Here is a 144,179-nt window from a genome sequence, read left to right as displayed (position 1 = left end):
GCAACGATAGGTATGAGAAAGAGATTTGTGAAAAGACAAGGTACACATCTGTGAAATAAGACAGGTGGGATAAAAAGCTGAAGTGGGACAGAATCAAGACTGAAAGATTTGATCATACTAAGAAATGAATAGCAAGCAAACCAACCAACTCTTAGAATAATGTGCAAATAAGTAATATTTCTTGCTAGCAGTGATGTGATTATGAATAGCAGTGAAAACCAGATGAGAAGCCAAATGAAAGATCTAGTTAGGAGAAATAGCAGAGAAGCATGATAAAACAAAACAATTTTGTAATTGTAGTCTAACTAAGGCTACTTGAAAAAACCACTAAGTTCAACAGGAATTGTTGCAAGGTCAGTTAGGTATATCAGAAACAGTCATTTTGACACCACAGATTGCCCTTTTTTAATAGCTGTTTTTTTTTTTAACTGAAGAGCCAAGTGGGGTAGAATTTGCTATAGTGTTAAGAATAGAAAGGACTGCAATCTTCAATCTGCTTCCTTTTTTATATTTTATGGGCATGTTAAACTATTGAATACCTAACCCAGTAATTTTGTTTCAAGGAAATCATGTGGTATAATATTTGGGAGTTCTGAGCTTTGCATAGAGTGCATGATTCGACAGGGAGTGATAAATTTGGAACAACAGAGTTCTAGTACTGAATTTAGAATAAAAATGGATGTCAAAGAAAATTGTAGAATAAGATAAGGTTCAATTCTGAGTTTAGCAAAAAGGATGTTTCATATTAAGAATAGAAAGAGAGTTGAATGAATTAAGGATGTATATGCTTTATTTTACCAAGGAGGACATTTGGTTATAGAAAAGCATGCTAAGTGGGTGAGTCAAGACAAAAATTAAATTTGATTTTAATTTTAGTTAAAGTAAAATTCAATACCTGGACAGGAATCATGTAGAGGTATTTAATACTTTTTTTTACATTAAATACTACACTATGTCAGTCACTCACACTTAGATAACTTATATAGTGAGAGACTGACAATTATAACACTTCTAAGAGAGTTTAGCTTTTAGTTTCTTAGGTGGGTATGGGTGCAAGCCAGAGATGGGTTGTTCCCGGTTCGGATAGGGCAAACTGGTAATAACGGCGATAGGAGGCTCCACCCACCTGCATGGGAGTGCACGCGAGAGCGTGCCCGAACTGGCAGTAAAAAATTGGCCAGCACTTGTGCAAGCTTTCTATGTGGCATAAGTCCCATGCTGTGCAAGGTTTTATAGTGCCAGTAGAATTCATTAATCCCAATTCAGTATGTTACTAAATCAGTGCATGTCCTCCAAACGTAATGTTCACTATAAGTTGCCCCTTCAGCACCTTAGAACAGTGTTTTGTGCTAGCACAGACTGAACCAATTTCAAAAGGATCTTCCTGTAAAATAGATTGTGGTAATTCATTCTTGAAGTTACCAATATAATGGCCAGGCTTATCCTGCCCAGAAATGATTTGGCAGGTAAACCTGCAGAACTGAGAAAATATAAAACATTTAAAACTGAATCTGAGATCTGCACCAACCCTTTTCCAGGCAAATTACAATTTTGTATGCAATGTTCTTGTATGGTGGGTACAATATTGTAGCACAACACAGGTCTCTTTATTATGCTGGTTATTCAGCCATTTTTACTCTCAAGTAATGATCTAGCTATGCAATCATTCATTGTGCAGCATAAGATCTAATTACAGCAAGTAGTAAGTTGGGAAAAATAATTGACAACATCTTTGCAGCTTTCAAAATGCCTGTCTATCTAATTTTCCTTTAATCACATTTTCAGAAAATGATTCCACCTCATCTTCTAATCTTCACATCTGCGTAACAAGTGTAATCAAGAAGACCAAAATTAAAACATCCCCACTGCTATCCTTTCAATCACTCACAAATTAAAATTGAAAAGAAGTTCATTTAAAAGAAATGGGTAGGGGTGGAGGAATCTGGAAATAAGAAGAAGAAACTGCATTAAAAACTTAAGCATATCTGTCCCAATTATTAATCTATTTGTATTAAGCTAAATGAACCTGCCAATTAGAACAGAAACAAATGTAATTAAATGGATTCTGTAATTAAATTGATTTTAGTCTTCATGTTTATTAGAATAAAATTTCCTAAAGTTTTTAACTGTCCACATCCCCAGTCTCCTGGAGTAGTTATGTTCAGGTTCAGAAATCTTGTCATGTAATTGTGTGGAACTGGCATCCCATACTTGAATCAATTAGTATTGTTGGCTTGCACAAGCCAAGACTTGGATGAATCTAGTATCTTGTAAGAGAACTTTCATTGATTCTTACCTATGAATTTTCATAAGAGCCTAGGAATAGCTGCATCCTTGTGCTGGGTTGGAGATTCTCAATCATCCAGCTCATGGTTGTCCCAAAGGTGCTTTTTCCAAAAGGTAATTGTATTTTAATGTTTTTTTCTTTGAAAATGTTTTACTTCTCATTCAAGAAGCAAAGAATAAATGAAGAAGTTTCTTGGATGAAAAGCAAAAAGTTTTCAAAGGAAAAAAAACATTAAAATCCAATTGTCTTTTGGAAAAAGCACCTTTGGGACAACCATGATCTGAATGATTGAGAATCTCCATAGATGTGATAATAGATGTTATTCTTAATTCTAGCATTAGGAGAGAAAAGTTGTAGTATCTTCCAAACCTAGCACAAGGATGCAACTGTTCCTAGACTCTTATGAATTTCATAGGTAAGAATCAATGAAAATTTTCTCCTACAAGATACTAGATTCATCCAAGTCTTGGCTTGTACAAGATGACAACACCAATTGATTCAAATACCACAAAGTTTGCAAAACATATTCAAGCATATGGATTTCAGACTTCTTGTTCTAGAGCAGGGTTGCCAAGCTTGCAGCCTGCAGCCCGAATGCATCATGCACTAAACACACACACACACACACATACACACACACACACACACACACACACACACACACACACGGTTTAGCGAAGGGGGAAAAGTTGTGATATGTCACGTGATGAAATGATGTGAATTTGACACCCATGTTCTAGAGAGACAATCATGGACAGGAATATGTAAAGATTTGTATAGGTAACTTTCAGAATATTATTTATCGTATGTTATGCTTCATCCTGTATTTTCAATAACACCCATGCTTATCCAAGTATAATAATTTTGATTCCCTACAATACGTGAAATTATTTACAATAATGTAAGAAAAGACTAGAAGCAATAGTCTTCTCAGTTTAGTTTTCCTTTTTTGTGTAAAACATTCCCTTGACCATTAAAACAAGTCTTACTTTTACTGAATGAATAGTACTGGTTCAAGTGGACTTTTCAACTCACTATGGAGTTTCCAATTTACCACCTGCAGCTAGCCTAAAGTCCTCAGAACTCATTAAATCTGGTTCCAAGCAATATGAATATGTAACTAGGTAAACATGAATTCTTGCTTACATGACTAGGATAAGTGATGGCAACCAATATAAAAGTGTTACTATTTGCTAATGGTTTTTTAAAAAAACTTTCAGTCCTCAGTAAGCAATGGATTAAACTACTTGATCAAGTAAATCTGCAGTTTCTCTCAGGTTGTGTATTATTTAGCTCAGGGAAAGACCATTTTGCAATATGCTGCTCAGAGTTGGCTGTTAAAAGCATCCGATAAGGCCTGTACCATCTTCCAAGTTTTGTTTTGCTGCCTCGTAATGGAAATGGAAGCATTCTTGGAAGGGATGAGAAATGAATGCCAGGAGAGTATGCCAAGAGAATATATTCCAGCAGGGCCACTTAAGGTGTGAAGATCATTTTATCTGCCTGACTAAAATAAGCAAATGCCTACAAAAGAAAGTGATAATACAGTGCCAGATGATGGCCCCCTCAGGTAAGAAGGCACTCACCATGCTACTGAGAGAGCTGAATATATTTCATAAAACTAAGGATATTTTTGACGCAGATAAATTATGGGTTTCCAGACATCTAGTTGTTGGATTCATAAAGGAAAAAAAAATCCAAAACTGAAACAGAAAAACTGAAGACAGAATGTGAGAAGACTCAATATGGGAAAGCCAGAAAAAGATAAATTGTCTACATCTTTGTCTAATTGACTATGTCTAATTGACTATGAATTAACATATTAGACATAAGAAAATTGAAATGGCCTGGAATTGATACTTTCGTTCAGAAGACCATACTATTTTTACAGCTCAAGACATGAAAAGCAATGGTGTTGCTTCGTAGTTAGAATAGTTAGGTCAGTACAGTATACCACCAAATACCAATTTTATCAGCTGTGATGGTGCAGAGGTTAGAATGAAGTATTGCAGGCTAATTCTACTGACTCTCAGCAGTTTGATCCTGACTGGATCAAGGTTGACTCAGTCTTCCATTCTTCCATGGTCAATAAAATGAGGACCCAGATTGTTGGGGGAAATATGTTGACTCTGTAAACCACTCAGATATGTAAAGCACTGTGGAGCGATATGTAAGTATAAGTGTTACTACTATCATGAAGTGTGCAAACAACCTTTTAATATGATTATTGAAGTTTATGATCCAAACATTGGTGAAGAAAAACAGGATAGCAGAAACCCTATACCATTTCAGACAAATGGTTGTTCCATCTTTTCTTAAAAACCTGATCCAACTTCTGAAGGCAAGTCCTTCCACTGATTATTTGTTCTAGCTGTCAAGAAATTTCTCCTTAGTTCTAGGTTGGTTCTCTCCTTGATTAGTGTCCATCCATTGCTTCTTGTCCTACCTTCAAGCTCTTTGGAGAATAACTTGACCCCCTCTTCTTTGCAGCAACCCCTTAGATATTGGAACACTGCTATTATGTCACCCCTAGTCTCGTAATGGTGAACCTATGGCATGTATGCCAGAAGTGGCACGAAGACCCATCTCTCTGGGCATACCAGCTCTTCCGGGTTCCGGCATGCACATGCACACCAGCCAGCTGATCTTCACGTGCACGGGAGCACCAGAAACTGGAAGAGCAGTTACCCAATGTGCATGTGTGCGCTGGGAAGCTGAACTTCCGGTTTCCAGTGTGCATACTCATGTGCATGCGCACCAGAAACCAGAAGACCATTTGACCAGCATGCATGTGTACCCGGAAACCAGAAGCAGGAAACTGTTCTTCTGGTTTTCGATGCTCCCAGATGTGCACGTCTGGGAGCTGCTCTTCCGGTTTCTGGCATCTCCCTCCCATTTCGGCACTTGGTGCTGAAAAGGTTTGCCAACACTGTCCTAGTCCTTCTTTTCAGTAAACTAGACATAGCCAAATCCTGCAACCGTTCTTATGTTTTAGCCCTCAATCCCTTAGTCATCTTAGTTGTTCTTCTGTGCACATTTCTAGAGTCTCAACATCTTTTTTACATCATGGCGACCAAAACTGGATGGCTAACACAAGGAAGTATAGAATGAAATTAAATAAATTATTAAATATGAGTGTGAAAAGAAACTACCGGAGATCAAAAATCAGAAGAAAGTAAATTGTATAGCAGAAAAGAGTGGAAATTGTCAAGAAAAGCCAACCGTCCCCCGTCCCCCCAAGGCTTTAGGAAGGCACTTAAAGAATTTCAAGAGAAAATAAACATTATAATGTAATCAGTAAAGACACTGAGAATGGAAACAGATATGATAAACAGGAAAAAGTTTTCCTTTATTCTGTGAGTTATTTGGAATCAGGTCCATTGAAATTGATTGTTGTTAAAAAATATATAGATGAACTTAGAAGGAGGTTCCAATTTTGACTAGATGTGCTGAAGCTGACAATGAACAGATAGCAGAAGATTGGGTAAAGATGGAAGGAATGTATTGAAATTCTGTACAACAGAGAAGTCAACATTCAAAATAACATAGGTTCTCTCTGTTTATAATAATGTCTAATATAGAAGATGAAGTTGGATCAGCACTCTGGGCATTGCTGTATCAGAAGGTTACACGAATTGACACAATATCTACAGAAATATGACGTACAACAGAAAGATTAAGGTCCATTGATACAGAATTACCAAGAAAAAAAGACTTAACAGAATGTGCATACATAGTATGTGATGTAGGCGGTTTAAGAAAATCCAAAAATTAGTCTTCTAAGTAAAAAATGTTCACCTTTGCAGAAATATGCAGCATGTTCTGCTGTATGTCACATGCAGTTCCTAGACAAATTTTAGTTTCATTTTGTTATGAAGGCAAGCACACATTGGCTGAGTTAGCACATTATTTTAAACCATAATGGGGTTGTGTTAGTTTTGCTTTGAATAATGTAAACCCAATTATTCTAATTTATAAATCAATGTTTATGATTCAGCATATTCTATGAATCCAGACTGTTTAAATTAATCAATGAATCATAACAAATAATCATTTAGTGCAATGAATTAGCAATTTTTATCTCTCTAATTAATATAACCATATGTTCTACATTTGAAGATTAACTATCCAGATTTATAAATTGCATATTTATACATAAACATATGTACAAATTTAAAATATATGAAATGACTTTTAGTTATATTCTCAACTGATATTTCAAAGTAATTGAAGCTTGCTTAATTTAAGGGTAAGCTTTGTGGTATGTCAAGAACCTTGAACGGCATGAGTTAACCCTTTCTGAGAAAATCATTTAAATTAGTGATCCCATTTTTGATGTTCCTTATCTTTCTAGAGAATCATTTTGTGACAAGGAAAGTATTTTAGTGGCCCAGATTTAGTGGCACAGAGAGGCTAGGTTACTCATGTTACACTAAAGCAGAATTTGTAAATATAGTTTGTTTTTAAAATAGAATAGGATAGAATAGCTCTCTTGCCTTCCCCCTGTTCTTCTGCCTCTCCTGCTGGTGGTGCCACTGCGCAAGCCTCCTGTGAGTTTCCGGTGAGCTAGGCAGCTGCACAGCATGTCCAGATCACATGCCTTCCCCCTGTGCCTCTGACTCTACCTGCTCCAAGGTTCCTCTCACAGTTACTGTTTTTGACCTAAGTCTCGCCTGATCTGTACTTATACCTTTGATTTTTCCTGCCTAAATGTAAAACTTTGCTTTTATCCATATTAACATTCATTTTGTTGGATAGATCCCATTCTTCAAGTTCGTCAAGATCTTTTTGGATCCTGAACTTGTCTTCTGGGATGTTGGCTATTTCTGCCAGGTTACTGTCGTCAGCAAATTTGAGGAGTCCCCCTATTCTATTCCGTCATCTAAGTCATTTATGGAGATATTGAAGAGTACTGGGCCTAAGAAAGAGCCCTGCTTACTTCTCTCGATGTGGATATAGTACCATTAACTAGAATATCTTACTAAACTGATACCAGGCAATTCACTTACACTCAGTACCAGTGGTGGGTTCCTACCGGTTCAGCCAAACCAGTAGTGGTTTGGCGGCCTGGGTCGCTGGAACCGGCAGCAACCCAGGTCTGCCATGTCCCCGAATGGATTCTCCAGGTGGAGCCTATGGTGCTGCCATCTTGCTTTTTGCTTTTGCACATGCATGGAACAATTTTTATTGCACTGTGCATGCGCAGGTAGCTCGCATCAAGAGTGCTTGCAGTGGCCTACGAGCAAACCGGCAGTAGTGACTGCCAGAACCCAACCCTGCTCAGTACGTTATGTGAACCCAATCAGTGATATCTATTTTTTTTTTATTCAACTCAAATGTATTTATACCACCCAAATGTATTAAGAAGGCAAAAAAATATACAGAGATACTAGTGTCAGCATTGCACCAGGATATATCTGTTACTAGAAAACAGACCTGCTAAGATTGGGGAAATAGAACAAAACTTTTGCTTAATTCCTATTTGGAAGGCAAAGATATTTTCTAAAGTGTGCAGGTGTGTGGCATTATTTTTAGACATTATTTGCTAATCAAACAGAACAATGGATCACTAATGAAAATCAAACTTTTATTTCTATAGTTATCTTAAAAGAGAAAAAATCATCAACATAAATGTGGCAGCTATATCAGCTTCATCAGTCTATTTTTTCTTCTTGAAGACTTGATGGCACACCTGGTCTCCACAAGTCAATTCCTACAACAGAAAAACCATCAGTAAGCACAACTTTTTCATTGCCCTTATTGTACCCCCAGGCCCTCCCTTAAACTCAAAGATAGCCACCACATTAACAGTGAGGCTGGGCTATTAAATGGAAAAGAACAATGTATTTTATGTAACCAATCAGCCAGTAAGCACTGCAGGTTGCAGTAATTAGATTTGGACACTTCAGTTGAGTTTCTAAAAGGATAAAAATGAAAAATGTATGAAAATTGCTCTGTAACAGTAGGACATTTCATAGTCTATTATTAGCCCACATTCTGTAGTGTATTAAAACTACTGGAGCAACAAGAAATTGCAAAAGGAGAAAAGGCAAGGCTATAAAGGTAACAAGGTAAGTACAATAGTATTTGACCAAAAGCATCTGTGTGTCTGTAGAAAGCGAATCTTAACTTGGAATGCTATAGCAAGTGTTACAAAGTGGCTCAGTAGCATTACTGACAAGTTTTGAATGTAATTTATCATGAAAGACCTGTCTGTGGATATCTTTTTTAGATAGCAATTTTTAAAATTGCTATGTAAATTTTGCAAGCCAATGTTTGCATCTAATGAAAAATGAATTATGGCTAAGAATGCTAAACATTAATCATTAAATTGCAATATTAACCATACTTATTTAGAGGTGTGTTCTTATGAAAACAATTTCTTTACCTAGTTAGAAAAGTGGTTTGGACTTGAGTATTGACAACGTTTAAACATGATTACTTAAAATTTCTAACTCACTAAGCAAACTTGATGTCAGTGGACAAAATGAATAGTTATCGAATGTAGGGTTCAAAAATTGGACAGCAACTTGTTGGAAGTAAAGCTTAGTTTCCTATAGCTATTTGAGGTACTTAGTCATCTTCTGGATTTCTGCAGCCATGCTCTGATAGCTAACTTAGGGTTTGTTTTGGGTTCGCTAGAAGTCCTTCTTTCAAGAATTCTGCTTAAGAGATGCCAAAATTTATTGGCAAGAATGTCTTTATTTCTTTATCTAGCAGTAAAATCAAGACACCATAGGTCCTATATTAGTCATCCTGATCCCTTTTCTGCTTCCCACCTAGTGGGCTTTACTTCCCCTTTGCCATGAAACAAAAGGACAAGAGGTTTTGCAAAGTGGTGGCCGGAGAGTCATATTTTATGCTCCCTCCATTGCCCTGGTAGACAGGAAACAGAAAGATGCTGGAAGAAATCTAAGTTAGCAGAAATGCAACTTTGTGGAAATGAGCTTGCACCAGTCCTCACTTTTGAGATTGTTCACTTGAACATTTTATTATTTAATCTCTCATTTATTGTTTTTCATACTTTGGTAACCGCTTAATTTTCTTTACATCATTCAAGTTTTCTACGGATATGAATTCAGCTTTTCTTCAACAGCACTAAATTATGTTTTAAAGATAAAATGTTGTATGCCTGATGATTGTTCTAGTCCATTTTTTCAATCTTTCCATTTTCTGTGCAGCCTACAGAAAAGGGTTCTCGTTTTAAATCATATTCCCCATAGCTTACAATGAAGTTGAAAATAATTATCACTGTCAATTACCGTAAAATTATATTGTGACAAAAAAGTCGATTCCACTTCACATTTCTATCTTTTTTCCATAGCACTTTGTTTGAGCTATTTGTTTTTAATTAACAAAAATGTGCAACTATTGCAATTTCATAACCTCAGTATGGAACATTGAGATTGTGCCCGTGAATAAATGCCAGTCGGCTTGAGACAACTGATTGTTCTAATCAGTTGCAGCAGATTTCATTGCTAGAATATCCTATACTGTATACTTTCCTCGATAAATAATGGTAGTGTTTTGGTCAGCGTTTTCCTAATTTTAATTACTACCTGGAATTGCTTGTGGGCTATTAAATGAAAATGGAAACAAGACCATCAAACATTAATTTCTAAGTGTTCAAATAAGTACAAAGTCTGCTGATTTGCAGACTAATGGAGCTGAGACGGTATAAAGAAATGATAGTGTGGTTTGTTGGGTGGTGGGTATACACACTTTTGTATCATTTCTGATTGTGGAAAAGATTGGAGAATCTCAACTCTCATTCCGCCTCATATTTGCCTGTCTTTAAAAGGTCTACTTATCTAAAGAGACTTTTCAACATAAAAGAAGTGTCATTAAAAATCCATAGGTACACTTGAAAGGGTGTTGTGAGATTGAATTCCCACGTTAAATAAATGGAATTTGTTACTCACTATAATGGCCCCACTGCCTTCAGTGCTGTTTTTTTATGATTGACATAATCTGTAGGCTATCTCATAGTAAAACTGACAGGTGAAATAAAAGTGCTTTTATATGTTTATAGTTCATCTTCCACTATTCATCCAAACAGAACCAATTTTATTTCTTCTTAACATGAAAAGGAGTCTCACACTTTAATCCTGGTTAAGGAAAGATTCCTTGAAATTCAAAGTACGCCAGTGAATGTTTATCAGGCTATTTTACTCTAGCCTTAATTATTTTACATGTAGTTATTTTGGGGGCACATTTTAAGGTAGTGATTCCCTGATTTATAAGGCAGTAAAAGACTGCTTTCTCCCATGTGATCCTGGTTCAGGAAACAGAGGGGAAACCCAGGATAAGCCACTGCAGATGCAGTATCCCAATGATGGAATCAATATTTATGGAAAGGACCACAACTTTCAAAATAATCTGAGTTTTTAGTTCTATTTACTGGAGTATTTCTTTTCCTGGTTCTGTTAGGAATTCTATTAGCCATTTAGCTCTTACTGGAAGTAAAACATGGCTTGCATTTTCTTGAAAAGCAGTTAATAAATCTTTTAAATAGAGACATACCCATGTAAACAAGTTATTTATAAAATATTCCTATTCCAGGTAGCACCTGTGAGGAGGGTGGGTGATTTCTAAATTTGATATATAAATAAAATAAATGTATATATCAAATTTAGAAATCAAATATAACCATAAATAAATATATATTAGGTTGTCACATTTTATCTTTATAACAGATGCAGTTTGGGGCTGAATCAGTAACCCTGTTATCTGTCATCTTCTCCAGACAAGCAATGTAAATATCTATCCTATTCCCATTCTTGTGATATCTGTAAAGGGAAAACGGATATACATGATGCAATTGTACCTGCATAGACTCTTTCTTTAAAGCATTTGTTAGCAGGAGTGTGTCATAATTAGGGAATTCCTATGGAAATAGTGACTGGACAAGGTCACCTTATAAGCAAAGATCTGAGCCTTAGGTTTGCAACTTCACATGCTGCTAATTCATACTTTATCTGATGTGTGGTGATAAAATTGGAGAGTCCAAAATGAACATCCAAGCAGTTTCAGAATAAGACAGCATGAACACATATACATACACATATACAGGTACAGGTACTTGTACATATAATGTACATATAGATATACTTGATCCTTTAAAAATCCTTATAGAAATGAGTTGATGTGCAACAGTTTTTAATTATACAAAATGAACATATTTGGTTCTTACTAGATGCAGTTTGTCTCCTTCAATCCAATGTTTCCAGCCTCTATTGTTTTTTTCACCTTTCTGGACACAGACAAGTTTATCACCATCCCAGGTCACTGTTGTCTTCAAGGATTAAAAGATAGTATTAAGCAATATTGTAGAAATTTGAAATATTCAAAGGTGGAACTATATACATGTTTTGTGAACGTGTCGGGTGAAAAAGAAAAAAGGGTGGAGGGAAATACAGCCATCCCCCCCTGCAAAATTTCAAATTCTGGTTGCAAACCAAGATTGTCATTTATGTTTCATGTTCCCTGTTCTTCATCCTGATTCATGAAATAACCATAGAAACAAATTTCACAAATTTATGTATGATGGAAATGTTCTCTAGAAAGGAAAGCCAATATGAAATTTGGTTCTGCTTGAAGAGCAGAGTAACTAATCTCCAATAGAAAAATCATGCTTTATTTAAACTAATGCAACATCCACACACATATTTCTATTTCAGTAAGAAATTAGGGTGGTGTTCACAGCAGAATAAATTAAATTATTTTATATAAAAGTGACATTCCAACTGATGATTAAATCTTCCAGTTGTTTTATAAGGTTGCAAATAAAGCAGCAAGAAAGTTTTTGAGAAATTGCAAGGGGAATTTCAGTGTACTAATAACATTATGCAAAGGGGCAGAAAAAGTTTTTTAAAAACCCAAAACATTTTTATTCTGTTGCTGCTCATCAAACCTGGTATTTTATAAATGTTGGTGGATATTTTCAGAGTCTCTTTTCACCTTTTTCTTACTATTTTTGAAAAATCCGTAGACCTGAATTGGGCTAGGTATAGAGCTTTTTAAATATAGCAAACTTGGATAGGGTTTTCAGCTTGAGGAGTAACCTTTTTTTTTTCAAGTGGAAGACTATCCTCAAAAAAGTAGATGATGCCAGGAAGGAGAGAAGGAGTTAGGAGAAAAATCCTGTAAAAATCTCTCTTTTTTTAATAATTCTTTTTTTGAAAAGAAAATATTGTTCTTGGTAATCACCTTTTCAAAAAAAAGAATTATCAACTGAATCTTAATATCTGAATGCAAATTGTAAAAAAATTGCTGAAAATTTTAAAGTTAATGCAAAGATAGCATAAGGCATAGGTCATGCTACCCTCTACACTGAAGTAGAAAATACAATTTTTTCCTTCTTAACATTTTCCCCAAATGTATGGGGGTCTACTTTTTTTTAGTATGAACCAAATGTTAATTCATTGGTTGTGACGGGAACTAATTGAGTGGGTTGTTGTCCAAGATCAATGTTGTGGGCTCAGAGAGAGTGACTGTCCCGAAGTCACTCAACTGGCTTTCATGCCCAAGGTGAGACTAGAACTCACATTCTGCTGATTTCTAGCCTGGTCCCTTAACCACTAGATCAAACTGATTCTCAGAAAGATACAGAATGACTTCCTTAAAAATAATTAATCCCTGCTTCTGCTGGGGAAAAAAAAGTAGCAATGTATTGGTATAGGAATGCTGGACAGAAATCACCGTGATAAGAAATCAGAGAGAATTATAAAAGAAATGAGGTGCTTTTTCTTCCTGTAGTCACATAACAGGACTGAGATAGAAAGAGAAAATTGAGGTTGCTGAAAGTTCAGCAAAGCGGCAGTTTTGTGCTCCTGAATAGGACTGGTAAAGGATGGCTTTGTTATAAGGAGCATGCTGTGATGTCAGGGCACAGAAAGGTCACGGATGATAAGGAAGATGTTGGCTATAAGTAGCAAATCTCTCCATTCTCCTTGGAAAAAATAATTAGGTGATTGTAATGTTTGCTGCTCTGTTCTGGAAGTCTGATATAGAGGCACATAAGACACAATTTACATTGGGTCACTCTGACACACTATTACAATCAGGTGCAAAGAGTTACACATTATGAAACGGGTATTAGTGAAATTTAGTTCCCAATCTCATTCTGTCTTAATCCAGGGTGGAAACAATAAAATAAACATTTTCTGGCCTCTGTCCAATATGTTCTATGAAACACATCAACAGTCCAAGCAGCAGCCAGCATCCCATGGCTGTTGATTGGAAGACAGCAGGAAAGACTAGATTGCCCTTGTAATATACAGTACCGGTAAAGGTTTTCCTGTTTCTTGATCTTCTCCAGACATGACAGTTCAGCTTCCAGTCTGGACGGCATTTGTTTGCAGAGTACTGAGGAAGGACCATCTTGCACCATAACAGCAAGATGGACTTGAGTAAGGGACTTTGCATAAACAATAGGTTCTAATCTAATTTTGCTTACCACAAGTAAAACGTTTTGTGTGCTGCAGCCTAGAAGAATAAATAGCAATGACCTCTGTGGCTAACAGGAATGTGCTTTTCTCTGTGCCAAACTATGAAGCATGGCTGTCAACCAGGAAAATATAGCAGTCTGGAACCATGAAGAGTTGAAAGCAAATGAAAAGTAATTTTACCTTGCTGTCATCTGCCTGAGAAATTGTCACGATTTGCATATAGAACAAATAGTTGCACTAGCAAAGCGTGTAGTTTCAGAAATGCAAATTTAAACTTCTTTATAAATAAGCATTTCTTTAACATTTTAATTTGCTTTCAACCTGTTTACTTGAATGTCAGGGGCTTATATTGACTGCTGTGTAAATGGGAAACAAATAATAGGTTTTCTACCTTCACAACTCGACTGTCAAGCCCCTTGGTGTGCTCTTCAAATTCCACTCCTATGGTATAATTCAATTCATAGTTTCTGAAAGTGCTCAGTGTCTTTGTCTTGAAATTGTCTCCATCTTGAATAATTTCTTTTGTTTGTTTTAGATGGTTTGCAATCTTACGGGTAGCAAAATCGATGTCTGCAGATGGAAGAAGAGATATGCATTTTAACAAGGTGCCTGATTAAATTTAGTTTCTAAATGTAAAAACATAAATTTGTGAGGTTATTCAGAGGCCTAATAAGACTTTTTGGCTTTTTAAGGAGAGTTCGCATCTCTTGTATACTATGAACTGATTTTTAATAAGTTAGTTTGAAGTGGTCTAAGCTTCAGAAAAAATTTAACCCTTGTTAAATTGCCATATCCACCCATTTTTAAGTAGGAATTTATTTCAAGAATAGCAGGCCTCCACATAAGGATCTGGAAGTATTTCCCAATTAAAACAGTGGGACTGATTTTCTAGGAAAACACATACAAGACTGTGTTCTAAAAGATGATATTTACTTACACATTCATACATTTATGCATATTTTCCACTAGAATACTATCTTATTATCTAAGGCTACTTTTATAGACTTGTAAAAATGTTAATAATGTGCTGATGTGATAAGATTAGAAGCTGCAATTATCAAATAGGATTCTGAATGCAAAGTTCTTTCTCTGTCAATCAGATAATTCCTTGTGCCATTACCATTTAAGTTCTCTAACTATTATTGTTCTCCCCTGGCTAGTACACTGAGTCTTATGGTCAATTTTTCACACCAGAACCTATTGCATGAAAGCTTTCTGATGTCAAACAAGGCAAATACAATTTCTTAAATACCCCTCAGCTAAAAGATATTTAGCTATGTTTCTGGAGTGGTGCTGTAACAAAAAGGAAGTAACATGATGGAGAAGATTGGTTGAAAAGGAGCATCAGGGACAGCACCAGGTCAAAGAATCCTATCTGCAACTGAAGCATCTTGTTGTCTGAGAAACAGTAAGTAATATCCATTGATCCCTATCACTTCCATGAATTAGTCCAACCCATTTTTTCCAAGCTAGTCAGCTACTAAATTTCATTGTGGCAAATTCTAAAGTTTAACTACAGTACAATAAGGGTTTAGGTATATTTATAAGCAGTTCACACATGTACTGAATAATAAAGCATATGGTCAATTCACACATGCTCAGTGAAAGGCAGTTAGGTTTTATTATTGTTTAGCAGGCAACTAAACGACTGAAACTCAGACATTAAAAGCAGATGGGAGAGCTTCAGTGTCCTTGTGCTTGGAGAACGCCATTACATAGGTATTTTTCTACCTTAATCTACTTTGTATTTGAATGTTACAAGCATTTGGGTTGAAAGAGAGAGCCATCATAGCTCAGAAAGGAACCAATCTCCATCTAGATAACAGAAGATTGAAACACACATTATATTTGTTTGTTTGTTTGTTTGGATCCAATGTTTATTGTTTTTACAAATAACTCAAGGTGATGAATATATCCAACACCCCCTCCTGCTCCTATTTCCCCCACAATAACCTTGTCTCATCTTATTATGGTCAGATATTGCTCTGAAGAAATGGAAAGAAAGCATTAGTAGTTTTGTAGCTTAACCATCATTGCCTTCCATTACATAACAGCTTTTGTTATAACGTTATTTTGATCATGAGCTGTGGGGTTAGAATGCAGTACTGCAGGCTACTTTTGCTGATTGCCAGCTGCCAGCAGTTGACAGTTTGAGTCTCACCAGCTCAAGTTGACTCAGCCTTCCATCCTTTTGAGGTTGATAAAATGAGGACCCAGAATGAGGACAATATGCTGACTCTGTAAACCACTTAGAGAGGGCTTTAAAGCACTGTGAAGCAGTATGTAAGTCTAAGTGCTATTGCTATCAGGATCAGAATAGGATATTTAGAGAGCAATGGCATACCATAGATTAAATACAAAAAAGAATACGCTGGACTGATTTCTTTCTTGTCATATTTCAGTAACAGATGCTAGTGATGATCTGAACAAATTCATCAGTGGGAATAGCAGTCAACCAAGATTGTTGTAAACACGTCCTTGAACTCAAGATGCATTTCACCCCTGTCAGCCAAAAGCTCAAAGATAAAGAGCTGTGTCATTTATTATCTATTTCCCCCTCTAGCGATTGCCACTGATTGAATAAGATTGCAAAGCATAAAGCTGCAAATGCAGTGTTGTGATGTAAGCCCTAGACCATTTGTTCATGTGTGAGAGGTACTAAAGAGTTGGAACTTAAATCATGAATGCATCTGCATCTTGCTCATTTTGATCTTCCTTGCAGATGTCAGTGAAAGCTTAGAATATTTGATAGATAAAATTGAATGCTTTTGCAAAATACATAATATTTTGCAGCTAAAATATCTAGCCAGTTTTCTCAAGACAGACATAGCACAATCCTACCCAAGAAATAATTTAGTGGAACTTAAATATAAATAAGCATATACTTATATACACACAAGAACATAGATACACGGAAGGAGAGGGGGGGGGGAGAGAGAGATATTGAGATTGATTGATTTACACAGATATCTTATTTTGCCATTGTTTACTTTACCCTGTGAAATAATAATTATTATTCTTATAAAATATGAATATCTTTTATTGAATTTATTAGTATTGTCTTCTGTTAGGAAAATATGAACAAAAAATTATCCCTTCCTATGCAAGTAAATATTTCGATTTTCATTTCATTTAATTTATTTTCCCCCAGATTTCTTATTCTGATTCACAGTTATGTTATATTCTTTTTTACTTTCTTGTGAAAGTAAAAAGGGCATACATAAATATGATAAAATATTGATATTGATCATTATACTAGTGTACTTATTCTATTGCAATTAATGTAATTATATATAAGAAGAAACCTGTCCCAGAAGTCATTAATAAAATGAGGGTGTAATACCAATATATCATTGCCTACTTACTGTCCAAAGGCAAGAATATGCAACAGATATAGACATGTATAATAAAAAGAGAATCTTTGCAAAATGATGGCTGGCACTATCTGCACATCTGAAACTCAGCATTCTTTAGAACTGACGGCCGGAGAATTAGAGCTCAAATTTAGTCTAGGAACTCCTAACAGTTGACTAGTTTTGTTAATATACCAACCATCTGTTCAATGCTAACAGTAATTTTCGTCTGTTTGTTTGATGTCCCTTAGTATGCACATGCTATTACAGTAAATCAGACTTTATATATGCAATTCATTATTAGATAGAAAGTGAAATGAATAAGAACAACTGTACCATGCAGCAATACTACCGATTTTCTTTTTTCTTTTTAAAATATGGCAACCATAATCTCTAGATTACTCAATTAAGATTAGATCTGTTGAGAATACAAGGCATAATGCAACAACTGCTGAGTTGTTGTACTGATAATATTGAAAATATTGTAAGATTTGAGATCCAGATGTCAATGTATAACTTATACAATCCTATGATTACTATACCTGATAGACCTGGGTTAGAGCTCTCTTCTGAACATATATTCTTAAAAGTATATTAATGGGGGAGAATTACTATCCCATTTCTGTCCTGGGCATTGCAGTCATAGTTGCACTAATCTTAAATACTGGTAAAATATGTTTTACTGAACATCTCAATGCTCCGTAATTTGTCTTGTCTTGAAGCATAGATGGGAAATGTTATACTTTCAGGGCCAGATTCCTGCTATTGTCAAAAAGTTGTTCAAATATGTGTAGAGAAAAGGAGGCTTTCTATTATTTCCCAGGATTCTGCATGTTTTGGATGTGTTTTAATTTATTAAACTTGTATGCCACCCAACTCTTAATGGATTTGTTGAGTAGAAATAGAGAAACACAGAGAAACATGGAAAAATACTTTCACAATTTGTGCAGTCAAGATTCTTGCATCTGGGAAAATTACAGGAGTGAATGCATATCTAGTCTTGTCTTGGCACAACCTTCCTGTTCTGTCCTGTTAGGCAAGTATCCATTATTATATTGAATATAGTCTCATAAGGTCTACAGTCCATAAAAATCAGTAGAAATCTCTCATCACTCAATTTGAAGCTGTTCCCAGCTTTGTAAGCCATTTTCGTATTTGCAAGAGATATACATAAAAATGGTCACATAATGCATGGTGCTTTGTAATACGTAAGAATAATTTACTACTGTTGCCTTGATTGGCAGCGTTAAAACTTTTGAACAATGTACAAAATTTAGGTTGTAATTTTAGGTTTTGAATTATTTTATGTTAATCTATGTTACTTTGCATGCATATGAGCTAGTCATGGTTTAAAATAAAGTAAGTTGAAGGATTCATATCCTTCCATGGGATGTAAAACACTGCTTTAAAAATATTTGAATTATCTCTGGTTATACATTTTAATACATGCTTAAGCAGTTGTGTTAAAAGTACCTTCTTGTATTGCAAATATAGAACTTAATCATTTGAATTAAGTTTATACTTACCTAAAGCAACCATATAACCTTCAAAGTTTTCATTTAATACCATTTCCCACGTCCCATTGTAATCGGCAGGCATTGCTACTAGGTGATTAAATCCAAGGATAGTTTAGCTATGGAATATGAAATGGTGTTCTCCAAGAAGAATGAACTGTAATTCTATCCTTTTTATAGTTTTTTGGGGTGTGGTTTATGATTTCCAATATAATAAAGTCTAAGGGTCACTGAGATAATCTAAGTAGAACTTTATGTTCGTTATTAAAGTTCAAAGGAGAACTAGATGCGAGAAGGAAAATGATGTTGCAATGACCTTTGCAAAATGTTAAGAAAAAGGACAATAGAATATTTTTATGAAAGCATGTAGTTGAAATATGTGGTCCATAATGGCAAATTATCAAGTCTAAATTGGTTGTTCTCTTTGTTTCAAAAATGTCTAAGATCCTTGACTACTGTTTGAATTTTATTAGATGTGCTATCTAACTGGTTCAGTTCAGTTTGAAAGGAGCAGTAGCTAGTTTCTTCCCAATAATCCGACTCTGCTTGAGATGGATACACCAATGTTCAATACACTATAGACCATAGCTGTTCAGGAATTCCTGGATGCTTCTGATGTAGAAAAAGTGGAAGGCCTTGGTACAATGCAAGGTGACAAGATAACCACACTAGCATTTTGTTTTGTCCGTCTGCTTCTTCCTCCTAATGTGGATTTCTTCAAGCAGCAACAACTAGGTACTGTATATTCTATCAACCCTATAGTTGAAGTGCTGGTTTTAATTTATAAAGCTATACCTAACTTGGCACATAGGTACCTCCAGGTGCCTATGTTAACTACAATTGATCTGTCTTAAGAGTTTATCCTGAAAGAAGCTGCTTGTGGTCTTCCAATGTTATGTAATGATGTTCCCTGAAGCTGGGAAAACTGCTTTTCCATCATGATGTTGATAGTCTACAACAGCCTCTTTCTAGAACATAGTTTGTTTCGTGAGTGATGGCCTTCCAGAAGAAAGTGAAGACCAATCTTTGATAGACTTTGATGAAAGATTGTGCCCTGGATTTTATTTAACTAGTTTATTGGTATTGTGTGTAATTCATTGGGGCTTTGTTTGGATTTGATGTTTTAAGGGTTTTCTTACTGTTTATAATGTTCTTTAGCCACTGTGAGTTCATTACAACTCAGTGGCATAGATGTTTGATAATTTTTTTAAAAAAATAACAGCCCTGTATTTTATGAATACTCTGTCAACGGTGCCTATTAAATATATTTATATTCAATTATCCATTTAGACAAAAATTAAAGTCTAGCAAGGAGCACTGTAATGTTAAGGAACAGTAAAAAAAAAAATCTATATCCTGATGGTTTAAAATATTAGATTAGCTGTTTAATGGATATGTCCAGTGCTGCTTTCTCCCACATGGTACATGCAGACCTTGACTTACAACAGTTCATTTAGTGACTATCCAAAATTACATCACTAAAAAAGCGATTTATGAGCGTTTTTCACACTATGACTATTACAGCATACCCACAGTCATGTGATCAAAATCCAGATGCTTGGCAACTGACTCATATTTCTGATGGTTGCAATGTTTGAAGTGGTCATGTGATCTCCTTTTGCAACCTTCAGACAAGCAAAGTCAACGGGGAAGCCAAATTCACTTAACAACCAGGTTACTAATTTACAAACTGCAGTGATTCAATTAACAAATCTGGCAAGAAATGTTGTGAAATGGGGCAAAACTCAATTAACAAAGATTTCACTTAGCAACAGAAATTTTGAGCTCAATTGAGGTCTTAAGTTGAGGATTACCTGTATCATTTCCTGATGTAGTGGGACCACAAGTACCAACGAACACACCTGACTTTCTTAAAGAGATTTGGATAACTATTGTTCCGGCTATGATAGATAAAAACGTGGGAATGCCATTGAAATTTCCCACATAATTTGACATATTGTGGTTTTAAGGCAGAAGTAACAAACTGAGACCTTGCTGCCAGAACCTTGAGTATAGTTTCTAGAGTATCTCAAAACCTATACACAAGATGATGCATATTAATTATATTAAATTAATGTAATTATAATTAAATGTAAATGTAAAAGTGGAGCCACAGAGCATGAATAATTTAAGTGAACCTTATGTTGGCTCTGGTGTAACGGTGATAGTATCACTCTCTGAAACTCAAGGAAAAGCAAAGTATAATTTCTGAAGCAATCTTGACATCTGAATTTCTGATGTTATTGGTAATGTACAATTTCATAAAAAATGAGTAGGACAAATTGGGAGATAGAATATGGTCAGGTATTTCCTTGTATCACCTATGATTAAATTCAATTTTATTCATTGCAATTCTGGAAGCATTTACTTTGTCAGTTAAATGACGCTCAGTAGTCTCTCTTTAATTCATTGTTTCTAAATCAATTTGTGGATATCAGTTCCCAGAATTTCCTAGTCAGCCTGACTAGTTGGGAAATTCTGGGAGTTAATGTCCATGTATTTTCAAGTTGCTAAGTTTGAAAAATGTAGTTTTAGACTGAGGAAGGTTGGAGGTCATCTGCAGAGTACACTAAATACGTGATTCCTTGCTATACATGCATTCTAGATATAATGCTATTTTTTGCTAGCCTGTATTTGCAAACATACTAAAGGGAGCGAAAGGGATAGAGAGCTTCCCACTTAATATGTAGATACTTGTCAGAATGTCGCTAGACACAAGCCATAAAATACAAGACACAATCTGGCAAAGTTTCTTCGGTAAAAGGTAAGAGGCACAAGGTAAGCCTCTAGAAAAATTTTAATTGCTATAAATGAGATTCTGTAAGAAGTACTTTGCTAAAGTAATATTATCTTAAAGAAGAATAAAGTGATTACTACCAAAATATTCCATGTGGAAAGAAAAACAAATGGAGATCAGAACTTACGTTTTCCTGAGGGCTATTGAAATATCATGGTAAATATATTAATTCACAAGTCTTTCCTAAATTAAATGAATTCTTGAGCATGCTAGACTTAATTAATGAAGGTTAGGCTTTGGTGACTTTAGTGTTTTTATTAATCAGCAATTTATTGTTTGATCAGTTTAAGGTAAAGGTAAAGGTTCCCCTTGCACATGTGTGCTAGTCGTTCCCGGCTCTAGGGGGCGGTGCTCATCTCCGTTTCAAAGCTCAAAGAGCCAGCACTGTCCAAAGATGTCTCCTTGGTCATGTGGCTGGCATGACTAAATGCCAAAGGTGCATGGAACTGAGCCACCACTTCCCACTTGTGATCAATTTATTATTCATTATATTGTAAAAATCCAGAACATGGAATAGTTCAGTTATGTTGTGTGGATGAAGCTAAATAATAAGTTGTGCTCTGCTTTGTATGTAAATCTGTAGGTAAAAGTTTAGTAGTTAACATCAATCACAATTTATGAACCAAACATATAAAACAAACTGAGCTGTTTCTAAGTGCAAGGAACAAGAAATGGGTTTAGACAAAAAGTAATTAACCATTCATTAATATCTATTGCTATAAATGTTATTCATAGATAACCTGTCAAAGAGATGGTAATATATAAGTTGATCAAAGAGCAAATTATAGATTGATTTGAGTTAATGTAAAATAATTCTGACCAAATTATTTATACCTATTAATATTAATGCAGCATTTGAAAAATGGAAAGCTATTTAAAAAATGTGGAATTTCTGAATCAAGTTTAAACCATAAGCAGGAATTAAACCATTCAGTATAAATCCAGGAAAGTCATCTTGTTAATTCATATTGAAGAAATTTAGAAACCATAATTAATTTCAGCAAGAGATTCAAGAAATATTCAAGAATAAGAAGTATATATAGGTATAGTGTGAGGTAGTTGTCCTTCCCCCCAGGGATCCCCAGACTCTGGACTGTGGCCCTCTAGTGGGCCATGAGCTGTTTGCAACTGAGCCACAGAAAAATCTTGTGAGTGCAGGCGCATATGCATCCCTACTTGCGCGAGCAGCGGGAAAGCATTTTCCATTTGCATGAGTGGCAAGTGTGTGTGCACACTGCTTGTGTAAATGGAGCATACTCACTCAAACCCCACTCGGGCAGAACCATTTGTTCCCCTTCCACCCCACCAGTCTACAAAGCCAGAAAGGTTGCGCAACTCTGCCATAGACTATTTGGCTTCTTCCTCTGAGTGTATTGCTCTAGCTTCATCTGTGTCCTTTGTTTCTGAAATGCTGTCATATTGCTTCACTAAATGACACCTGCCACATCTGAAAAGGTGGGAAAATAGATCTGGAAAAAGTTAAAATGGATAATCCTGACTTCAAACTTATGCCTAGAAATTATAGCAAAAATAGCAACTAATGGCTAGAACATCCATCACAATCAAAATCTTTTAGTGAGAGGCATTTGAGAATTATGACGAACTTTCAGGTAAAGAACTAAACCTCATTCATTCAACCACAATCTTTAGACATATACTTGGTTTCATTTGTTAACTGAATTTAAGTAGAAAGATTACAAAGGGAATACATCATCTAGAGCTCACATAATATGCTGTGAAAAAGATAGCATGGTAATTCTGTAATTTGACTGACAGCATCCACAGTAGCTTCTAATAATAAAATGTGGGTTCCTTTATTAAGACAATCTTTGTTATTGAAATTCTGATTTTAAAAGATTAATATCAGCCAGTGGCAGAACAAATGCATGTTGCTTGCCAAACTGCAGCCCTCCAGGCCCAGATACATATGGATCTTTAGTAGAAATGGGGCTGGGAACTAGGGAGTTAAAGTCTGACTCCTATAGAGGCGTTATTTGTTAAGATAAAAGAAATGGGTTTTTATATTAGAGCAGGCTAGAGACTCCACTTATACATCCAAATAAATTTCTCAAGCTTTCCTGTGCTTTCCAAATTCTGTAGATTAATTCTTAGCCTCTACAATCTATCACTCTAATTGTACTTATTCTGCAACCAAGTTTTCTAATTGGTGCTGCCAATTTCTATCTTCCTCAGATAAAGGTTAAATTATTCCACAATTGAACAGCAAGCGTGATAGATGGAATTTGAGTGGAAAGGTTCCATAGAAAGCTGTATGGGTTATTTCATCCTTCTGGTCCCTCTTTGACAAGCATAATTTAGCTAAAAGGATACATACGCCATTAAGCTTTCTCATGCCTGACCGTTGAGAATGCCATAATGTCAATTATTAACGTTTTCCATTTGTTTCAGGAACATTTGAAAGGAAGGATCTGTGAAACACTCAGAAAATTATTGACTGAAAAAAAAGATGGGAAATCATTATAAAATGTACCATCTCTATTTTTCTGGATATATTTAATACTAATTATGTACACTCTGTTAAAATATTGAATAGTATTCAATTATCTAGAGAGGCAGTGAAGTGATGTGATTAAACCAAGCAGGAACCTTGGTTCTTGCAGTCTAGCACATCCACAGGATCATGTGGTTAATCCATTGTTTTCAGTAAAGAGTCTTTCACCTTCAGAGGATTGATTTGGGATTATTATAACAGTATTAGCAATAGCACTTAGACTTATATACTGCTTCATAGTGCTTTTACAACCCTCTCCAAGCGGTTTACAGAGTCAGCATATTGCCCCCAACAATCTGGGTCCTCATTTTACCCATCTTGGAAGGATGGAAGGCTGAGCCTGCTGGGATTTGAAATGCTGAACTGCAGCTAGCTGAAGTAGTCTGCAGACTGCACTCTAACCATTGCATTACCATGGCTCTTCATAATCTTTCATGTAACTCTGTACCATATGCTGCCATCTTCCCACATGTTTGAATCATAATGATAAACAAAGGGGGATGGATCAGCACATATTTTCATTCAGTCAAATCACATGGAATGTATAAATATAGTGTGAAGAGGTGTTGGGATCACACCTGATTCTGTACTTGCGCTGTGTGACTTGGCTATATTTTGAGTACATTTCAGTAAGTTATTGGTGAATTAACAAATGAAAGTGGAATGCAGCATCAAAGCAACTGACTTCTTTTTCAATCTGCATTATATATTTTTATTAATTACTATTAATACTGACATATAGTCTAACATATTGAAATCCTTCCCATAAGCATTTGTTACAACAAATGTTTCTAATATTCTATAAACATTTGAAATAAGTATTTATGAAAATTAACTAATTTAATATAATTATAGTTGTTAATTATCATATAAAATATGCTAGTTTCAGATTTTCAACACAATGTCCATATCTACATGTATCTACACATCCCTGCTTTGATGTCCTTACCCACTTGACTTAAAATAAATAGATTATTTTATTTTTAAATGGCAAGTTGGAAAGTGGCCAAGTAAAGCATTTGCCTCCTTATATGTGTTTCCAATAATGAATGTACATGTAATAGATGTTAGGTATCTGGCCATATAGTGACAATTTTGTGACTGGGTAGTTCTTCCTCAAAATCATGATTTGTCTCCTTGTATAAAATTATTAAAAATCCTTTCAACATTGGACTATTGTCTCTCTCTCTCTTTGTCCTTCTTTCCCTGAAATAGAAATAAATAAATATATATGTTTGAATGAGAAAAAAGACATGTGAAATTTTGTTCTGCTGATTAGGAAGGATGGTATTACAGTCATATGAGGTAAATCAGTTGGAAGCACTGAGTCAGTTTATGTTGCAAGCTACCCAATAAAGTATATGCAATTATGTATAATCCAACACAGCATAGATAAGCTAGTTCTTTTATCTTCCACTCAATTAGCTCTGAAGAGATTTGTTCCAGGACCTACAGCTGTGATTTAAAGAGAGGAATACTGTGTGGATAATTGATGCAGAAATCACAGTGCTATTGATTAGGAATCGTACTTTGGTGATGGGATCTTGCCATTCAATAAAGAACCACTGGAAGTGATTTTCATTTTCTTAGCAACCGCACCTGCAGAAAGAATAGTGGCTGTTAACAGTGTGCAAAGACATATTTTGGACTACATTGTATTTGGACTTTGTCTTCTCCTGCTCCTCTTCCAGATTACTTTTATTTTTTTTAAAAACATTCCTTGTGCCTTTGCTGGCTTTCCATTTTTATTTTCCCCACATCCTGTGCTGTCCTAAATGTTATAAGAAAAGTATTCGTTTCTTTGCTGCTTATATACCATGAATCTTACACCTGATACCCTTCCATTAATGACTAGAGTTAAAATCTGACATGCCTAGAGGATATCCAGTTAGAGGTGGCTAATACAAATATTTTATTTGTATTATGAATCTCAATACAATGCAGGTTTTATTCTTCAAATGTTTATTAACCCGTGACAATAAATACCTTTCTGGTATTCTGTGTATAAAGATATTTTGGAGATATTTTGTGTATAAAATTGGAAAATATGTAATTTGCCAGGATCCTACACTTATATATTGTATTCCAGAGAAATAAAACCCCTGGATTCATAAAAATCAGAAGTGGCCTCAGTTAAGCCTGAAATTAATCACTCCCCTACTAGAATTTCCTTGTATGTAAAATGGAATATATTAAAGATTTTAGAAGTTATTTTCAAGTAAAGCCTGAATGCAGTAATAATAAATAAAATAAATTATTTTTCTAGATACACTGTCTAAGAGATTAAAACGAATTTTGCACTTCATTGGTGTGAAGGTCAAACATACAATTGAAGCTTAATCTTGAATATTATCACAACTACTGCAATCAGTGTTTATAATGTCAAAGGGCAAAATCTCTGGAAGATAGCAATGGATTGCTTTGAGCAATTTTGTACCTCTTTGATGTTTGTAATCAGATTAAAAAGTGCTTAAATCCTTTGTAGGTTTTAACTGTTAATTTTCTTTGAATTCTACTGTTCTTTCCTTGTCCAGAGAATAAAGGTTAAATAACTACGTGGCACTTCAGACATTTCTTCAGAGGCTTATATCATTTTTTTCAATGACTAAATGTGCTTGTATTGATCAACTCGCTTGGTTTATGCTATTAAGTATAGCAGTCAGTTACACACAGAGAGATGTAAAGACATGATTTGATATTTATTACACAATTTTGTCCATTGCTACAGAAATGAACACAGGACTTTGAGATCCTTCCTGTCTCTTTCTTTGTACATTCTGCTTAATCGATTATTCCCTTCTTGTGGCATCCATTGGTGAAAGGGGAAGGATGATGAAAGAAGGGGACAGTTGATGAAAACAGCAGGCTCCTGCAGATGCCATGACCCTTTGATTTGTAGGAACAATAAGTTGGCCTTATATCTATGCTGCCAAACTGTGGATTGTGTTGAGTTTTAAATGAGAACTGCTCCTCAGGAGTTCACAGTTCTAATTCCTATGCCAGCAGCTTCCCCTTTATCACCACCATAAGAAAGTCTACATCCCACCAGGCCCCAAAGTACTAAATTGAAATCTGTATTAAAGTCGACCTCAAAACAAAACAAAACACTGACACCATTGAGTTGACAGCAGAAATTGTATTTTGGTTATTTTAGATATACTTATGTATTGCGATGACTTCCCCAGATGCTTCTCCCAGATATCTCTCCAGATGTTATTTTGGATGAAGATGAACCAGTTCCGGACACATCAGAAGGGCAGTTGGTCAATGGCTCCCAGCAGCCATTGGAGATAGCAATAGCAATAGCAGTTAGACTTATATACCACTTCATAGGGCTTTCAGCCCTCTCTAAGTGGTTTACAGAGTCAGCATATTGCCCTCAACAACAATCCGGGTCCTCATTTTACCCTCTCAGAAGGATGGAAGGCTGAGTCAACCCTGAGCCGGTGAGATTTCAACAGCCGAACTGCAGAACTGCAGTCAGCTGAAGTAGCCTGCAGTGCTGCATTTAACCACTGCGCCACCTCGGAGAGTGATTTGGCTAAAGCACAGGTGCAGAGGACAGCTCTGAGGCTGTTAAGATGGGAAAGGATGCAGCTGCAGCTGGTCAGCGACAAGGAAGAGGAACTGCCTTCTGCATTGATCTAAGAACATGTAGGGCAGAGAAAAGTCAGGAAAAGCTAAGGTCAGTCATATTACTCATGAGAAGGCAGTATCACTCCTCTTGATGGGCTGCACCAGAAGCTGAGCTACTTAGCACAGCAAACAGATGGAGATGATGCTGGGAAAAATATGTTTGTTTCCTTGCTGTGTGTTCTTGCCTTGAAATTCGGATTGTGTCTCTTCAGCTGTTACTTTTTCCTTACCTTGCCTCATCTTTGCATGTGGATTTGTCTGTGGATTTGTCTTTGTCTTGGAACTAGCCTTTTCCTTTGCAATTTGTTTTTGCATATTGGGCCTTTGCCTTGAGAACTAGTGTTGACTTCATTTGGAGTAGCCTGTGGAACTCATTGGGGTTGATCTGGTGCTGTCACAGGGAATTGCTGGGAAATACCAATTCAGGCTCCGAAGCCTTAATAAAATCTGTTATGGCAGATTATCTTGTGCACTAAGCTCAGGTTGGAACATAGCCAGCGTAGTTCAAGGTTATCCAGGCCTAAAATTTCAAGCCTAGTGGTGTAAGGAATTTTATTATGAGCAGAGGAGTTGAGTACTCTTCTTGTAAAATACCTCTGGATCCTCTCTAATGTTTTAATGACTGAAATGCAGTGTGGGTTCCAGACAGGTGAGCAGTATTCAAGTATAGGTTTGGCAAAGGTTTGTATGCCCTAGTTAGCAGCATAGCATTATCAGAGAGAAAACTACATAAAATAAAGTTGACAAGTCTGAATGACTTTTTGGCAATGTTGTTACAGTGAGCTCTGAGGCTTAGATCTGTCAAAATGAGTACTCCTAGGTCTTTGACAGAGTGTGAGTCGTCTTTTAGATCGTTTCCGCTTGTATTTGATGTTCTGATTTTTATTGCCAGTGTGTAGGACTGAGCATTTGTTAGCAGAGATTTGAAGTTGCCAATTGTTTGACCATTTAGATACATAATCTAGGTCATTTTGAGGGGTAGTAGAATTGCCTATGGTGTTAAATAGTTTTACATTGTCAGCAAAGAGGATGCAGCTGCTTATGATCACAAAGATTGTTTAGGTAAAGTAGAAAGAGTGTTGGTCCTAGAACTGCCTTGGGGAACACCAGTATAAACTGGTGCAGGGTTAGGTATCGTGTTTCCAATTTTGACTACTTCTTGCCTGTTTGAATGCAGCTATCCACTTGTACAAAGATCCAGAAATCTACCATCTATTCAGAAAGAGTGCAACCCCATTAAGAATAATGACTGAGAGTAGTGTTACCAGATACCTGGTAGTCCCAATTAACAGAAGCTTTGTCTTGACAGGATTTAATCTCAGGCTATCTATTCTTTAAAATCTTCCCAGCACCAGTTTCCATGTTTCAATTTAGGGTGGTATTGAGAATTATAACAAGACCTAGAGGGGCATAATTACTGCATCAAGATCCTGATGAAGATTCATAAGCACCATCATTTTATCCACTGTTTATCCACTGCAGGATAAAAGCCTCTTCCACATGTTTCCTATCAAATGAAAGTGTACAATATTATCAAGAGAGTAAAAGAATTGAAATGGAAATGGGCTGGTCACATAGCAAGAAGAACTGTTGGCAGGTGGACCAATGGAATTGTAGAATAGATCCTTGATGAACATCATTCATGAAAGAGACTTAAAACAAGATGAAGGTTATCTATCAGAAGACCAATGCTGTTTTGAATCTGTGAGCGGTCTGAGTCCTGACTGGATTTCTCTAGGAGTCTGTGTAGCTGATTCCCCATTATCTTCTCAATGACATTTCCACCAAAAAGTTTGGGGATAATGTGAAAACAGAAAGAAGGAGTATTATGTTGTTCACTGCATTGAGTTACTTATAAAGTAATAAAGGCGAGATAAAAATCTCCTACATCTATATATATATGAAATATATGATTGGATTGAAAGATATCTTCTCCAAGAGAAGGTACACAGCCACCTCTTTAAAAGATTATGTGTTGTACAGGAATATAATTTCAAGGACACTGCCCTTGCTTTCTCTTAAATCAGTTTACTGATTTGTGTTTTACTAACGTAGAGGAGTAGCTGCCAGACTCCAGAGCAATAGCTTAATCTTATGCAGTGAGCAGCAGAAGATACAAAGATTCAGCAACAATAAAACTGTATTGATCTCAAACTTTGTAAAAAAATATATCAATCCAATGTTAAGTCACCCATACCAACATACATACTGCCCAGGGTTGAGATGGCTGAACCTGGGTTGTTGGGAATGACAGCTATATAGCATGGGAGATTGGAAGAAAGGCCCGGAGTCTTCCTGCAGATTTTTTTTTAATGCTTTGCCACAGGGCTCATCTCACATTCCTTCCACATCCCCTCAGCCTTTTGCTGACCTGTTAAATTGCAGAATCAAATTGACTTACCTCCATGGCAGTTAATAACTCATTTTATTTTGGTCTCTGATCTTTCTTGAATTGCTTCCTGGTTTCATGCATCAATGCACACCCTTAGCATGTATCCAGCTGGAGACCCTATTCTTCTAGACCCAGAATAGTGATAAAGATATTTCTTTCATTAATCCACTCTTACTAGTTTAGTAGGAGTTTAAAACTATTACTTATGTCAGTTTTCTTGCTGTCACCTAAAGTTCAGGAAAAGGTAAAATTTAGCAAAACTATAATTGATGGCATAGCACCATCCCTCAAAGAAGCATTAACCATCTACACAATACAGCTATACAAACCCTATGGGAGAGAGGAATACAGCCCATAGTGACATGTTCATTTCCTTGAATTCTCCAAACTGAAAAAATTTCAAATTGACAGAGATGCTGTCAATCTCCAGCTGACATCCATACAAGAGCAAAAATAAAGAATCACCAGCAAATAAATTTTTAAACACATTTGAATGACTTGCAAGTGCTTTGTCATAGCCTTCTAATTTAAGAAAGGCAGGAGATTATGATGGGAAGAAAATAGAACATTAACTGCCTCTCCCTCCAATCCCTGCTGGTCTTCTATCTATTTAAAGCTCTTGTTTTTTAATCATACAGTAGGCAGTAAATGAAAATTCAGTCAAATTTATTCATTCACATCACAGGCAGCATTAACATTCTTTTCAAGCCTATATGTCAAAAGCTCTCTGAAAATAAGATACATCAGTCTGTTTTGATTTTACAGACAAAACAGAGTTTTTCCCCAATCAAATCAGCTTTAAAAAAAGAAATAAAAAGAGTGTGAACATTTACAAAAGTTAAACATTAAGCAGTTTCTCCAGACAGCCTGTGATGCTAATATAGAGATGACAGCTTTGGGAATAGAGAAGAGGTAAGAATAGATGATTGTTAATCATTGGAGAATTACACTTTAAAGGGACACGTTGTATTGCCTCAGGGTGCCATCTGTCTATCTAGCTGACAGCATGAATGGACCTGACACTTCTCTATGAAATGTTTGTTCTTCTTTTGAACCTTAAGAACATGGGCAATATTGTTTTTCTCTTAAATATCTCTCTTCCTCTTAGAAATGAATACAGATCAGGGTTTCAAAACACTCTTCTGTATTAGATGTCTCCTTGTATATTTAACAATAATTTCCCAAAGAGATGTCAAGATTCTGTTTTACTACTGTGATCTGAAAATTCAGTGATTTCTCAGCATTGTTTCCCTTAATATCAAATATAGTTACTATCACCTATAATTTTTATTTCCTCATGGTTCAATTGTTATTATCTTTTCTGAATGCCTGGAGAGATTGTTAAATGTGGGATACAGCTGATCTGCTGACATGGAAAGGATATTGTTTTCCTCCCCAATGCAGTGGTGCCTAAACCACTATTAAAGAGACCATGATGACACTTGTGTTCTTATGGATCAATATTATAACCAATTGTATGTCTCAGATCCATCCTGTAATACTTTAATTAACTCCTATACCATGGTAAGATTCAAATTTTTTTACTACCGGTTCTGGGGGCATGGCATGGCTTGGTGGGCATGGCTTGGTGGGCTGAACAGTTTAGCATCTCTGTCCTATACGCTGAAGGCTATATTCAAGGAGTGTCTTCCCACCTGCTGAAGCTCGCATCTCTATGCAGCACCCATGGCAATATTTGAAATCTCCTGATTGTACCATTTTATCTCATGCCTAGAGGCAGTGAGGGTCTGGATGAAGGACAAAAGGCTTCAGATGCACTCCAGCAAGATTGAGTGGCTCTGGATTTTGGGCCTACTGGTTCGAGGTCAATGCCTTTTTTGGTACTGGATGGGGTAACACTGCCCACAGACTCAGTGGCTGCCACATTGATTCTGGATTCAATTCAGGGGACTGGATTGTCTAAGAGACTACCTCTCCCCAATTACATCAGCCTGTCTCATTTGACAGAGAAAGCATGTTGTGGGTACCATCTGCCGAGGACCTATATTTGGTGGGTCCCAGGAGCTGGGCTATTTCTGTTGTGATGTACACTCCATATCCCCCTCCACAAAGTTAGGTTAACTCCATCCCTGTTATCATTCCGGAGGTCCTCTCAAGACCTGGTTATGACCAGTTCCATTCAAGCCAGGTGCACTATTTGATCTCTCTCTTAGTTTGGAGAAGTTAGTGTTAGAACGGCTGTATGAAGAAGCAGAGGCGTCTGAGGTAACAGTAACCGTTTATTGTAACAAGAACGAATTGCAACAGTAACTAACAGTAGACCGGATAGCCTCTGGAGTTGTGCTAGGTAGATCGGATCGTCTCCGGAGTTGTGCAGCCTTTTATACTCGGCTGTCAAACTGTTTAGCCAATCACCTCGCGTATGACAGCCCGGCAACTGGCAGGCGCGTCTGATTGGCTAAGACGCGCCTGGCTGCTGCCGAGCTGTCATTCGTAAGTGTGAGGCTATTCAACACTTAGGTCCTCTATGTTTTTTATTTTCCTTAACTCTACTCATGAACTTTGTGTAGCATAGCCTATTCTTCCTGTTTGGCTGCTGCTTCAGCTTACCAAAATGACCGAATGTTACAGTCTATCAACTGATAGATACTGTATATACCTTCAAAGATTTGGATAGGGCTGCAGTTCACTGACAGAATAATTGCTTTTAATACAAAGTGTCAACTTCAATTGCTGATATTTCTATACACTGTTAAGATGGTCCAGTGGTTTGACTTGAGGTATGGCAAGTACTTTTATTCTATGGACAGAAAACTTCAAGTCAAGGAAGTGATTTGATAGCTTTCAATGCCAGACATTCTATCATTGGATACTGACACAATAAAACAAGTGTGGTATCATGGATGTAAAAATTTCTACTAACAAGCCGGAGTGTTAAAAAAAAAAGTATTTTATTGCAAAGTTTCTGTGCAAAATAATTCTCTTTCTATTATGACAGTTAAGGTTTTTTTAAAAAGTCATATTAGCAAGCACACACAAATTAAATTTAAATGGTCTCCTGTAATCAGGCTGTATGGGCAACAAATTATATTCAAAATGAATGAAGTTTCTGTTCTTTTTCTGCCCAAAAACTCTTGCTTTCCAGCACAATTGTATATTTTTTTCTTGTCCATCTTTACTTGTCAATATCTAATTTATATTTCCTGGCATTATATAGTCTTTCCATAATGTCTTTCTCCTCCAGTCAGGAATCCTTCTGTAATAAAACTCAACATATTCAATATCCTATTGGTATTTTACATATTTCTTTCCTAACCTTGGCATTTGAGATGGGAGGTAGGATAGTTACCATAATCTCCAGTCAAACAAATTAAAACTAGATAAAGATACTGGGATTTTTAGCTAAATTCACTTGCATAGCTGATAGGGAAAGCTGGTCTAAAGTTTAAACTCATGGTTGATGCTTATATCAACAGAACTTCCCTAAGTCTTAACACCCAGTAATCCTAAATTGTTCATGAATGCAGGTATTTCTATATAGGTAATCCTCAACTTATAATCACAATTGAATCCAAAATTTCTGTTGCTAAGTGAATTTTGACCCATTTTCTGACCTTTCTTGTCACAGTTAAGTGAATCACTGTGATTGTTAAGTTAGTAACTGGTTGTTTAGTGAATATGACTTCCCCCTTGAATTTGTTTGTCAGAAGGTTGCAATAAAGGACCATGTGACCCCGAGACACTGAATTGTCATAAGTATGAGTCAGTTGCCAAGTTTCTGAAATTTGATCATATGACCATGGGAAAGCTGCAATGGCCATAAGTGTGAAAAATGGTCATAAATCATTTTTTTCAGTGCTGTTGTAACTTTGAATGGTCATTAAATCAACTGTTGTATTGTAAGTCGAGTTCTACCTGTAAATTTTTCTTAATTTGAATATGGCAACTAATTGGAGCAGAAAAATCTTTAGAAAAAGTATTCAAGTACAATTAACTAATGGCTAAAATCAGGGGTGAAATCTACTTCCCTTTGCTACTGGTTCGCAAATGTGAGCGCATGCCTGCACTTGCTCTGCTTGTACGTGCAACCTCTGTGCATGTGCAGGACCTCCTGTACATGTGCAAAGCATCAAAAACGTGAGAACATCCAGGCGGGTGGGCAGAACCTGCTACCGAGTGCTCCTACAAAGGTAAGTGGAACAGCGAGGGGAATCCACTGTGCCACACAATTTAGATTAGTTAGAAAGAAGGAAATCCTGTTTCTTGCTAATATAAATCACATGTCACAGCTGATCATCAGAAATACTGGTTTGCCCAAACCAGTAGCATTTTTTTTACTACCGGTTCTAGTGAATCAGTCCAAACTGCTGCATTTGATCCCTGGCTAAAATTTATTTGGTTCTTTCAGCTTCCATAACAGTCCAAAGACTCAATTGTTGCTTCTTCTCCTCTCATTTAACAGGTTGAAAATTTAGGTTGAGAAATGTTCTTTATATCTATTGCTCACATATCATTTCTTTTGAATGAAAATAAATTTCATAAAAGGAACATATGGAACATGTAGCCAATTCTTGGTAGTTGGTGCATAACTTTATTTTTATAACATTAAAAAGCCAGATATTAAGGTCTTCAGCTATCTAAACAGTTTATTGTCAAATATTGGATTTTTCTTTTTCTTTTAATGACATATGTTTAAAGCAACTTATGAAACATAAAAACACTAACTGCTAAAACAGTTCATAGATTCAAAGCCTAAATATATATATTTTCATCAAGGCTTAAGTGCTTTTCTTTTAAACAAGTTTCACCTCCCTTTATTTACTGTAATGCTAATCTTGCCCTGTGTTAAATGTCCCCAAGGGAAAAATATTTGGATCTAATTATAGTGGTAATACAATTCCCAACAATTTGTTTTGCTTGGCTAGTTGTTAATTTAACTACTTAAGACCTTTTCACAGAGACATAGGATTGACAATTAGCAGCCCAATGCGTTCACCTCTACACCACACTGGCTTTGCATAACAGATAAAAGAGCTCTAATTTTCGGCAGTGTCATAAGACTAAGTAGCAATTCTATTGTTAAACCCAACACAGCTATACACAGTGAATAAATCCAAATGAAGCTAAGGATTATTATTGATGAATATTCTTGAATGGACATCTTCATATTACTGAATATAGAAAATAGAGCTGTTGATTACTTCATGCAAATAAAGGTTGTAATCTATCACTACATGTGGAGAAATAAATTATGGAATACACAGTAAGGTACAATAGATTAGTTTCTCTAACTTGTTTATGATCAAATATAAGAACACACAAGGGTACCATGTACTATAAACTAACACTTTGTAAATTTGATAAGTCTCAGATAAGTATGAAAATCAACATGTAGTCATAACTTGAGTCAGCAGTCTCATGCTTGTTAGGACAAAGTAGTGTTGTCCACTACCAGCTTAATAGTTAGTTTGACTCAGTGGTGGGATTCAGCCAGTTTGCACCACTTTGGGAAAACCGGTTGTTAACTTTCTGAGCAGTTTGGTGACCTGGTTGTTGGAAGAAATCATTAGGGCAGAGAATCAGTTATTAAATTATTTGAATCCCACCACTGGTTTGACTAGAGGTTGCACTGCTAAAAACAGTGCAAAAGAACACAAATTAGTTGTTTGTGTAGTTATGTTGTTTGGGCTGTAGAATTAGGAGTTACAAGGTTTTCCTAAATAGATAGATTTTTGTTTGATACTTGCTAGTGAAGATGGAATGTTGTCTCACATTAATAGAAGTTCACAAGATTAACCAGAAGGTATTCTCCCTTATTTTAAGAAGACATAACTGTACAGATATGTTTGGACTTAATCAGTTGGTAATATGTTCCTATGTTTCTGCTTTCAGTTTGCTGTTTTCAGTTTTTGTTGTCATGTTTTTTCACATTCCCAGTTTTTCTTCTGCCTATTTTTTCTCTTTTCTTAATACAACTCCTGTTATTGTCTCTCTAGAACTGGCCTGCCTTTTTTCTTTGTGTTTGTTTTTTCATATGCTACCAACTTACAAGCAAGTATAACGCTCATGATTAAATTTAGTAAATCTTAATAAAACTTAAATCTATTCTGGCTGCTTATTGAGGCATCTTATATTGTTTCTTTTAAAGGCTGAGATGAAGTTGGTGATCCAAAAAAGCAAACAGCAGTCACAGTGTTGGAATAAAAACATTTCAGTGCAAACCGCCAATGTTCTCAGTGACTGAGTTCTTGCTTGGATTATGTCAAAAATAGCTTTTAGAAAAACAATAACTCTTGTAAACAGAATCCTTAAAGAAAAAAATAGTGAATAGTTAGGCAATTCCATTTTTATTAGTATCAAAGGTCAGTTTCAATGGTAGCCATGATCCACAGCCAATTTTTTTTGGGGGGTCAGTGATAATACTGCAGTTACCTTCAGCTGTTCCTTAGGAATAATCTCTTTGGAACTACTGCAAAGTAAATATCAATCAGCTTGGGTCTTCATGGTCCAAGTGAACTTCACTCCTGCCGATGTTTTAGCTAAAGGCTTCTAATTAGTGCTAAATTACAAACTGTATCCAGTACATTAACACAGTGTCAATTAATTAGCATAAGATTAACATACATTTACTTTTCAATGAAATATGATTGCAGAAGAGCAAACTGTTTAGCAAAATTGAAGGCACCTGTGCTGCCTTCTTTCCCTGCCATTGAAGCCTTCTCTCCAGCCTGAGCACAGCAGAAGTGCCAATAAAGCTGCAAACTTCACACTAGTGTGGGAGGTGATGTGTGTTTGGGAACTCTAAAGACACCAGCAAACTACCCCTACACTAGCCTAGGGGTATCCAACCTTGGCAACTTTAAGACGTCTGGACTTCAACTTCCTGAATTCCCCAACTAGCATTCTGGGAATTAAGGTACACAGATCTTCAAGTTGCCAATGTTTAACATCCCTGCATTAGCCAAAGAAATGTGTTTTTTTTTTCCTTCTGAAGAATTGAATGGTTCAAAAGAGATGAAAAGGAGTATAGAAGCCCAGTAAGACAAAGCACAACAGAAAAAAAGATGCAAGAGCTTTACATGCTGGCAGTTAACAAAAAAGAAGACATCTGAGAGAGGAGCCTGGGTTTAAGAAAGAAATATTGAGCATAATAGCAATTATGCAATAGCAGCATAAAGCTAAGTACTGTTTATAGGTAATTGTAATAGATACAATATGTAATGGTATAAACATTGTCATAGTAATAGTAATAGCAATAGTGTATTGTAATTGTTATTGTAATAGTATAAGCAGGGATGTCAAACTCGTGGCCTGTGGGCTAAATGCATCACACACTGCCCACACCTATGCCCCATATAGCAAAGAAGAAAAAAGTCATGATAGATCACGTGACGCTGCCGTGACGACACAGGTTTGACACTCCTGGTATAAAGATAGCAATAGAATAGATGAAGCACTCACACACATCACTTTCTAAATGAAAAATAAACCATGGAAGATTCTCCCATATAATGAAAAGATTGGCCCAAATTCTCAACTTAAAGACTTTGGGCTAATCTTCTTATTACATGGGAGAATCTCCCATTGTTTATTTTTGGTTTATCTTTTGTGATGAATGAAATTTGACCGTGAAACGATAGAGGACACTTACATTTATTTTATTATTTATTAAACAAATTTGTACTTCCTTTGTTGCCTTTCTATCAAGTGTATTGAGAATGCCTGTTTTAGGAAAGAGGGACTGCAACATTTGGGAAGGTAAAATGGGGAGGGTGGGATGAGGTGTTTTAGTACCACTAGGGGAATAGAAATGGTGGCATGAAAGTGTCATTTTCATGAATTCCAGTTTCTGAAGCTTTAAATCTTTGCATCTTGATCAGAACTTAACAATAGCTTGAACTATTTTAATCACTGATGCATCTTACAAGCATGATTAAAAGTATTCAGAAAACTGATTATAAAATCAATTATATGACATCATGCCATCTGTATGCTGTCTCTTGGATTTTTAACACAAAAAGAACAATAGCTTGATTGATAGTGTTAGCCCATTACATTTTTAAACAAACAAATACACATAAATACTTAGAACAAAGGCATATTTCTGTCAATATTATTCTAGGATTCAGTCGAAGTAGACTTTTTGCATGCTCTTATTGGACAGATCGGGGACTGATGTTCTGATATGGCTCAAATGTGGCACTGATGTGGCTCAGTGGCTAAGATGCTGAGCTTGTTGATCAGAGAGCTCGGCAGTTCAGCGTTTGAATCCCTAGTGCCACGTAACAGAGTGAGCTGTTACTTGTCCCAGCTTCTGCCAAACTAGCAGTTCAAAAGCATATAAAAAAATGCAAGTAGAGAAAACAGGGACCACCTTGGTGGGAAGGTTAGTGTTCTGTACACCTTTGGTGTTTAGTCATGCCGGTCACATGACCGTGGAGATGTCTTCGGACAGCGCTGGCTCTTCAGCTTTGAAATGGAGATGAGCACCGATCTCTAGAGTCAGGAACGACTAGCACATATGTGTGAGGGAACCTTTACTTTTACCTTTATTGGACAGATCAAAGATGAAGGAGAATAGGTAGTCCTTGACTTACAACAGTTCGTTTAGTTGCAGTTCAAAGTTACAATGGCATTGAAAAATGTGACAATTTTTCACATCTTTGACCTTTGCAGCATCAAAATTCAGATGCTTGGCAACTGGTTCATATTTAGGAGCACTGCTGTGTCCCAGGGTCATGTGATCAACTTTTGCGACCTTCTGACAAGTAAAGTCAACGGGTAAGCCAGATTCACTTAACAACTGAGTTACTAACTTAACAACTGCAGTGATTCACTTAATAACTGTGGCATGAAAAGTTGTTAAATGGGGCAAAACTCACTTAAAATGTGAAAAACAGAAATTTTGGACTCAATTGTAGCCATAAGTTGAGGACCATCGGTACTATCTAACTCAAGAGTATTTTTGTACAATCCCAAATTGGGAAGAATGAAGGTGATTAAGTAAGCTATAGGGAATTAAAAAAGGTGCTGCCTGAAAATGCTCTTAGTAAGTAGATTGTGATTGCCATGTATAGCATGGGTGTCAAATTTGCGGAGTCACGTTGCCGTCACGTGATGTATCAATGTTTTTACCCTTGCGGAGCTGGGGTGGGCATAGCCTGCATGTGACGCATTTGGTCTGCGGGCCACCAATTTGACACCCTGGTGTACAGTATGTTGACTTTATTCTCAATGACTATGAGTGATAATTCTCTACAGGTAGTTGTCACTTAGTGACCATTTTGGATAGTGATTGTTCAGTTACAACAGTGCTGAAAAGTTACTTTGTGAGCAATGTCCACAATTAAAACTTTCACAATGTCTCTGTTTCTATTCTCGGTCTCATGTTCAACAGTCTGTATGTATCATCCTGTTTAAAATCATAAGCCAGTTGTGGCTGTGTGATTTTCTTTACTTAGCAAGTGCTTCACTTAAGGACTAAGTTACCAGTCCCATCTGCAGTCACTAAATAAAAATTGACGGTGCAGCACATATGAAATGGTGGGAAAGTATTTATAAAATTGTGTAATTGGGTGAATCTATCTAAGAGAGATTATTTATGGAGAAGAAATCTAACTGTTCCAGAAAAATGGATTGTTGAAAGTTGTGGCTATACGCCCATGATTTCAAGCTACGGTAAATAAAATCTGAATTGGTTTCACAGTTTGAATTCCTTGTGGACAGTTCTAGTACGTATTTAAATGTAGTATCCATAATAAATGTTATAATCAACAGAACATATATGTTGAAATGCAGTAGGTTTCATCAATGTTAATGTGAATTTATTATATTATATCTGAGAAAATTAGATGCAAGTTTATGTTGGCCATGGCTTCTTTTCTAAGTGTTACTGAAGAATATTTGTGCACCACAGCATCTGTAGAGTTGGCAGCAGGTTCATTCATTCTGTCCAAGCTTCTTGATTCCTGTGGTCAGGCTTATCACTGTACCTTCTTAAATACTTGCTTACACTTGACACCACAAGCTCTGATTTCCTGAAAAGGGAAGTTCATTTTTAGCTGCTATTTAGTCAGATCTATATATTTATCATGCAAAACCTTTGCTATCTACAATAGAAGCATAAGAAATTAAACTCAAAGATTAAAACAGAGAGAATCTCATCTTAATCTTAAAAATTCATTGTATGACATTTATTGAGGGGCCCTTAGTGCTCTCTGAGCTTGGTTGTTTTCTTGCAGATGTTTCATTACCTAATCTACAGTGCTAGTAGTGATTACTAGTTCTAGTAGTGATTATTAGCACTTGCTTTCTTGTAAAAGTTTCTAGCACTGATGATTACTAGCACTTGCTTTCTTCGAGAAGTTTTATTGCCCAAACTAGGTTACTAAGTAACCAAGTTCAGAGAAGCACCAAACAACCCCTGTTTCAATCCTGAGCTACAAATATTCTCCTTTATTGTATGACATTTCTTGTTTCAGTCCAACTCACCTTTCAGGATTGCTGTGAAGATACAATGAATATGTAAAAAAATAATTATATACTGGCTTAAATTATTTCTTTCTCAAACATAGACATTTGATATGCAAATTTTAAGTATTTCAAGTGGACATCATCTATTAAATGTTCTTGTGTGCAACAATGGATTCTATTTTTCTGGATCACATACTTTTACTGGAAAATAATTTTATAACATAATCACTTTTGAAATATCAAAAGCTTTTTTTATGGGGGAAGATTTTAGAATTCCTTATTTACATTTAACACCAACAATCAGTAGCTGCAATGATACGTAAACAAAAATGTATCCAGGGACAAAGTATCACTAATTCTTTATAAAGTACAGTCAGGCAGACTTGTAAACTGGTCCATTTGTATCAGTGAGGAGGCCAGAATATTTGACCCTCTCTTATCTTGATACTTTAAGTTATTTGACTTAAAGTCCTTAACGAATAATTACAAGTATGCCATTGTATTGCCAGTATGATTATGTATTGTACTGAGTGGATTGAAATAGCAGCATCCGGCTTCAGTTATAATGTCTTTAAAGTAAATTCACAGGTAGGAGGATGTTATTCAAAAAAGAGTATCTTAGAATCCAGTCCTTGAAAAATTAATTGGTATCTTATCATGCTAAGGATATGCTTTTAGCTTGGGATGGTTACTATATGATGGGTTAGGACTATTATTAGAACTACACATAGATTGATAGGATAAAAATAGTAGAAGTTACACACTGTTCAGTTAGGTAGTTCTTGCAAGAAAGAATAATCAAGATGCTAGATGTTCCATTTATGTTGTTAAGCAATTGGTTTAAATCAGGATGTCACAACTGATGTGTCACTAATGATAGTTTTCCTATAGACAGTGCTGAATAAGGCAGAGCTGAATAGTCTCAGTGCATTAATGAGGCAGTACAAATGTTTTAGATTTATGAATTATTGGAATACTTCAAGGGACAGGACAGGTCTGAACAAAATGGACATGCTGCACTTGAAACAGTATGTACAAGGCAGGTGGGCACATGAAATGAAAAATGGGGAAGAACAGTTTTAAATTTGATCCCAGGAAAAAATTGGCAGGATGGAAAGAGCTAATTCTGGAAAAATTATTCCCAGAAGAAGAGGATGATTTGTTGTAGTAAATGTTCAGGGGAATCACTGCAGTCAAAGTCAAATATGAGATGGAGTGTACCACAGGAAATCTAAAAGGGAGAGTTGATGTACAGTAAGTCCTTACATGCCAATGCTAGGATTTTCCAAACTAAAATGGAAGATTTGAAGTCCAAGAGCACAGATACAGATCTTTTAGAAATCTTGTGGAATGGAAATAATTTTGAAGACAAAAAAAGCAAGAAGAAAGCTTTAACTTTGCTGAAAAGAAACCAGCATGGCTTTTGTAAAGCTAAACCTAGTCTCACTAAGTTACATTTTTCTGATAAGTGTCAACAAGCCTGTAAATCCAATAGATGCTGTATGTTGGTTTTCAAAAAACAGAGCCTTTGATAATTCTGTCATCAAAGGCTCTTGGACAAAACCCAGGCATTGGATAAGAGCACAGGTGGCCTCATGGTTTAGAAAAGCAATAAAATACATCAAAGTAGAAATATATAGATAGCTCTCCTTTTAAATTATCTGTTTGGAATCACCCACTGTGGCATCCTGTACCTGCTAGGAAAGGAAGTTTTCCATTTGTATATATGGAGTGAATACTATGGAATAAGCTAGCCTTGTTTGTTTAAGTTGATAAAATAAAAATAAGATTGTGAAAGAATTTCAGATTAAATAAATTGGCTTCAAAATGGCAAATGTAGTTCTGGGTAAACAAATGCATCTTAGCACAAATAATAATAATAACTAGGACAGATTTCTAGGTCCCTGGCTAGAACTCGAATGACTCAAGAACACTAGGCTAAGATGTGATTCTTTCTACTTGCTTTTCAAACTATATAATTCAACGATGATGACAATCACATCAACAGATTCAGAATTTCCTCTTATACACTGATTTGATCTGAGTTGGTGCTGATGGATTCTGAGAATTACAGTAAACCTGATGAAAAGTTGGCTCAGGGTGCAATTGCTATAAAGAAAGGCAAATTCCATGTTTGGCATTATTAGAAAGGGAACTAAAAACAGAACTGCAAATATAATAATTTCCTTGTGCAAATTCATAATGAGACTGCCTTTGGAGCAATGTCAGACCTGCAACCCATCTTTTTACCTTTTGAATTTCAGGCCTGTCACATTTTCTACTGTAGGGAAATGGGAGGGGCATTATACAGAGTGTGGGTGATAAGTACCCATAATAACATTCTTCCTCAGAAGAATGTCCAAGGTCAACTGGCCCTGCAGTTGCGATAAGGTGACTGGGAGCCATGTCTAGTTAGGGTGGTGCCTGATTGGATCATGTGATGGACATGTGGCTGCTGGGCAGAGAGTTGAACTTTCTTTTGGGTGGGGAAAACCTGGAAACTTTCAGATTCGGAGTTTCCCAGATGTATCAATATGACATCTCCAATAAAATGGAACTTTGAGGAACCTCAAGTCTCATAGTCTTCTTTCGTTAGAGGTGTTACTTGGAACCCTGACATTAACCCCAATCTAACAGTATATAGTTCTGGTCACAAACTTTATAAATTGTGTATCAGGGACGAGAAAAGAGAACAACAAAAATAATTAGGGGACTGGAGCAACTTCTTTTTTATGAAAGACTGTGGCAACAGGGTCTTTTTAAATAGAAATGTGAGAAGTAATAGGACAAGGAGAAGCATTGTAGAGTTATATAAAATCACACATGGCATCACTATGATAATGTAGATACACGTTCTTCCTCTTTCAGAAGTTTAGAACTGAAATGTAATACAAGGACATTCATGATAAACAGAAGCAAATTTCACTTTTTCTCATAATACAAGAATTGGGGAATTCACTGTGCCAGCAGTTATAGTAATGGAAGTTCATTTGGATGCTTTTAAAAGGAGATCAGAGATATTTATGGAGAACTAGTGCCTCAGTGACTACTAATTTTGATGGCTGTTTTCTACCTTTTGAATCACGGCACTGTGCCTTAAATACTTGTCGCTAGAAGCAACAGTGGGAAGGATTACTGCTGCCAAGCCAAGGTGTTTGAACTTTGAAATGCATTCTGTGACCCAATGAACTAGATTGCATGGGCTTATACTATGATTCAGCCGGATGCTTTTCTTGTCATTTTCTCATGTCTTTGATTTAACACAAAATATCAGACTTGAATTTCTATATGAGAGACTTTAGACAATGATACCAATATATTTTAAGAGACAAATTACCTGAATGCTCTGAACATAATTTTTTCAGTCAAAATTGGAGTTTTTGATATAACTTCTCAGACAATAAAAACATTTCTGGACTGAAAAACTTAAAGGAAATATGTGATCTGAATGGAATTTGAACAGGAAGGAGAAGAGCACTTTGGATTTAAAAGTGTATCAGCTGGAATCGAACTAGTTCAACAAAAAAATTTAAAAAATAGAGTGCCATGTATTATGTATCTTTCGTATGAAATGAATTCAGTTACAAAATAAATGCAGTTGGGATGTAAGACACTGCGACAGGAAGACCATCAAATAAAAGGCCACCTATAGAAGAGAAAGAATCATTTAATTAAAATAAGTTATGAATAACCATGCTTGACAAGAACAGAGAAATGAGATCTAGAATGCTACAGAAATTAACCTAAGAAAAATGTGTGCATTAATTGACTTGAAAATGCTGACTTGAAACTGAGCTGTCCAGAAATAATCATGAACAAACATCTGAAGCTTATGGCAGATCATTTAATAGACATTGCAAAAGGACTAATTAACATATGGAATAGTGTCTGGCATTCAAGAGGACATAAAGTATTATTACTGAAGCATCTTGGAATAAATCTTAACTAGATGTTTTGCAAATGAAAAGATTTTTCAAAAATTCAAAAATGTGTACAGCAGACATTAAAATATATTAATAAAATAGCATTCTCATATTTGAAAGGTACAAGGAAAGAATATTAAACGTTACAGAATGTTTAGGGTTTAGAGAAGTGATAATGCAAGTCTTATAGGCATACTGAAAATACAACCAAAAGCAGCTTAAGGTATAGTACATAAGGATTCGCAAATTTATTTGGTTATGGTAAAGCATGAAAAGCCAAAATTTGGCCATTTAAAGGATGATATTCTCTGTTGTGATCTACTACAGATTTTAAGATCTGTGGTACATTTCTCCACCCCAACACATAATGACTTTTACATTGGTAAATGGAATGGCTGCCCCATGGACACATGGCTTGCTAACATTTTGATACCAGATTACATGTTACTTGTTATTTTTGAATTTGTTATTTTTTTAAATATGGCGTCTCTTCATATTTGAGGTTTTAGCATATTCCTCTCTGTTTGCTTAAAGATTCATCTGCCAATTCAATTTAAATACCTAAAGGTTCACCTGGATGCTTATGCATGTATTATCCTGACCTAATAAGGAAATGCATTTTAGAAGTTCCAAGTTTGGAGAGTTAGTTTTGTAAGCTCTTGTGGGTAAGAGAGCTTTCAATGCTATAAAGAACTACTTGAGAAAGAAATGATAAAGTTTATTAGGTACTAGTAGATAGATTGTCAGAGATAATGGCTGGAAAGAAAATGATGCTTTCAAAAGTGAATTGCTCACTTTCATTTCCAAAGCTATAAATGATTTTAATCTTAAGGGGGGGGGGGAAGGAACATTAAAAAGAACAGCTGCTCTTCCTACATTATGCGCACATTGTTTATGATGTACTGTTTAGGGTATAAAAATAACCCCAATTCCAATTTTCTTTATGCCATTACTGGTGTTAGGAATGTTCCTATTACATGCTTTCACTGATACAGAAAGATTGATACAGCAAGAAAAAATGGATAGTTTACTAGAATGCCTCCTTCTATTTAGATCAATGCTGTTTATGAAAGAATATAGTAAACTTGGTATTGCTATTAAGTATTTCAGACATCCATCAATGCTTAATTATTCTGTAGATCGGCAGTGTTCAAGCAAGATATTGATTACTGCATTTAATAAATGAAGGAAAGAGTTAGGAAAGAGTAGAGAAGAAGACACACATTTTAAATAATTTCATATCTGGACTACTGGGCTGAAAAACTGAAAATGCCTCCATTAAAAGAGTTGATGATTGTGAGCTATTCATGGAGAGGACTTGAAATGACACAAGTGGTCCAAAAAGTCGCTTTTCAAGATAGCACTTTCCCAGTGGCTTAGAAAAAGCCATATTTGTTTGAATAGGACCAGTGTCTTCCTTTTCTAATCATTTTTTGAAATTGTTTGTTAATTGCTTTTCACCTATTATGAATATGTGGACTGATAAATTTTGGACAGCATTAGAGAGTTTCCTTCAATAGCAAAATAATTGCTTCAAAAAGCAAAACAAGTTTTAATTTTACTTTGATGGAAAAATAACAGAATAACATGAAAAGAAAGGTTTCCCTGGTAATTGTAATGTCACCAGCTAATCCCTGGTAGGTCAGAAGTGCCTTGGTAGGTGCTTCTGACATGAATGTAGTAATAGCAGGTTTTTAAATTTTGGAATAAACAGGAAAAGGGTGAATACAACATTGAATTTAGAAAGTTACAAACAAAAGAGAGATTCAGATGGATTTGAAATCAGATTCTGCCTGTGCAAAAATGCTATGGTTTGAATCTTTTTTTTAAAAAAGAATCATGATAGGTAAAGGAGTCCCTGTGCATTTTACTTTGCTAATCATTGCCGACTGTAGGGGGGCAGTACTCATCTCCATTTCAAGGCAATAGAGTCAGTGCTGCCCAAAGATGTTTTTGTGGTCAGCATAATGTTATGGAGCAATGTTACCTTCCCACCTTAATGGTTTCTATTTATCTACTTATGTGTTCATACTTTTGAACTGCTGGGTTGGCAGGATCTGGGTTGAGGATGGGAGCTCACCTCATTGCATATACTCAGGTCTTGAACCTGAGCTGCTGGTCAACAAGCTCAGGGTCTTAACCACTGAGCCACTAGGTCACCCCTTTAGAAACTAGAAAGAGAACCAGAGAAACTAAAGATTACAATGAAAGAAGAATACTTACGGGTAGATTTGACTTACTAATACAGAATGGAGCAAAATACTTCAATATTTGATGTACTGAAGGGTCTTTTTGTACAATGAACCCAGAAATTTATTTTAAAACACACTCTTCATTAGAGATTCATTAGAGATAGACCAAGTTTGAAAGATGTTATGGAACAAGTTTTACTGGATGAAATAAAAACTGATCAGAAAGTGGATATAAACATTATAAAAAAGATGCTATTGCATATACAAAGAAAATCAGGATATTAATACTAATTAAAAGGGATATACAAGTAAAAGATCAAAAGAGTGACCTGAATAACTTTCCTATGTTGGATTTACAAAAGAGTTTTCTGAAAAGTTCAAAGACTTTTGAGAGAAGAGGTAAAGAAAAAATGAAATCAAGTTCTAAGACATTATTTGAAGTTTTTATTTACACTGTTCTTAATGTATTGATTATTTTTTCAAATTGTTATTTCAACATTGTTAAAAATAAAAGGAAAGAATATAAAGGCTTATTTGATCAAAGTTAAATTCAATGTTAAATAGACAGGACTGAATGACAATGAGACTTTAAGCATTTGTTTATAGATAAGAGATGACATATCAGAAGAAGATATTTGTCATTTGTTCTATTTGAAGGGAATTGATAAATTATTAAAATTACTTGTTTTCACTTGTTATGATGAAAAAGGAAGTACTTACTTTAATTTTTTTTTCTTTACTATATTCTTATTTTCTTTCTTTTCTATTTTTTTCTTTTTATTCTTTTTTAATCTTTACCTTTAATGGCAATTGTCAAGGTACTGAAGATTTACGTAATAACTGCCAGCTGATGAAAGGTTGTAAGCTGTCATCAGCAAGGTTGATGCAATGAGGATGATTCAGCAATACAGGCATTGCCTCTTTAAGAATCTGATGGTGGGGTCCACACAAGTCATTTACTGTTTTAAGAGGAGTCTATATGTAGATGATCATTAGAGAGGAGTTTCTCTGTCTTACTGTGTATTCAGTTCTCTCCTTGTGTCTGTAGTGAATGGTAAGGGAATTCATTTCCTGCATGTATATGTCTGTATATAAACCACTTTTAATTGTCTTAAGGGTCTGTGTGCTGTGTTATTGTTCCTGGGTTTATCAGATAATACTAGTCACACTGCCAAAACTCTGACAGTAATATTTAATAACTAATAATAATAATAATAATAATTCCAGTGGTAATTGGCACACTGGGTGCTATTCCAAAAGCACTGGAATTACATTTAAAACAGTTAAAAATTGACAAAATCACCATCAGTCAAATGCAAAAAGCCGCACTGCTTGGATCTGCACGCATATTACAAAAATACGTTACGACGTCCTAGGCCCCTGGGTGGGGCCCGACTAGTAACCAATGCCAAATCCAGCGAAACAACTGGCCGCTGTGATACAATTGTATAATAATAATAATTTCCTTACTAAGTGCATTTCATTTCCTTCAATCCATTGGTTCCAACCACGGTCTTCTTTTTCTCCTTTCTGCACACATAGAAGTTTATCTCCATCCCATGTCACACAACTCTAAAAAAAAAAAAACACCATCCAATTCAAACCAACTAACAAAACTGAACTGTAAAATATATTATTTTCACCCTTTCTAAGTACTTTTAGGAAATAAAATTCAATATTTAATTTTAGAAGTTAGAATTTCTTTAATAAATATTCTATTAAAAATGAAAAACATTTCCCCAACAGGATAATTGTTCTAGGATTTATAAACTCCTTTTAATCCCATAAAAATTAAAATAAGTAGTTTAAAAGTCTTTTAAATTCTATGCCAGAAGTTCAACTCAAACTATTCTTAAGTAGAAGACCAAAAAGGCAAGATATTATAACTTTATAACATTTTTTTTGAAGAAAAACATTAAAAAGTCACATCACCCATGGTCTGTCTGTCTGTCGCTCCCTCCCTCTCTCTCTATCTCCCTCTCTCCATCCATTTCTCTCTCTCTCAGCAGGGAGCATAATAAATCTAATTTGTTCTGCATCTTCTTCTTAATTAACTTAAAGTTAATTAAGACTCAGTTAATAAGGAAAACCGTTCAGTTTTGATCATTCAAATTAAATATTATTGAGTATAACTTTTAATACTTTTCTTATATACATGTAACAGCTCAGTTACTTAAAATGATTAAAATAAAAAGACTTGGTGAATTGTTATTTCCTGGGTAAAATCTTTAGCTTATCTGACAGAGAGAGTGAGAAACAGGCAGGCAATAGGAGTATCTGAAATATAATTTGTTCTAAGTAGTTAAAAATCATTTAAAATTAAAATTAAAAATACCTAATAATATGTCATTTCAGTGATTAATCAATATTCCATTTCTGCTCCATAAAAATTACAAATTAATAATAACTTTGGGGAATATTTGGAACTGGTACTTATGGGTTTCCAGGCTCATACAACTGCAGTAATCCACGATTATTTCAAAATGTTGACAAGTATGTGGTATTGTCATGCTATATTTTACACCCTTATATACTACATTTGTATTTCAAATTTTGTCAAACTACGGAAGTCATGGATTTTGCATAATTTCATGAAATGTTCACATATGTGTACTACAAGTTAGACAAATATCGCTGGCAAAAGACTTCTTTTAAAAATGATAAGAACACATTTAGAAAACATTTCTCTGCACTCTCTAAAATAAATCTAAATTAAGGCCATACAATGCAGGCATCCTTGACCATGGCAACTAGATAAAAATGCTTGAGTGTCAAGAATTTGATATACATTACTCTGAAATTTTTGAAATAGTATGGAGGAATATATGTGAAAAAACAAACAAACACACATTAGGACAGCATCAACTTCGTAAAATTCGTAAACATTTTAGGTAGTCCTTGACTTAGGAACATAATTGAGCAGAAAATTTATGTTACTGAGTGAGAAATTGGTTAAATGAGTTTTGCCCCATTTTACAACTTTTCTTGTCACATTTGTTAACCGATTCATAAAATTCATGTTAACCACACTTATGAATTTAATCACAAGGTTGTTAAGTGAATCTGGCTTCCCTATTGACGTTGCTTGTCAGAAGGTTGCTAAAGGGGATCAGATGACCCTGGGAAACTTCAACGTCATAAATGGGAATCAGTTGTCAAGCATCCAAATGTAAATCACGTGAACATGGGAATGCTGCAGCACTCCTAAGTGTGAAAAATGGTTATAAGTCACTTTTTCAGTGCCATTGTAACTTCTAATAATCACTAAATGAACTACTGTGAGTCGAGGACTAACTATATCAGGAAGCTATTTCATTCTAGCATATACTGTATGTCCTAGATGAAGTAAAAATGGCATGGGACATGAAATGTGACTGCTTAGTTTAGAAAGTTTGAACAGGTGACATTTGCACATTTACTAATAATCTTCAGTGTTTTAAAACTCTGAAGTGTTTCTTAAGGTTTTGTAGTATTCTCTATAGTAAACATAAAAGAGTCTGAAAAATCAACAGCATATTTAGATTACCTAAATTATTATTTCCATATCAGGTGAGAGTAGAATTTGTACATAAATGATCTTATAGTGAATTACTCTATCAGTCCATTTTAACTATTATTATATGAAGTAATTTTTATGAAAAAAAAGTTTTCCTTCACTGGAGAGTTCCCTTATATGTTAGGATGGATTATTTTATGAAATTGCCAAATAATCCACATGATAATCTAAGGGCCACAAAAGTATGTCTTAAGAGGAATAGAAGAAACCCAATTTGCAATTTTGCTGCAGACCAATGCCAATTAAATACCTCAATCCCTGTCTTTTTCAAAGATTGCTTTTCACATTCATTTGACAGTCATCAACTAGCAAATAATTTCATGAAAATGAAATGAGGAATATTTTAGCTAAGTGTATACATTTTAAAGACAACAGTGGTGTTCTCTTTCCATGTTGATATCTTAAGTACAAGCCGAATTAATCTCTTACAATGGTATTCTGGAGCTGTTAAGAATAAAGGAGATGGAAAAGTGTTATATCTTCTTTTATTAGGCTGATGAAGAAATTATTTTAAATGTATGATGTTTAAATTAGATTTGGTTTTATTATTTTAAATGCAAAAGTACATTTAAAAACAATGATCCCCAAAGTGGACAAAACAATTTATTTTTATTTTCAAGCTGCCATATGTGAAATAAAAATAAAATAACATTACATCAACAGTCCCAACTCCATTTGAGTTGATTAATTTAGCCTAGGTACTAGAATATTATCTGATCATTCCCCCCTTTTCTTGATTGACACTTTTTCTGAAAACTAGCCTAACTCCTTGTGTACATGTAATAATACATCTTTTAGAAAGTCACATAGCACAGATTTAGTTCAGTAAATTCATGGTAGAAAGCCCTTTTATTTTACATAAAGCTAATTGGAGAAAGAGGGAGAGGGAGAAGGAAAGGGAGAGAGAGAGATTCAACAATGCCTGTTTAATGTATGGATTTCTGAGAAATGTCTGTGCTAGGCGTTGCCTACAAAGCTAACTGAAGTTATTTTAATTGAAGTTAGTGGGGATTACAAAAATGAAATCTAGACAAAGTGAGACATAAGTTGTACCTGCCCAAAGCTTCAAAAGGGACACATACAGTAACAGCCTTGTGTCAGTGGATCAGTCAAAAAGTCAAAGAAGACTTTTCACCAGTAGAGGGAACCCTTCATCCAGCGTTTGCAAACTGAATAGAGCACCATCTGACCTTGAAAAACTACAAGTTTGATGGTTCTGTTTCATTAGTTGTTCCTTTTTAATAATTTAATACAACTTTGGAAAAACAAAAATTCTAACCTATGATGCATTTCATTCTGCTAATACTACATTATTTTCCCAATGGAATATAACATTCTAAATACTGTGGGATCAATGCCACCAGATTCCAACAGTGAACAATTTCTGCTCACTTCATAGAGTCCAGCATAAGATATGCTTCTAAAATATAAGACTATTACTTTAATTCTGAAATAATTTTGTTTCAAACATATGATGTCTTCAATTTGTAATCTCTCTATATAGGATCCCATTGCCTTTTCCACATTATTTTTTTAATCTGTGAAGAAGAGGTACACAATGTGTTTTGTCAATTCATAAATAATTCATTCATAATATTCAGCCCTCTGCCCTAAGCATTTTTGTTCAACCAGCAGTTATAGTTCTGTTTTGAAGGTGAGATTTTCCTACGAAAGATTCCATACTGTCTTCTCCTTAAGCCTTAAATTGTCACTGCTGAATTTTCTCCTTTGGAAAAGAACTTTCATAGAACTGGCATAGGATTAGGGTTAAAAAAAATTAAGCTGAATGGAGTTTGATTGCTTCTTTTATTCTGGCTTGTCACTTATTTCCAAAGTCCCCATAAATCACAAAAATGTTAGCTTCTATTTTGTCCAGCTGACAAAACCTAGATTCTTCTTGTATTGGCATATGTTCATAGAGAACAAAGTACAAACAATATTTTAGACATACCTAACTATTATTGCTATATTTTTTTTATAAATGTCTTTTCTCCATTAAGTTCTTCATGGAAAAAAAATTTTCTTTACATACTTCCATAGGTTCAGGGACTGTGTTTAGTGTGATATTCTGGTAAATACAAATTTTCATTGCATGAGACTACATATACAATGGTTCAGAAAAGTACACCTCAAGTTCTCATTATCATTGATAGCTTTACCATATGTAGATTAATAAAAATAGTTATGTACTTGTGTTTGTAGTACTTTGCTAATAGCATAAATCCAGTGTATTGTGGTTGCAATCCTATTCATACATTCTTCCTTATCAATATGGTTGTTTCACAATACACAGTTTTAGAATTGGAAACTGTGTAAGTTTATGGGCTAGTTTAGGTGTCAAATGTATGTCTGATTGTACTTTTGTATTTACTTTCAGCAAACTCCATGGTTTTGTTACTTGCTTTTTCCCCATTTACAGCCCTGCCTTCATAGGAATTTGAGAAATAAAATGTTCTTTCCAAACCCATTCCTTAAAATGCATGTAAAGCAATCGTAGCTGTGTTGGCTGATATAAAAAAAATGTAATTCTATTACTGGCAAACTATAAGCTGACAAAATGACATAAAAGAAAGTAAAAGTGTTGCAGTTATCTAAACTCTTCCTTAGACATAATAGCAGTAAATTAAGAAATGGGGAAATAGTAGGAAATAAAAGCAAATATGCAAAAACCTCTGCTGTAGAACTCCAAAGGTCCCATCATTTTGGTTGAACTCATTAATGCTGTTGCTCAGCTATAAAATTTGCATTTTCAAGATAATCTGTAACTCCGCCCACAGCTTTGTAAAATGTAAATATAAAAAGTAAAATACATGCTTTGTACATTGTAATTTAAGTATGAAAAAGGAAAATATACAAGTCATTTAAAATCAAGCCATTTTCAATGCCCCAAATACATTAAAAAAGTAATGTAATATTGTTATTTAAGCATATTGATTAATTCATAAACATTGGCATTTATGATTAAATGCGAGGTTAAACAAAAGTCATTCTTCCTTTATTTTACAATGCACATTTCAAGAAGCTATAATCAGGGAGGGAAGGAGCCAGTGTCGTGACAATACAATGTGCGGTCTCGACAGTCTGAGACCGCCCTTGACACTTTTGCCAGTGGACGGTCCATTTTGACCTAAACCATCCCATAGAGACATAAACCATCCCATCACCAATCTCCCCCACAAGCTTGGAAATATGATATGCTGAAATCGTCTTTAGCTATTGCCAGATGAAGTGATTATTGAGATCACTCCCTTTTTTGCTGTAATATATCAAAAAGAAAGCTCAAAGGAGCATAACATGACAAGAAAGAAAGAAAAAACACAAACACACACACACAAAGATTATATTGTCAAAAATTATATTGCATACAATGCAGTCTAATTTTTACACAGATCATTAAACCTGTCTTAACTGCACAAAATATTATTTAAGCCATTATTTGAATAAAGACTTAGCTCATAAATAGATGAAACTCTTGTGTAGATTTGTTTCATTACTGAAGTGTGACCTTCTTTGTTATCTCCAAACTTGAAGATCTGTTGTTCTTTTTATATGGTGATGAACATTTTTTGTAATAATGTGATTTTTGTATTTTTTTTTAAATTTCTGGTTTCACACCTGTTTATTGTGAGCTGCATACGTAACTCACCAAAATCTCCTTTAGTGAGCTACATGTATTTGATTAATAAATTAAATGTAAATAAATTTTGGAAAATAATTCAAAACATATTCATATATCTCCTAACAATTTCCCTATAGAAAAAGCAGCAATTCTATTGCTCTTACTGTAATTATTAATATACTGTAGTTATTCTCTTTCATGTAACGTAGAATGAAAAATTCAGATAACCTTTGGGAAGCAAGATAAGAGGTAAAAAGGTCATAGTCATCATAACAACCAGGTCATTGTCAATCCTCCCAGTTATACCAGGATAGAAACACACCTAGGTGAACTGTGTTTTATTGTATGGATACATTACAGATACTTGCAAATATGAAAGTAGAAACTTCCCATTGTTGCTTTTAACTGCTTAATACATTAGAATGGGTCAGTGACGGCTAACCTTTTCAGCGCCAAATGCTGAAACTGGAACACGTGCGTGTCAGAGCACCGGAACCCAGAAGAGAGCAGCTGGCGAAGGCACACATGCCCATAGAGAGGTCTGTGCATGCCACCTCTGGCACATGTGTCATAGGTTCGCTATCACGGGAATAGGTTCTTCCTAAGTTTTTTTCTTGGACTATTAAACTATTTGGTGTTCCTACCTTTTTTCTCCCATTGTTTCCTTGGCAGCACCTGTTTCTTTATACTGATTCACAGTGCTTTACAGCTCTCTCTAAACAGTTTTACAATTATCATATTGCTCCCAACAATCTGGGTCCCCATTTTACTAACCTTATAAGGATGGATGGCTGAGTCAAACTCAAGCCCTCACAGGATTGAACTCCAGACTGTGGGCAGAGTTTGCCTGCAATGCTGCATTCTAATCACTGCAGCATCACCAATAATCACCATTAGTGATTATGATTATTCTCCTTCCCCCCAATTGGCTTGCTGCTTGTTTTTATTCCCTGTTTAGGTGTGTTAATAGATTGTTTGGATTGCTATTATATTTATATCATAATCTTATTTATTTTTAATGTAAGTTACAAAACCATAAATAGTGTCTCTCAGAGTTGGCTTTCATTGGAGTCTTGTGAAATAAATAAAAATAAATTTAATGTGGATTAAACCTGATTATATGCGTACTGCTAGAATATACTAGAGTACAATAAAGAGATATTACTTTTCTTCTGTGCTTGGAACCCAAATGAATATAGGGCATCAGAAATGGAAAACATGGAAGTTTGTATTTCTATTCGGTTTAGAGATCATTGAGTAGAGAAAGCTGCAGGGTCTCCCAAGAATTCCAATTTTCTATTTAAAGAACCATCTTTCCTCCCATTTCAGCTTCATGTTCTCCCAGGTGTAAGGGATATTTCAGAATCCTGGAGATAATTCAGGTACTGCTTTTAATGTGTTGTTGCTGTGAGAAGCAGGCTGAGAGCAGTGATTTTCAGGTTAGAGTGGGCAGTTATGCAAACACTCAACAGCCACTCAACTTCAAGGCCTCTAAACAGCACACAAAGAGTCTCCGTGGGGAAAAAATACTGAGGACTTCAATAAACATTTACAACCTTACAGAAGCAATGGGAAAATAACTGTTTTGTATAGCTTCAACTAGTTTGCAATAAAGATTTTTATCCAGAATTCTATCCAGAAGACTTCTGCAGAATTTTAGTTTAGGGAAAGAGTTTAGCCAGGCAATTTAGTAAATTGAATCAAGGTTGGAGAAATTTGACAATTGATGCTAATGGGGCTCAGAACAAAAATGATGCAGTTATATTATCTGCCTTTTTTGCATGATGTAGGAAAAGTTGTATTAGAGTGATTATTACAAATAAAATAATGTTCAGTTTGCAGATGATTGGTGCAATAATGGAAAACTTGAGTAATAGCATATGTCAAGAACAAATAATAATGTTTGAAAGTCAGTTTTTTCAAATCCATGCAAAAGATGGATGAAATAATTAACACTTCGCAATCCAAGGACTTTTTCCATGACTTGTGTTTGACTGAAACAACAAACACATTAATCAAATATAGGAAAATAATCTATATTTTTACAATATTGGGGGAGGGGATTTTGCCATGTAAAAAATAGTGAAGTCTAAGGAAGTGAAGTAAAAATAGTGAATTTAAGGAAGTAATTATGTTTGGAATCCTGCCAATATTTCATAAAAGTCCATTTTTATAAAAGGATGCATATGTTAATTGAACCAATCCCATTGCTTTTTATCCAAACTGCAGTCTCTGCCATAGAGCAGAAATATAAGTTTTCTATCTTAATAATTCAACTTTGCCAGAGAGTAGAGTTTGTGTTGGTCCCCATCAAACCTTTCCTTAATCTAAGGGCCTTAGAAAAAAATCATAGCAAAGAGTAAACTATCTGTTTACTTAAAAAAGTATGATGAAGCTCGATTTACCATAGCCTAGATAGCATCTGTTCCCTAGTTGATAAGCCATAAGATGTTACAAACCATCTTTCCCTGAAAAATAAGACCTGGTCTTTTGGGTACCAAATAAGCACTAGGACTTATTTTTTTAGGAAACACAATTTTAGAGTGATCAGCCCTGCCCCCCAGTGCACACACACGACTCAACAGGTATGTGAGGACTGATGGTATCTGGCAGCAACTGTAGCCTGTCAGTCCCTTGGTCAGTGCCCTCTGGGGCTGCGCAGAGTGGAAGGAGCAGAGCAGAAGACAGGCAATCCAAACGCACAGAGTGGAAGGCAGGCGAACCCAATATGCCACGCATGCTGTAGGCAAGCTGAGAGAGGCGAAGATGAGCCTCTCATGGCCACTTGCCACTCTAGCCCACTGTGCTCGGTTTTCCCGCGTTGTGCATCCAGATCACCTGCCTCTTCCCGCCTCTCTGCCTTTGTCTACCGATGTCACTGTGCAAAGATGATCCTCCTGTGGTTGCCTGCCACTCTGGTTCTCTTATCACTCAGCTTTTCTGTGGCCCACATAGTGCATTCGGATTGTCTGCTTCCCTCTCCTGCTTGCACAGGTAACTCAACTCATCTGTGCAGCCTGGGCTGCAGCTGCTGCCAGACACTGCCAGCTCACACTTGCTCACCACATCCTAAGTTGGTCATGCACAATCCCCTTCACTAGGGCTTATTTTTGGGGTAGTTCATATTTTTTGGGGAAACACGGTATTACCCTTAGCTTTAAAGGTATTGGAAAGAAAACTACAAAGAAAGAAAACAATTAAACAATACAGTCTGTTTTGATTTGTGGACTATGAGTTCCAAACCAGTTAAAATCTGGTTATTAGAGTTAATTGAGTAATCATATCTCTAATGCCACAATGCTATTTAACAAAAAAGTTATACATCTGCAAGAGAGCACAAATAAAGTGTGTCATGGACTTGTGTCAGATGTTGTTTTGTGATGTTAACATGACTGACCATTTTCTGGTCATAGTGCTATTTGTACAAGTTCCTGGCCCTATCACAATCTTATTCAGTTTAGACAGACTGAGGAGACCACTAGTGACATAAATGTTGGAACAGAGATAATTCATAACAACCAGAGCCGAGGTGGCACAGTGGTTAAATGCAGCACTGCAGGCTACTTCAGCTGACTGCAGTTCAGCAGTTCGGCTGTTCAAATCTCACCGGCTCAGGGTTGACTCAGCCTTCCATCCTTCCGAGGTGGGTAAAATGAGGACCCGAATTGTTGTTGGGAGCAATATCCTGACTCTGTAAACCGCTTAGAGAGGGCTGAAAGTCCTATGAAGCGGTATATAAGTCTAACTGCTATTGCTATTGCTATCTTCAAAGTATGTATAAAGTTCTCCTACAACAAAATATTTAATGGCATCTTGTTAACTACCTATTTCATCTACAACACCCAAAAAATAGAAACATTTTCAAAAGAGAACTGCTGATCAATGGGACAAGCAGCTATGCTGATGATACCAGAAGACAACAAATATTCCAAAGATAATAATAGAAAACCTATATAATGTAGGGATGTGACCAATGATAAGCTAATATTGAATGAAATGCTAGTAACCATTGCAAATTTTCTTTAGGGTAATATTTATTCAATAAGGGCAGATATAATAACTGTAATAGGATGAGCTATACTGTGGTTCATGGACAGGAATTAACCTAGTTATATGGGATCTCAATTGAATAGTATTCAAACTAAATTAAAAAGTTATTTCATATTCTTAGCCTACCATTGTCTTCAACTCAAAATAAACTGTTCCCAAAACTTGATTTCTGGAAAGAACAATTAAGTTTTTAGTACTATACTCTTACCTTTATTTCTTCTCTGGCTCTTAAAAGTTTGATAATTTCATTTATACATTTAATTCAATAAAATAAAATAATAAATCCTTTTGAAGCGCAATTATGTGCTTTATACTCTTTAAAACAAAAGGCACTACTAAAAATTGGTAATTTGACACTAAATTTTAGTACAGTTCAGAGTTCTCCAGAATCTGATAATCATTCCAGGTAGGTTACCTTGACCTATGCTAAAAGGAGTTCTCATTTTTGACTATGTCTAGACTTCTATTTCTACATTTCCATTTGAAATAATATATTTAAAAAAACTATAAAAGGAACAAGTTCTCTACTAAGTCTAGATGATCCAGAAATAGTAGAGGTTCTTTTCATCTTCTCCCACACTAACACTTGAAGTATTTTCTTTCTAGTTTTCTTCCAATCATATACCCATGGGAATGTAAAGTTGTAAAAAGACTTGTTTAGAAGAATTGTGCCTATTCTATGTGATTAGCACATTTCCTTGCTCTTTCCCCACTTCTTTACATTTCTATTATGTTTTATCTAAATGCCAAATCATTACAAGTTATGAGCATATGGCTGGTTACTAACAGCAGTGAGGTGACACGAGGCTGGATCCAGGCGGTTGTTACCGCCTCTCTTCGGGAGGGGAACTTTCCCGCCGCACTGAAAGCGGCGGTGGTGAGACCCCTCCTAAAGAAGCCATCTCTGGATCCAGCTGTTCTTAATAACTATTGCCCAGTCTCCAACCTTCCCTTCCTTGGGAAGGTTGTTGAGAAGGTGGTGGCCTTCCAGCTCCAACGGTCCTTGGAGGAAGCAAACTATCTCGACCCCTTCCAGTCAGGCTTCAGACCTGGTTACAGCACAGAAACCGCTTTGGTCGCATTGACCGATGATCTCTGGAGAGCCAGAGATGGAGGACATTCCTCCATCCTGGTCCTCCTTGACCTCTCAGCGGCTTTCGATACCATCGACCATGGTATCCTTCTGCGACGACTGCGGGAGGTGGGAGTGGGAGGCACCGTGTTGCGGTGGTTCTCCTCCTACCTCTCGGACAGGTCGCAGTCGGTGTTAGTGGGGGGGCAGAGATCGTCCCCTAGGCCCCTAACATATGGGGTGCCTCAGGGCTCGGTCTTATCCCCCCTGCTATTCAACATCTACATGAAACCGCTGGGAGAGATCATCCGCAGGCACGGGATCAGATACCATCAATATGCGGACGATGCCCAGTTGTATCTGTCCGCCCCGTGCCAACTCAATGAAGCGGCAGACGTGATGAACCGAGGCCTTGAGGCCGTTATGGACTGGATGAGGGTTAACAAGCTTGTGCTCAACCCAGAAAAGACCGAGTGGCTGTTGTCTTCCCTCCCAAAGATTCGATCAATATTCCATCACTCAGGCTGGGGGGTCAAATTCTATACCCCTCAGAGAGGGTTCGCAACTTGGGAGTCCTCCTGGATCCACAGCTATCGTTTGACCACCACTTGACGGCTGTGACCAGGGGGGCATTCGCCCAGGTTCGCCTGGTGCGCCAGTTGCGACCCTACCTGAATCGGGAGGCTCTCACAACAGTCACTCGGGCCCTTGTGACCTCTAGGCTGGAATACTGCAATGTGCTCTACATGGGGCTGCCCTTGAAGAGCATCCGGCGACTTCAGCTAGTACAGAACGCGGCCGCGCGAGCGATTGTGGGTGCACCTCGGTTCACCCACATAACACCTATCCTCCGCGAGCTGCGCTGGCTACCTGTCGATCTCCGGATGCGCTTCAAGGTGCTATTAGTCACCCATAAAGCCCTGCATGGTAGTGGATCTGGATACTTGAGAGACCGCCTTCTGCCAATTACCTCCCTGCGACCAATTAGATCTCATAGATTAGGCCTCCTCCGTATTCCATCGGCCAGCCAGTGCCGGCTGGCAACTACAAGGAGGAGGGCCTTCTCAGTAGTAGCCCCGACCCTTTGGAACGAGCTCCCCGTGGAGATTCGTACCCTCTCCACTGTCCAGGCCTTCCGCATAGCCCTTAAGAACTGGCTAGCCCATCAGGCCTGGGGACAAGGATAGCCGCCCCTCCCGAATGATGAATGTATGTTGCTTATTACTTTTATTATATGTGTCTACGTCATTGTTTGTATTCCCCCTCCCTGATTTTATGTGAGCCGCCCTGAGTCCCCTCAGGGAAAAGGGCGGCCTACAAATGTTAATAAAATCTCAAATCTCAAAAAAAAATAAAAATCTCGCATAGTACTCATGCATCTGTCTACAACCCACATTTGGCACTTGCAAAGAATACAGAGTCCGGTTGTTTCCAGCTATTGTGGAACATAAATCAATTTCATGCCAAAGTCTTCTTGATTCAAATTCAATGGATTATATATAGCAAGGTGTATAATTTCTATCATGAGGATGCTAAGGATGTTAACTAGACAAGTTAATGAGATCTGTAATTATCAGGAGAGACACAGCTGGTTATGGTAAAGATATGGATACACACACACACGCACACACACATTAAATTCTTTTTATACTTCTGGTGATTTGCATTTACTGATTAATTACACAGTTATTAATATTTGAAATATGAAAGTGTGAATAATGGAATAATTTAGAACTTCATACATGTAACTGGATGAAAAGCAGAAAGCTTCTGCTTTCATACATTTTCATACATTTTTTAAAAATTTTCCGGCAGATACAGAGATAATTCATAACAACCAGATTACTACATGATCTTTAACACTGCTCTATAGGACCTGTATCTTTACATAATTGAATATCCCATTTGAGCATAGATCTCAAGTAGAAGCTCTTCAGATGTTTCTTTGAGAACTTCTAAAAGTTTGGGAAGGACAAACATAATGATTCCTTCATTAGCAATATTTTAGTAAAACTTCTCTCAATATATTTAAGCTGATAAATGAAATCTGTCTTTGTTGTTTTAATGTAGAGTTGGGACTCTCCAGATGTTGGTTAAAATTCCAAGCAACTTTAACAGCATGATCAATAAAAAAGATGTTGTAGCAACATCTGCACAGCCAGATTCCCTTCCTTAATGTTTTCAGAGAAACTTTTAGATTTAATCATATTAATATAAACATGTAACTGCAGAGAGTTCTATTGAATTTAATATAATTTATATCTGAGAATATATGACATATCCATTAAAAACCAATTTGCAATTTGAAAAATATTTCCCCCTTTTAAAGATGTGTATTTGACTACTTTTGTACTACAATTATGTGTTGATACAAAATACATAAAATCCATGAGTCTTTCCAATCTCAAACTAGAGAACGGGACAAAGAAATCATGTTAGCAGTTCTTGTTGGCCAAAAAGAAAACAAGTACATATAATAGGCCCAGGATGGTGAACCTATGGCACAGCTGAGTTCAGCCTTTTTAAAAGTGATTTTTCGCCATCCCCAGCCTTCAGAAGCTTTATAGAAGCCTGGGAAGGGCGAAAAGACCCTCCCCCGCCCTCCCCGGAGGCTTCAGGAGCTTCACTAAAGCTTCCGGAGTAGAAAAAACCGGCCCTGTGGGCAAACCAGAAATTCAGGAATGAACTTCTGGTTTTCTTGTAGGGTCGGTTTAAGCCCTCTGGAGGCTTCAGGGATCTTCAGGAGGCTTCCATGAAGCCTCCAGAGGACTAAAAACGTCCTGAGAAAACTGGAAGTCCCGGTTTGCTCGTAGGGCCATTTTTAGTCATCTGGAGGCTTCAGTTAAGCCTCCTGAAGGTCCCTGAAGCCTCCGGAGGGCCTCTGGAGGGTGTGGGGGGCTGTTTTCGCCCTCCACAGGATCCTATAAAGCCTCTGGAGCTTGGGGAGGGCAAGAAAAGAATGCAAAAAATGGGGGGTATATATCATGCATGCATGCGCACTGGGGAGGTCATGTGTTGCATTATGGGTATGGCTTGCCAGCGCATGACCCCCTGCGCTCTTCCCCTTATGGCACGCTAGCCAAAAAAGGTTCACCATTGCTGTAATAGGCAATTACAAAAAGAATGTAGCCACTAAGTGTTGCACTATCCAACTTGTGACATAAATTGGTACATTTCTGCATATGTTTACCCATATACAGGACTCCAATTAGCATTACAACATAATTCAAATATCAAATATCATTTAAAGCAGAAAACATAATTTTTGTACATTTTGCTTTTAATGCCAATGATATCGTTTTATTTTATTTACTAAGGAAAGCAGTATAATTAATGAACCCTGCAAATCAGCTATCTTCAGCCAACTGCCATCTATATATACACCAGACTATAATATCCAGAATTTCCAACACATAGATTCTGGGAATCACAGTCCCAGAATATCTTGAGGACAGCAATTTGAGAAAACTATTCTAAATCCTCTTTAAATGCTTTTTCTGTTAAAGATAATACAGCTTCATTAGGGTTCCTGCTATTAAGCAAACTGTCACTGGCTTATGTATGCTTGAGACTATCAGCTCCAGGCAAATTAGAATCTACAATAAATGCAAATTACACTAGTTATGATATTGCTTTCACTGTAGATTTATTAAATGGTGGCAATTAGTGAAAAACAAAACAAAGCTGCTAGTCAGATTTTTGTATATCCTCTGTGTATTGTGCCAGAGCCAAGAAGTGTAGACATATTGACATAGGGTCAATATATTGATCTTTATAGCTTACAGAGATAGTCACCAAAGTAATTATTTTATCAGTAAACAATGTATCTGCCCTTATGGTATATATGAAAAATCCTTTGGAACATTTATACAGCATTCCATATTTTATTGATACTCTATTTATTGACCAAGAATCTAAAATGATCTGCAGGACTAGTAAAATATTTCGCTTCTGACTAAAATGCAACTAAATGAAAATAAATCTTCATCAATAACCACTTGTCTTTAATAAGTTTCACTTTGTACTGACTAAACATGTTTTGGTGGTTTGTTTCTCTTCCTTTCACTCTTTTAATTAGCAACTTTGACCAAAATAGCATATCATAATGGAGCCAATAAATGTTTTGTTAACATAATTCAATAGTTCTGAAACGACTACACAAGCCTTAATTCAGGACTAATACAATATTTTTGCATAATGCTATCATTTGTGGAGGCACACACTTGTGCTAGAATGTGTTCTAGAACTAGGCAATATGCTTGTCTATTTGGTTATTAATTACAAAAAATTGAATCGTACTGAAAAAAGGTTCTTTGATAGATTAACTCTTTAACAACAGTTGCAGAATCATGATAAACACAATAGTTATTTGGTATCATCAGCTAGTTCAGCTCAATCACATTAAAACTTATTAGCAAAGGAGATTGCCAATTAGAGGTGTTTGCCAAAGAAACTTCACAGCTGTTCTAGAACTGCTATGAGTGAGATTCCCCATTATCATTGCAAAGAGTACTTTTTCTTCAGAGAAACGATAACAAGACTGAATCTCTGCCTAGGATAGTTAAGTGTTAGAGTTGGCTTGGTATAAAGAACCAGGAGACAGCTTGAAACAAACCATTATGCAAAGAAAACATTCCTTAACACCTGGGAAGGGAGAGAGTATTAAAAGAAGAGTGAGCAGATGTCTGATGTAATGTTATAGAAGAAAGGGGAGGAGAATCACAATCAGATTTGCAAGATTCTATTATTAGACCCAATCTCATTAAAGTATAGTTTCAATCTTCCCACAGAATCATTTCTTAATCTGGTCTACTTCGAAGAGTTTATACTTAATATTAGACATACCAAATTAAGTATGATTTAGCCAACAACCATGGTTAAAAGATAAGAGAGTAGCACAATATGAAAATGTATGTTTATATAATGTACGTATAATATGTATGTTTCTAAGTAGACTCCTGTGAAGAGTTTACTGACACAGGATGCAGCAGCAGTACCTGTCATGGTAGTGGTGGAAACCCAGAATTATGTAATGGTTTTGGAATTGTAGAGAAGAAACACAAAACACGTGTGATACAAGATTGCTTGGAGGTGATGATAAATCTTGGCATTGCTACCTGACTGTCTGCAGGGCCCAAAAGTTCAAAACAGAGGAAAGATGCCTAGGTATCACAGTTCTTCTTGAATTAAAGAAGACAGAATCATTTCTGCTAAAGTCAAATAAGATAAGCAAAGAAAACCTTCTAGACAACCTCCTATCCTACCCTATCAGAAGCAAATATGCATATGAGTCACATTGGGTGCATTTATTTCCCTAGCATCAATCTTCTTCTAGAGTCCTGCAACCATTTGTTGTACTAAAATAATATCCAAGGTTTATGACACTTCACCAAAGACAAAATGATGCTAGGACAATCCTATACATTGTTAGTCAAGGAGTGGCCCATAGGACTGCCTCCTAATTGGTTTTTCACAATAGATGCCTGGTCATCCAGTGCAAATAATTATGAGCTTTTCATCTGCAACACCTTGGAGTTCCACACTTTCTGGCAACTATGTTGTCCCCAAGAAAACCTTGATACAACATTTTTAGTGTATCACATTACATTTGGTGTGGAAGGGATAGAGGAATTATTCTTCATTTCTAAAATAAAAAATAGATTCTGTGAGGCAGGTACAATATCAGCAAAAAATAATTTATTCTGAATATGTCACTGCTAACTGGGATGAATTTGACATGAGTCTCCATTATTTTATCCTGTATCCTTGTAACATTAAAAAGCAGAAATTAAAGAATATTCCACTAGAGATGCCAATTTGCAAGCCTATAAAAGGTTCCTTATTAAGGTACAAATTTTATTTTATGTAAATGAAAATAAGAATAGTACAGAAACCCTATTGTACTGGACCATGCAGCTGACCAGTCTAAAAAATTATTCAACCTGACATCCTAAAAGTAGAAAATGAAATTTAAATCAAGTAGACCTGAGAAAATCAAATCGAATTGGAAAACTGAAGGAATTTGCTTTCCTAATTTGATAAGGGGAAAAAAATTGATGCCTTTGAAGCAGGCCATCAAATTGTTAAATAAATTCAGTTTATTTAGAAAGTCAATTTAATACAGAGATTTGATCCAATAATAATTGAACTGGTATATGAAAAAACAGGTCTACTATAAAATTAAAAAGCATTTCTATTGAGGAGCCTCCAGTGACTGACTGCCTCTAAATATGAGAATTTGTTTCAGTGTTAATTCTTCTAGCCATTGATAGACAATACTTGCTTCAATACAAGATTGTCAGTGTTTTGATTCTTCTTTTGTCTTCAATTTTCACCCCAAAATCAACTGAAGATCTTACAATCTAATAAAACCAACAATCTTTGACTTACATGACTTATCTCCAATAATATAACTGGAAAATATTTCCAGTCTTTATGTTAACATAACCTAGTAAGTGAATTTGAGTCAAGTTTTATTTATTTATTAAATTTATCTGCTTCCCATTTCATAACAAAATGAGTCTGGGTGGCTTACAGCATTAAAACCTTAAAGTTCTAACAAATAAATACATCTAAAACAATACAAATAGCAATTCCAATCAAGATAAAATTATAGTTAAAAGAAGGAGAGAGAAAGAACAGGGTACAGTTAATTTGACAGCCACTTCCAGTATGATGTTCCCATTAGGTCCCAAACCATCTTATAGAGCCAGGTCTTTAGGCTCCTGCAGAAGATCAGAAGGAAGGGAGCTAATCTCACCTCAGGAAGTAAGATGTTGCAAAGGGAAGGGGCCACGGCAGAAGTATTTTTTCACTTGGACTCCGCAACCAGGTTTCATGACTGACAGGGCCCAGAGCATACCTCTTCTGCTGCATGGGCAGAGTGGGCCAGTTGTTCATTTATTACATATATAACAATTAATTTGGATGTTATATAGAGCCGTGGTGGTACAGTGGTTAGAATGCAGTACTGCTAACTGGCAGCTGCCTGCAATTTGGCAGTTTGAATCTCAGGCTCAAGGTTGACTCAGCCTTCCATCCTTCTGAGGTTGGTAAAATAAGGACCCAAATTATTGGGGACAATATGCTGACTCTGTAAACCGCTTAGAGAGGTCTGTAAAGCACTGTGAAGTGGTATCTAAGTCTAAATGCTAATGCTATATGAGTAAATGAGTCCCATATTCAATAATAGAGTAAATTTGAATTATTACCATCTGGCAGACGGTACAGGATAATAGGCTGAAAAACAGCTTTTCTCCCAGGGCAGTAACCATATTGAATTCTTTGGTATAGTGCAATATCAGGTTTTCAATTTCAATTATATAGAATGTAAAGGATGTATGTTTGTGTTTTTATTTTTATAGTTATAAATTGTTACACTGAAGACGGTATTTAATTTTGTTGTTCTATGTACAATGACAATAAAGTAAACTAACTAAAACTCAATGAGTTGCAATTCTGAAATAATATGTCTTTCCCCTATAGGCAGTTAAACACCAAGAAAAGTATTAGATATTACTTGTCGGCCTTTTGGCTAAGATCAAGTGTAACACAGGTCTGCGATTAAAAAGCTGTTTGATTATTTTCATCTAATTTCCATGTATTTTGGTGTGCTGAAAACAAATAAAATATTGAAAAAACTCCTAGACGTCATGATTTGCCACAACATGCAAAATTGTCTTCAAATTTATCATTTTTTAAAAAAAAATTGGTATTTTTTTATATTATGGGTTTTTAACCAAATTTAAAGTCCAAATTACTATTAATTAATTCACATAAGTGCATTTAAGATATAAATGCCCAAAAAAAACCTTAAAGGGTTTGTCCGAGTTATGTAAAAAAAATATAGCACTGTAAATCTGATGGTCAGCAATATATACATAAGCTAAGCAAGTTTTAAGTCTGTGCTTCTAATGGTAGAAGGGGTTAATTTTTACTGAAGAATCTAGTGGGAGGGAGACACAAGGCAAATAGCAGCATCTCCGGTCAGTGCAGGGGGCATGGCCAGCACTGTGATGTCTCGTGTACAGACACAGAGCTACTCTCTCCTGCATGCCACACTTGTGCCCAAATCATCAGGTTCTTGGTTCTAGGCTGTTCACACTTTTTCATCGCAATTCATGTTAGCTCGTCATTCTTCAACTGTTATGTTATGGCTCCGCGAAAGTGTATTAATTCGCCAGTTTGTTTCATCTGTGGTGAATATACACTGTTGAAGCAACAGCATAATATTACAGACTTTGTGAAAAAAGTATACTTTGCATACTTTGGCCTAAAAATTGGAGATCAAGATAAAGTTTGGGTGCCTCATGAAGTGTGCAAACGGTGTATTAAAGATCTCCAAAACTGGTTCAAGGGTAAGAAAAAATCTTTCCGTTATGGGATTCCTATGGTATGGCGAGAGCAAAAGAACCATAGTGATGACTGTTACTTTTGTTCATGCGATGTGAAAGGGTTTAATTCCAAATGGACACATTCCATTTCATACCCCAATCTTCATTCAGCAATTCGTTCCATCCCCCATGGCACAGATATGCCAGTACCCAAGCCCCCTGCTACCTTGGAAGAGATACCTAGCTCCTATGAAGGTGAAATCATACCTGAACCAGATGACGAATCAAGTTCTGACTTTGAAGATGATACAAGACCAAAATTGTTTTCTCAGGAGGAGATGAATGATTTTGTAAGAAACTTGAATCTTCCCAAAGATGCCGCTGAGTTACTCGGATCAAGGCTGAAAAGCAGGAATTTATTGTTGCCAGGAGTGTCATCTTCATGGTTCAGACATCGTGAAAAGGAGTTCATTCCTTACTTCGCCCAGGAAGACAAGTTGGTTTATTGCGTCGATGTCTAAGGTCTGATGGGTCAATTTAAAATCCAATATGATTCAGAGCAATGGCGTCTTTTTATAGATTCTTCAAAAAGAAGTCTCAAATTAGTTTTACTCCACAACGGTTTTTATGCTTCCATACCTGTAGATCATTCTGTACACTTGAAGGAAACCTACGACAACTTGGAATTGGTTCTTCGTAAACTTAAATATGAAGACCATGGTTGGCAAGTGTGTGGGGACTTTAAGGTCTTGTGCATGCTGCTCTGGCAACAAGCTGGGTATACCAAATACCTTTGTTTTCTGTGCCTATGGGACAGTCGAGACCGACAAAATCACTGGACCAAGAAGAGTTGGCAGTCGAGGGTGCTAACAGTCGGTGAAAAAAATGTCCTCTGAGAAACTTTGTTACCTTCCCATAAAGTTCTTCTACCACCTCTCCACATAAAACTGGGATTGATGAAGCAATTCGTAAAATCACTTTCAAGAGATGGCGAATATTTCAAATACTTGGTCACCAAGTTTCCATGCCTGTCGGAGGCAAAATTGAAGGAAGGTGTGTTCGTCAGACCAAACATTAGAAAGCTTATATTTGATCAAGAGTTTGTCAATACCATGACGGATCCTCAAAAAGAAGGGTGGATTGCATTTAAAGAAGTCGTACAGAAATTTTTAGACAATAACAAAGATCCTACAAAAGATCGTCAGAAGAATGCTGAAAGCATTTCAAGCTTTAGGTTGCCTGATGAGTTTGAAAGTGCATTTCCTCCAGTCCCACCTTGACTACTTTCTTGAAAATTTGGGAGCTGTGAGTGAGGAACAAGGTGAACAATTCCACCAAAACATTAAAGAGATGGAAAGGAGATACCAGGGAAAAGGGAACATTACAATGATGGCAGACTACTGTTGGATGCTTCAGAGAGACATTCCAGATGCTACTCACAAGCGTAAATGCACTAACAGGAGCCTCACAAGGAAGAAGAATCGAGTTTAGTGGGTGTAGGTGAGCTCATTTCAGTTCAAAAAAGGATTTTCAGGAAAATATTGTAATAAAACTTTAATTTTATAAGTCTATTTCCATTTATTTTGAGGTATTGCCTTATTTATCATAGTTACCTAAATTGTCAGGAAACGTGATGTCAAAATGGAGGTCATTTTTGGATTTAGCGCACCAAAAAACATAAAGATTATGTGGAATAACCAAAACAGCTCTCTTTTTTTTTTTTTTTTGCAGACCTGTGTTGCGTGCAGGACTAGATTATAATCTGAACTGCAACAAGATTGAAGGAACTAGCATGGAAACAATTACTTTATATTTCCTTGTGTTATGGCACAATTTTTCCTACATCCCTCAATCATGGCATGTAGGCCCGAGGCAGATTTAAAGATTCTGGAAACTGACAGCACAGTCAATTTTCACCTCTAAAACTTTATAGAAATACCAATGATGTATTCCACAAGAAGCAGATTTTAAAGATACAGCCATCACTCATGTTTACAGCAGTACATCTATTTAGCAAAAGAGCAAGATGTGGGAAAGTATATTGTTTCATTATATTTACTGATTTGCTTTATTATTTTTGTGCTGTGTTCTATTCTGGAAAATTTTTGCAATGTATACCTGAAAATGTTCTGGAGATTCTACAGTAGAAAAGGAATTTCTTAAAAGTGGAGCAACCATAGAAAATAGTACTGTTTGTGGAATCCTTGGTTTTCTCTGACATTTGTGGTTTCCTTGCAGATGTTTTCATTATCTGACTAAGTAACCTCATTAGTGCTAATGTGTGTAGGATTCGCTAGTTGTTTATATAGGATAGCTATCACTGTTGGTGGGGCTATGATTTTCTTCTTGGTAATACTATTTGAATGCAGCTGAATCCAAGATAATATAGCCAATTCCTATCACTTATATTTTCTCTTTAAATTTTTACTGCATGAAATTTAAACATTATGAGGGCACATTATGAGATATGCAAAGCAATTTTTGGGGCTAGCAATTCTTAAATTTGGCTTCTAATCTTGAATTAGAACTTTGCTGAAGAAGGCAGAACACACACTGAGCGAAATATTGCAAATATTTTAAAACCTTGCTGCACAAGTTTGACAGCTCATTTATAGTCACACAGTCACATCTACAGCTGAAAAATTCATTACTGATTTGTTTCAATTCTGCTGAATAGTGTACGTAAATTATGTTAATTAAAGATAAAAAAGTGGAATGTTATACTGCCAATGGTGTTTAAAAAACAGGTTTATATAGCATGTGAGAAGATATCTGTATCAGAAAGATTGGAGTAGGTAATTGTATGTGATTCAGAATGTAGGCATTTTAATTCTAACTATTGAATTAAGTACAATTAAGAAAAATGGGAGAGTATCAAGCACTGTATTATTCCATGTCCTGTAATATGGCTGCCTGCATTAATTGGATTGCTTATATGTATACCTTTTACTTGTCCTGGGATTGTAGGGATCTAATAAAATGAAAAATCTTCCATAACACATTTTTCCATCTTGACTAGCATTATATATAGCAATCTTTCTTAAAATTACTAATTTATAACTAAGGTGAAAAGCTGCCAAATATTTTTGAACACAGCAGATTTGGTTGTTTCAATATTGCCCAATAGTTGTGAATTACACAAAAATAAAGGAAAATATAAAACATATATAATGCATTGTATACATGATACTGTCAGAAACATAGATGCTTATTGAATTTTCCAAGCTTAGGACAAAAGGGCAATTTTTTACCTTGTAGAATACAATTTTAAACTTGAAAATTACTTTTTTTTTTGAGTCAGCAAGGAACAATAGAGGAGTTAAGCTGTAGTCACTGATAAGAATCGATATTCAGAACGATGGGGGTACGGAGAGCTCATTTAATAATGAAGTAAATAATTAATTATAAGACAAATTCATGATATAAAATTGTATGCAAGGCTTGTAATTCATGGAAGAGTTTCAAATCAACCATTTCAGTAAATGGCATTTTCCTTTGCTCTTTATTCTTTGCATAAATTGCTTTTCAGTATTCTAATAGACCAGGCGCTTTTAAAATGTAGAATGCTTACTGTGCAGCCTTGAGTAGGATAAAGTGCCAGATTATAGTGCTTAGTTAGTGTGAGCACAGGCAGGGATCAATTTTTAAATAGTGTCATTTAATTTATTTAGAATAGTTAATGATTTACCCAGTGCGTGTATTAGTAAACAAATATCATTTTTGCTTATATATATTTAAAATCCATCTGCTGCACATTATAGCCAGGAAGAAAACATTCCTTACCAGGTTTTCAAGAATATTATCCTCTTTCCATGGCTATGTATCATCTCTATCTATGCCAGGTACTTAAGGACATCAATTAATGTTTCAGGGACAGGGGAGAGTCATGTTGAAGAGAATAGTAAAGCAAAAAGCAAGGTCACCTTGTGCCTCTTGGCTACATTTTTTGGAGCGGTGGGGAAGGACTTTTTGTGCAAGTTTTGTTTGATATAATTGGAAATCATTGCACATTTTTGGCAATCATGTTTTAGAAAAGAATATTAGACCATACACTTTTTCATTTCATTTGTAACGGTGCATTTCCTCTAGTGATTTCAAGTAACTCATTTGTGACAAACCTGCCATAATGGAAAGATGTAAAAAGTAAGAATGAAAATTAAGTGGCAACCAAGTATAACAGCTGAACCAAGGAAAAGAAGTGGTTTAATCAGTTACAATTTGGCAGACCAACCAGTATAATATGGTGGTTAATAATTGATTAGAATTATGGAAGTCTGTTTCAGAGTCTCCCTCAACCATGGAAGTCCTCTGAATGTCTTCTGGACACTTACTTTCTTTTAATCCAATTTACCTCATAGAATTCTTGTTGTGGACAGGAAATTAAAATAGATAATTAGCTTTGGGATCTCAGATAAAAGGTGAGACACTTACAATTTATTAGTCCAATAATCAGAACATTTGGAAGACACATTTCTAGAGAATGGTGGTTCTTATTAGTGACAAATCTTATTTTTATGGAAACAGCCATACATATGGAGAGATTCTTCAGGAAAAGATTGTATCTTCTCTTCATACATTTAAATTAAAAGATTTTAAGTTATTTAGGAATAAAATATTAGCAAACTATTTAAAACCAATAACCTGTCACTCATTTTGTATCCACATTACATTTTGTTTTGATAGCTCGATGTATGTATGTAAAGTGAAATTGCATAGTGTCAAAACAAAATTTACACACATCCTTTCACTTTCTGTAATAAGATAATCTTTTGTTTTCTTAAGTATAGAATGAAGCAGTGCTCACTCAGAATGTTTTTTTTCCATTCATAAATCTTTCCCCGCTCTAAATAGCATTTTGCAGCTGGAAATCCCTTGATTCGTGGTTGTCTGAGACTAACAGAACAACACACTTTAGACTTTGATTTAGCAAGCTCATGCCACTAATTAATATGATTTCTTACGAATGTCATAATACTGCTTGTCTGTCAAAAGGAAGAAGACCTAAATGTTCACTTCTAGTAAGCCTGTTGTTTCTGATATAAGTATCTTTTCAAGAAAATGTGCATTCATTCTTGGTTTGTTTAGAGTGATTAGTGAAAAGTAAAAGTAATAAATACCTGTTGCTGTCAACTCAATTTATGACAAGTAGTAATTTATTCTATCAGAAATCCTATTCAAATGAATAAATACACCTGAGGAGTGAAGGACTGTTTTGTATAATTACCAAAATATAAGATAAAGGTAAAGGTGATGCTCATTTCCATTTCAAAGCTGAAGATACAGCGCTGTCTGAAGACGTCTCTGTGGTCATGTGGCCATGATTAAATGCCGAAGTGCATAGAACGCTGTTACCTTCCTACCAAAAGTGGTTCCTATTTTTCTACTTGCATTTTTAATGTGCTTTTGAACTGCTAAGTTGGCAGAAGCTGGGACAAGTAACGGGAGCTTACTGCATTACGTGGCACTAGAGAGTCAAACTGCTGAATTGCTGACCTTCCGATCGACAAGCTTAGTCACTGAACCACCGGTCCCATTATCAAAATATATCTAGAAACTATTTTTGTAAATTTATGAACATATTTGAGAAATCTAGTCTATTTTTTATAATGAAGTTCATTGTATATGAATATAATCTTAATGCCATCAAGATTTCCATGGAGAAATATATTTATAGGATAGTCAGATAGCAGATACGTAAGTGTTGCTTTATATAAATTATCAAAATGTGCCTAAAAACCACTTTTGTAAATTTTATCAATTTAAATGAGATTTTTTTACAACAGTTGTAAAACATGTATTACATGTAAATATCCTTAATGTCATCAAGATTTCAACACAGAAATATATTTGTAGCTTTCTAGCCTTAATAAAAAATTATACCGCTAGCTGTTTTGAAAATACCTTTTGGATTGAATTTTTGGCTAAAATCTTACTAAACACTGAAGCAGGATTATCAGAAAAGTCTTGCCACAAAACCAGTGAAAATAGTGAAGCAGGATTTTTAAGCTCATAATTTAGTCCTATAGGAGCAACATTCTAAATCTTACCATACATTTGCGACCATCCACCCCTGTTAAATCCTCTTCAAATTCTGTCCCTATTTCAAAATCCATGATGTAGTTTTTAAAACTGCTTAGGGTTTTAATGATCATATGGTTTCCATCCTGAATAATCTCTTTGTCAGGTTTGAGCCTACTGGCTATTTTTCTCACTGCAATATTTACATCTGGAAGAAAAAAAGAGAGGCTGGAATATTTTATAAAATTAATGATCTAAAATTTGGGGAAACACTGAAAACTGCTGCTGTTTAAATCTAAAATTCAATATAGGTTAATATATTAATGTTTCCTTTTAAAATAAGATTACGAGATCTGGCCTGAAAAAATCCAGACAATTTCTAGATTGAAGTCAATGAAAACTGGCTCTTTGCCGTCTAAGGTTTTTCTGTCCCCAATCTAGTTTCTTATTCTTGTGTGGAAATTTATGGGTTAAATTAGGGGGTGGGGGAATCTTCTTATAGTTTTAAACCTGCCCTTCCAAGTAATTAAATTTTGTACCTTATGCCATATATAGAATAAATAAAAATCTAGAATCAAATTCTGATAATTTCATCTGGATAAATCTAAAATGCTGCAATTTGTATTATGTACTTTATGGATTTTATTTCTTTCAAAATTGCTTCAGTTCCTATTTAGTCAGAAGAGTAATATTATTAATAAAGAAACTAGCTTCTAAGAATATATTCATGCAAATTGCATATCTAGTGAAATCATATAATTCATCCTGAGGCTCAAATAAATGGAAAAAGTGAAAACAAAAATCTTACCTAGAGCTTTCAAATACTCCTCAAAATTCTCATTACTGAGCATTTTCCAATAACCATTGAAATCTGCAGGCATACTCCTGTTTGTTTTCTAGTTAAAAGTCTTACGTTTTTTTTCTAGTGTTTTAATTCTGCACCAACCAGCTCAGTCCTTTTTCTACAACGTTTTTTTTTCTAGTGTTTTAATTCTGCACCAACCAGCTCAGTCCTTTTTCTACAAGCAAGTTTAAACTCTTAGTTCCTTTATCTGCTCGTCTAGCAATACAGCTAAGCTAGTTCCTTTAAGCTGATTAGCATTGAAGTGTTATTTTAAGTTCTTCCACAAAGCTGAAAATTTTTGCTTGCGGGGTGGTTTGATTTCAATGGAATATGTCATTCCCCTTCTGCAGGACAGTTATAAGGTCACTGATTATCTGGATAGAGATTTTAACAATGGTAGATTTTTGCTTTTAAATGACTAAACAAGATGGCTTTTACTGATAATGGTAAGTTCTACCCACTGTTTGGAGAGGGAATTTTATTTAATAAGGATGATGCAATGTTATCGTCTTTAACTGGTTTCCTCTTTTGCAAAAAGAGGTCATACCACTAAAAAGGGATTATATTCTTTTATGTAGCCAAATTTGTTGAACAAACCATGCTTAATGAAGTTATTCCTTAGTGATATAAGATGACCATCTTTTAACTAGCTAGTTAATAGATGGCTGAAAATGTGCCAGGCGTTATTCATTCAACCTTGTATTATTGGACTAACATCCAGCATCTCTAGCAGAAGTGAGCATTTTATTAATCAGAACACGTTTACAGCTAAGAGAATGTGAAGTCTTTTCAGGCTGAGGAATAAGCAGTACTTCACAGAAACCCATTAACTCCTGTGCAAGTAAGCAAGTGAAGAAAAAAAATACATGTTGTACTGCATTATTCAACAATATGCTGTTGCTTGAAGGGAATCACATTAGACTGTAAAGTCTTCTCGTCACTTAAAAATACAGCAGGGAAATTTTAACAATCCTATTGTAGGACAAATACTTTTCAGTGTAACATGAATGCAAGATTAAATTAATTGAATTAGTTAATTTGGAATATTTGTTATGGCTCTAAATAAAGAGATATTTGAAAAATATTATAATCCGACTACTGAATTATATGTGTCATTAATTTCATGTATTAATTCCAAAATCTTCAAGACTGAGTTCAGTTATCAAAGCAATTTATTGAATTTTATTTAAATCTTGTATTATTAGTTTTAATACTCACACACACGAGTTGATATGACTTCTTAAATGAAATGCTTGTAAGACAACCATGAGATAGAATAGTACGAACAATAGAAATAGCAATAGCAGTTAGACTTATATACCGCTTCATAGCCCTCTCTAAGCGGTTTACAGAGTCAGCATATTGCCCCTAACAATCCGGGTCCTCATTTTACTCACCTCGGAAGGATGGAAGGATGAGTCAACCTTGAGCCAGTGAGATTTGAACAGCCGAACTGCAGAACTGGAGTCAGCTGAAGTAGCCTGCAGTGTTGCACTCTAACCACTGCGCCACCTCGGCTCAAATGAAGTAACATGTTCAGAATAACATGTACACATTAACTTCAAAGATGTAGCATCTGAATCCAGGCCTCAATAGCCAAGTCCTATATTGTAGCTATAGGGTACCTGAAAGTTGCCTGGAAAAGGCAATCTTCCTTTATCAGATGTTCATGCACTTTCTTACTTTTTGTTTACCCTCAAAAAAGAAAAGGAATGTTATTTGAGAATGGCAATGCTCAGACTAGCTATTTTAAGAAAGTGCATTGAAATTAGTTTCTGGAGGAAAGGAAATTTTTATCACAATCAACTAGCATACAAAATATTTTTTTTTAAAAAAAAATAGTATAGAAGCCAACATTTCCTTAAGCCTGAATTATATTCTGCCATCAGAAGACTGTGGAAGTATAGCAAAATAAGTATCTTTCAGAATTTTAACTGATATTGTCTCCTCCTAATAAGGGGGTTGAAAATGTTTCTCTAAATGGTTTCCTATTGTAAAGCAGCAGGTCAAAACAGAAAGAATAGGAAAAAAGCAATAAAATGTGTGTTTGCTGCTTGAAAAGAAATGCCAGTTCCTGCTTACTTAAGACAATGTTGTGTTGCTACAAGTCAGAATCAAGGAACAGGACAAATTTCTCCACAGCTTGCTGACTCTATCATTGAAAGGGAATATGCCTTCCAGCTAATTAACATTTTGGATTGGCTCTGAGGAGCCCAACTTTTATTGTTGAAACATATATTGAAGTTTCAGGCAACATTTTGCTTGATTAGCTTTCTGAAGGCCTGTAAGTGTGATCACAAACCTAGGGCATGCATGCCACAGGTGGCACACGGAGGGCTCTCTGCTGGCATGTGAGCCGTTGTCCCAGCTGACCTCAATGATGCATGTGTGTGCGCCTCCCGCCGGCCGATTTTTGGGTCTCTGCAGTATGTGTTGTTTAATCAAAATGCAGATAAAACACTATACAAGCCATCGAGAATATAACTATATACACCTAACAGAAGCAGGAGGTTTTTCACAGGAGAAGATAGAGTTAAATTCTAGAGATACAGGAAATGCATCACTGAGCAATGGAGATGAATGCTAGAGAGGAAAAAATCTGCATACAAGGCAGACATAACACCTGTAACAGCATATGCAAGCATGGGTGGCAGTGGGAGTGTGGGGGATGTGGTGCATCACCTGTGTCCCGTTTTTGGTCCCAGAAAGCTTCAGGAAGGCCCAGTAGGCCCAAAATGGGGTGCAGAGGGGCGCTGCACCCCATCCCCCTTTTTTGATCTGATGAAGCTTCAGGGAGGCCTGCTAGGCCCAAAACGGGCATGGAGGTTGTGCATGCATGCACGGGGGTGGGGGAGCATGCAGGGGTCACACGTACATGCACAAGAGGGTATTCAGGAGTGTCATGTGCACACTGTATTATAGTTGTGGGAACACACACATCAGTGTTGTGCGCACGCACTCGCTTTTGGCATGCGAGGACAAAAAGGTTAGCCATCACTGATCTATAAGATGGAGCAGCATGTTATATTTTTGTCTTAGACTGTATTAAAAATTAATGTCTTCTGACCTTTGTATTCACAGTTAAAATACTGACATATCTGAAAATGGACTAATTTTCTTTGAATTTATTTGAAGGACTAGTGAAATGACCATAGATAATACAAAGTAATTAACCAAAAACTATGTAGGTTTTTTCTTTAATGTTTAGAAAATGCGAATGATGCAGTGGCATAAATGTAATCAGGTAAGCCTTACAAATCCAGTGTTGACAAGCAGAATTGTTTCTTCTACTGTAACATGACAGTGGCTGACAATTTAATACTAAAATAGATGCATTAAGAACATTATGGCACTTGGTATAATGAAAGGTTTAGAGAAATAATTCAAGATGTATAAAAAATTCACACTGAAGTGTTAACTAAAAACATTAAAGCAGATTTCCTCCCAAAACGAAGTAAAAATACTTTTCATGCTAACAAATTCTTAAACAACTTTACCATATTTCAATTCGGTCAAGGCATCATTAAAAATACGTTTACAATGTGTATACATGACTGACTCCAATACTTTACAGTTTTTGTATCATGAAATCAATAAATTGGCTTTATTTATTGACTTTAACATAGGAACAGCATCTGTCATGAATCTTGATTGTTTATGTAGAGTGGTGAAATCCAGTTTTAAATGCAATCTCTAGAAATGTTCACATTATTTCATGCAAATTTTTCATTTAGTGGATTTCTTACAAATGTTTATCTCCAAGAGGTCTCTCACACACATAAATACACGCATACACGCACATACATACGCACTTCTATCGAGTAGTGGGATTCAAATAATTTAACAACCAGTTCTCTGCCCTAATAATTTCTTCCAACAACCAGTTCACCAAACAACCCGTTTTCCCGAAATGGTGTGAACTGGCTGTATCCCACCATTACTTCTGTCCATAAAAAATAAACCAATTATTGGGAGTTAAAACTGATGGCAGAAAAAGACCCAGTGGTCCATTGAGTCTGCCCTTTGAGTGTTTGGTTTGTTTGTCTGAGTTCACTTTCTTTTTAATATTTTAATTGTTTATTTTTATTTTGTTTTTATTCTATTTTTAATTTTTTGTCAGATAATAAACATGTATTTATCCCAAGCATGTTTAAACTTAGTTACTGATGACTTGACCCACTATCTCTGCTGGATAGTAATGGATAGCTTGGTCCCAAGCTTCCACTACTCTTTCTGTGAAATAATACTTTCTAACATTAGTTCTGAACTTTTTCTGTCAGTTTGAGGTTTGATTTTCAACTTAATACAGCTTAATACAGGTAGTCCTCAACTTACAACAGTTCCAAGTTATAACACCATTGAAAAATGTGACATAAGAGCATTTTTCACTCATTATGTTTGCAGCATCCCCATGGCCATGTGATCAAAATTCAGATATGTGGCAACTCATATTCATGATAGTTGATGTGTCCTGGGGTTATATAATCACGTTTTGTGAACTTCTGACAAGCAATGTTTACGGGGAAGTCATATTCATTTGACAACCATATTATTAACTTAACAACTGTAGTGATTCACTTAACTATTGTGGTAAGAAAGGTCGTAAAATGGGACAAAACTCATTTAACAGCTGTCTAGCTTCCTAACAGAAATTTTGGGCTCAATTTAAGTTGTAAGTTGAAGACTGCCTGTACCAAAAATTTCCTTCTAGAACCTTATTCACACTCTTAATATATTTAAAGGTTTCAGTCATGTTCCTCCTTTCCCTTCTTCTTTTTCCAGGCTGTCCAATCTCTCCTAATGTATTTTGTTCCTCAGACTTTGCAGATTTTTTGTTGCCTGTCTCTGGACTCACTCAATCTTATCAAAAGCTAAGTAAACAGCATAAACACTTTAAGGGACTATACCAAATTTTCTTTAATTTATTTCATTCAGTTTTTTCCATATATATATTGTGTTTCTTAATGTAAGAAATAACAGAATCTGGCAACAAGTATTTCACACTTTGTCCTTTGCGCAAGGCACACCTTATGCCTGTAGCACTGATTTCATTTAGAACCCAATCTTTTACTAAATGGATATTATGCTGGCAGTTATTTAAAAACTCTAAATTAGTGATGTACTGGGAAGGATCATGGCCAGCACGACTAACACAGACCAATCCAAATCTTTCCACTATTTCGATAATATCTTCTGTTTTCCAGAGGTTAGGTGTTTGAAATGTCTTCAAAACATCAGCTCCGCATAGAAGTTTTAGCTCTGGAACAACTGCAAGAATGATGAGAGTATATTGTGAGAAATATTTTTTTTACTGTCTGTTTTCTTTGTTGACATGCAGTCTTTGCTTAAGAATAAATATTAAAATTCAGCCTATCAATCTGTCTACTTTTCAAAAAGCAGATGGTTACAAAAACTGTCTTAATTTTTCCTATTTCAAGTTTCAAGTGAGAATTTTATACCTCCAAACCCCTTTTCCTCATATAAAATGTGCATTCTCCATGGATCTTCATCAGTGCTGATCAAATAATATACATGAAGAACAATCTAATGACATTTACCATTTTATTTATTGGACACAATTTTACATATGTACAGAATTAGTTAGTAGCAGAATAGCTACTTTAATTAGTAGAGGTAATTTAATTAGTGGGTATTCACTAATGAAGCTGTGTCATTACATTGACACTTTCCCTTCTCCAAGTAGGCCTTAGATGCATATCAGTAGGTCATTTCACAAACAATCAAGGACATAAAGTTAGGAAAACGGCCTAAAGTGCATTGCTTTTCCTACACGCAACTTTCCACATAGTCATGCCAAGTTAAGGTTTGGGAGCAGCAACCAAATCGCAGTTGTATTGCACCTTGTATTCTAATATTTTCTTTTTTAAATGGTAGACATTTTAAAAGGTATCCTTTTCATGAATTCTTTACAGTCAATGCCATAACTTATTCTGCTCACTGTATATTACATCGCAGGTACTTTCTTTTAATGTTTATGTGTTCTTCCTTTCACTTTGTAATATTTCCTCAACCCTAATCTGTTATTAATTAGAAAGGTGTTTTCTCTGAGGTTGCTCCCTGCCTCCCTTTTCTAATGGTTCTTTATTACCCTTGATGGCTCCCATATTTGAACTGAGCTATCCAAAAGTCTAAACAATTTCCCATCCATTCTGATAAAACTTTGGTGGCTTTATTCCTCACAGCTACATTGTGCTTTCCTTCTATCCTTCAATTGGGAGGAAAATGTGTTGATATAAAATGTACTGGTCCCACAGAAGTACCTTGACCATGCCTTAGCAATATGGCAGTGCTGCTGTTTTCACATAGTTTATTATGTGTGAAAGAAGGATTGTTCAAGGCAGCAAGGATGAGAATTCAAGGTGGCTCCCTGCTTTTCCATCCGCACCTACCTGGCATTATTTACTTTTAGGAAAACCAACCAACCGGCGGGCAAAGGCCGGTTCTCTGACCGTTTCTTTCTTCTTTCTCTGTTCTTCTTGTATTGCGAACAGCTATTTATCTTTTATTTTATTTTTGACAGATGTTTTTCCTTCCTACCTGCTGTCCCACCATTGGTATACTGGAATTTCCCTTTCCTTTATCATTGGAATATTTATCTTTCAGTCTCCCAGAAACCTGAGAGCTTGTTATTTCTGTGATACAAATTCTCAAAACTGCCCCACTAAAGCGTCCACTAAGCCACTGTTTTTTTCATCCCAGCATTAGTGTTGACCTTTGATGTCCCTAGCTTGCCTTGTCTTCTCCCAGCCTGCCTTTCTTAACTTTGTTTTCCAGAACTGTCCTGATCTGTTTCTCAGTTTTCCAGACCTGTCTGAATACATTTTTTCAGGATCACTGACATCCATAGGAATGACAAGCTATCCTTCATTACCAACACTATCCAGACCTGTCTCTGGATAATACCTAATGTCCACAACTTTAACAGTCAGATAAGTCACCATGCAGTCTACACACACCTTTCACAAAACAATTTATCAGTGTTTCTAATTATTAAACAGCCCATAAGCAAAAATTATTCACTTTCTGTGAAATATCATCAGTATGGTGGTATTTGGGTTTATCATCCAAGGATGATCTCCTATGAAAAAATTATTATATCAAAATGTCATTCTTTCCTGCAACCCCTTTACTTTAGCACCAATGTACCTTATCATCTGAGAATGGACTCACATCGTACACAATCTTGTCTACACACATTTGTTTTTCCAGTTTAGCTACCAAGGTTTCAAGGGAACTGACTTCTTACTTGACAGCCAAGAGCAAACAGCACTGAACACAAACCCAGCTTATGTATAATAAAGGCAGGTAATAATATATGTCACACTTTTTGCTTGACACAGTTCAGTAAATTGTAAAACAGCCCAGCCCCAGGACTGGCTTTGTACTTTTCAACAAGTTAGCATATAATTTGTTTTATTCTTTAGGAATTGTCATAAATGTTTGTTATTTTGCTACTCTGGCTTCTTCACATGGATAAATTCATTTTGATGCTCACTTCTGAAGGCAATAGATCCATATCTTCACTTTTTTCTTGTTTGCCCTCCTTATCAAGTTATTTAAGTAATGAAAAGGTGTGGTTTTCCTTTCTTTCTCCAATATGTCTTTGTTTTGTTGTAAGAATATAAGCAGGGCTTTGCTCGATCAGACACATGGTCCATCTAATTCTACATTCAGATTTCAGAGTGGCCAAAGAAGTCCACTAATTCCCCAGCAGAGGGACTTCAGAGGCCATTAAACTGGCATCATTGATCCACATGACTTTAATGAACTGATCTAAACCTTTTTTGAGGCCACTAAGCTGGTAGACAGCACCAGATATCTTGGTAGTGAATTTAAAATTTTAATTACAAATTGTTTCACAAGAGTATTTCCTTTTGTCTACCCCAATTATTCCAGGATCCGATTTCATTGGTTTTATTTTGGAAGCAGGTAAATAGCTTCTCTTTGTCTATTTTATTTGCACTATGCATAATTTGGTATGCCTTAATCCTGTTTCCTCTCATTTGTTCAAATGTTGCAACCTTTCCTCATACGGAAGCTGCTGCTTCATCATCTTAGCTGCCTTCCTCTGAACTTTCTATAGTTCTTCTATACCATTTTTGAGGTGTGGCAACTAGAGCAGTACCCATTATGCCAAATGTATAAGCAATACTGATTTATATAAGGGCATTATGATATTTACATCTCTTTTTTCCCACAGTGGATGCCCAAAGCTGTTAAGCTTAGAAAAATATTTGATGAAGACCTATTGAAGTAATTAACTTTTTATTTTAAAAGACTGCCATTTTTATTGCTATATATGCTATACCATTTTATCTGAAGAATGGGATAAAAGTGCTTTATATAAAATGAATATTGAGTTAAGCTCCTGTTATTGCTTGAAATTTTTTGTCTTGCAATAGGTCATTGGTCCACCTAAGCCATAATGCATCATAGCTTCTATAGAAACCCTTTTCCAATATTCATTGGCTACAACCTTTTTTATGGAAATGCCAGAATCTAATCCTTCTGAATTATAAACTTAATTGCATGCAGGATGTTTTCACATAACAATATGATTAGAAAGGCTCCTTGGAAATTGCATACTATATTAGCCTAAGGTACTTCCCAGCTATGGATTATTAATTTCAATTGCAATGAATTCATTGGGACTAAACATATTTGTTGGGCTCGGTTGTATTTTGAAAATGAACAGATCACTTCAAATGTACTAATGTTATCTTTAAAAAAAAGAAGTAAAAATCCAAAACCAACAAGGGGAGATTATGAGGCACCACAGGCATAAATCAGGATATGTATTAAAGTCTGTATGGCAGGTTTTTCCTGAGTAAACCAAACAAAGAACTTTGAGTGGTGACATTAAATGAAGTGATGGAGAAAAGATGTATTTCCTGACAGCCACAGAATAAAACTTGTGAGAAAAATAGGGAACTCTTAAAAAAAACAACCAAATATTGATATGTAGCCAAACTGAACAACTAAATGGCTTTTCAAAGAAGGCTGACAAAAGAATCAACTTCAATAGGAAGAAAAGTGAGCATATAATATCCTTCGATTTTTGAGAGCTACTGTTAAATAAGATCTTGCACTTTCACAACAGATAATAGCTTTTGCTGAAGTCAAGTGCTTACAATAATACTCCAGCTCTTGAGCCTTTGTTTTTGTAACCTTTTGACTGGCATTATCAGAATCAATACTGATAGTGCAAAAGTTATAATAACACTCCCTAAGACCTTTCCAGAAGGTTAGCCAGGTTAGACAATGGTGAGATTACCAATAGCACAAAAGAAACAGGTAGATTTAACACCCAACAAGATCTTACTAAAAGGTAGAGCTCCTAGATAACCAAGGAAACAATACAAAAGTTATTTGGCCAAGTTGAAATTAAAATAGTAAGAAATAACTGTGCATATAAAGCTAAATCAGTGACCCTAAATAGAAATGAAAAGAACTATAATAGTAATTTGAAGAAAAAGAGAGATAAAACAATAAAAATCCTTAAAAATATCTGTGAGGTGGTTTGTTTGTTTTTTGAAGGCCAACTGCAAATAACTGAAATCTTCTCAAGCTAAGTTATGTAGAAATAATATTTTACCCATAGGCTTAGAAATTAACTTTGAGGACTGTGTCATATCTAGAAAAGGAAATTTTACAATATCCCAATTCCAACTTTTCCAGTTAGCAAAATGCATTGTTAGGTAGAGCCAGGAGTGGGTTCCTGCCAATTCTAAGCTCTTCTATATAAGCTACATTGCAGTTTAGAACTGGTTCCAGCTCCCTCCTCCCCGCCCGTCCGCACACATCATCAAGATGAAGAGCGAGAGGAGGTATTCTGGGAGTTGAAGTCTACAAGTCTTAAAGCTGTCAAGTATAAACACCCCTGGGTTTTTTTTTCTAAAGAGTTAGGGGTGCAAGGGTCTTGTAACTTGACAGCTTTAAGACTTGCACACTTCAATGCCAGAGTTCCTGAGACAACATGACTGGAGGAGGAATTCTGGGAGTTGAAGTCTTAAAGCTGTCAAGTTTGAACACCCCTGGGGTTTTTTCCCTAAAGGGTTAGGGGTGCAAGGGTCTTGTAACTTGACAGCTTTAAGACTTGCCTGCTTCAAATGCCAGAGTTTCTGAGCCAACATTTTGGTTTAAGTAAGAGCGTTGTTAAGTGAATTTCACCACATTTTACAAGTTGGCCATGCCCACCGTCACATGACTGCATCACTCTCACTCGGTCACATGGCTGGCAAACCACTCCCACCCACTAACATGGCTGGCAAGCCACTCTCACGTGGTCACATGGCCGGAAAGCCACTACCACAAAGCAGGCCACACCTACAGAAGAGGTTCTAAAATTTTTTGAAACCCACCACCGGGTAGAGCTGTGCATAATCCAATCAGTGCTGAAAGATTCCACTGATATTTTTAAAACTAGTCTTGACATGTTCGATCCTATAAATTACTTTTCCTGTAGATACAATCTCCAGCTTTTAAAGCAGACAATCTAAATGTGAGCTACTGAATTGGTAAAAGTAACCATAGACAAATTATATTGACATTTTACACAAATTGGCCTTCTCCTACATTTTGCATTACTGTTACTTTTTTTACTGTCTTTTATTTAATTCTATAGAACAGCATCATTCTCTTTTACTGAATAGGCTTACTGAATAGATTTCAGATATTGAAAGATGGAGTGTTTTCCTTAGCCAGATAAATTCAAACCTTCAAATTTTTTTCAGAAGGAATCAGGTTATTCTCATAACTTTAACATAAGCTAAGAACACATTTATTGTTTTTTCAAGGAAAATTAAAGAATACATGAAGTTACACTTTATACTTTGTTCAAAAACTGTCAAAAGACCCATTCTCTGTCTTTGAAGGCCTTCTAGGACAGACATTATGGGGCTTGAACATTAGCCAACATTAACATTTGTCACTATCTTGATTTTATTATTTTTCGGCAGATCTCTTATATTGTATTATTTTTGTCTCTAGTGCAAAATATAACTTGGTTATTACAATATTTGTTTAGCCTTCAAATTTTGATGCAGTTATAACCTTCTAATTATTGTGCTTAATCTTCAAGGACTATTATAGATTCTTTATCTCCTTTCCTTGGTTTTCTATTGTGAACAATGAAGTAGAAGAAAAAGGTGTGTACATTGTAGTAGGACTACATTCTATGAACTGCAACACAATTATATTAAACAAACCTGTAACTGATGATCTGATTGATGGGACACCTTCTTCTTCTTTGAACCAAGTATTTTCTCTACACAGTTTTCTGATATTGTGTGATTTAAGTAGCTCTTTGTAATGATGCCTGTACAAAATAAAGGGGTCGGTATAAGGTAATTTTCTCAGGGATACATTTTGTGATTATCTTCTATTGGCACTTTCTAAAATTCAATTGGCTGTTGCAAACTTTAGGTCAGAGTTTAATGACAGGGTTGGAGATTTTGTCAGATTAATTTTGTGCCTTGCAAACAGTACTTCACACTCTTGTTCAATTGGAATATCTGTTGACCATTTGTTATTTATATAATATCCTAGGTAACAGATGACATAAAATAGAATTTTGTTGGATCACTTAACAAAATAAATGAAATAATTTTCAGATATTACTTAAAAAACTGAAAAGACATCCTCTAAAACAATTAATAATTGTTAACAAATGCTTATAATTTAAACCAAGTGCCAAATATGTCAGTTCATGTTAAACTTTGTGAGGAATGTTGATACTGTACCCAAAAAGTACAAGAGTGTTTCCCAAATTCTAAGAGTTGCCTTAAATGCCCAGCTTCCCAAAATGCAATGACTAAAGAATGATATTTATATTCCCATTTAGTCTGTTAAGAATGAGCACCTGGAGTGCAATAGGAAAACTATTTGTCCCTCTAATGCTGTCAACATTTTGTAACATTATTGTGTTTTGATTTATTTAATTTCTAACCCAACTTTCTACCCTATTACTCACATTTTTTAAAAAACAGTATTTATAAGGAGCATGTCAAAATTAACAATACCTTAGATACTAAAATATGTTAATAATTAAAAACCTTGAAAAAGAGATGCAGCTGTTTCTTACTTTTTTGAAACATGTAGAGAGCATAGAAAACAAATATAAGAGGGACTACATGTCTTGAAGCAAAATCTTCCACTGAAGACTTTCAATGGCTTTCATTTGGAAAGACGACTTTCCAATTGATTTTCCTTAAAATGGAAATAACAAATCATTTATTAATGGAAGTCCTTCGAGTGATTATATGTGAATATAAAAAGATGGATGATGCATCTGAACAGAGCCCATTCATAATATTCTAGAGTTTACAAAATTCTTGTTAGGAGCGCTTTGCTCTCTCATTCTTACCATATATAACTAATTGCAACTGACATTAAACATCTTTAATTTCTTATGAGCCTGATTCAGAATAATCAAGGAGCAAACATGAAGACACACAAAACCAACTGAGGCAGAATTCTCAAATAAACACTCGAAGAGTGTCTAGTAGTCCTAAAGTGACAAAGAAAGGCCTGGTTTTCCAAAGATTGCATTTAATTGAGAATAGTATCTAGCCGAAGATCATACCAATCCTCTTTCCTTGCTCTATTTTACCCCCAACAACCATGCAGTGGGGTGAATTGAGATGAGAGAGAGCGATTGGCCCAAGCTCACCCAGTCAGTTTTTAATTCCTTTAGACACAGAATGAGTGTAACATTGAGGAATTTAAATGAATTTGAAATCTTATAACCCATGATATTAAACATTTGCTAGGCATAATTTAGACTTAGAACATGAATGTAAAATTTCATCATTATGTAAAAGATTGAACAGTGGGAATTTCAATCAAAAATAATATTAAATTCAATATTAAATTGCCTTTGAATATTTCACCCAAAATTGGTATAGATGTTTTATCACTGATATATTACTCCTTTGCTTTTGCTCCTGTTTACATTTAATACATATGGCAGAACTTGTTTTGAATACTTTGCATAGCCCTATTACTTAATATTAGTCTATCTAACTTGATATCATGAATGGATGAGAAATCTAGTCCTACCTATACCGAAAAAATACTATGCAATTTGAGATTTCAAAAATGTAAAACTTCCTCTCTGGAATAATGGCTAATTAATTTGGGGAAATATGCTTTGATATCTTGAATAACTTCATATTTAAAATGTAAACTGATGTACAATGTAATCTTATTTAAAAATCACTTTTGTTACTACATGGGATTGCACTGCACCCCAAAATTGAATTCTATATGCATTGTTTACTATATTTTCTTAGTGTATTTTGTAGTGTTTAATTTACTTTTTATTTTAATTTTGTTAATCAGCAATTTTTATTGTTCAGTTGAGATATTTTTTGGACAGCATATGATATGAACTGACTAATACTAGTCGTAAAGTTGTAAATAGTATACTAGAATACTTGCATTTAATCTTTTTACACTGCCCAGAATCACTTGTGTTAAACTATCAACCATATCAATCATATCAGCAAGTTAAACGGTACATTTGATGTGCTGGTTAGCTGCAGTTTTCTGGATATCCAACCATACTAAGCATACTATATTGCTTAGATTGTTTTTTTTCCTTTTTCTGATGATTTTCTCTACATTTCTTTAAATGTGCAAAAATTTCAGATATCTATGCATCTGAAAAATGAGCCAAATGAGTCCCTGAAATAGAAGGTGCTATAAGGTCCTTCAGTTCAGGGACCTGGTAATTGCTGTCTTCACAAGAACTATAAAGCATACTAAGGGCTAAATGAAAGGGATTGTTAGATCTGCATGTCCAGCAGTGGAGGAATTAATAGAAATGGAACAGATGGAAATCAAGCAGGTCAGAACTTTTCAAAGGCCTTGGCCATGTATTAAGCAACTTCCCTTGTGCTGACAGCAGTATGACAGACGGCAGTGGGTTTCCTGCATAAAAATAAAGTCATTTTTTCCCCAAACATATGTTATGGTACTAGGGAAAAAAAACAAGGATTGCAAGCCAAGTAACTAGAAAAATATTTGCTATCAGAGTATAAGTTATATAATTTACCTACATAGTTTCTTATAGAAAATTAGAATGAAAAATTCTGAGAATATACAGAATCCTGCATTTTCAGTAATCAAATGAATTTCAGAACAATGTTATAATTTGGGACCTAGATATGTTAGCAACACAGCAAATATACTTAGGCTTTTTTGTGTGTATGTCAAGCGAAATTTACTTAAAATCATCCTGAAAATAATTAAGAATTTAAAAAAAGGAATGTAAATGTCTGATACAGTGGTGGGTTTCAAAATTTTTTAGAATCTCTTCTGTAGGTGTGGCCTGCTTTGTGGGAGTGGCTTGCTGGCCATGTGACCGGGCAAGCCACTCCCACAAAGCAGGCCACACCTACAGAAGAGATTCTAAAAAATGTGACCGGGTGGGAGTGGCTCGCCAGCATTGTGACTGGATGGACATGGCCAACTTGCAAAATGTGGTGAAACTCACTTAACAACGCTCTTGCTTAGCAGCCAAAATGTTGATTCAGAAACTCTGGCATTTGAAGCAGGCAAGTCTTAAAGCTGTCAAGTTACAAGACCATTGCACCCCTAACCCTTTAGAAAAAAACCCCAGGGGTGTTCAAACTTGACAGCTTTAAGACTTGTGGACTTCAACTCCCAGAATTCCTCCTCTCGCTCTTCATCTTGATTATATGCGGATGGGTGGGGGGAGGGAGCTGGAATCAGTTCTAAATGGCACTGTAGATTTGTGGAACCTCTTCTATAGAACTGGCAGGGACCCACTCCTGGTCTGGGAGGAGGAGGAGAAGGAGGAGGAGGAGGGATTGTTAAAAAATTATTCATCTACCTTATTCTTCTCTTCTATATATGAAAGGACTCTACTTACAACTCCTTTCCTCTAAGCAAAATAAAGTTTTCTACCTTCTTTGCTTGTGGATTATATATTTTACTAAAATATTTGATTAAATTCTACTATCAGTGGCAGCAACTATCAATAATATTACCTTAGTACTATGAGAGTCTCAGTCCACTGACTTTGCTCACTCTCCCAAGGATCCACCCTGATCCAGTTGGATGTTTCAACTGCAAGCCGAACCATTGCGACTCGATGCTTTGCTGCTACCAATCCTTGCTTCCCATAGTTGTCACTAACTGGTGAAATTATACCTTCTATCACATGGTACTTTCCTAGATAGAGAAAAATATATTTAAACAATCCACTGTTTATACCTTTTCTTGAAATAGTGATAAATGATAGACTGAGAAATTCTTCACACTGTGAATAAAAAGGATTGTTCCTTTTTTTCTGCAATTAAACTATTGAAAGTTCTATTACTGAAGCATTAAGTTATTTATTTAAAATATGTATAGCCACACATCTTATACTGAACTCTGACAGCTCCCAAGCAATAGTTATAACAGCATCATTTTAAAATAAATGGATAAATAAAATATTACAATAGACAGACAGATAGGTATGTGTGTATGACATATAAATGACAAATAGTAAAAATATGGGACCTTAATAAACTTTAACCTCAGTCCACCACAAAAACACTCTTATCCAAGTGTTTAGGGGAAAAGCCAGGTCTTAAGTGATCTTTGGAAGGCTAGAATGATAGGGCCCTACCAAACCACAGGAAGAAGGGTGTTCCATTGGGCATGGGCTGCTGTCAACTTATAAAATTGCCACGGTGAGGAAAGGGGAGGGCACATTTCACACATACTTTTGGCTAGTGTCGGATCTCAGATTACCGCGGCTGACTAGGGATGGGTGCATCTCATTGGGGAATGTGATTTATGACACAGACTGAGAGGAGGGAAGGAACAGAGGTAAAGTTCAGCTATAATTCAAATAATGCTCAGAACTGACTGCAAAAAGGTCTTGCCAAAATGAATGCTCCTAATAAATGATTGGTTTTCTTTTGAAATTTGGCTCAAGACTCATGAATCAATTAGGGCATTTTTTGGAAACCTGACATGGAAAAAGCATAATGCTCAGATCCCAAATAAGGCAATATTTAAGAGAAGGGACTTGGAGTATACCCAACCTATCTAATCTGTTAGGACAGGAAGATGTCCTTAGGAAGAGGGGTCCTGCAGATAACCTGGTAGATATTACTAAAAAGAGCAGATAATCATAAAGCACTCTGCAACTGCAAATATTTTTTATCTATAAGGTGTAGGATTAGAATATCTGAAGATTGGGTTAATGATTACTTCAAATATATACCAGAACTATAAGAACAGCTTCAAGATAACCTAGCTAATGTATGCTTTATCTGATAACTATTTGCTTCTTGTACTTATAAAGTAACAGTGACATGTGCTTTAAAATGTTTTCTGCAAATCTTCATAATAGTGTTAGCCAGTGAAAAAAGTAATTATCACAGATTTTTAGACCATGTGTGAGTAGCTACAGGGGACTAATTTAATTAATATCATGCGTGCCATCTCTTTATGAGTGACAATGTTAATTAAAAGGTAAAGGCAAGAATCTCCAAGAATGTTCTGAAATATAATTAATTAATGTCTACTTCAAGACAGATGATAAAATTCATAATTCAAATGAATAAAAGACACTGGTATTTACTAACATTTTTTTCTTAAAATTATAAAATTGAATAAACATCAAAATATAGAAAAAAATGAAACTCCATGAAATAATATGTGTTTCTCCAAATTGAGCTGGTTATATTTCAAGTTAGATAAATCTAAGACATACAATTAATATTAGATTTAAGTCCACTTTTCTTCCATGACTTAAAACAGCAGATCCTCCTACTAATGTTTCTACAATGTGATATTGTAAACATGTGAAAGTGATTTCCTCAAACTTATTATACAGGTTTTTTTGCTTTGTAACATTTGTAGACATGAACCATCCCACTTTGAATCATTAAAGTGTCTGCAGCTTTTCAGATATTCACATATCAACTTGGAAAGCTGTCCTTGTCCATCTCACTTTGCTTTTGATCCTTTGTTTTTTGTTCCATTTCTCACATTTAACAGACATGGCAAAACATGTTTGGATTGCTTTGCATAATCCTATTACCAGTGGTGGGATACACCCTGATACTGGCTTACCGGTGCCTGCTGGGAGCTCCGGAGGGCCCTCCTGCCCACCCACTGTCCTTACCACTATTTGAGCCGATCGGGGCATTTGCGCATGTGCACAGAGCATATGGAGCCTGCGCGATGCTCTGTCAAGCAGCTGGAGCGTTGCGGGTGGTGGGTACACATGTGCACGCTGTGCATGTGCACGGCCCAGTGCACATTCCTTAACATTAGTCTATCCAAATTGGTACTATGAATGGATGAGAAATCTACCACCACCCATTAAGAAAATATATTTTTAAGAGAAAATACTATGCAATTTGACACAAAGCCCATTACTGTACTTATTTATTTATATATTTATACACGATCTTCCCATCAAGTCAATGAAGTTGTACTTTGTTTTAAAATAAAGTAATCCTCATTGGGTCATTGAATAAGAAATAGTTATGATCGGATCTTGTACATGCACATGCAAAGTCAATGGGTAAACTGGCAAGAAGTTGTAAGTCACACGAGGTCCTTGCTTAATGATCCATTTAGTGTTCACTTAATAATGGCAAGTGTGATTGCCATGTCACTAAACAGCACAGTCACAAGGTTTTTGAACTTACAACTGTGTTGCTTAACTACCAAGTGCTTGGTCCCAATTACCATTGTTAGTTGAGCACTACCTGTACTGAAATTTTAGAAAATATTTTTCTCATCTTAATTAAAATTCTATTCAGGAATGCATGTTACCAGCTCAGTAACCTGTTCTATTCAGCTACCTTCCATTTGGACACAGAGATACTAAATTAACAATAAAGGGGGGAAGGAGGGGGAAAGGCTATCCAGCAGTTTTCTCAAAGGGCTGATATTCCTCGAGTATTGATAGCATGGGCTTCCCAGCCTGTTTAATTTAGGACTGCATTGTTAGATATAGAGGAACATAACAAAGAGAAAAGTAAAAACATCGTGTTAAATAAACTATTCTGATTTAAGGGTCAAAGCAAATAAAGTAATGGGACAAAAGTTGCAAGAGTAATAGGAGATAATTAAGCAGCTATTACAAATATAACCAGGATTTTTGCATAAAAGACCAAGAAGGATTTAGAACATGAAGGAATAGGCAATACAAATTTCATTTCAAGAGTCTCACTGAGTTGGGTCAACGATAATACTTAAGAAAGTGAGTCCCAGTCTGCAGCATAAATGTATATTTGATTTATTTGCCACTCATCTCAGCAATTTCAGGTAGCTAAGCAATAAAAAAAACCCCACTGTATAATACCAAAAAACAAAATGATAAAAGCACATGAAAACAGAAACAAAGGAAACAATGGCATTTAAGGGTAAACCCATCAGAACAAAATTACATAGCTCATCAGTTCAAAACCCTCCCAATCCTCATGGCATTTCTCTTGGTGAAATAGTATTTCACAAAGCATATGCTACAATAGGGAAGATATGCTTCCTGACTCCCACTAGATGACACTCTTCAAGCAACAGGGCCAGCACAAGGCAGATCTAATGGCATTGTTAGAAACAATTGGAGTGATGTGGTCCCTCAAATATCCTAGCCCATTTTTGAATGGTTTCACTGGTGACAACCAGCATTTGAACTACATTCAAAAACTATTGTGAACCAATGCTGTTAATGTAATATGGCTATATTGAGAGATGCCCATAATTTTTCACACTATTGCATTTTCTACTAGTTGCAAGTTATAGATGTCCTTCTAGGGCAGTCCTATTTATATCACATAACAATAACTTACTCATAAGCATGAATGTCTGTGTGCAATGCTTCTCAATACAGGAAGGGATGAAATTGGTGTACTGTACATCGGTGTACTATATAAGATTTTCAGAAGGCCTTGAACAGCTGTTGAAAATCCAGGATTATTCCCAAGTTCACATGCCAGTTCTATCTGAAATAGTGTTATCTCATCTAAAACTAAAGACAGAAAATAATTGGATTCAGAAGACCTAAAAACTTAAAGCTGCTCTGTTTGCTAGGGTTGATCGAAGCTCAATTATTCCCTACAGACACATCACAGTCTTCAGACACTCAGACAGGACCTTCACAACATTACTTAGTCACCTAAAGATAGAGAAGTATGTCATTAATATACATATTTCTCTTAAAATGAGAAAGTTGGATAGGGTGAAAAACATTCCAGAAGTTGTGGTCTACTGATGTTTTTTTTGACAAAGGGGTACACAATAAAACAAAGAAGCATACTTTTGGAGCTTTAGATGCAATTTTTGCAGAGAATCTTCTACTATTAAGCAGTGTTTTTTTTTTAAAAAAAAGCTAAACCAAGTATAAACACAACATAAAGAGTATTAAACTTATGTTTACAGAAGTCTCTGCTTTTCAGAAGTTTGAAAATGATTCTGTTGCAAGACTAAAGAGATGATGCTAAAATGAAGCTCTAATATTTTCTTTAGATTACATGATAATACCTTATCATGCAGTGTTTAATTTTTCCAAGTTTCATTCATTCTGTAATGGAAAATAAAAAATAAACTCCTGTCAGCAATTGCTGTGACATTAATAAATTCTAAAACCAACCTCGCACCTGTGATCAGGCATTTTCTTCACATAGCTGTTGGTTTAAATAGAATATAATAGTATTCTCAACAACAGAATATTGAGAAAATGAGAAAGAGAATAGTAGCACATAGACTATTTCATTCCTGTTACCTAAAATCTCAAAAGGTGTTCAGCATCTGTTCAAGGATTAAAAAGAATTTTTTCATATGGTTTTTATCAGAACTACATCTTGCTGCTAAAAAGTCTTTTTATGTGTATCTACTGAGAACATGTGCCATCCATTTGATTACAATACAAACATGTAATAAAAAGAAAGAACAAAAGGATAAGAATCTAAATGTTTCTTGGAGTTCCCTTGGTACCAATATTTTCTATTATCATCAAATGTTGATGATTTTAGTATTCTAAATAAGGTCTGCAAAATTGTGTCCGTACGTGCGTGTCTATGTGTCTGTATGAGTTTGGTGAATTTTACATTGCTAATCACTACCAAAAATGTTAATATATCTACAAGAGCTCATATAAACATATGGCATTTCAGGATATGTCAAGCAGTAGCTAAATCTATTCTTATATCTCTATATTAGAACTTGTAAGATTATTCTTAATCAACTGAATTAGACATTAAGTAGTGATGTAGTAATGAATTACATAGATACATAGCTTTAAAATAAATAAAAAAACTTCAATGTGAACAAGAATCTGAAAAATATTACATTGCAAATGCTGCCTCTAAAACTGAATTTAATTAGAATTATGTAATATTAAACAAAAACTAACAGTAAATAATCAAGAATTTAACTATTCTTGATAAGATTTTATTTTGCAGTATTATATGCTATAGCATATTAGTGCAATTCTTTATTCCTTCCATAAAAGTGAGGATTTTGAAGGAAAAGGTTTTTTTTTTAAACATAATATTTCCAGCTCCAACACTTTCAGCTTCAACATGTCTTGGAAGAGCTACATCCATACATTTAGCATCCATCTCCATTGGTAAAGAGGTGAACAGCTCTTTAGTTCTGTTTTTTATCCCCAAATGCATTCTACATTCTTCCCATGATTTCATTCTACAGAGAAAGATTTCATTAAAGGTAAAATATCTAGATCATTTTTGACATCTTTAAATCATAGCAAATGGTGCAAGATAATAATGTACAGAGGAACACATGAGTGGAGAGTGTTAGCCGTAAAAGATTGCCAAAAGATATTTAGCACCATCCGTCAGTACTAAAAGTCATTCATAGAACAATAAATTGAATTACACTAAAAATAAAAACCTAAACAAGCATGATAAAGCTTGGAAAATAAATAAGGTTGTGCGTTATTAATAATAAAATACAATAGGATGTATTATTCACTAATATACAGACCTATACATTATATTTAAGAAATTATTTCATAAAATTTATCCATTGGTATGAATAAAACAAAACTTTTCAGAACATGAATGAGTTTTTGTTCCTTAACAGGAATTAGAGATAATGAAGGAAATACTGTGTTAAATGGTAATGAAACAAAACCTTATTTCTATTCCCTAAAAGTAAATAAAATTCAAAGGAAATTCTAAGAGAGAATATAAATGAACTTTACTCTGGTTTTTGCAGGATGAAATATCCAATAAACCTTAAGACAATCTCATTTCTACCCTGTTCTGTTTACACATGGGAATTAAATAGAATGAAACGTCTATAAGAACCTTGTATAGTTCCATCTAGCTCTCTAGCTTGTCTCAGTAATAGCACTCTGCAGGACTTCCAAACTGTCTGCATGCCCCATTTTTCCTTGTTTTTCCCGCGGGAACACTCTAGAGGCCTCTCAAACCCTCTGCATGGCTCGTTTTTTGCCAAAAATGGGCATGCTTTTGCAAAAAAAATAGTTCCATTTTTTGCTCATTTTTGCCTTTCCCAGCCCCCAGGAACACAGGCCTCCCAAATCCTCTGCATGCCCTGTTTTTGCAAAACATGGGCCCGTTTTCGGGGAAAAAAAGAAAAAAGGCCTATTTTTCACCTTTTAATCACTTCCCCCCAGGCTTCATATTGTTGCTCTCCCCTATTCCTAACCCCAGGGAGCACTTTGCAGGCCTTCCAAACTCTCTACATGACTCATTTTTCACAAAAAACAGGGCGTGCAGCGGGTTTGGGAGGCCTGCAGAGTGTTCCTGGGAGCTGGGGGGGAACAAACACTTTAAAAAAAATTTTTACCTCTTCAAAATCCTGGTGCATCTTATACTCCAGTGCATCTTATAGTCTGAAAAATACGGTAGATACCATCCTTTTCTTGTAACACCATAAAAAGAGACCAATATTGGCAAAAGTGAAAATACAAAGATCTTCATTAAACATGGAAAGGATCTCATTATACATAGATAGATGTTCTATTCTTAGGAAAATTACCAGGAGCCATCAATAGGAGTCAACAAAATTTTTAAAAGTAATGCATGGGGGGGGGGGGGACTCAGAATTATCTTCCATTTCTACAATTAACAAAGATACCAATATGTTCACTATTTGCATTGTCACCAAAAACTGAAACTATAAGGTTCTGGTTAACCTTGAAATCTAAGTCTGTGAGTGACTTTATGTAGCAGTATACCATTAAAACAACATTTCTAGATTGCTCGTCATTGCTATTGCTTGTGAACTATTTTCTGAAGCTTTCCAAGCATTCATGACTTACAGTCCATTTATTAGTGATATTGAGACTGAATGAACCTGCTCATCCATATCTTAGATCATTGCTAATGCTTGAGTGAACATGACCCAGTCAACTACCTGGATCATTAGCTACTTGGATCATTATGGCCGAACACAGAGGCAGCTAAACATAGTTTTTCCTCTTCTGTAATTTCTATTTTGAAGAAACAGTTCAAAGACATAATGAATACATAGAGGCTTTTTTCTGATTTCTCTTCCTGATTTCCTTAAAATTGCAGACTATATCACTTCTTTAGCTTAAGTGATAAAATTAGCATACAGATGTGATATTGCAGTTTAAGTGTTTCATGGCACCTCGAAAAGAGAAAGAATCTGGGAGAGAAGTTAAGACCCCTTTCATCACAAGTTAGTCTGCAATTATTCTATTGAACCTTTGGCGAAACTTAATTATACTGATGGGAAACAATTTTATATTTCCTTATCATCACTTTTATTTCAAGGAAGAGTAAATGTGTAAACTTTCAATTTAGATGTTGTGAAGTAGTTGGTCTAAGTCTTGAACTTTTAATTAACAGAAATTAAAATGTGTTGAAACAATGTGGAATGTTGCCCCATTTTTGGAGATACAAATGATTCCTTATTGCAACACAGCTCACTCTGCTTTTGGAGACATTAAATAAACTAACCTGTTTGATGAAGGTGATCTCTTGCTAGTTCAAATAAACGCATGTGCATATTTGTTATCGGGTTAAAGGAGCCACAGGAAAGAAGAATGAGGGGTGTCAGACGTTTCATTGCACCAAGTAATCTTCAATGGCACACCATTCATCTGAAAGGAGAAAATAACAATTGTAACAATTCATCCAGCTTTCTCAACTATTTCCCTTCTTCCAAGGAAATAAGATTCCATATGGCTGGCACCATGGCAGAAGAGACCCTCCCTCCTCCTGGAACCTGCCAAGTGTAATTCCCTAACAGACAAGATCCAGTTATCGGCACCTCGATATCAAAATTATTCAGAACAATTTTAACGGGTTCAGAAAAGGACAACAAAGATGGATTGGAGAAACAACCAGGCAAATAAGAAGAGAATATAGATGTGTTAGATGTAATAGCCATTCTTCAAACACCTAGAAAGATGTCAAACAAAAGAAAGCCAAGATCCCTTACTTGTTTTTCCATAGTGCAGGGCATACAATTATGAAGTTAAATTATAGGAAGGCAGATTTCAATTAAATGTGAGGTGGAAAAATTAACGACAGTTTCAATAATGGTACAAATGACTCAGACAGACAAAGTCTTCTTTCACTAAATACATGGGCACCTTAGTTTTTAAATTTGTGCACTTAACAGGCAGTTGATCTGATGGCCTAAATGTACTTGGCCAATTATATGATTCTGCATAGTTGCACAGATAAATGGTACCTCACACAAAATCAGGTCAGGATTCCAGGAACTGTTCCATTCCCCCATAGTTTTCAATCTACGTTTCATTTTTTTCCAGCATGTCATGTCTATCAAATTCAATTAATTTTCCTTGACCTTTTCTGTTCCATTCCTTTAGGCGTTTTAACTCGAAAGCTATTTTGCATTTCCATAAACTTTTGGGATTTTTTTTTAAAATCAAGCCTGCTGTTCATTCTTCTGTTAATAGATGGTGAAGCTTTGACTATAGAAATAGCATATTATGAACATTGGAAATAGTAGGAACATTAGAAATAGACTGATACAACCCACTCATTATGTCAGTATATATATACAAAAGACTTCCATATAAAATTATGTCAATCTGGGAGGAGGAGCCGACATCGCTACGAGACGGACATGCGATCTCAAGGCTCTGAAATCGCTGCCAAAACTTTTATCGCTGGGTTGTCCAATAGGACATAAACCGCCCCGCAGAGACGGTGAACGGGAAGAATACATCCTGCTGATCTCAGGGACACCGCAAAGTCGCTGATCGACCGAGGAGAAGTTCTTCTAGCTGGCGATAAAAGCACAGCCTCTAGGCTGATGAAGTTGGGATGGCTCCAAACGGAAGGAAACGGAAAGAGAAAGTGTTTACAGCTGGTGAGGAATTTTTACCATTTTAAAAGAGACTGCCTACAAAAAAACTTAAAATTAATTTAAATCTGAGAACAGAAGAAATAAGCGGCGGAATTAAGCTTTGAATGGTTTTGGTCAGTGTGTTATCTTGCTTTTAAATGCTATTTTTATAGATGGAATTTATGCAAGCCTTTTAAAACAAATGGATTAAGTTTTCTTCTACCTTTTTTATTATTATTTTTGCAACCTATGCACTAAAATTCTACTTCATTACTACGTGTGTTTTCCTTTTTTTCTCCTCTATTTTACTCAAGAATTTGATTTTTATTAGATAAAAATAAAAGAAGGAAACAAAGAGAATTCTAACAACAAAGGGAAAGTTAGTGCTGCTGCTCAGAGGCTGGAGGCTTGTGTATTGGGAACAAAGCACTTTCACTTTCCTCACTGAACAGTCTGGCTTGGCAATTCAAAATCTCACAGTTTGTTTATAGAGAGTGATAAGAACCAAAGGACAAATTGTATACACAGGTGTCTTTTTGAACTATATCTCTAACCAGAGAAAGTGAAAAGATGATTTTACTGTGAATTTATGTTTAACCTTGTAAAAATCCTCCAAGCCAGAGCAGCAGTATTTGTCAGCTGGAAATTATGGCACAACTTCAACAGCAGAAAGAAGCTTTAAGTTTTAAAAAGATAATGTTTGAAATTCAGAAATTATCAAACACATTTGAGAGGAGGGAGAAGAAGTTGGGAAATCTAGAGCATCTAACAATAAAATATGATGAAGAAGTTGGAGATGTTTATCAAGTGGAAAAAGTGGTGGTTAGAGTCCTAAAAACCAAAGAGAAAAATGACCACAAAGAAATCAAATCTGCTGATATCTATGGTGATTGGTTTGTGTCTGGAAATGGAAAGAGTGGAATACGGAAAGAGGAATTAAATGGAGGGGAACAGATGTCAAGATACAGAAGAAGAAAGAACAAAAGAATTTATGGATTTAAAGAGAACTTCTATTAGCAACAGCATTGATAACACCACTGATAATTAAAGATAAGCTGATCAAAGAAACAGAAGAAGGGCATCGAAAATTACATGAGAGACTCAATAAGCAATGAGTTGCAAAGATGAGTCCATGAAAATTTGATTAAGGAGATGATTAGAGGACTGATACCACAAATGGTAGAAGATATGAGCTTGTTTTGCTACTGGAAATATACAGGTTGGTAGATGAAAGTGTATAATCTAAAACTAGTGAAATTTAGTGACAATAGATATGGTTAAATAAACAACTGATAATGATAATAATGTATACATATGTATTGGTATGACAAGTAGTAATTGGATATGAATATTGAATGGTACCTATGAAAGGAAGATTAGAAATTATTTGGTTATATATAAAGGTTAATAAAAAATAACTACATTGAATTTAGCTAAATTTTGATTTTGGGGAGGAAATGCTATGATAATGGATAGAGTTAAATGAAGGAGGGATAATGATAACAATGTGTTGTGACTCAGCAGATGTCTGCTGTGAGTCTTTTCGGGATACAAGATTCATTATGCAGCTGGGGCTGGTTAGAGGCAACTTTGGAGATAAAAGGACGGATGCTGCCATGCCCTAGTCGCAGGAGTCAACGTTCCTTCGTGCGTACAACATTGCTTAATACACTTGGATAAGTGTTTTGGTGTTTCCTGTAACCCTGATTCGTGGAGACTTTGGAAGAAGTGCATTGCTTGTAAGAGTTTTGTTTTGCATTCTTGTCGGAGACTTGTATTTATGTTATTTTTGGGCTCGAAGCCAGTTTGAACTGAGAACTGATAAAGAAAGACTTCCTTTTAAGTTTGTCTGCTTGCATTTGTTAAGAGCCATGAAGGGGGGGGACAGAACAGATTGACTCCTGCCTGACAAGCCTTAATCTCAGTAATTATGGAACAGATAATGGCTGAAAGTAATTAATGGCACAGCAAAAAGCAATGTTGTCGGATCAAATTCAACAGTTGCAGAGAGCTGCAACCCCCCCCCCCAAGCCAAGGAGGAAGTGCCCAGTAGCCATGCCAGATAAATATGATGGGAGTATGGCCATGTTTGCAGCATTCTTGGGACAATGCCAGCTGTTTATTAACCTGAGAGCGGAGGACTTTCCCACTGACCGGACGAAGGTGGGATTCATGATCAGTTTGCTCTCAGGCACAACTGCCCGGTGGGCTACCCCCTTGTTAGTTCAGCAGAGCCCTTTGTTGGATGACTTCCAGGGCTTCTGCCAATATTTCAAACGGATGTTTGAAGATCCGATCAAAGGGGAAACAGCTACCAGAAGTTTGAAATCACTGCAGCAGGGGACTGAGTCATTGCAGGCCTATGTGTCTGAATTCAGGCTACGTAGCCAGGATTCCACATGGAATGAACCAGTTCTAATGGACACGTTCCAAGATGGATTGTCTGAGGCCTTGCAGGATGAACTGGTGAGGGTGGACAGGCCACCGACGTTCCACGTGTTGGTCCACCTGTGCCTCCTGATAGAGGCCCAGCTGCAGAGGCGAAAGCCTCGCCGTGTATTCCAGGAGACCACCAGTATGCCGGTTTAGCAAGAGACTGCAGTGGACTGGGACGAGCCCATGGAGTTGGGTGCTGTCCGACCTTGAGTGTCACGGAGAGAGATGGACAGACGACGTGCGGAGGGATTGTGTTTTTACTGTGGGGATCTTGGACACTTGGCAGGGAGCTGCCCCAAGAAGAACAGTAGGGTTGCACGGACTGCAGCCGTCCCTCAGCAACGCACGATCAAATCGGACAATCAGCACGTTGGTGTGGCCGTGATACCCCATTCGCACAAGATAGCATGCGTTCGGGGGGGGAGTGGGGTCCCAGGGCGGATGCCCTGCCGAGTAAAGTAAAGAAGCCCGACCCTGCAAACTTGCTTCCACCTCGGACTGTTTTACCCATTGCATCCTGCACTGCTGTTTGTCATCCCGTGAGCATGCAGGCTCTGGTACGGGATGCGCAGCAGGGTGACGACTGGGTGGAGCGACGAAAAGCGGAAGTGGGGCCGGCGTCCCCATGGACTTTGGAAGGGGATCTTTTGAAGTGTTGGGGCCGCCTCTATGTTCCCGCAGGGCACATCCGTCGACGGGTGCTCGCGCAGATTCATTACACGTCTGCGTCAAGACATTGGGGGTTTGTTCGGACATTGCGCCTGGCTTCCCGTCAATTTTGGTGGCCCCATCTGAAAAATGACGTACGGAGATGCGTGAAGTCATGTGTCCAGTGTCATTGGGCCAGGTCTACAAAGAGAACTCCACCGAGATTCCAGCCGTTGTCGACTCCGGTCCCCGCAACACTGGACTTTGTCTCTAGGATCCCAGTGGGGTGCCAGTGTCTTGGACCATGTTCCGGGGAGGCCGTCACCAACCCTTCTGGGCCACACTCCGATCATCGAAACCGGGGGAAGGGCTTTGTGGGAGGGGATTGTGTGGTGGTTCGGCAGGAGTCGGTAGAGCTGCCATCAACCTCCAATGGAAAGGGGGTTGGTGGGTCGACCTTGCAGAGGGTGGAGGATCCTAAACAGGGAGTTAAGGCTCGGCCGAAGTCGGTAGAGCTGCCGTCAACCTCCGACGGAAAGGGGGTTGGTGGGTCACCCTTGCAGAGGGTGGAGGATCCTAAACAGGGAGTTAAGGCTCGGCCGAAGTCGGTAGAGCTGCCGTCAACCTCCGACAGAAAGGGGCTTGGTGGGTCAGCCTTGCAGCGGGTGGAGGACCCTGGACAGGGTGTTAAGGCTTGATCGAAGCTGGTAGAGCTGCCATCAACCTCTGACAGTAGTGGGGCTGGTGGGTTGGCCTTGTGGAGGGTGGATGACCCTGGACAGGGTGTCGACGCCGGGAAGGGTGGAAGGAAACATGGTGGCCACCGGATACCTAAAGAGTTCCGATTCAAGGGGGCTATGCCTCCAGAGGTTTGGGATTCATGAAAAAGGCACCAAGGATTAGAGAGCAAGAGGATGAGCAATTTTATAAGATATGGGATTTGTTTTATTGGTGGCTAGGGGAAAAAAAAACTTGGAAATGAAAAATGATATACTTATGCTTTAATTGAAGTAAGTGAATGATGATATAATTATGCTGTGAAATAATCTAACAATGATACAATGAAGAATTAATATAAGGTCTGGTGATATAATGTATAATGTTAAGAACTTATTATAATGATATTTCGCTGCTGATAAGCAATTTTAATAAGGGAACAAATGAAAACTGGTATATATATGCAGCGACGTCTTGTTGAAAAATGAAGGAATAAGATCTCTGTTTGAAGGTATGAAATGCAAGGACAATAATGAATATAAGTATACTTTCTGGGGAAAAATAATGCTAATGTTAACTGAATATATATTGTAGAATGAAAATGAGGTTTTTAGTTATACTAGATGAAACATTTGAGATGGTAAATATTATTTGAAGATGTAGATGTTAAAACACTTGTAACCAAACGACATGCTGCATGTGATGATGGTTTTTTTTTCTTTTTTTTGTGCTTTTTCCTTCCCCCCCCCCCTTTTTTAATCCTAGTTTATTGTGGTGTCTATTAAATATATAACAGAGAGATATGGGGGGTGTGTATGGGGGGAAATGTAGTAGGGATGGATTGCTACAGGCAGGGGAATAAGAAACGATACTAAATTATAATCTATTAAATGAAACAATGAATGTATAAGAATGATAAAGGTTAAAACACCTGTAATCAAATGACATACTGCATGGGATGATGGGCTTTGTTTTTTTTTTGTGTGTGTTTTTTTCTTTTTTCTTCTTTGCCTTTCTTTTTCTATTGTTATGTGATTATGTTGTCTATGTAACAAAAATAAAAAAAATTCTATAAAAAAAAAGGCACCAAGGGAAATGGGTGCGGGTCATCTTAGGGACACGTCATCCCGACCATCGGACCCCAGGGAAAGGGCCCTGCGGTGGGGGATAGTGTTGTGACTCAGCAGATGTCTGCTGTGAGTCTTTTCGGGATACAAGATTCATTATGCAGCTGGGGCTGGTTAGAGGCAAGTTTGGAGATAAAAGGACGGATGCTGCCATGCCCTAGTCGCAGGGGACAACATTCCTTCGTGCGTACAACATTGCTTAATACACTTGGATAAGTGTTTTGGTGTTTCCTGTAAGCCTGATTCATGGAAGAAGTGCATTGCTTGTAAGAGTTTTGTTTTGCATTCTTGTCGGAGACTTGTATTTATGTTATTTTTGGGCTCGAAGCCAGTTTGAACTGAGAACTGATAAAGAAAGACTTCCTTTTAAGTTTGTCTGCTTGCGTTTGTTAAGAGCCGTGAAGGGGGACAGAACAACAATGTATATATATGTATGGGTACAACATAAGGAAATTGGATATAAATTGTAAACAGTGATTTGGAAAGGAGGATTAGAAATTTTTGTTACTAAATATTATTGATGTTTAGTCAGAATAGGCCATGAGGATATAGTGTTATTAGAGGATATTAGAAATAACAAATGAAATGCCAGTATGTGGTCAGGTTTTAAATCTTGGTACATTTTATGATGAAGGACATTTAAACAATTATAGTCAAATGAAAATGGAGGTATGATGATGGTAATATGTATAAAAATATCTGATTTAAAATACTTGAGTTAATACGAATTTTGTGATGACAGTGGAGACGCACCAAAGTTTTTTGTAACCAACTGATATACTTTCTACAGTATGTAAAGGAGGAGGATTCTTTGTGTTATGTTTGTTTTGAAAATTTAAAATAAAAAAAACATTTAATTAAAAAAATATGTCAATCTATAAGATCGAATAATAGAATAAGAAATTAAAAAGCTAGGGTGGGGAAAGATACTTTTCAGCTCTTAGGGAAATCTAGTTACTTTTTCTGTAACTAGCTTTCCAAAAGTAAAAACAGAATTTTTTTGTTTAAAGTTGAGGCAGGATTATTTATTTTCCTTTGAAGACTGTTAACTGTGCTAAAGAATGAAAAAGAAAGGTATATCGTTTTCTCTCATCTCAGGTCCAGAATGCCAAATTCTTTCTGATGTTCAGCAATATTCTCTGTAATTGTTAGTTTGGCCTCTGATTCTTCTCAAACAGAAAAGAAAAAAGGAAATGTCCCTAGAACCCTCAGATGAACAAATTATTGGTATTTTTAATCTCTCTTCATATTCAAAAGCAGTTTTCTGCTACATGGCTTAGAGTTGTAGTGCCAAGCTGCTTATTCTGATACTGGCATCTCTTTATAAGTAATTATTCTTCCAACTTCCATCATAAAAATTCTATTAAATTTGGTATCTTTAAATATAAACCAACCCACAGAAAATCTATTATATTATAAAGAAAGACACTGAAGTACATTAGATCAAAGAAAGAATCACAGCTGTAAGGATTATTGCTTTAAAGAAATACTTTAGAAATACAACCTTTTCTTTGATAGTTACAGAGCACTGATAATGTGCGTACAATGATGAAGGCGGCAAAAGAAAGCCTATGGCTAAAAATACTCATTTCTGCTCAGTAAGTGTGTCAAATTAAGCATCCACATGGCTCCAGAAATCCTACACTGCAATACCACAAGCTGAGCATACTGTTCACAAATTTCCCAGCAATATTGCTATTATTCATTTTGCATGATCTTGCATGCTTAAGTATTTAATTTTGGTTAATACTGTGGGCCAAAACAGTGGTGGGAGGCATTTCATTTCTATCTAAAGCAAAGTTAGGAAGAATCTATACAATATTTGTGTGTGAAGAAAGCTAGATAAACCATCTTTATTTCACACTCTTTTAACCTCTGTTTTCATGACTACCCAGTATTAGTCTATAAATAATTACTAAAATGTATGGACTACAGTAAGAAAAGCTGAAAAACTAAGTAAAAATTGCTACCTTAATCAGCTCTATTTAGTGAAAATGCAAAAAAGTGAATGTTTGTATTTTAAGGTTAATAAAATAACAGTCAAGATTATGAATTATGTAATTAAACATTAAAACAGGTAATATACATAGCCCAGTATCAGATACAAAAGAGATTCAAAATACTGCAGAAAGGGAGAGAAATATCATGGTTAGTTCTAAGTAGTGTTTGATTTAAGTGTCACATTCTTCATACTGGATTAAGTGATCTTTATAGCACCTGAAATGAGCTGCAAGCCTACTGATTTGCCTTTGTTTCTCTTTTTATGTCCTCCTTTTGTACTGGTCCCCAGTGATTCTGATTATTTCAACAAGAAAGAAAATACTTTATTCTTGCTTAAACGGAGGTTGTTGCCAGGAAATTGGGTTGGAATAAAAAGAAGGAGGTAGATGCAGCTACTTAACAGGTAACACCCACAACATACCTTTTCTGCCTGATCTGATGGGATGGGGTCAGGGGTGGGTTCCTGCCAGTTCTAACCTCTTCTATAGAAAAGGTTCCACAAATCTACCGTGACGTTTAGAACTGGTTCCAACTCCCACTCCCTGCCCGGCTACACTGCGCTTGCCCCGCTCCCTGCACACTGATTGGCTGGCTCACCAATAGCCCTGCCTGCCTCTAAAAGTCCTATCTAAACCTTAAAGTCTTAAAGCTGTCAAGTTTGAACATCCCTGGTTTTTTTTTCTAAAGGGTTAGGGATGCAAGGGTCTTGTAACTTGACAGCTTTAAGACTTCCACACTTCAATGCCAGAGTTCCTGAGCCAACATGACTGGAGGAAAAATTCTGGGAGTTGAAGTCCACAAGTCTTAAAGCTGTCAAGTTTTAACACCCCTGGTTTTTTTTTCTAAAGGGTTAGGGGTGCAAGGGTCTTGTTACTTGATAGCTTTGACTTGCGTGCTTCAAATGCCAGAGTTTCTGAGCCAACATTTTGGTTGCTAAGCAAGAGCATTGTTAAGTGAGTTTCACCACATTTTACAAGTTGGCCAGGTACACCCAGTCACATGACTGCCAAGCCACTCCCACTTGGTCACATGGCTGGCAAGCCACTCCTACCTGGTCACATGGCTGGCAAGCCACTCCCACAAAGCAGGCCATACATACAGAAGAGGTTCTAAAAATTTTTGAAACCCACCACTGGATGGGGTGGAGAGATGTAATCGGGAAGAGGTGGTCCCTGAAATAACCTGGCCCAATGCCATGCAGGTCAAAACCAGCACTTTGAACTGGACCCTTCTGAAACAATGAACAGTATTACAGATTACAATCATCCATCTCCTGAATTTGAAAAACTGCTCAGAGAGAAAATGTACAAGAGTTGTAATCTCACATGAGATTACCCCAGAACATGTTCAGGGTTTCTTATCTTACTACAGGGATATGTAAATATTAGATATTTGGGGACAGTTATTTTCCATGGACAGAATTAGAAACAGGTACACAACTTAATCATGTGAGCCGCACTTGATAGAGGAAATGTTGATTCTGCCTCAGAAGAATCAATGGAATAGAACAGGTGTATTATTTAGCAATCCCAGTTGTGTAGATGGCCACAGGAATAATTACTTAGAGTGTGGATTCTTCACTGAATGAATGTATTGTACTGTAGTCAATAGATGACTATAAAGAAGACCAATAGTATATCCAATACCACAACCCTCTCCCTAAAAAATTGTAAAGAATTATACATAATGGTTCACTCAAATTTGGAATGATAATTAAGCATATTTATTTGTTTAAAATCTGGCCTCTCCTGCATATCTAGTCTTTATTTTATTTGAATTTAAATGCAAATGCCATGAAATCTGTTTTGTCTTTTGCCAGCTTATTATTTTTAGATTGCAACTCCAAAATTCCAGTGGAGTCCTTGGTTATATCGTCTCCCAGCTAAACTATTCTTACATACAATTAGTGAGTTAAACTGTAGATTGGCAAACCCAGGAATTAACTATGTTAGAAATTATACATTGATTTTTGGTCCAATTTTAGTCAATAGTTAAAGTATATCTAGTTTTATTTATTTATATCATTTAGGGGTAGAAGTCCATCCTTGGTTTTAGGCCCATTCACATAACAAGGCCTTTTCACTCTAGTGCTAACTTTTTTATTTATGTTTAAAGCACCTTGCTAGCATATAAAATCCTCTAGAAGTTAGATAGCTTTTTCTTTGAATACTCCAACATCATATTATTCTTGCACAAACAAGGAAAGCGTAAGTTTTTTTGAGTTATATTCCTTAACAGGTAACTCAGTAGTAATTGCCATTTTGTGCCACATATTTTTGCTCTTCATCAAACTTTGTATATTCTATAACTGGTTTACTGCTGTCGAATCAACTTGCATTAGATAAACCTGGGTAAAACAATACATTGACAGGGTTTTTTAAAAAAAACAAAATGTACAGCTATGTAAAGTTAATACCAGGAGACCTTCATATGTGTTTTTTCTCCAATGATCACACCTAGATACTTGCCCAGACTTTAGGTACTCCCCAGGCAGTAATAAAAATTAGAAGTTTTGCTCAAATTAAGAAATACTCAACATTTTCCTATTCTCTCTCCCCCCTCCGTTCTATCTGTAAAATAATTTGAGTTCCACAGAACTGTTACTCAAGGAAAGTCTTACATAGTTTAAGCAATGTAATCATACTGTATACTAGCTAATTGTTTTATTCCTGTTAAATCTGTTCATCTACCCCAGAAAAATATGTAACACTGGTTAAGCTCATATCAGTTATTTCTGATCATAGTCTATGTATTAAGGGAACTTCCCCATAACAAAATTGGAGTCATGTTTGCTCAACTTTGATCTTCCACAGTATCACAATTGCATGGAAGAATATCCAGAAAAGGGAATTCTTAAAAGCAGGGACGGGATAAACAAGGAGGAAGAAAAATATTTATGTAGCAAAATAATTTGCTTTTGTGTGGCAAAACCAAGCTTAAGAGTCATGTAAACACCAAGAAGCTCCAAGCCCAATGAAAATATTTGAATGTAGGCATATCTGTCTTATAGCTGAAGCAGAGGTGGGTTGCTCCTGGTTTTACTACTGGTTTGCTTCGCGCGTGCTTCGCAGCCATCCAAGGCAAATATCTGCAGGTCTGTGCGCATGGGTGCACAGTTCAATGTAAATTGATCTTCACGCGTGTGTAGAACAATTTACAGTAAACTGTGCACATGTGCACACTACTATAAAAAATGCTGGCAGCGGAGACTGGGGAACTGGTTCGGGGGCATGGCCAGCCTGGGTCACTGCCGGTTCTGCGACCCAGGCCAAAATACCGCTACCAGTTTGGCTGAACTGGGTCAAACCGGGAGCAACCACCTCTGATCTGAAGACATATAAAAGAACAGAAATGTTAAGCTGTGAAGAAGCAGGATATTGGACATTATTGAATGTGCTTTTGCACAGTTGTGCTGAAAGATTAGCTGCAAGAAAGTAAGGCTGCTTTTAGAGAACATCACTAAGAGTAGCGGAACAAAGATTCTGGAATCTAGAAAGGAGTTATTTTTGTCTTCTCCCCAATCTCCACAGTCAAATCATCCCAGAAGTGAAAGTACTAATGCTCAGTGAGACTCCATTTGGAATTGTCTGTGTAGAATTCCATATGTATAATTTGTTAAATCAACAATACTTTATTTACTGGTAATACGCATAAATTATATACCTAAGCCACCACAATAGTAAACACTATAATTTAGACAAAAACAATCTATATAAATCTGCAGTTTGTGTCCCTTTTGTTAAATTTCTTACAAATACATAGTTTTGATCAATATGGAAATTATAATTCATCTGTAATATTTTAAACAATTACAGAACATGTGTTGAGGTCAAGATTTTTTCCCCAAACTTGTTGCAAAATTTAAACATTCACCGTTTTAAAATAAAATATGTAGACTTCGCTGGATATTAACATTAATAGATCAAAAAGATAAAGACGGTTAAATCAAAATCCTTTCAGAGTAAACCTTAAAAGTTTTAAAAAGTTTTCTGTGTTAGACTGCAAATTGTGATTTTTTAATCATTTCTATCCTGGAGTTGGCAAATGGGCATATATAAGTAAATACTACTAAAATTTGATTATATGTTAAAAGCTCTGATAATTATTTTTCAGTTGCAGACAGACCAATAGCCTTTTTATATTTTTAATAAAAAGCAGCAGTTTTAATCAGCAAATGGCAGTAGGTTATCCATGGGCATAACTCATAACACTCAACCTACACTCTATTTTTCTATCATTAATATTAAAGGTCTGACAGGTTAATTGAGAAAGGAATTATCTGTAGAACAATCTAAGATTGCTTTCAGTTTAGGATTGTATGATTATCTGACAAAGGTAGTTCAAAGTTAACACTTCAAAGATATATTTAAAACAAATACTCCAAACTCAAATTTTCATCTCTATATTTAATTGTAAAATTACTTTAACCTTGGGAGAGGAATAGCAAATTGGGAAAAAATAGTTTAATGCAGAAAGTTTAGCCAGGATGAACTAAACCTTCAGAGGCTTTTTTGATATTTGATCAAAGAAGCTGTCAGATCTACCATCACATCACTTCAGTTCTGCTTTGCTATGATGGCATCCTGCCATAATAGGAATAGGACCAGTAGGGGAATGTCGGAAGGGGGGATGACAGGAACAAGAGGTACCAGGAAAAATAGGAGCCACGGTGACCCAGTGGTTAGAATGCAAAACTGCAGCTACTTCTGCTGCCTGTCTGTCTGCAGTTTAGCAGTTCGAATATCACCAGGCTTAAGGTTGACTCAGCTTTCTGAGGTTGATAAAATGAGGACCCAGATTGTTGGGGGCAATATGCTGATTCTGTAAACTTCTTAGAGAGGGCTATATATATTGTGAAGCAGTATATAAGTCTAAATGCTATTGCTATTGCTACCATCCCAAGATAAGAGACAATGGTTGAAAGATCCAAGGACACAGAATGGAATGCAAATGGCTAGTAAAGAGATGTCAACGTTAGAACTGTTACCAAAACACTAGTTTGAATACTAGTGAATATATTAACAAAATGTATATTCCCAGGGGAGGGCCTGGGAAAAGGGAAAATCATGGGGTTTATGCAGGAATATTCAGATCTGACTTTGCATACGCTTTAACACTTGGCTTTAATAAAAGTATACCTTTCGCTACAAATGGGAGTTGAGGGTCTTTCTTTCCTAAACACCCAAGCTGGGACAGTCCTGATGTAAGCCCAGGTTACACCTGGCCTTTATATTCTCCCATCTTCATCAAAGATTTCAAAAATTATGCTGCAAGAGTGGAATAGTAGAGATAATAAGCTTTCTTACGTTAGCATGGCCTCTGGCTAGGGAAATAATGCAACTCAGCTATTTCTGCCACAATGAACACAGTGGGTCTGCTTTGAGTATTCTTTTAAGTATCCTATTCTTAAATAGGATTAAATAATCCTATAAATTCTCTCATTATTTTACATGTACTTTTTACTATTCCTCTGAAAATAATAGGCAAATCAATGTCTTTGACCTATTTAACTGTTTTCCTGTTTATGTCAACTGTTAACAAACCAAATACCAATCAGAATATAATTAAACATTTCACTTTAATTTGAAAAACACACCAGATGCAATATTGATTTGGTATGCATTATTACATTACCTCAGAGGCTTAATCAAGCAAATTAAGCTCGTAGATACCCTTAGAAAATATTAAGAAATAACCAAAGTGATATTTACCACTTTATTATGTTAACCAATTTTGACATAGGCATAGTATTACATAGTATTACATAGTATTTAAGAATATGTACTGTATAGATGTATACTTTAAAACCTTGTTGGCAGATTCTTTCCTTTAAGGATTTTCCTGTAAAAAGACAACTGACAACCCGACTTTCTAGGTGGGGATTTCTTAATCCATGTAGTTACAACTTCTCTCTCCAGATTACTCCTGGGAAAAACAGAAGGGAAGATACTTCAAACCTTTCTATCCCAAACCCAGTAATAGCAAAGTTTGCTAATTTTAAATAAAAAAAGGAGAGATAATTGTTCAATCACATGCGGGTGACGTTTAATGAGAAATATGCTTGTGAAACATGTCACTACATTCTTAGATAAAAGGAGCTTATTATCTCCTACTTTTTCACAGAACCTACCTAGGAGTCAAGCATATAATTAATAGCAAGGATGGTCACATCTAGATAAAGTCAGTGAATCTTAATTTTCAGTAACTAGGCATAAGAGATCAATACTAAGAAAAAGCAAATAGTTACACTCTATAATGTATAACAATTTGAAGATGATTTCTAAGATTTTCAAAATCTCTGGAGAAAGACCTCACATTTATAAATAACTGTTTGCAACTTATTTCATATAAAATCTTTCAATGTTCTGTGCCCTAATTTCAAATTCTTCTTTTCCTGTTATAATTATTTATAATTTCTTCTTCATGGTGAGCATAAATTAGCTAGGGCTGAACCATGAATTCCAACACCTGCAGAGAAAAGAAATTATTGAATGTAACATATTAATTGTAAGCCGTCTACAGCAGCAGGAGAGACAAAATCTAAATTTTGTTTTATAATACTATTCAGTTGCAAACAACACTTTACACATCAATGCAGCAAAGCCCCTGTGATGATTTATATGAGTATGTGTTAGACAAAGTTAATGTGAATTTTAAATAAAAAGGAGCCGGGAGGACTTAACCTCTTCTTTACTCACAGTTTTTATCTTCCAAATTCTCTATTGTAATTCTTCTCTACTTTGCAATATTCCTGAAACACACATCTAGATAAATAATGTGGGATACGGTAATTAGAATATTATAGGAGGAGGATAACTGGTTCAGAAAACTCTCAATTCCTCTTCCCATAAGGATGGGCTATATCAAGATATTTTTCACCACTGTAAAGAAATGTAATCCCATTCTGAGCAAGGAACTAGGGCAAGGAAGATTCCAATATTTTATTACAGCAAGATAGAACTATGAAATAAAACAAGCTGAAGTCAGTCTAAGAATATACTTTCTACTAGAAAAGGGAGACTAAATACTTGAAGCAGTCTATATATTAGACTTAGGCCAGTTGTTTCAATATTAGTAATATTAAATTATACGGACTTCAACTCTCAGAATTCTCCAGCCAGCATGCTGGCTGGGGAATTCTGCAACCTGAGTCTACGATTAAAATTTGCAAGGTTGAGAAACACTGCTTTAAAATGATTTTAGTTACAGAAAATATCAGGTGGTTTATAAGAACAAACATGCTGCCAGAGAACTGAACTATTTTGTAGTTTTGGTAATTCCTGTGTATGTTAGTTACACTGCAGTTTAAAGCCTAATATGGGGGAATAGGAAAAAATATTTCCACTTCTGATTTTAAGAGGACTACTAGGCTATACTGAAAGTCAATATTTTGTCCATCCCTATCATAACAGAATTTCTACCCAACTGATGGAGAAATGCAAGTGTGGATACATCTGATAAGTACTCTGTCCAAGAGAAATCTGATCCATGAATCACAGAAGACAAAAGCCAGAAGCATCAGATGGGACCTGTACAAAGTGATGGCACTTGAAAGGGACTGATTCAGAGGCTATCAAAATTAACACATGAGGACACACTGGTTATGGTCATGTTGAACAGAATTTAATCTCAAAGCCAGCAGTGTGAAAGTTAAAAACAAAATAGCCCTAGATGGAGAGATGTACAGGTAATCTCCTCACAGCAACCATTTAGTTATGATGGTGATGAAAAAGGGGCAGATATACAACCTTTGCAGCATTTCTCTCTCTCCCTCTCTCTGTCACATTCACCATTACAGTCAGTTTAGTACTGCAACCAACTCTGACCATGGAATCTTTTGACGTGTCCCCCCCCCCACCTTACAGAGGGTAAGGATTATCTAAACAAGCTGTCTCTTCCTGAGCTGCTTTCTTGGCAGTGTAGCACATTTCTAAAAGGTTCTAACTGCAAATTAACAAGCTCAGCTCTGTGACCTTAAACAATTGATTAGAACCCTAGGGCTGGCTCATGCTGCTGCCTTACACTGACAAGACTCTAATCAGTTTCACACCAAAGAATTTTGCCTGTCTCCTAAGAGGCTTCCAGGAAGCACACTAGGCAAACAGTGGACATTAGCATTCTTTTCAATGCACATTCCCTGTTGTGTACCCACTTATTCTCTTGTAAACCTTTCTTCTTCAATGAAATACAAATATCAATTCTCTTCTTGTTAATTATCCCAGTTCCTCCAAAGGAATGAGGACAAATGGCTACAAGACTTGCCCCTTTACCTCATGAAGAAAGTTCTGGAAATCTTCCCTGCGATTTGGATTCACGTGGCTGTTTTGGCATATCCTTCTAATACTGTAAAGCAGGGGTGTCAAACTCGTGATGACACATCATCGTGACATATCACAACTTTTCCCCCCTTCGCTAAAATGAGGGTAGATGTGGCTAGCACATAATACATCCAGCCTGCGAGCCGCGAATTTGACACCTCTGCTGTAAAGGAAAGGAAAGCTGAAATAAAATCATAAGCACATTTGTGGTTACATGTTTTTTCACTTAGTGACCACTTTTCTGATTGAATTACCATGGTCCCTAAACAAGAACCACCCATAGATGATAAGAAACTCTGAAATGATCCATGTGCACAAACATGACAAAAGAATCTTCCTGAGACTACAAGGGATCAATATAAATTCTTAACCATACAAAAAAATCTATGCAGAGAATACAGGAGAAAGTTACATCAAAAATTGCTTCAGGACCAAGACAATTTACACCAATATATAAAACTGGCTAAAAATGCATCTGCTTGCCAAAGAAATGCAAAGTGGAAATAATGTCTTGATTAGAGAAATGAATAAAAATAAGTCATTTTGCAGCTGTGTGTTATTAAGTATGTTGAAAACATTTTGGTATTATTTAGTATTTATTTTGGGGACTAACTGTATGTTGTAAAGATTCTGTCAAATTATGAGAAATGTGTTTGCAAATCAATGGTACTATAGAAAGTTTTAAGACAAATATGGGCTCATATACAGTATATCTCAATGAGAAATGAGCCAGTTTGGCCTAGTGGTTAAGACACCAAGCTAGAAATCAGAAGATAATATGTTCTAGTCCTGCCTTACACATGAAGGGCAGTGGGGTAACTTTAATCCTGTCATTCTCCAGTCAACTCACTTCACAGAGTTATTGACATGGGGCAAATAGGAGGAAGGAGTATTAGATATATTCACTGCCTTCATTTATTTATAAAAAATAATAAATGTAGGATAAAAAGTATTAAATAGTAAAATAATTGTTAGGAATATTGTTGGCAATCTATAAATCATGTAACAATGCTGTACCTGTTTCTTTAAACCATGCTGTAAATGTGATCGGTTGCTGTTTCCTCAATCGGCCATAAGATGGAGCCAGAATCACTGTTAGATGCTGATCTGATCTGAGTGTTTGGAGGTTGGCTGTGTGCCGTATAGTGATCAGTGTGAGCTACTGTAAGTTTTGCAACTGTTAGCAAACTTTGTGTACCGGACTGTTTGTATGTTTATGGACTATGTTATTTGGATTATCCTTTAACTGAAAGATGTTGATGACTGACTGTCTTAACTTTGTATGACTTGGACTGTTTGATGGACTCTGATACCTCTATTTCCACGAAAGTAAAAGCCTATTTAAACTGCAGTGTCTCTGTATGCTGGTTTGTGTGTTCACCAACACCAATCTCACAACGCTTCTCTGAAAGTACTTGCTCTCCCAACAAGGAGCTTATCTAACAATAATGACTATGGAATAATAAAATGTGGTCTGCACACCTCTGCTCTGTACTTCCCAATTTTTTTTCAATACCATCTATTATATCCTTTCATCAAAAATTGCCATGCTGGAGCAATTAACAAACTAACCCACCATTTAGTCTTTGCATTCTCTTTAGAAGGGAACAGAAATAGAATTATTCCAATCAACAAGGCCAGATGCAGAATTCAGATGGGTTAAACAAATCACACTGTCGCAGCAATTTTAACATTTTTTGAGTCACACCATCTAAAGTTGCAGCCTTGCGATTTTTTAATCTATTTCTTGTTATTTAATTTTATTCATTCATTAAGTAGCTCTATACATAGCATGTTCTCCTCTGCTTCTCCCTACAACTGTAAAGTAGGTTGGCCTGAGAAAGAATGAGTGGCTCAAAATCCCCCAATATAAAGGAGTTTATTGCAAATCTGTCTTAATGTCAGCAAAAATAGAACAGGTATTGAGTGAGAGGCCAACTAAAGAAAGGTTAAATTTGAGAACCGATCAGATCGGGCTGGATCAGTAGGGTAAAACATTCCAGAAAAAAAACCCTCAATATATTTCTACTGAGGAAGCAATGGACAGTGTCTCAAAAACGTCTCTCTTATGTTTCCCAGTGCACACAAAGCAATAGACACAAGGTCTTATTTTATACAGTTCCTCATACAGAAGAAAATACAGCTGCCTTCTATAGTCACAAGTAAAGGGATTGAAAAAAAATTCTAGAATTCATGCCCTTTTCTCTACTTTGTTGTCCTTTCAAACTCAATGGAATGTTGGAAATAAATCAAGAAGATGGTACATACTACCATCTATTTGTCCATCAGCAGAATGTCTCTCACACAACATAAAAGAATGAGATTAAATTTGGTAAAGAAGCAAAAAGAAATGAAGTTGAACAATAAAAATATTGTTTATTTATATTGCTTTGTTGTAATTTTTAATGCAATCTCTAGCCAGATCTGGCCAATATATATTATTTATTTATATTGGCCAGATCTGGTTAGAGATTGCATTAAAAATAACAAAATCTAGGAAAAAAAGTACCCCAATACATCTCTATGGAAGAGAACCAGCTTTCTAACCAGCTTTCTCTTCCATAGAGATGTATTGGAGTAGCTGCTTGGAAGGTTCTCAACTACTGGTACTCTATTCTTCAGTTTTTCTCTCTTCTTCCTCACCTCATATAAAGGCAGTGATATGGCTAACATTTTTCAGCCTACATTTTTACCTCCTACACAGGTAGGTTTTTTCAGCCCTTCTAGAATCATTGTGCTAGATTTCAAGAACTAAAGTGTTTTCTTTCCTGCAGTATTAAACTACATCTACAAACTATTTTATTTTGCACATACATAAATTCTAGAGCTCAAGGTCCTATAAAAATTTCACTGGCTTAAAATGGAAAGAGCTAGCAGATATCTTTTAAGACTCATCATTTGTATAAAATGTTTGTATTTCACTCATTTGTTTTTATTTTAGTGAAAACCCTAAACGTAACATATGCTGCACAGAAGGGGTGACATTAATTCAACAGATAATATTCCAATGACTTATAAATGTAAACATGCGGAAAACAATCTAGATGCTTGGTTAACATCACAGATGGCATTGAGATATTAAACAATCTTTAGTATTTTGTACTAAAGATTGGTATTAACCTGCAATAAGGTCTGTTGTGCACAGGTATCAAAATATGTATAATTAAAAAAACAATTAAGTATAAATAGCAAATGTGTTATCAGCTTGAATCGACTGGGTGCCAAATGTAATTGAAGCCACCTCTCTTATCCAATCTGGTCTTTTACAGAAGTCCTTAATCCAGATGAGAAAAGCCATTTGTTAACTGCAAAGAGTTCACCTGCTTCTTATGGCCACTGAAATAACTGGGGCCTTTAACAACCGTTAGCCCCATTGCCTTTATGAAAGCCTTTCTTCTTCACGTTGCCTCTTCCTCCCAAGGACATCCCAGAAGTCAGCAGTTGCTCATTTTAAATGTTCTCTTTTTAGCCTAAAGTGAAAGCCTGCCACTTTCTCAGGTTGCCTCTGACCTAGAGGAAGAGCCTTAAAAGGGCAAGTGGAACTCCAAGCCTGAGAGCTTCGAGAGGTTCGTCCCTGACGATTTATTTTCACTTTTGAAGTGAACAGCCCTTCCTCGTTCCCGTCTTTGCCTCCCTTTACTTAGAGAGCTGGGAAAGCGCGGTCACATACCGCTTTCCGAAGCTTCCTTGCGACGAACCTCCGGCCCCCTTTGGCGCCTCTCCACCCTGCATCGCTCAAGCGGAAAGTAAGATTTAAACCGCCTTGTCCTCCCTTACCAGCCAGAGTCAATATCGCTAACCTCCGCCGACTCCTTTCACCTTCCCGAACTTGATCACAGTTCTGCCCCTCGAGGGGAGGTGCTCCCGGACAGGCAAGGCGGGGTGGAGTTTGAACGTAAACAAACGTAAACTTAGTTGAGTTTTACGCAGGGTTACTTTAACGTATGTTTCTCGCTTCTGCTTTATGTGTTCAGCGCTAGTGCAAAAATGGTTTCTGAATTCTGTAGTACTCGCTGGTTGCGCTGCACTCAGTACTTCCCCCCACCCCCCTAACAAGAGAAATACAACGGAGCATGTTAGGGGAGAAATGTTGAGTCTAAATATTATATTGGGAAATCCATGATTTGGGAATATGTAAAGGTCAACGTCCTGGATGAAACAATTCCATACCTTTGTGTCCCTAAATTTCTCTTCATCTTACTCGCAGTTCAAGAATGATAGAGCCTTCATTGTCTTTTGTCTGTACCATTGTTAAACCAGCCTCTTTGCCTCTTACTATGACACCATCCATTGATTAATTTGGAAGGAAGGCAGATTTCTTCAGTGATCTGAAACAAGCTAGAGTAATAGGGTACAGTTCAGACGGTAAATGTCATGCCTCTGTTTGTTTGTTTACACATAATTTTCTGGTAACTCCAGGATGCAGCTCAACTCAGCAGCTCTGAAACCGAATTTGCTGCCCTTTGAGATTTCACAAACTGGATATGAATAAGCCATAGAGTTGAAAGGAATCTAGTGCAATCTCCTGTTTGGTTCAAGTACTTCTGACAGGTTTCTATCTAGTTTGTTTGAAGATGTTACGTTGTTGCAAAACATCTAACTTCACTGGGTTCACGCAGTCAGGAAGTTCCTCTGATACCTAACCTGAATTTATTTCTTTATAAATCCAATGGTCCTGATTCTGTTGTCTGGAGCAATAGAGGCTAGGTCCACTCACTCTTCTGGCTCAAATATATTTCCATATTGCTATATTATCTCCCCTCAGTCAATTCTTCTGAAAGCTAAACATACCCAGATCTTTTATCTGTTCCTCAAAAATCTTAGTTTCAAAGTCTTCATATTTGGTAGTCCTCTTCTGAACTCACCTTTGACTTTCTTGATTGATATATTGATCCAATTCGCTATTGTCCCTTTTAAACTGGGGTACTCAAGAGCTGCATGCGCCAAATGGGACATGAACAGCAGAGTGGAGTGAACTATGTTCTTGTTGATGAAGGCAAAGTAATATTTGACTTTTTAATAAATACATCACAGTGCTGGTTCATATTTAACTTTCACATATACTATTTCCCAATCAGGTTTCTCCCTCCCTGTACTTTTGCCTTTCATTTTTCCTACCATTACATTCTATCCTATTCATTTCAGCTCATTGCTTGTTATCTCCTTTAACATAATAGCATTAGATCTTCAGTCAGTTTCGCATTATCTGCAATTTGATAAATAACTTCTTAACTCTCATTCAAATTATTGATAAAAATATTGAACAATGCAAAGCCTGTGGGAAGCCCTATAGCAATATCCGTGATACTTTCCTCCATGCTGAATGAATACCTTTAAAGACCATTCAGCCATCTATGAATTCAACTAACGTTTCCATTTCCCCATTTTATTACAGTCAATCTGGATATACAAAATACAATACAATAAAACAGTTGGAAGGGACCAACTGTTTGAACAGGAGACCCTATACTACTGTATTCCATATAAATGGTTGTTCAACAAAATGAATGCCAGGAGTAGCTGTACAGCAAAAATAATCTAGAGACTCGCCTTGGAATATTGTGACTACAATAGTTTGGGCCAACATTTTAGGAAGAACATGGGTATTATAGTGTGGCCAAATGAGAACAACCAAAATGATAAATGTTTATTTTATCATGAAGCCATGAACTTAAATGACAAAAGAAGAGATTTCAATTCTACATACAGAAGAATGTTCTAACAATTAATGTTCAAATGGAACAGATTGCCTCAGGAACTGGTGGACTCACCTTTCTGAAAATATTTAAACAGAGACTGAATGGACATCTCTTCAGGATGATAAAGTATTAGGTTTCTACCCTGAGTTGAACACTAAAGTTTTTATTTATTTATGAAATGTACTTTTATGTTGCTGCAATCCAAAAAGACTTGGCAGCTTTCTCTGAACAGATACAGATGAAAATATCCATGGCAGGAATAAATCCACTACAAACAGAATAAAAATAAGAGCCATATAATCTAAATTATAAATAACTTAAGTAGAAATAAAGATGGCAACATTCACATTAGGGGAAAGCTCTCCTAAACAATTACATTTTAAAAATTTCTCAAGACCAAAAGGAGGGGGACACTCTGATCTCTTCAATGTTTCCTTGCCTCAGCCCAGGAAATCTGAAAATATGGAATTTACAGCTGTTTCTCCGTTATAGAACTAAACCATCAGGCCATGGAATGATATGTAGAACCTTCGCCCTACTACCTTCCCACTAACTCCAGAAGAAATGAGAGCATATCCCAGTCTGTCTTTTACTACAGATAAGGTCCTCAAATCATTCTATCTCACTTCCTATGTAAAAAATAAAGGTAAACCAAGTAGACAACTTTCCAATATTAACTTTCTCTGGATACTACCAGTTACTCTGTGATATATTCTTATCGTGCTGACTTGTTATTTAACAGTAGCAATGCTAATAGTACTGGGAAAAAAATCTTTTGATTTTGCTTTTTGCTATCCTTGACAAGGCTGTTGATAGACAGAAAGACAAAATGGAAGCAATGCTTCAGAAATTCAAGACCATAGAAATCAATTAAAGTTTAGCTATTAACTTCATGGGCTCCTTGCCTTTGTTGAAAGCCATATATTTTCTGTCCCTCTGTGAACAGCAGGAGACATAACATCAATTTTAATTTTGTTAATCCACAATTAAAAAGCACAAAGGGATGGTTTAATGACATCTTAGAAAAAAATAGCTTCCCAGTTGGCATCTGAATATTCTTTTTTCTTTTAATAAGTTCATTACTATTTAGCTGCCACTTAATTTCAGAGTTTTACTACGTTTTGAAGGGAAGTGTCTGAATACTTTATTACAGTTCCGCTACATTTCTGATGTTAATGTGATTAATCACAGACAATACTTAAAATCATTATGGTTTGGAAAAATATACAAATAGAAATTTTCAGAAAAGAAATGAAGAGACCATATACAAGAGTCTCTAAATCAACAATAAACCCTACAATTAAATCACTTAGCACCACCTCTCTTATAATTAAGTTGCTTTAAAAACTAATTCAAACTTTCAAAACTCTCTGAAACAAAATGTGAATTAATACAATGCAAATGTTGTGGTAAATGAGTGTGGACCTTTTATAAAATCGTTAAAACTAAACTTTATTTTAAATATAAATAAAGACACACTGAAATTGTTCATGTAACAGTACAGATAATATTGGTTTGAAAACAAACTAAAGGTAAAGGTTCCCCTTTCACATACGTGCTAGTTGCTCCCAACTCTAGGGAGCGGTGGTCATCTCAGTTTCAAAGTTGAAAACCCAGCTCTGTCCGAAGATGTCTCTGTGGTCATGTGGGCGGCATGACTAGATGCCAAAGGTGCACGGAATGCTGTTACAACCTAGATCAATGCAGTAGTGGGTTCCGGAACACGTTCCAACCAGTATTGTTGGAACGGGCCCAGCAGCGTCCACATAGATGTATGCAGTGCACGCATGCATCTGAGAACCTCTGTGATGCTCCACTGCTCCGTGGAGCGTTGCACAAGTGCTGTACGCGCCATGAGTGTGTGCAGAAGTGCGGAAGCCTTAAAAGACAGGTAAGGAGCTCAGGCGGCGGGTGGGTCCTCCGGAGCACTATACCGGAAAGTTATCTGGTGCTCGGGGCAGGCTCCAGTATGCCTGTACCAGGGCATACCACCTGCAACCCAACGCTGGATCAATGTAAACAAGAAACTAGAAAACAAGTATGTAAACTAGAAAACAAGCTACATCAATGTAATTTCATCACAATCTTTTTCTAAATGATGGCATTTTTTCTGATAATTTATGCTGATTTGTTTATGTTTGTAGAACAAATTGTGTTGTTGGAGAATTGTCTGTTTTAATTTGCTCTAAACAAAATAAGAAAGACCAAGATTTCAGATTTGTTCTCCCAATATAGAAACTTGTGCTTACTCTTTAAAATCCTTTCCAGACTCAGATAATGTTAACAAGTCTTCAACTTATTAAATATTAAAAGTTTAAATAGAAGTGTTTATCATATGCAACCAATATAATACAATGAAAAATGAGATAGTAAATAATAATAAAAGACTGAGAATAGGATTTATGAGGGAAAGAAAAAAGCAATATTTATAAAGCCAAATAAATGCTTTTCCAATGACTCATCTGCAATAAGGCTTTTTAAAAATGTTCGGAAAATAAAGACTATCAATGATATTTTATTGCTACAGGAAATTTTATTTATATCAACTTCAGATTTTTATTAGCATTTTATATGTTAAGACAGTAAAATACACCATTATTGGAATATAGAATCAGGGTTCTAATACAAACATAATTTTTATATTGATTTTGGAGATTAGAGTGTATTTCATTGGATAGCACTATCTCTATGTTGTTTATGCTAATCACATTTTTAAAACATGCTTTTGTAGGATGATTTATTTATTTGTTCCATTTATATGGTCACCCATCTCAAATGTAGGACTCTAGGGGGGAATTAAAGCAGGATAGGTTCATAAAAACAATAACAAATAAATAATTACAAGAAGACAAGATGAAAACAAAATGACAGTAAATGTAAGCAACATATAGACTCAACTAGGTAGCCTGGGCCACAGGCTCTGCAACAAAACCAGGTTTTTTAAGTTCATATGAAAAACCAGTAGGGTCAGGGCAAGTCTAATCTCTGGGGGAATGATGTTCCAGAGGGCAGGTACCACAGCATTTTTTCCAGGGACCCACATTTCGTAAAGGATGGTCCTTCCTGCTGGATCTTACAGGATGAGTAGGTTACATGGCAGTATCTACCATTTTATGAAGGTGTACATCCAGCCTCTGTTTCTTTCAAAATTTAGAAATAATTGCGTGAACATTTTTTTTAAATCAGGTGCTTTCTTCTTCCAAGAAATGTTCAGCAATCACAACTTGGTGGCACTTTCTTCTGTTTATAATAAAATCTAGATACATACATATTGCACTGTGGCTGGTTTCATAGGGTAAGTTCATTGTGTTAAGCCTCAGTATGTGGAACGAAACATGATGGCTTGGCCTGGCCTGCACCTAAAGCAAGCTGCAAGTGACAGGGTGAACCTAAACTGCTCAGCCAAAGCAAATATCACATGTCAATATGTTTGTTCACGTCAATAGGCATCTGAGTGGAAGCAAAGAGACTTGCACAAGAGACATGAAGTGATAAGTACATTAATGGAGGAAAAGCCAAAGAAGCAAAGAATATCAAGTTTAATCCTAGCCATTCTATTGTATCAGTAAATTCACCCAATAGTCATAGAAGTATAGCAGTGATTGCACTGACAAGGAAATCTATGGGTGCATTAATTCTGGAAGCACAGCTTCTATAAAATATTAATAGTGGGATATATATATATATATATATATATATATATATATATATATATATATATATATATATATATATATATATATTATGTATTATATCAGAGGATGATGATGATGATGATGATTAAATGCCATGAAACCTTTGTCAACTATTAATAATTTTTTCTGGGTTGACCTGTCCCTAACCTGATTCTTCAGCTCTTCCGATGACCAATGCACTCATTGCTACTGTAACTGAGTGCATCTACCTACTCCTGGTTGTCCTTTTTTTCTTTCCATTTTCATAGAAGTAGTCTTCACTAGAGAGCTAGTTTTTTGCATAATGTATCTGAAGCAGGATTATTTGAGCCTGGTCATTTGTGTCTCAAGTGGTAACTCTGTGTTGATTTGTTTAATTTGTTAGTTGTCTTGGCTGTCCATTTGGAGTTTTCTCTAACTCCAAACTTCAGAAGGACCAATACTTTTCCGATCCTCATTCTTCCAAATCCAATTTTCATTTCCATAGTGTATCACAGGGAACACCCATGACTCTCATGATTCTGATCTTGGCATAGACGCAATATGTCATTTGAATATCTTTTTTAAGGCTTCATGGGTTGCTTTATGTAGGACAAAGAAAAAACTGATGAATCTATGGTGGTGTGTATATTATACAATTGTATCACAGCGGCCAGTTGTTTTGCCGGATTTGGCATTGGTTACTAGTCGGACCCCACCCAGGGGCCTAGGACTTCGTAACGTATTTTTGTAATATGCGTGCAGTTCCAAACAGTGCGGCTTTTTGCATTTGACTGATGGTGGTTTTGTCAATTTTTAACTGTTTTAAATGTAATTCCAGTGCTTTTGGAATAGCACCCAGTGTGCCGATTACCACTAGAATTACCACTGCTGGTTTGTGCCATAGTCATTGAATTTCGATTTTTAAGTCCTGGTATTTTGCGATTTTTTCATGTTTCTTCTCGGCGACCCTGCTATCACCTGGTATTGCGATGTCTATGATTGTGACCTTGTTTTTCTCAACCAGTGTGATGTCTGGTGTATTATGCGCCAGTATTTTGTCCGTTTGTATACAGAAATCCCACAAGATCTTGACCATCTGATTTTCGGTAACTTTTTCAGGCTGATGTTCCCACCAGTTTGTTGCTGTTTTAATATTATAATTTTTGCACAAATTCCAATGGATCATTTGTGCTACTGAATTGTGCCGCAATTTATAATCAGTCTGTGCAATTTTTTTACAGCAGCTGAGTATGTGATCAACAGTTTCATCAGCTTCTTTGCAAAGTCTGCATTTGGCATCATTAGAGGATTTTTCGATTTTGGCCTTAATGGAATTTGTGCGGATAGCTTGTTCTTGCGCAGCTAGGATTAGTGACTCTGTTTCTTTCTTTAATGTACCTGTTGTTAACCATAACCAAGTTTGTTCACTGTTCACTTTATCTTTTATTTTTTCCAGAAATTGGCCATGCAGTGCTTTGTTCTGCCAACTCTCCATTCTTTATTTTATCACATCTTTTCTGTATTCTTGTTTCGTCTGTTGGGCCTTCAGTAGATTTTTGTTCTTTAGTTCGATTAATAGATGTTCTTGACTTTCTTTTAAATAATCAGCCAGTGCATGTTTTTCTTCTTCAACTGTTTGCTTCACTTGTAATAATCCTCTGCCACCTGATTTTTGGGGCAGGTATAATCTATTCAGTATCACCACGTGGATGTAAACTGTAGTGCATTGTCATTAGTTTCCTGGTTTTTCGGTCCAAAATGTCCAAATCAGCTTGTGTCCAGTTAACTATACCAGCTGTGTATCTTATAACTGGTATTGCCCAGGTATTTATGGCCTTGATTGTATTTCCACCATTCAATTTAGATTTCAAAATTTTCCTAACTCTGTTGGTGTACTCTCGCCTGACAATAGTTTTTACTTCTCCATGCTTGATGTTATCCAACTGCAGAATGTCTAAGTATTTGTAGGCTTCATTTTCTTTGCATTTAATTAATTGGCCATTGGGCATTTCAATTCCCTCACATGCAGTGATTTTGCCCCTTTTTATGGATACAGTGGCACATTTTTCCATGCCAAACTGCATTGAAATATCGGTGCTGAATACTCGGACTGTGTTTGTCAATGATTGGATTTCTATTTCTGACTTTCCATAGAGTTTCAAATCATCCATATATAGTAAATGCGAAATTTTTTCAGCTTCTTTAGCTGTTTGGTAGCCTAATTTCATTTTTTTAAAGATTACTGATAGTGGGATCATTGCGATGATGAAGAGAAGAGGTGAAAGTGAATCACCCTGGAAAATTCCTCGCTTGATATTAACCATTCCGTAGATCTTATTCCCTACTGCCAACTCAGTTTTCCATTGTTTCATCGCCTTTTCAGTAAAGGATGTAATATTTTTGCTAATGCCAGTTGTTTCTAAGCATTTTATGATCCAACTATGTGGCAGTGAGTCAAATGCCTTTTTGTAATCAATCCAGACCATATTCAAGTTCGTTTTTCTGTTCTTACAATTTTCTAATATCATTTTATCAATTAGAAGCTGATCTTTTGTGCTCCTGCTCCTTCTTTTGTTGCTTTTTGCTCTACTGGCAAGATGCTGTTTGTTTCCAAATAATCCATCATGTTATCTGCAATAATGCCTGTGAGTAATTTGAAGGTTGTTGGCAAGCATTATTGGTCTGTAGTTTTCAGGTGTTGTTCCTTTAGTTGCATCTTTCTGAATCAAGTATGTTTTTCCAGTTGTCAACCATTCATCAATTTGGCCCTTTTGTAAAATTTCATTCAGTTGCCTGGCCAATATTGCATGTAAACTGGTCAGATATTTGAGCCAGAAACCATGTAATTGGTCCTTTCCAGGTGATGTCCAATTCTTTACCTTTTAAACTCGATTTTTGACCATCTCAGTTGTTATTTCTAATACTTGCATTTGTTTGTTGCCAATGCTTTTCTCAAAGTCATGTATCCACTTTGCTTCCTTGTTGTAGTCTTTTGCATTTTCCCACAATTCTTTCCAGAATTCAACTGTGGCCTGTTTTTCTGGTTTTTCACTTTTGGTGTCACCATTCACATTAAGACTTTGATAAAAACGCCGTTGGTCTGATCGAAATTGCTGATTTTGTTTATATTGGACGATTTGTGCCTCATATCTTTCAATTTTTCTAGCTGTTGCTGTTATCTGCTGTTTTACAATCTCTACAGCTTCATTGATGTTTCTTGTATCCAATCTATATTGTCTGATTAGCCGATCTATGATTTTGTTGTTTTTAAGCCGTTGCTCATGCATGTTCTTTAAATTACTAGCATCTGCCTTGAATTTTTTGATTTTTTGTTCTAAACGGATTTTCCACTTTGGCTTTGATGCTTTTTCTGTTGTGTGACTAGGTACTTTAATTTTAATGCCTAGTTCATTAGTGACTATTACAGCTGCGCTGTACATTAACTGGTTTGTTTCCAAGATGGATCCCGGTTCAATTGTTGAAAACACTGCATTAACCATTTTCATGATAGGGGCCAAATTTTTCTTAGGCACAGTTTTTAGTGATGGTAAACATTGCCTTTCCTCATTAAGCAGAAAATGCTCCATGATCTTATCCTTCAATTCTTTTTGTTTTTGAGTTAGTTCATCAGTTGGTTCAGTGATAACTGGTTCTAGTGGTGGTGATGTTATTTCCTCCCCGAGAGCTTCTTCTGGGAGTTCTACTATAATGTCTTTAGTTGTGTCTTGAATATCAGTTATTTCCGCTTGTGATATTGTTTTTTTTGGTTTTGCAATTTGCCTGAATTTCCTCAAGTTCGACTTCACTAAACACTTTATTCCGTATAATAAATCGCCTTTGATCTGCTAGTCGTTGTTCACTAATATTTGAATCTGGATATTGTTGTTTCCATAATTCATACATTCACTTTAAGTAACCTCTTTTTTCTGGCTCTGAGTTGTAGTAACAGGCCGTTATGGCACGGTTTTCATCTGCACTATATTTTTGTTGTTTTGTTGGCTGGTCCACTGGTAGCCCACTTGTCGACGGATATCCAGGGACCCCAACATCCGCCGCAGCCCTTGTTAACCTGCGTGACGACCGATGCGGTATAAAATTTTTATTCGTTTCTTTCACCATATTGTATGGGTTGGCGGGTTTTTTTTATGGGGCCAGGTTGCCAACCTGACCCCAACCCTCCTCCTTTCCCATCCGGGCTTGGGACCGGCAACGGTGGAATTATTATTATTATTATTATTATTATTATTATTATTATTATTATTATTATTATTCACATAATTAGTCAGATGTTTAGACTTTATTTGGCATTTTTATCCACCTACTGAGTCATTTTCAAGGATATGAAATAAGGAAATGGTTGTTTGATGGTATTAAATATATTTTTGCAGAATGCAAGCTGTTTCAGATAAAGCTTAATTGCCTTTTGCAATTAACTGGTAATCATTTTGTAAATGCTGATAGTGTTCAAGTGGTGCTCCAGATGTTTTAGGATTGCACCCAAGCCATCTTTTACTGTAGTATTATTTTTGCTTTCTTTTGCCACAGTCATTCTACTTCTATTTGCAGGACTTTGTATTTTGCTATTTTCTTCAGTTCTTTCTCTACTGTACTGCTATTCCCAGGTACTGCCACATCCATTATACCGACATTTTTGTCTTTCTTACTAACAGTTGTTAAGTCAGGGAAGTTATATGGCAGGTGCCTGTCTGTCTGAATTCTAAAGTGCCAGAGTATTTAGTTTCTTCATTTTCTATTACTTTATCTATTTTGTAGTCTCAACAGTTCTTGCTTGCAGGCAAATGATTTTTCTTGCAGATAATCCAAAGAAGAATTGTTGTTATTTTGTCATGGCTTTCTTTGTAGACAGTCTGTGCAACCTTTTTGCAGCAGCTAACTATATGGCTCACTAATTTCAGATTCTTTGCAGAGGAGGCTTTTGCAATTGCTGTTTTGTCAGTTCTGGCTTTGTATGCATTGCTTCTTAAGACTTGGTCTTGGGCAGCCGGAATTAGCCCTTCTGTCTCTTTCTTCAATTTTCCTGCCCTGAGGCATTGCTCCATTATTTTTATTTTTTATAATAATTTTTTATAACTTCAGGTTCTGTGCATAATGCTTCCTTCTCCTATTATCTGCAGATCGGTTGTGCTGAGAAAAAAATGCCCATCCTAAAATTACCTAGCCAGTTTTCATGCCTAAAGGAGAACTACAAATCAAAATGTCCCAGTTTCTAATCTGATATTTTAGCCACTACACCAGGTTAGCTCTGATTTCCACAGTAGTGTATTAGGATTTCCAGGAGTCAATCTGGAACATCATACCCAGCTTTTCTTACAGTGATTTTCAAATGTAAAATAGGGAAACACTCAAAGAACAGGAGAAAACTACAGTTGCTGAATTCTGTAAGTCCTAGCACATGCATTGTCTGCACTAAATTTGTTTTTTCATCAAATTCACAGATGATGTAAACTGCCTTTGGAAATCAAAATACGTACACTGATGTTTTACTATATCACATTTAAACTAAACTATATATATTCAAATGCATTTTCCTTTCTTAATTTAATGATGCTGAAAATCTTTCTAATGTCTGTCTAATGGGCTTCCTATTTTCTTTCTCCTCTCATCTAGCAGAATGAAATTAGTCAGTTTGTCATCAATTTTATTTTTTCCAATTAAAAAAAAAAAAAGAAAACTTGGGCAGGTACCCACAATTTAATTTGGATTCTTAAGAGCAGCTGCAATTGTAAGCTCTTGCTACTTCGTTGCAAGTAGTACCATTTTAATATTGTGTACCAAGTTCCAAAAATGATATTGGGGAGGTGTGGGAAGTTATCATCCAGCCCTCTCCCAGAAAAATGAAATATCCTAGGAAATATTGAAAAGGCAGAATATTTCTCTGGATGTGAAAAGAAACATGTTTCAAAAGACAGAATAGTTGCCTATAGCTTTCTGCCGATCCCAGCTAATGGGCCATTAAGATGGCCAGGCTCGTGACCCGTCAAAACCGCGGAGGACAAAATCGTGCTCGACGAAAGCGCGCATTTGACGTCATCACAGCGCGACAAAAAAAAGTAAAAATTGAAATAAAATTAAAATTAAAGCAAGCCGATTCACATAAAGGTAAGGGTTAGGTTTAGGGTTAGGGTTAGGGTTAGGTTAAGGGTTAGGGTTAGGTTTAGAGCGTTAGGGTTATGTTTAGCGTTAGGTTAAGGGTTAGCGTTAGGTTTAGCATTAGGTTAAGGGTTACGTTTAGGGTTAGATTTAGGGTTAGGTTAAGGGTTAGGTTTAGGGTTAGGTTTGGGGGGGTTAGGGTAAGGTTTTCGCTTTATTTTTACATTTTTCGATCACAGCGCGATGTTTTCGTCGCGCTGTGATGACGTCAAATGCGCGCTTTCGTCGAGCGCGATTTTGTCCTCCGCGGTTTTGTGGTGGAACCGGCCAGGCTAGCCCACTTTACATAATAAAGACTTCTCCTCACTGCAGCTGTAGAGGGAAGGGATATTACTCACAAGGCAACTGAGAACTCATCACAGCCTAGAGAGTAGCCCCCTGCATAGCACCATGGGAGTCTGACAACCAGTCAGAATACATTTCTTACACAGGAACAGGAAACAGAGAGGTGGGACTGAACAGGGTATAAAAGCCTAGCAAGCCCCTTCCTCAGCCCTTCTCTCTTCTTCTCCATCAACATTGAAACATGTGATCACCTTTTCTGGTCAGGGCTCAAGCCATGTGGCCCTGTCCAACAGTAAACTATCTTTCCAAGCAGCCTCCATGTCTCCAGTGTCTTCTTCCCCACTTGGAGCTGAACCCAGAAGGACATTTCTTTCAACAGAGGCTTGTGATTTCATTTTCTTACTTTGCCACTCTGCTTACCACAGACATTGCTACTTATAACTAACTTATTGTCCAATTCATTTAGTTGATAACTTCCTTTCTTTTATACATAGCCCTAGGCCAAACCCCAGAAAAATGCATGACTTCCATTTGCAGTCTTCCATGTCACATCCAAGAGATATGGCCACACAAAAATATTTATTTCTTTGTAATGTTTTTTCTTTATAAAAGTAATGAATAGATGGAAACCAGTTCCCTTTAAAAAGTAATATCAGCTATAACAAAATTATAGTACTTATTGGAATTTTATTTCTTTCTGGCAGTTATTTTAATTTAGTGTAATAAAACGTAACTAGTTTTATTACACCAATTAGTCCATTTATAAAATACAAATTTCTAGGTATCGTTCATAATGCAGTAACCGTAAAGTACAATTGAAATCACAACTCATCAAATTCAAATTATATATGAACATTTTATACTTTCATTGCTATAAAAGTGTAAAATAAAATCCCTATTAGAACAAGTCCATTGGTCTGCTTGAAAATGGCTCACAAAAAGCAGACATGTCTGTAAAGAATGCTGCATTAAGCTTTATCTCTCAGTAATTTGATTCATCACCATGCCAGCATTTTATATTTTTAATCATAAAAAGAAGGAGAAGAAGAAAAGATTTGTCAGGAGTTCTGCAATCAGAATGGGATGAATCTTTTTTTTTATAGCACATGCCATTTCAATTTGCATTCAAAGAAAAGGACGGGGTTAAAATCTAAAAATGTATATACTCCAAAATCTGTGCACCTGTTACTAGTTACTAGCAGGAATGGTATTTGTCAAAAAGTAGTAACCCCTGTAAATTCCATTCATTTCATATGAAATCTTTACCATTGAAATATCCAACCCATCAAATAAGTTTAAAAAGCTGATCTTCAAGATTGATGCCATTTTGAAACCATGATCCAAGTTTGGACATAGTTGGTATGATTTCTTTTCTATTTAAGTCATTGTTATACCTTTAAAATTTAATTATATTGTTAACTACAATTAAGTGTTGTCATTGTGCTTACTGGAAGTATGCTGGTTTGTTTATGGTATAAAATTTAAGATAGTTGATGCAAAACAGAGAATATATTAAAATAAAGAGAAACAGGATGGTTTTTTGGTTTAGAGTATGGAATATCTCTGCTTCAGAACAGAAGAAAACTACAAATTACAAGCAGGGATGCCAATTACAGAGTCTCTCTGAAGAATGCCAAAGATCAACAGCCTTGCTAGAAGCTCAGCATTTACTGTGATCCTGCTCAGTCTTCTTGAACTTCTGTGAGGCTTATGAACACAGAAATACTTCAGAACTTTAACTATATTTTCTACAAACTGTCAGCCAATCAATTGAATTAGGCAAGAAATTTTTCTCTTTCCCTCCTATCCTGACTAATTTATACTTCTAGCATAAAGAAATACATTAGCACAAAGCAGAAAATATTGCCTTTTTTTGAAGGGGGATTAAAGATTATTGGAGCTATAATAAGGTTTCCTTAATTCAGGTTAAGTGCAAATGTAGAAACAAAAGATTAGCAAAGATAATTCCACCAAGATTATTTTATCGTACGTTTCTTAAACTGAATTATTTCCCCAGGTTATTCAAACTGGTATCTTCAAATATGTTTGTATAGACTGATTTGGTTTACATAATTTACTAGACCCTGAGGATCATTAAATGTTGTGACTTTTCACAGAAATAATGATTTCCTGAGTGCTGAATGATGTTATTGGGAGGCCAGTACTTGTCTTTGAAGTGGCTAATCTAAGAGTAGCTGCTGAAATCTTTTTAGTAGGATTGGGCTCCATGCTCCAATGCTATCCTAATTGATTCCAATTAGCAACACAACCTGTTCCAAAGGCTTTTACCACTGCAACATTAGTATGCTAAAATGGGTACTCTGTATTTTGGGTGGAGGAATGTGCTGGCATAACAATTCTGGATAATTAATGATTGAACAGTGCTAATGAAATTGCATGTTAATGTGAATATAATATACAAACAGTTCCTCATTTTAACTTCAATAATTTAAATAAACACCCGTCCTTGAAATCGAGCCTGTGCCCCTATTATAGCTTTGCAATACAATTGTTTAAGTCAGGCACATTTTTAGGTTTAAGCATTGAGACTTATGCCAAAGATTAACAATTTGTGACTTATTGGTACTGTGGTTTCACTGAATAAGTTATACTTTTATTCTTTTTTTAGAATTATTTATTTGTCAGTGCACAACATATGTACAATGAGATTGAGCTCCCTTAGTGCATCTCTCCCAATACCATACAATTTACAATGAAAACAGAAAATCCCTAACCCAATAAATCATATTAACAGTCCTATTGCACCAGAGTGAACATGTTACACGTTGCACCGCCCTACAAGTCCATAATACTATGTACCATGTTATCCCAAAAATAAGATAGGGTTTTATTTTCTTTTGACCCTCGGAATAAGTGCTTGGCCTTATTTTGGGGGAGGTCTTATTATTTTTGAGGTGCAGGAGGAAGCGAGCATGGTCACCTCCTGGCTGCTGGTATGTTTCAATATTTTCAGGGAAGGCTTATTTTCAGGGGAGGGATTATTTTAGTGCATGCACTCAAAAGCCTGATTGGGCTTATTATCCGGGGAAGGTCTTATTTTCAGGGAAACAGGATAGTTATGATGTTATTTCGCATTCAGGAGTCTGATAGCCCACAGATAGAAACTGTTCTTCAGCCTGTTTGTGCAGCTGGCTATGCTTCTATATCTCCTTGCCAATGGTAGGAGGGTAAAGAAGTTTCATCCAGGATATGAGTCATCCCTGAGGATTTTCTTCACTCTTCTAAGGCAGCGAGTCCTAGTGATCTTATCTAGCGGTATCAGTTCAGCCCACAATGTTTTGTGCTGTGCTCACCACCCTCTGTAATGTTTTTCTATCCACGGCTGTCAAACCAGCATGCCATACCGTGATGAAACTTTTATTTTTTTTAGTTTTGACTTGCATTTTGCCATTTGTAGAATACAGCAATTCTGGTTGGTAAACCATTGTTATGTCTCAGAATTGCATATAATTCAAATATTATTGCAGAGATAATAAACATTGGTTAAAGGAAAGATGATTTAATATGGTGTGCAAACTTGGAAAGTGCTGGCTATAAAATGTTTTCAACTCCTAAGACAGCTTGATGGATGGTATGATAAAGCAGTCATCAGAGTAACCTTGCCACATTGTTTTGCATCACTTAATAAAGATAATCTACTAGAGATTGGCAAGTGACTGAACAAATCATCACATTTCTTGTCTACCTTTGACATTTCGCATTTAGACCCAGACCCTGCTCACATGCTAGATGGCAACTCCAACACAATTTCTAAGCTGCGGTTGCAACAATGAGATGATCACTGCCTGTCTCTGGAGAACTAGGATTGCCAGATTACTTCTTTCTTTCAGGAGGTGACTTATTGCCAGTCACTGAATGGCTTGTTTGGATGTAGCTAATTCAAAAGCTGACAATAGCAACTAACTGATGTTCAACCTAATTATTTCTTTAGAAATCACTGGTGAAATGAAGCCTTAAAGAGAAGCCTTCTCTATAAAAGGGCAAGAGAGTTCCCTTTGTATTACCATTGGTTCAAGATTTAATGCTTCAGTTGATGCTAAGTAATTTTGCACTACAGTCATGTGTAAATGTGCTCAAGGCATCACTGGTATGAATAAATATGCCTTTGTTCATAACTTTTATGATTAGGGTTGTCAGACAAATTGGATCCAGTTTTGTATATGGAGAATGAGAAAAAGCACACGGGAGTAAACTGCTAAAACATTGCATTGTTTAACAAAATCTTTTTAAATTAAAGAACAACTCTACAAAATATTCAATACTGTATTTTTAGACCCATAAATTGTAATACTGTTAACCATCATTGCAGTGCAGTAGTCAAAGGGAAGAAACAGTTCTGCTCTGGGAGTATAATAAACTCTGTAAAAAAAAACTATTCTCAGAGCCAGCAATTATCAATAAGATAGATTAATGTGATCAATATTGGCATGTGGTCCTATTGTTTTTGATAATTTCTTTACACTGTTTTCTTTACCAAGTGACTTTCCTGTGTGCTTGCTATTACAACATGTGATGAGAGTTTCCAATCTATACAGCTTTATCTGAATGAAGTTTTAAACACACACACACTGACCACTGTTCTTTTCAATGTGCTTGGAAATCTTACAGAAGTCTTTGAACAGTACATTTTTCATCCTGCAAAACATCTTCCTGATTAGACGTTTTCTTTCAAAGCATGTAACCCCTGTAGATAATCTTTAAGTAGTTTCCTTTACCTAAGTATATTGAAATTCTCAATCCAATTAAAGAAGCAATATCATTTCCAGAAATTTAGAACTAAATAGTAGTTGCTTCTCTGAGGAATTAGAAGGTCTGTAGCTAAAATTTTAAGAGTTGCCAAGAAATATTAAAAATGAATCTGATCCGGGAGTAAAAGTACAATCTTCTCTGAATCAAACTGTCACTCTAGTACAGGGGTGTCAAACTCAATTTCACTAAGGGCTGCATCAGGGCTGTGGTTGACCTTGGGGTGGGGGGTGGGTCAGGCATGTGTGTGTCGTGGTTCATCGACTGCCAGCGGAGTCAGTCGAGTCAGATGAGCTAGAGGAGATGGAGGGGTGCCTGGGTTATCATTGGAGTGGCGGAAGGCTCTGAGGTCTCAAAGGAGACCTCAGGAGGTCTCAAAGGCAGATGTAAAGCAGGGCCGATGCTCAGGTGGAGAGACAGCTGTTTTTGCGGCCTGAGCTGAGCGAGGGGGAGGAACAGCTGGGCCCTGTCTCAGATGCGTATATGCGCAAAGAAGTGCAGATTGGAGAGTAACACAGGACTGAGGGCCAGCTATTCAGGAAAAGGAGGAAATGTTAACAAGCCCCTCCCTGGCTGGGATATAAGGAGGAAGGGCATGAGAGGCATAGTTGTCGAAGACATCCGTTCATGCTCCAGAAGAGTTCCCTCCGGCAGAGTCCTTGCCAGGATTTCCTTGCCACTAACCAGATTGGACTCTTTGTGTTGGGACTGAAGTGCTAATTGAGGCTCCCTGCAGAGAACTCAGAGACTCCTACAGCTTGTGAATCACCTAAGGATGTGTAACCTGGACCTTTGTCAGTGAATGACATGTATTTCTGCCTTTCTAAAGAAAAAGGGGTTTCTCTTCACGAATAGGCTGTTGAGTGGGGCTTGTGAAGGCTGGGTCAGAACAGTGTGGCCGACTGGGTGGGTGTGACTAACTGGGTGGGAGTGGCCAGCTTGATGCCACTCCCCAAACTGCTGGCATGTTTCCTCTTCGTATTGGGTAGACTGGGCCGAACCTGTGCTGGCCCTAACTTTCCTTTTCGCAATGGGTAATACACATCTTAATTATTTCTGTTCAGAGTCAAATTTTTACCATTTTCTTTTTAGTATAATATTTGTTATTTTTCCAGGTCTTCCATTTAATCTGCTTGTTTTCTTCAGTTTTCTTCCAGATTCTTTTGAGAGAAAAATAATCTGCAGTTAAAAAATACAATGTATTGCATTCAGTCTGCATAATTAAGGCTTTATATTTAGTTCCTGAATCACCAAGGGATACAAAAGATCAGATTCAAACTGATAATGCAACCTGTCCCAGTGTGAAAACACAGCAGATCAGAAGCTGTGATCCTAGAAAAATAAACGAAGTTCCTGTTGAATAAATATTAGGAGTTGTTAATCAATAGGCAGGAATGGTATTTGTCAAAAAGTGGGACAGCATGTGAAAAAACCCTGCTAATGAGAATATGCAAGGCCATGAAAGCAAGATTCACCAGCATTATGTAATAAGACAGTCTGAAAGCTTATGTGCGCTGATTTCTACACCAGTGATTTCCAACTGCTAGATCAACCACCATGCAATTTGAAGCAGGATGTTTAAGGTTTTTCTTTTTTCTTTAAAATAAGGCTGTAAACTTATATCATCTTCTGAATATATAAAATGTATGCCAGGAGGAATTGGGGTTCCCTCTGCATGCAGAAGGTTGGGGTTTATTTGCTCAGAAGAGCATCCAGAATTTACTATTGGTGCAAAATGACTAGGAACCAATGGATTGCTAGGCACAAGATAAAGGCAAAGGCTCTGCTTTATAGATGGTGATACTGCACCATCTAAAACTGCTTTTCAAGCTTGGCAACTTTAAGATATGTGAACTTCAATGCCAGCATGAATTCCACATATTTTAAAGTTACCATGAGTAGCGCAGTGATTAGAATGCATTATGAAGGCGAACTCTGCTCACAGCCAGGAGTTTGATCCTGACCTGCTTGAGGTTGACTCAGCCTTCCATCCTTCCAAGGTTTGTAAAATGAAAACCCAGATTCCTGAGGGCAATATGCTGAGTCTGTAAACCGCTTAGAGAGTGCTGTAAGGCACTATGAAGTGGTATATAAGTCTAAGTGCTATTACTATTGCTATTGCCAAGTTTGGAAAAAAAAATGTCCAAAACAATAAACACCTATTTTGATCCCACCTTTTGCTTGATGAAATTAAAAAATAAAAATGGTGATCGGCAGATGGTTTGGGCAAATTACTAGTGTCACAGGTTTAGCCATCTTTCATGGCCTGTTAAGTTTAGACTTGGTCCTGTCATTTAGGTTGGATCCTCACAAGCATGATGTGGTTTTACCAGCCAAAATGGTCAAATATGCTCATTGTTTTGCTTGTTGCTGTGTCTATACAAGGTCATTATGGACCAGCTCAGACAAAGCCAGAGTGAATTTTCCCAATAAAATAGGAGTAAATTTGCACAGGGAAAGCAGGGCCACTTTCAAAAGTTATTCTAGCCTTTGCTTCCTGCTTAACCTGCTGTCAGGCAACAGGAACAGTTTTTTTAAAAAAATATTATTAATTTACTGTCTAAGATCAAACCAACAGTTTTTACAAAACATGAAAGAGTTAAGGAAAACACTACATATATTCGTGATGGTGAACCTATGGCTCATGTGCCAGAGGTGGCACACAAAGCCCTCTCTGTGGGCACATGCGCTGTTGCTAGCTGCTATTCCGGATTCCTTCACATGCATGCGCACTGGCCAACTGCTCTCTTCCGGGTTCTGGCACTATGGCATGCACATACGCTTGCTCCAGTTTTGGCACTCGGTGCCGAAAAGGTTAACCGCCACTGACATATATAAATTACATAAAAGCCAGAGACTATCAAAGTTGTGAAGAACATACCAGCCAGTTTCTATGGAGTAAAGCTACAGATGAAAATGTCTTTAATACATTGATCACTTAAAAGAAAAGCTGTGATCTTCTCATGAGCGATATTATTGGGGTTATAATTTTTAATTGCTGGTATACATAAAGTAGCTACTTTAATAAAACATGGTGATAAGTTTTAATTGCTGGTGTACATAAAGTACTTTAATAAACAGGAGTACAGATTCAATAGCTAAAATTCAACAAGCATAATGTTCATATAGGATGTTATAATATATTCCAGTTTTTGCCCTGATTGGTAAGTGCCTTATTCTGGGCCATGAGAAGCCCCCTCTCATGTGGACTATGCATAATCTTTAAAAAACAGCTAGGGAAAATCAGAAGGCAAAGCAGAAGGGAGATTATGACCTGAATGAATGAATATCTGAATCCCAGATCCTTTGAGTTCTTCTAAGGTGTTATGAAGGTCTAAAGTACATATGTAAAGCTGGCATTGACAGAGCACAATACATCACATCTTGATCCATTTGTTTTTTCAACGTGGATACAGATCTATTGTTCAGGGTCAGATGAGCCATGGAGGTCCCCTTGAGGGTTTGCCTGGCCCAAGTCTTTAACTGACAGTCCCAAAGAGTACATCTCTAATACAGCTAATTGTAATTGCATTAAGGCCTCAAAGGATGAGAGAGGAACCTGTACTATTGCTTTGAGAAACTTATAGTAGCTTGTATAGAGATATCTTTTTATATTAATACACCTGGATAACAGACTGCAGTATATCCAAAGGTTTGATCTTGAATAGATGAAAGGCAACTGGGAACATATTTTATAATATTAGAGATACTATTAGAGCCCTTAAAGCCAATTTCCTGGCTTGATTAACCCAGCATGATAGAAGATTGGAAGTAAATGCCTACATATTTAAAAGATTTCATAGAGCAAGTTCTTGCTTTTCCTGTACAAACTGCTTTATTTTATTTTATTTTTATTTTTATTTTATTTTATTTAAGAATTGTGCTCTCACTCTGAGTTATTTGTTATTTCCCAAAGAACAGAACACCACTTTTAAGATTTCCCTGTTGTAAGAGAAGGATGTCTTTCTGAAGCATGAAAGAAGCTTTTATTATACATTGTTCCAATGTTATGAAATGCATTTCCCCTGATATTGTATTTGGTCTCAACTGGCAGCCTTTAGGATATCTGTAAAAATGCACCCATTTTCTAGGATTTAAAAGGAAAAAGGATTAATATTAATTTTAACCTGCCTTTTATTATTTTATATTCAGCTTTTGTTTTTCAGGTTTTGTTAGCTGCCTTGATTATTCACTGAAAAATAATTGTAGGCCACCAGCGAATGAATCAAACACATATATATTTTAAAATATATTTTGATAACTCTTTTTGGAAAGCTTTGGAGACCACATCCAGCCCATAGCTTATTTATTTTGATTTTTATTTCAAAATATTGGCTATAAAGCTGGTATGCAGATACCATCAAAGCTTTGTTAAGGTATACAATCTCCCCAATATTTTTATCCTTTCCACATATTAGCTGATTAATGTCAGAAAGCATAATGGATCCTAAGAGAAGCAAATGAAAAAAAGTTCATATTTTACTTTTAATATGGAACAAAACAAACATGTTAGATGCATATTTTTCCCTGCACTATACATTGGACCAGTGTTTCTCACCCTTGGCAACTTGAAGACGTCTGGACTTCAACTCCCAGAATTCCCCAGCCAGCGAATGCTGGCTGGGGAATTCTGAGAGTTGAAGTCCAGACGTCTTCAAGTTGCCAAGGTTGAGAAACACTACATTGGACCTCTCTCTTATAAGCAAAGCTTTGGGCTATCTGGTTGCAACTCTACAGCTCTAATGTTTTAAATTCTACGAGCTGCAGTATAAGATATCTCAAGCAAGTTAGGGAAAATTGTCTTCGAAACAGCAGAAAGATTAAAAGAATGACATCTCCTTTTGTTCTCTTTTTGAAAAAGCCTTTGCTGCAAGTCTTACTGTAGAATTTGAGTAGAAATAAAGATTCTAGGAATCCATTCTAGCTATAAAAAGATTTGTAATGAAAACATTGCCAATTGTGTCTTTATCTATGGAATTCAAAGCACTAAACATAAAATTTAAGCAAGGAAAGGTACAGCAAACAGATTGTTGGGAAAGGGCTGGGTGCTTTTATGCTCTTTTATTGCAACGTTTATGGCCTTGCAAGTGATGATAAAGGTAATCAAATCTCATGCTTCGGAGCATATATTCAAGAGTCATTTTCTTCCCCCAATGCAAAATTTGGCACTCCACAATGAACTGGAATGTACGTTAAGTAATTGCTTCCATCGGAATTATGTGTTAGAGGCCACAAATGAAGACTGTATAATGCATAACTCCATATCTCTTAATAACCTTGAAATCAGGACTTTCACTCTTACAAAATGTGGATTAACCCTGAGTAAAATATTTGCTGAAAACACACCAATCATTGAAAAATCATAGCACAGATTTGCCATCCACTATCAGAATTACAGCATTTTAGCTTTGTCTGAGGAAGGACTACAAAATTATAAATGTCTGCCTAAGCCAATCCTCCATATCTGCTACTATTTAAAGTGGTAGTTTGTCTTATATATGACATCCACTTCTGTCAGACATGAATTTACATGAGAAGGTTCAGCATACAAAGGTTATATATAAGGCACCAAGTAAATAATTTTGATAAAGGTATAGGTGACATAGAAGAGTAGCCTGAAGTTTTAGAAGATTAATGTGCAGGAGGTCCTGACCACAGCTAGTTTTTTATCTGATGCTATCCCTACTTTTTGACAGGTTATTGTTTACTCTTTTTCTGTAAATATTAATAGGATAATTCATTCCTATGAGAGAGAAGAAGGGCTGTGATTGGAGAGAGTTTGCATACAGGCCTAATGACTTCACATGCTGTGGTAAGCTATGATATGTTAGTCATGATTAATAGAATAAATGACAACTGAAAGAATTTGCACATTGTATTAAAACAGAAAATGATTTCTTACAACTACAATACCTACCTGTTGTGGCCCAGCAGGATCCGGTTGAGCTGCTGATGGACTCGGATAGCGAGGAACTATATGAGTCTGCCAGGAAAGATGTGGAGGACCCTGGGCAGGGTTCAGACTTAGAGCAGGGACCAGAGAGGCTGGTTGGCCACCAGGAGGCGCCTGAGGCATGGAGCAGTGGGGAGGACTCAAGGCAGTTTGTTCCTGAAGCCAGGCAAAGAAGGGCAGAGAAACGGAAGTAGTAGCTGCGGAGACAGACTCAGAGACGATAATGAAGCCCAGGTGGTTGTGGCTTGGCCCCTCCTAAGAGAGTATATAAATAAAGAAGTGGGGAGGAGTCATTTGCAAGACACAACCGTTTGAAACTGTATACTCTGTCTGTCGTGTATCTGTGCCTGTTGGATTTTCAACTAGTCTTGCATGTGAGTCGTGTCTGGGCCTTCAGCCAAAGGAGTTGATAAAGCCGTGATTAAAGAGTGGCAAACAGCCAAGCCTGTGTCAGGGTGATTTGCAGGTCGGAGGGAGGGGGTAGCTTTACCGTAGCTTTGCTAGCTCATAAACTAAAAGCAAAATAAACTCCATTGTGATTTAGTGGACCGTAAGAACTCATCTACTGAATTTTAGGAAAGAAAGTAAATGAACCTGGCATTATGTTAGGCAGATAGTACAAGTGGAAAAGCCAGGCTCTTTTCAATAGTTATCTTCCTTAAAGAGTCCTTGTCAACTTAGAAACAGGTTGGGCTTGTCGCAGCCATTTTCTGGACCCCCCCACACACACACTTTGGGATGTGGAGGGAGCTTTGGAATGTCAGACCAGACATAACAACTTACTGTCTCATGGGAACCAAGATTATCCTACCAGGTGCTGGTCAGAAACTGAAAAAGGGTACCAAGGAGATGCCAGAATACCTAATTGGACAACGTGCCTTATGACAAGGAGGGACAGAACTGTCTAATCTTTAATTATACTGAAAGCACAGGAAATAGCCAAAGCTAGTTTATTTTTCAATTGTGCTGAAATGATGTACTTCTTTGAGAAGGCCAAAAGTCTCAGAGTTGCTGAATTGGTTGGGTTCCTTATTTGAAACTGTGACAGTCCTATAGTTTGGCGTAGTTCATACATCATACTAACCAAGTTATGGTGTATCTGTTATTTGGCTCTATGCATTGTACAAATACAGTCAAAGTTTATTTTGATTTGATGTAACCAGATAACTCTGGGCAGTTATCACAATATATCACAATATATCAAAACAATATAAAAATAATGTAACACAGACAAACCACATAATTAGACTTGGACAAAATAAAACAATGATGATACCAGCAAATTTCAAAATGTCCTATCAACAACTGACATCCAACAAAATGGCCATTCAGTTTTTTTTATGGCTCTTTGAAACATGAACAGGATGGGAGTCATCCAGATCTTAGAAGGAGATCTATTCCAGAAATTTAAACCATTGTTTATGGATTAGAGAATTGCATAAATCCAGTCAGCCATAGATTATTCCAGAACCAGAGCACAACTCCCTACCTATAAATTTAGCATATTGTGTGAGCCAAGCTGGTATCTCACAAAACTAATGGGACTCATCATCTCTATTCCAAGTTTCATACAGAAAGTTAGGAGCTTGGTCTTTCTTGGCCAGGCCATCCTCTAGTGATAATTATATAGTGAACAGTGATCAGTATTTCTGTTAATTTTAGTATTGGGAATATATGACTAGATTTTTTTTTTTACATCAGGGTACCTGAGTCTGGGAAGGGATAGAACTCTTAGCATTAGGAGCTAAGCATAACCAAGTTTTTTATTGTTTCAGATGTTGGCCAGCTCAGTTACATGTAATGATCTCTATTCTCCTTTGTGGATGACTGAAAGCAGTTTGTGCAAAGCTAAGATAAGTGTCTCTGTTTTGATTGGAACAAAATATGCTATAAGAAATGAGAGAGAGAGAGAGAGTTTGGAGTGGTGATTAAGGTACTAGATGGGGAGATTGTGAATTCTAGTCTTCCTTTAGGAACAGAAGCTGTTTCAGTCATTCAGTTACTCTCTCAAGGTTATTTTTGTAAAGAAAATAAAAAAGGATTAGTATGTATACTACCCTGAGTTGAACAAAATTAAGTTAGCATATAAAGCCAATAAATAAATAATATTCCAAGAATTATGGATAATGTAAAGACTAGTCCTCCATCAAGGTATAACAGGTTCAAAATTGGTAAAATCTAGTTCTGCCTTAGGCATGAAAACCAGCTGGATCAGTCACTATCTTTCAGTTCATGTCAGAGGTGGTTTTCGAAAAATGCCATTTAGATGTTAATGACCACTTCATATGTTTCATGTGCAACATCTCCAAATATAAACTGATTTGTACATGTGTGGTGTTTGGTAATAAAAGAGATAATGGATATTTTTTATAAAAAAGCTGGCGTTCTATTGAACATATTGCTTCTGTTTTCTGCTTGGAGGTAGGGTACATAAATTTCCTACAACATATCAAATTACTGTTTGAGGGAGCATAATGCATACACTCACTTCCTGAACATTTATGCTGGTAAATCTTGTGCATTAATATATCATTGTTTGCATCTACCAGTTTTAAGTTCCTATTTTTCAAGGTAGCTTGGATTCAATATAACTTGTATGTTATATAGAAAGATCTCTTTGATTCATTGAATGAACATGCTGATGCACATACAAAAGTGAATTAATTCCAGACCAAAAAATACCTTGATGCTCTATTAAATAGTCAATTATTATACAATTAATGACATCTTTGAGTAGCAGGACACAGTAGAGATGTGCATTAACTGCAAAATCCTAAACATAAATACTACCAGACAATATATAAAAGGCAGACAATGACAACCAGGTTTAAACGTTTAAATAACTCTTCTATTTTCATTATTACGCTGTAGGTTATATGTGTTTTCTTCAGAAAAAAGATATTTTATTGTATGCTGAAAAATAAGGAAACGTGCTTTGTCTGGATGCAAATATTATATTAATAAGAGTCCTCTGGCAAACAACTTAAATTGCTCATTAGAATTTAAAATTTAATATATTTTAAGAGGTGATATATCCTTGATAACATAAAATTGTTTCTTGCTATACTTGTTATACTGTAATGGAATGTTACACTGATGAGAAAGTCAGCAAAAATAGTGATTCCAAAAACAGTTACAATAATTAGAAAATGTCATTTATTACATGGAATATTTATTTAAAATACTCATTCAGATGCCCACCTTATGTACTATAATGTTAAACTCTCATAACAACATTATAACAAGCAGAAAAAATGTTCACTTCTCCAAAGGCAATCTACCCCATTCATATTGAAATATATAGGGCTCCAACCTCATCTTTGCCTGATACTTAGGAAGAGCCAGCTCTTCAAGGTCTCCTGGGATCATGGGAGCTTGCCAAATTTCAGGGAGAAGCACACAGGGAGGAGGTTGCAAAGAGAAAATGCACTTCCTAGGCCTTGTGATGTAATAATATTTAAGGGAATGGACCTGGAACATATCCACCCTATCAAACTTGGTGGAATGGACAGATAGCTTCCAAAAAAGGTCCCAAAGGTGCTTTTTCAAAAGGAATTTAGAATTTATTTGGTTTTGCTAGAAGATGTTTCACTTCTCATCCAAGAAGCTTCTTCTGTTCTGAATTGAAGAAGCTTCTTGGAAGAGAAATGAAAAGTCTTCTAGCCAAAAGGAAAGAAAGAAAATCCAGTTGTCTTTTGAAAAAGCACCTTTGGTGCAACCATGATCTGGACGACTGAGAATCTCCATAGACACTTCCAAGAGAGGTGGTCTAACAGTTAATCTTGCCCCATATCATTCGAGGCTTTAAAGGTGATGACCAAAACTGGGAAAGAGTAGAGTAGCATTGTAATATGGACAAAATATGTAATGGCGAGAATTGTGCAACCCACTGCCTTCTGGACCAATCTCAATTTCCAAATGGTCTTCAGGAGCAGCCACATGTAGAGAATGGATGCTCATAAATATTTATTTCTTTATCTGAAGTGTTACAGGCCAGAAATATACTATACCATCTCCTGTTTGAAAGACCTAGTCTTTAGTCAGAGGATTTATTCTGAATGCAATTTTATAACAAAGAAGTTTGTG

At 36.2% G+C, this 144,179-nt stretch overlaps 3 protein-coding genes and 1 long non-coding RNA gene across 7 annotated transcripts; 1 reads left to right on the top strand and 3 right to left on the bottom strand.

Moving 5' to 3' along the window:
• Nucleotides 1–7,853: 7,853 nt before the first annotated feature.
• Nucleotides 7,854–18,746, bottom strand: RBP2 (retinol binding protein 2). Its single transcript, XM_014053349.2, has 4 exons — nt 18,617–18,746; nt 14,129–14,307; nt 11,481–11,582; nt 7,854–8,000 (listed from the first exon to the last, which is right to left on the bottom strand). The coding sequence occupies exons 1-4, from the start codon at nt 18,687–18,689 to the stop codon at nt 7,947–7,949; spliced, it is 408 nt and encodes a 135-aa protein (XP_013908824.2). The 5' UTR covers nt 18,690–18,746; the 3' UTR covers nt 7,854–7,946.
• On the top strand, nt 14,220–25,618 carry LOC148043602 (uncharacterized). The gene is made up of 3 exons (XR_015698024.1): nt 14,220–14,342; nt 14,898–15,145; nt 25,339–25,618. It is a non-coding gene; the product is annotated as an uncharacterized LOC148043602 (long non-coding RNA).
• A 13,492-nt stretch (nt 25,619–39,110) lies between these two features.
• RBP1 (retinol binding protein 1) lies at nt 39,111–74,098 on the bottom strand. Of its 2 annotated transcripts, XR_015697950.1 has the most exons (5): nt 73,947–74,098; nt 73,168–73,346; nt 47,961–48,062; nt 43,713–44,021; nt 39,111–39,939 (listed from the first exon to the last, which is right to left on the bottom strand). XR_015697950.1 is itself a non-coding variant. In XM_087724932.1 (4 exons), exons 1-4 carry the CDS (start codon nt 74,017–74,019, stop codon nt 39,886–39,888), a joined length of 408 nt encoding a protein of 135 aa, XP_087581058.1. In that variant the 5' UTR covers nt 74,020–74,098; the 3' UTR covers nt 39,111–39,885. The 2 variants fall into 2 exon arrangements, 1 of the variants encoding a protein (XP_087581058.1); XM_087724932.1 differs by lacking the exon at nt 43,713–44,021.
• Nucleotides 74,099–78,874: 4,776 nt separating this feature from the next.
• Nucleotides 78,875–117,425, bottom strand: NMNAT3 (nicotinamide nucleotide adenylyltransferase 3). 3 transcript variants are annotated; one of them, XM_014053347.2, is made up of 5 exons: nt 117,340–117,425; nt 96,956–97,098; nt 89,018–89,201; nt 85,211–85,320; nt 78,875–79,250 (listed from the first exon to the last, which is right to left on the bottom strand). In XM_014053347.2, exons 2-5 carry the CDS (start codon nt 97,062–97,064, stop codon nt 78,910–78,912), a joined length of 744 nt encoding a protein of 247 aa, XP_013908822.1. In that variant the 5' UTR covers nt 97,065–97,098; nt 117,340–117,425; the 3' UTR covers nt 78,875–78,909. The 3 variants fall into 3 exon arrangements, with proteins under 3 accessions (XP_013908822.1, XP_013908823.1, XP_087581627.1); XM_014053348.2 differs by lacking the exon at nt 117,340–117,425 and adding an exon at nt 111,943–111,985; XM_087725501.1 differs by lacking the exons at nt 96,956–97,098; nt 117,340–117,425 and adding an exon at nt 92,831–92,941.
• Between the last annotated feature and the right edge of the window lie 26,754 nt (nt 117,426–144,179).

This window comes from Thamnophis sirtalis, unplaced genomic scaffold (assembly GCF_051295495.1).
Source record: "Thamnophis sirtalis isolate CommonGarterSnake01/CBP01778 unplaced genomic scaffold, rThaSir2_p1.2 scaffold_11, whole genome shotgun sequence".
Classification (NCBI taxonomy): domain Eukaryota; kingdom Metazoa; phylum Chordata; class Lepidosauria; order Squamata; family Natricidae; genus Thamnophis; species Thamnophis sirtalis.
The sequence above is the reverse complement of the archived record's forward strand: the minus strand, read 5'-3'. Positions and strand labels throughout refer to the sequence as shown.

Coding starts and splice junctions, on each gene's coding strand:
- NMNAT3 (XM_014053347.2), bottom strand. CDS start 97,064: ATGAAACGTCTGACACCCCTCATTCTTCTTTCCTGTGGCTCCTTTAAC. Junction 89,202..96,955: donor AGATCACCTTCATCAAACAG/GTTAGTTTATTT, acceptor TTCTCTATCTAG/GAAAGTACCATGTGATAGAA. Junction 85,321..89,017: donor GAGACTCTCATAGTACTAAG/GTAATATTATTG, acceptor TATTTTGTACAG/GCATCATTACAAAGAGCTAC.
- RBP1 (XM_087724932.1), bottom strand. CDS start 74,019: ATGCCTGCAGATTTCAATGGTTATTGGAAAATGCTCAGTAATGAGAAT. Junction 73,347..73,946: donor GGAGTATTTGAAAGCTCTAG/GTAAGATTTTTG, acceptor TTTTTCTTCCAG/ATGTAAATATTGCAGTGAGA. Junction 48,063..73,167: donor TGGATGGTCGCAAATGTATG/GTAAGATTTAGA, acceptor TTTTTTTTTTAG/AGTTGTGTGACATGGGATGG.
- RBP2 (XM_014053349.2), bottom strand. CDS start 18,689: ATGCCTGCCGATTACAATGGGACGTGGGAAATGGTATTAAATGAAAAC. Junction 11,583..14,128: donor TTGACAGTCGAGTTGTGAAG/GTAGAAAACCTA, acceptor TAATCCTTGAAG/ACAACAGTGACCTGGGATGG. Junction 8,001..11,480: donor AAGGAGACAAACTGCATCTA/GTAAGAACCAAA, acceptor TTTCTGTTGTAG/GAATTGACTTGTGGAGACCA.